Source organism: Fringilla coelebs (assembly GCF_963513975.1).
Source record: "Fringilla coelebs genome assembly, chromosome: 5".
Taxonomy (NCBI): Eukaryota; Metazoa; Chordata; class Aves; order Passeriformes; family Fringillidae; genus Fringilla; species Fringilla coelebs.
This window is the reverse complement of record NC_140033.1, coordinates 63,431,978-63,576,156: the sequence shown is the minus strand read 5'-3', so window position 1 is coordinate 63,576,156 and position 144,179 is coordinate 63,431,978. Positions and strand designations below refer to the sequence as shown.

Here is a 144,179-nt window from a genome sequence, read left to right as displayed (position 1 = left end):
AGGATTTCATATATGGGCTCAAGCTTTCTCTTTAGCTCACTGTGAGAGAACAGTGCAGAGAAAAGGGTCCACTGCAGTGAGCACACTGACTTTAATTAACTTCAGTACTCACCAGGTAAAACACCAAGGAATTAATCAGGCACACCTAAAATAGGAATGGTAGTACTAATATTAAAAAAAAAATTATTGTTTAAAACAAGGGGTAATTTACCAAAAAAGATAAATAGGGACTTCTATCTCCTTCCCCTTAGCCAGCTGTGGTAGAGTCACAATGCCAGGAATATGCAGTGTAGAGAAGGAAGCAGGGAAACAGGGCACAAAGGCTGTAGTGAAAAGACAAGTGAGAAAAAAAAGTTTGGCTTCCTCAGGTATCCCCTGTTCCCCAGTCTGCTGCCAGCCCCAGGGATGTGCTGAGCATTGCTGTGTTCATTGCACAAAAAACAGCTTGGATCTGGCCCTTGCTCTCCCTGTCATATCATCTCTTCTGTGAGCTGCTCAAGCTCCATCTAAAAGTTGTCATTCCTGCTCCCTCTGCACTGATTATTAGCAGGCCTTTCAAGATGCAGGCTGCTTTGGTGTAAGAAATCTGTGTCTAATTGCCAAAAGACATTTGCTTTCATGCTAACACTGCCAGCTTTTTTAGCGTGTTCCTTCTTCTGCCTGCTTACCTTAGAGATATTTGGTAAGGCTGTTGTGCTCCGGCTCAGCTGTGGTATTGCCAGGCTGACCAAAGCAGACCCTGCTGTCTCCCTTGTGCTCCTCTCATCACTCTGAAATTGCTCCAGGCTAACTCTCTCCTCCTGCACTGGGCACAGCAAGGGCAGGAGAGCTGGGGATCGAGGGTGAGGCAGGGCAGCAGGATGGGCAGGGCAGGGGGCTCCCAGCCTCACAGTGCTGAAGAGATGAGAGCAGTCACCAGGGTCAAATGCAGCCCAATGGCTCTAGACACATCCATAGCAATGAGGCAGGTCTGAGGTCAAGCCACAGGTCAGGGTCAGCAGTGTCACTCATGTGGGGTCCAAGGGCAAGTGTGGGAGCTCAAACACAGCTCAGGAGCTCAAACACAGCTCCCAGGCTCCTGCTCCAGGCCCCAGTGAGGCTCCATGCTGTTCAGTCAGCCAGGCTGGCCAGCAGTGCCACATCAGGGCTGCCCTGCAGCTCAGCCCAGGAGCAGGGGAGCAGCAGCAGAGCCTTTTGGGGTGATCATACTCTCTGGCAGTATGGAAGGGGGCAAGTAGACCTCCAGCCATCAGCACAAAAAAAGTCTTTCCACTGCTCCTTACTGATAATTCTCTACTGGAAATCTCCTCAACGGCACACATTTCTCACATCTGCATCATAATTCTAGCTCAAATTTTTCTCTTGCTTGACCAATCTCACATGAACATCCATCTCCTCTGTCATTTGTCACATCCCTGCCTAACAGCAGAAAATCCTGCTCTTAATCCTGAATTATGAGCCTTCGGACATTGACCTGAACTTTGCTCCTCCAGTCCTCCAATTCTATGAGAGACTCTGATTCTTCTCTTTTTTAAACTTTTGCTAATTGAACAGCTGCTTCTCCTGCTAGGTATTTGCTCACCTGAGCTTAGTGCTTCTGGTCAGGCAGAGGAATGATTCTTTCATCCTGTGAATATTACTGAACTTGACAAATTTGTGATTTACTGTGACACAGAGGTCCTTCTTCTGTTTCTCCCTATTTCATTCCATGTCCTTCTTTTGTCAACCTATCATTTTAAATATGGATAGTTATAGTTAAAATACAGATATAATTGTAGGAGTCACTTTCACCTCCTAGCTTGTTTGGGATGGATTGAAGACTGGCATAGGCAAATCGGAAATATCATTCGGGTTTGATATGGGGAGGAGTTACCAGAGTTACCAGGCTGGTATGATGTTTTCTGGGTCACTTTAGAATATTGAATCTGGAACAGCATTTAGATTTAGATTTGGGTAATTTGGGCTGTGTTTTTCAGAATGTGTGCTGATTAGTGAGAGTTCTCTCTCTTGCATTATGGTGGGGATAATTTATTGGGTTGTGCTTTGCATCATGAAGGTGTTTTGGCCGTGCTGCAGAAGTGGAACACCTTCTGTAGATCCGCAAAACAATCACAGATGAGTACAAGAAAACAAGTTTTCCTTTCAAGAAAACAAGGTTGGTCCTAAACTTTCACTTCTAATGGCATGGATCATTGCTGTGGAAGATTTTCATCTGGCAGGTTGAGAGTATTAAATCCAATGGAATTCTTAAGGTGTGGATATTTGCTTCCATGTTTATGATCCTTTGAAAGCTTTGTGTGAGATGAAGTTGGACAATGAAATTTTTTTCAGGTAAGGGGCCACTGTAGATCTGCAGGAACCTTCTGTTTATTGGGAGCTCATGCAAGTAGTAGAAATACTTGTTTTCTTAGGATGTTTGTGCAACCTGACAAAATTAATGTTGTTGCACATCACATAAATTGTGAAAAATGTGTATTTGTGTGTGTGTGTGTCTAAAAGAGAGAGAAGTTGTATATATAAAACTAAAACCAGCAACACATCTACACTTGACCCTCCCCTGCCCCCCAGCACTACCAACCCAGAACATGCTCACCAGACTTTTGGAACAGAGCACTCCATTTCAAGATGTTTAAATGTTAGGAGTTGGCAAGCTGGTCCTAGTGGTATCCTAAGTCCACTTTACTCTTTTTCCTCAAGCTTTTGCAGGAAAAGCAGTGTTTTCCAAGACAGTGAAAGGTGGTTTGGTGAATGGATAAGAAGGAGGGACCGTGTTTTCTAGTCCCTTGGTTACATCAGTTTGCACATCAATAACTGAGCTTGCTCAAGCACACTTCCAAACAACCAGAGCTTTGTGGCAGAATGTAATAAAAGCCTTAGTCCTTAATGTGCTGCCAGGCTCAGGCCATCTGTGTGCAAATGACCCCATGGTGCTGCCAGTGTCAGTGAGACCTGTGTCAACCTGTGGTCTGAGGGCTGTTTGCACAAATTTGTCTGGCTGCAGAGGGCATTTCTGTACAGTTTGCTTCTCTTTCAAAGCGTCTAAGAGGAATGTCCTTGTGTTAATGGTGAAAGCTTCTCTCTTCTTTTGAGCCCTGCCTTTTTCACTGCATGTCTGGCAGGTACATGGAGAGGAGGCAGTGTCCCATGGGGGCACTGAGTGAACCAGGCACCTGCTGGTGTAGGGTACTCCTGCTTTGCTTGCCTTTAGTTCTGCTGAATGGAAAGCTCTGGAGAAATTTGGCTTCTCTCCTTTTTAAGGTGAAAATTAACTGGAGCAGAGGATCACTTATGCTGTGCATCAGAGCTATATATCAGACTGGCTGTGTAACCTGTGCTTTCTGCTGTTGCTCAACTCTTATTACATAATAAATTCATTAGTGGAGAGTAGGGGTATAAATGTTTAGTGAGAACCTGAGATCATTACCTGTGAGTAATTAGGGCATCTTTTCCTTTCTCCTTCTGTACTTTCTCTGTTGAGAGTTTGTGAAATGCACTGGTATGAGCCATCAAAATATTTATCAAACAGAAAGAGATACTGGCTGTGTATGCAGGTTCTCAAGGGAGTGGATGAAGGACATGATGTGGTGATGTGACAGCTTCTTCACTGTCGATTTTCAGTACTGAGCTAAAAGTGAAAACTGCTGCCTTGGAAGATGCTGAATGGGAACAGAGATCAATAGTCCAGTTACCCTACAAGAGCTCCCCAAGATACAAATTCCCAGTTTGCTTGATGGCAGAACAGCTATTTGCTACTTGCATATATGACTTGACTCATATATTACATTATACTGCACCCAAATTCAAGTGAGCTTTAGTGGTCAGAGATACTCTTCAAAATAGCAAGTCAGCTTTGTGACATTTACTTCATGGTCACCTTTAAAACTGAAAATAGACTCTTAGCATATAGAAGTAAAATTGAATGGGAGTGACTTTACTCTGAATGGGACCTTGAAAATCCTTTCCATGTCCTGACAATCTCATTCTCATGTGTGAAGATGAGTCCCATGTTGCTGGAGCTGGGTATCCCTGCTCATCCCTGCTGCAAGTCACTGCTCCCCAGTGATTCTCCCTTGATGCCTTGACACATCTGTACTCTGACATGTCTGATGCTGCTTCTTCTGTTTGTACAAAACAAATGAAAAAACTCCTTGTTGCTAAGCTACCAACCTCTGCAAGACAAACTTTAACCAAAGGTTGCAACCTGCTGCTTAGCAAAGCTCTGGTTTTGAAACTCCATCACCCCAACACTTTCTTCCAGCTCCCTCTGAACATTTCCCCCTGAAAATATCTGTCACTGCCTGAACAAGGCTGTTCACCCCTTCATCCCCAAGGCTACAGGCTGCCTTTGGGGCTGCCTGCTGAGAGTGGGCTGCAGAGCAGGCAGCATGGAGTGCTGATGGTGCACAGTGGTCACCTCCCTCCCTCCTGCCTCTCTTCCTGCTGCCTCTCACTCCCCTGGGAGGGGAGACACAAAAGGAAACTCCACTTTTCAAGGCTGTTCCGTTTGCTTCAGGCCCAAATGTGTTTTTGACTGAACAATCACTTTCTGTGCAGACAGTGACAGCTCAATTGGTCCAGGGAGGGGGGTGGGAGGGGTGCTAAGGTTTTCTTTCACTACTTGTAGTGTTAGACCATGTCAAATGAGACTGTTGAAACAACACCCGGGTTGTTTGTCTTGTGGCCTGGTCTGGGGTGTGAAATATTAGGACAGCAGCAAAGTGTTTGCATCTCTCCACAGCTAGAGAACACCTCCCACACAGCTTCTGCCCCTTTCCTCATTCAGTGGGGACCTGAAGAGCACCTTTCTCATGACAAAAGTTCCTTTGGATGCCAGGTTTTTGGTCTTGGACTCTGCCTTGAGCATCTGAACAGATCAAAGACATACTTAAAGAGCTTGGCTAAGCTCTCACCCTTACTTGGGGTATAAAGATGATTGAAGTAGGATGTTCAAGTTTCAAGTTATGCTTGATGCTTCTTTTTCACTTGATTCTTCCTTTCTATGTGTCATTTCTATATGTGCTATTCATATGTGCTATTTCTTCATTATCATCTTGATGGAACTGCAAGTATAAACCAGTGTAGCTGGTGAATTTGCAACTTTATGGTTATAAGTATGAAATGTCTGCATATTTTCTCTCTCTCTCCCCATAAGACACAAACTGTTCTCTTTTTGCCCAATGTCTGCATTACTACTTCAGTTTTTATGTCCTTTTCCTAGGAAAGACATTCCTGGGTTGTAACCAAGGCCTACTTTAGCATGGAGTAGGTATTGTTTGGGTTTTTTCAATTGCCATTGCCAATTATTTTTGGAGGTTGTAGGCATCATCAGAGGCTGATAAAAGTCTCTAAGAGATCAGTCCTCCCACTATTTAAGCTCTTCTCCAGAAAAGTCTTTCTGTCTATCACTGCAATGAGAAAGAATTGATCTCTCTTCTGCTCTGACTCCTGGAGTCAGTAAACAGAAGATTGAAAAAAAACTTTTAAGAGAGCTCACAATCCTACACCCTGTCCTACATGGAGTGTTGCATCTGAAGAGGGAATATTTTATAATGATCCTTTGAGGAACATGTATTTTCAGAAGGCCAGCCTGACAATACTGGTAAAACTTCAAGTGTAAAAAGAGAACAATATGACCAAATTTTCTCCATTGATCACGTTTACTTACCTTAATCCATGTAAACCTGACAGGGGATGTGTAAGGATCTATGGTCTAGAGAGAGCCAGCCCAGCTGGGTGTGAGGCAAAGCAGACCCAGACACTCACCAGCTGTGTTAGAAGGTGCTCTGTGGAGGAGGATGTCTGTGCATTCAGCAGCAGCACTTCCCTGACTGTGGATAAACTGTTCCCAAACCCCTGCTAGTTGTTGTAGACTGTGGAGCACTGTGGGTATTGCTGTTCAGGGCTGCATCAGCTGTGGAATCTCTGCACTGGCCTCCAGATTATGATGCACACATGACCATCATCTCTCACGTGACTTGGATCTTTCAAATCTAGTAAATTTGCTATAGATTATGGCAAGGACTTTTCCAGTCAAAAGCTGGGTGGTCCTTATAATTAGCCAGGTAAGCAGGTAAGTCTCTCCATGAGAGACAGCTGGGGTGAAAAAAAAAAAAAAAAAAAGAGAAAAATAGTAATAGTCTTGTATGTGAATGACTTTTAAGTAAAAAGGGTTGCTTTGTGTAAAAGAAGCTGTAAATCACATCAATTCTTGCCTGTTCAAATCTTTTCTTCTCTGTCTCTATGTCCCCTCTAGAAGATCACAAAGCCATTTAGGTTGTGCAGCACTTGTAAATATCTGGTGTATCATCTCACTGAGAAAAATAATGAATATTAGTATCTCTGTAGAAAGGCTGGAGTGCATTTTAGCTCCATACAATGGAAAGCCATAGACAGATGTAAAATCCTTCCTTTCATTCAGAATTTCTGTATATTCATAAATTTTTGAATTTTCAGAGTTCTTCTTCTTCTACTACTACTGCTACTACTGTTGTATTGTGTACTAAGAAATGACTAAACAGTGAAGGTGGTGTGGAGCCAAAAGAAGCTAAACTACTGTGCTTTTGTGTTCAGTGAAGGGAAAGAGTAAGAGGTTTTGAGGGTTTCCCTCAACTTGAAAAATGAAAGGAGAGCTTAACTACACAGTGTAAAAGCCACACTCTGAGACACTGGAGTTCTGCCCAGAGGTAACTAATTTTCTGAAAACTAATATTGTGAATGTTGCAGGAGGATGCTGATGAGATGGGTACTTGAATCCCTAGAAAGTTTTGATGGCCTAGAAAGAAGTTGCCTCTTTATTGACTTACAGTGCAAGTAAAGTCAACAGATCCATGCCTGGAAAAGTGTGAGAAGGGTGGCAAACATTTCCAGTATCCATACCTTCATTGTTTGCCATGATATTTGGTTGGTCAACACTCCACTTACATAAAGGAAAGCAGCCTCTGCAGCAGTGCTGGCACATGTGTGAGGTATTTTTTTACTAAACAATTCTATGCATAACCCACTAATAAATTAAATAACACATGTTCTTTTTCCCTCAGTTTTTGGAAATAAGAGGTCTGAAAGGCCTGGAGAGAAATCTGAAGGAAGGGGAAGCAGTGGTCAGCAGTGAAAATGAGGTGTATGCCTTCATTTTTAGACAGGTAATTTTGGCCAGGTAGTTAGGATAGAACAAGAAGATAACACTAAGTGTACAGTCTACTCATGCTACTCAATGTTATGTCTTTGCTCAGATTTTTTTTTTCCTTTTTTACTTGAGATGTAAAGTTGGCTGTTAGCTTCATTTTGAAAAGTGGCAGAGGATTTGGGATCTGTCCCATTTTGGTCAGCCAACTTGGCATAATGTAGAGGAGTCTAAATATAGCTGTAGGAGATGTTGCTCATTAGGCAACTCAAACCACTAGACAAGATAAAAATATGTCAAATACTCTGTGGATTTAATTTCAGATTGAGCTAGTCTCCCTGTATAGAAACTCTGCTTCTGTGGTAGTTGATTTTATTTACTTCCTACAACATAACAATGTTTGATTTTATCTTAATATTTTGTATGCGCTCAAGCATTAGGAAATTTTCTAAGTGTCATGGTAGTGCTTGGAAGTTTTTCATGTCCAGCATTTAAACATTTATTTGGCTCTCCAAATGATGCTGGTTTGTAGCTGATGCACATCAGTGGAGCTGTGCCAGCTTCCTCCAGCTGAGACTTTGGCCCTTCAGTGCTGGCCTTTTTGCAGCTCTCTTATCACGATCCTGTTTGAACCATCCAGACATACAGCACAAACTCTGTTAATGCAGAGAAACGGTACTGGGAAATACAGAAAAAGAAGTATAAAAACCTCCCTGATTTAATCCAAACCTTACAAAGGCGTTGTTTCTTTGGGCACTTTCTTTGAAAAGACTACCATTTCAAACAAAACAGAAGGAAATTAGTAGGAAGTGATTATGGAGACAGGAAATCTCAAAGCCATGAAACTGTAAATAAAGTGTTATTTGTACTACTGTACTTGGTGCCCTGCTTTGCATTCCCAGCACGAAATGTTAGACAAGGCTTTAGCACTAGAGCAGGGACCAAGTTATTTGGATGTTTAAAAAAAAACCCAACAAAATAAGTAAAAAGTCCAACCACATATTTCATATGATTAAAAGTAGAAAGTCTTTTGGACAATTATTTGTATGGAATTCTTCTGGACAGATTTTTATCTGAAACTTGAAGACCCGCTGCCTGTCTCCATCACAATTTGTTCCTCTCAGCAAAGGATGTGACTTGTTTAGACATCAAACACGTATCAAGTGGCTCAATGTTAGTATTCTGAAGCATCAGCTCTAAGGCAGGCGCCAGTGCTAACATCATTACACAACTCATGTGGCACTGTGGTAATCCTGTTCAGCACTGCCTGCATTTATTGTTTATTTTTATCAGACCCATTAAAGCTCATCTTTTCCATCTGTCAGCATTATCTTATGTTATCCATTAATACAGCTAGGAGGGATGCATTACACCATGCACTTGTATATCTGTTAATGAACCACCTTAACCTGTAGTAACAACAATGAGTGAATTACCACAGGTTTTAATTGCTTCCATTATGATGTGTTTGCTTTGGGAGTGGTTACTGTCATAGGAAAAGTTAACCAGCAAAGTTATCCCTGCATCTTTAGTTGTTTGTATATGTGCATTCAGAAAATATCCCTTTTCTCTCCCTTCCTCAGTTGCCACCTGTTTTCTGTTGTAGTTTAAAAATTATTTGCCCAAAGGGACAATAAAGCAAAGCACTTGATCAAGGGTGCGCATAAAACTTCAGTGTGGTCTGAGGAAATGCTCTGAAGCACCTGAACTTTACAGGAGTGAAGATCATGTGTTTCTATGTTGTGAGAGGCTTCTGAGTCCTGTGGACAGGAACCAGTCCCTGAAAGGCAGAGGGCTGACAGAACCAAAACCTAAAGGCCACTTGTTGCCTCCCATTTCTCTTCAAGCAGAAACAATTTCCCCAAACTGCCAGAAGACTTTTGATTGTCAGTGTTTTTTCATGTCAAGAGAGTCTGGGGGTAAAATTTGTAACTTGATGTAGAAGGGACATCCATTTGGAGGAAGCTCCAAGGAGTCTGGTGGTGAGACCTTCAGTGTGCTTAGTCTGGCACATTCCCATATGACAAGGAAATTGAGAAGACACCAGCATTATGGCTATTGCTGGTAGAGTTAGCTCTGCAAGCTTTTAGCCAGGCCAGCAAGAATAAGAACGGGACAGAGCAGACTAAAAGTCAGCTCATGTTAGGAGAGTTTAAATGCACTGAGGTGGCTCACCCAACAAGTATTATTGCTGGTACAATTTCAGTGGCTGCACAGGCAGTTAAATGGATATTATGTCTCCTGAGAACATTTGGCACCCGATATAGTCAGTCTTTTTTAAAATGTGGACATAAAGCAAGACAAATACAAGGTGGCTGAGCCCTACTTGCAAATCATCACTGTTCTGATGCCTTAAAATCAGCAAACACCTCCTTTGCAAAGGGAGGGGGAAAGGAGGAAAGGAAAAGTGTAGAATGAAAATATTACACTTACTTCCCTGTGGTACAGTAACAGTGTGTTGTATAACGCAGAGACAAAAAAATATTTGTGGTGGTCTTCTTTACTGATTTAGAGGATGTTCTTAAATTGTCTTCAGTGTCTACTTGTGTGTGGCAATGCCTAAATTGCAGCTGTAATTTTTCATGGCCTCCTTCAGCTTTCCTGCCCTACAGCATTTTTTCCCCACCAATCTGGTGTCCTTGTCAACTTCTTTGGAGAAAGCATTAATATTTTGGGGGGATTGTTTTGCTGGCTGTGCTAATCGGGTTTGTCTCTGCTTCCATCAGGGCTTTTTATCCAGCCTTTCCCCCTTCCCCCTGCCTCCCTCCCTTCCAAGCAAGGCAGCAATCTGTTCTTTTTAAACCCTTCATCATCTTTGCTCTCTCCATCTCAGTTTCCCCAGATTTTAGAGATTGTTGACTATTATGTAACAGATGGCCTGACAGACCCCCGACTCTTTGCGGCGATGGCTAGCTTGGCGCAGAAAATAGCAGCACTGGAGTAAGCATTCAGCAGCATGGACGCTCATGAATTTTAACTCCTCAGTGACAAAGGAATTCAAGGGGGTAAGAGCCAATCTATCAGTAACCAAAGTAATTAGAAGACTTAGATGGCTCTCTAGTGCAGAGTATCCCTTCTCTGCTATGGGCTGTTCATAGTAGATTAGGATAGTCTATGTCCCATTGATCTCTAAACCATAACTGTGCTTCAAAACAATGGGACAGCTTAATCCAGAAATTGAGACATTTGAGCAAGCATCAGTGAGGGCTGTTCTTTTGGCTTGTAATGAAATGTACTTTGCAGCATCAAGCAGGGACAACGTATATTGGGCAGAGTTACACTTTGATTTTTGTTTCTATTGCATTCCTGGTGAGTAGGGGAAATCACTTGCACTAAATGACCAATATTCTGTCTCTAGACATTTAATACGTCAGGAATTAACTTTCTTGCCCTCTTTGCATCTTCTATTTTCTTTGTTTTTTGTCATTTTCGCTTCTGTATGTAAGAGTATTAAAAGAGTTCTTGTAAGTGACCAGGGTTTTGGCACCCTCATATAGCTTTTTGTCATTTCTAGGAAGTTTCTGAATATATCATTCCCTTTCCCAGAAGTCTAGCTGCTTGCCTTTCAGAAACGTTTCTGTGTCTGATCATTCAATGGAAGCTTTTTCTTAAAGTAGGGGAAATGGGGAGAAAAGACAGTTCAGAAGAGCAAAGAGCATCTTTAAAGCAAATCTGTCAGGTATTCACACCAGAGCTAGTTTATAGTACTTTTAAGACTAGACTAATTAAAAATAACTGTATTAAGGTACTTCAGAGGTACAAGAGCAGAATTACTTTAGAAAAATAGAGATGAGGTCAAATGAGCCTCCATAGAACTGAAAATAAAGGTAGTGTATGGTGACTATGCTGTATCTCTGCCCCTCTGTGTAATCTGGCAGAGTATGGCTGAGGTAGGTGCTGTGTGTCTCCCACAACAGGGTTACCACCACCACTGGAGCATGTCCAGAGATACAGTGTCCCCACACCCATGCTCACAGTAGGGACTCCAGGACTTCTTTAAGCCAGAAACGTTTGAATTATCTTGAATAACCTTAATTTTCAATAGGAACTTTACTATTTTCAGCAGAGGGGAAAATCCAGGAGTGGTAAACCAACAAATGTTGCCCATTTCCTCTCTTAGATGTGCTCTGACACCTCTACAGATGAGGAATGGGCTTTCCTTACAAGCTCCTGTAGTTTGGGAATACTCGTCCTGTTGGAAGTCAGTAGTGGAAAAGTTTAATTCCAGCCTGCATAGACTGCAAAGAGTAGCTACACTATGTATCACTCAGCAAGATGTGTGCTCAGCCACAGTTTGTATTGGATCCTAATCCAGAGCTAGTCCACAGCCTCAAACACTGAAGGGCTCTTTGAAGGGCTCTTTGAAGGGCTTGATTGCCCCTTTTCCACTGCCCCTACCTGTATGCAGATGGACACATGCAGACACACCCCTCTTCCCTCAGCACATCTCCAACCTCAAGTACTGTAATACAGGGAGGCCCAAGAGACCTTCCAGTGCACCTTTGGGACGCAGAAAACCACCCCTCTCCGTGCCAAATCTCTGGCTCTGTGCAAGGGCTGAGTTTCCCAAGCATAGTGTATCAAGGGAAGGATGCACACAGAGGTCAGCCAGAGGCTCAGACTCAGCAAAGAGGTAACAATCTACCTAAATTATATGAGCTCTAGTAATGTCATTTAGCAGCAATAAGTCTCTGTTTTAATTAGAGTGACACTGTCCCAAATGGCCATTTTAACAAGGTTTAGAGATTCTGGACACAGAGCTTTCCAGCTTTTTCAGGCCATAATAACTAGTTAGTTGTGCACAAGGTCAAACAACAATATCTGGTCAGCAAAGTCTTCATTTTACAAAACAGCTTAGAATGGGATGAGCAAATGGTATAATTCTTGTAAAACTGGTTTCTCCATCTCTGCCTATTGTTTATCCAAGAGGCACAGCTAAGAAATAACTCCCCTTAAAGGAGCATCAGCATCCAGTTTTGGGGAAGAAGAAACTTTGGTAAATGTTCCAGCTGTTTGGAGGTACCAAGCAGTGACATGATCCCCACTGCTGCAATCACAGGGAAACCTGGCTCTAGCATAAGCAGTAGTCCCTCATGCTCATGGCTGAGGTCCCTCCTTCAGCAACAGGGACAAGGATGGCTGTGATTTGGGGGCACAGGATCCAGGAGGTCAGGAACTCTGCACCCACCATGGGGCAGATGCTGAGCTCTCCCCTGGTGAGGTCTCTTAGATGCAAAGTTGAGAGTAACGGTACTCAGTCCTTCTGGAAGACATCAGCTGGGAGCTGTAAGAGGTTTGAGAGGAAAAGCCATAAAATCCAACAGAGATAAGCTTAAGAGTGAAACCTGCAGTGTTACTGCCCTTAATGGGTCCATTCTGCATCTCAGGTGAAATATTTGGCATCTTTGAATCACAACCAGAAATAACTGACTTCTGAATCCAACTTTTCTATGCAAGTATTTTTCATGCAATTTTGTACCTTTTGTTGTTGAGGGGTTTTTTTCTTGCAATAATTCCTCCAAAAATATTTCCACGTAAGGTTCAAGTAACTATGCCTTGAACTTCAATATTTTGGGGAACTTTTCTTATTGCTAATACTTGGCAGCTTACTGAGAAATGCAGTAAGATAGAACTCTCCTGCTGAAATCATATCAGACATCCCAGGATTTCTCTGACAGTACCCATGCTATTCTGCTTTATTTTTGCTGGGCTGATGTTTACACAACCATGTAACAGCAATAATGATAATAATTTTAAAAAAACTTTTTTCATTATTTATTGTTGACTTTGTCTTGTTTAGACAAGCAAGTTTCTGAACTTTAGTCAAGTAAACAGATAGAGATAGCTGGCATCTAAAATCAATAAAAGACAAGTGGAGTGCAATTCATGGCTTCTTTGTAAGTCAAATGTTCCAGCCCCAAAATAAACATCTGCAAAATAAAAGGTCATTTTCATTGGGCATCACATGTGAAAAATACCTGAGGGCAAATAAATGTGAGGATCACGTTCTTATCAACTCTTTCTGTTAATAATAGCCTGGTCACTGGGGACAGTCTGTTAGTGTTGGCCCACTGGGTCAGATAAACAATCCTGAGTCTCTCCCTCTTCCCCCGCTGTGACCTGGCCCATCTGCTTCTCTCTGGCCATATGGTACAGAACTATGTGGGACTGAAGACATTATAGTTTTATGCATCTCAATGCTCCTTGCTTTCATTGAAGTTTTGCTGACATGACATTCCTTTGAATATTCCTTGACAAAAGTGGGGTTTGTTTTGGTGTTGGTTTTCATCTCAGAGTATAAATGAACACCGAGGTTTCAATCAACAGATGAGATTTGTAACAGACACATCAGGTGGGTAGGAAGGCTGGCTACATATTTCCTCCAGCTTACCCTTAATGAAATGTTATTTTTCCTGACCTTAACAACTGAAACAGAGTCCAGCATATGCAAAAGAGCACAGTTTGCTTGTTTTTGTCATAAATAAGCTCAGTCTAACAGACTGCCTGAGGGTCATGGGAGAAGCACGGTCTGACCTGAAAGCTGTAAGACTGCTTTAGAAAAAGCAAAGAAATTAAACCCACTGGGACAAACTGTGCATAGATCAGACATCCCTCTCCTTCTCCAGATGAGGCAAGGGGGTTTCTGGGATGCTGCAGTTCTCTGCCTTGCTGTTGCTGAGGTCTCAACCCCGACCACTGCTCATGGGGCCTGTCAGCCATGCTCTGGCAGTGCTGCCCCTCAGAGATCATCTGGCCAGCAGAATGTGGCCTCAGAGCCTCCCTGAAGGAGCCATCCCATTTTCCAGTCAGTCCTTGTGTATGGAGAACACACAGGTATATCCTCCACTGAGGGCACATTGCAAATGTCCAATTAGGCCTAATGAGACCTCAGCCCAGGCATCAAAGGAGGGAGAGACAATAGCAAATGCACAATGCTCCTCAATGATCCCTTTACCAAGAGGAGGACATAACTATTGTGCGTGTTTTAACATAATAAAGCCTATATGTTCATCCTGCACCCAGCATCCTCGGGCCCCTCTCTGCTGGGACCTCTGGACATTGCAGCCACCACATGCATGACAGAGACCTGAATTAGAAAAATAAAATGGGGATTGCTGTACAAACATTACTGCAACAAACTGATTTACAAATTCTCTGAGGCAAGTACTCAATAACACAGTTGTCTCTCAGTTTCTGTAAAATTCTAAATAGAAATAAACCCCCAAACAGTAAAGTCCATATCCATGTCACTCCCTCCCCTTCTGTTTCTCACAGTGTCCCCTCATCTTTTCACCTACTTTGTGTAATGTCCGACAGAATATGTCATACTAAACTCCAGAGAATTATAAAATCAGTGAGTGTCTTCAGAAGAATACAAGGTTTTAGACTCTTTCACTTTGCCAATCAATCCTGTTATTTCACAGCTCTAGGGAGGTGCCTAAAATTCATTCCTTAAAAAAAATAAAAACGTCATGAAAGGCTCTACAAATCAAGAGATTTACTGCCTGAGGCTGTGTTTAATGCCTAGAAGTCAGAAATTATAGAACAGATTTTCATGGGACATCTGAAAATTCAGATGTGATTGATAGTCTCAGTGCTGGAATTTGGTGTAGATAGGCTGCCTTTCCTGCCAGACAAAGAGCTTGACCACCTGCTGCCTCTGTAAAATAGACCCCCAACCTCATGATGTCAGAGTGAGTTTTGCCATGTCCTGGCCCAGCATTTAATGGATCAAAATGTGTAAGTCCATCTCCCGCTGCTGCTGAGTCTGTATGTGCTATAAGGATGCTAGCAGCACTTTGGAGGGAGAAAGGGGAAATAAAGAGGGAGGAAGGCAAGCAGCCTCATCCTCCTCTCCACTTGCCCTGTTTTTCAGTGAAGCAAGACTCCCACTACCTGAAAAGCAATGCTATTCTCTGCATTAATATCTTTCTGATTCCTCTTTAGCTGGGAAAATTTTACACTTAGAAATCAGGGTTTAGAACCTTCTAAGCAGAATGTCATTTCACAAGTTGTTTTGCCCCTCAGTAGTTATTATAGAGCAATGGTTGCTGCCCTGCTGCTAAAGGGAAAACCATATTCCTCCCACAATCCCAGACTCGACTGTCACTTACCCCTTTTCCCTTTGGAGAAAGTAATACTCTGGACCTAGATTGCATGTTCTGGGGAAGGCTTTCACAGCCTGATTTGCAAAGAACAGAACAACAAAACCCCTTCCCAAAAATCTCCCATGACCAAAATTAAAAGCAGATAAGAATTTGACACATCTCTTGGGTGATATGATAGCATTTACCATGACATTGTTATTTCCTTTAAACAAGCTATTTTTTTCAGCAGGGGTGAGGAGGGAAAAGATGAAAGAAAAAAATTGTTTCCTTGACAGCTGCATCCAGTGCTGCCTCAGAAATCCTCTGAATCAGGGACTTCTTGTATTAGGGGTCATGTGGAGATGTTTTAAGAGTCATAAATGTAGTGATGGTATATTGTATGCACCCTATCACAGAATTCCATAAGAAATATGAATAATTGCTAAAGCGAGTTTCTCAACAATCTGCAACAACCTTGTCATAGCCATGATCTACCTCCCTCTCTACAGCATCTTTGTTAAAATGTGCAAAACGAATTATAAAAAGTTTCAGAATAATGTGCTATTATGAGTTTATGTAATCCTATGTTTCAGTCAAGAAACTTCTTAGTTTGTAGCGTGACATGTGTACATGTGGTCCTACATAACCTACCGGGGAACTAAAGTGGCTATTGCAGTATACTTTTCACAATTTAAGAAGACATTCTAACAAAACTCACAATGCCAAATGAAAGTACAAATGCCAAATACTGATCTTTACTTTTCTAATCCCAAATGCACGTTGCTTGTCTCACCACTTCACTCCCTGGTGGGAGAACTTTCACAAGTGCCCTGGGCCTGTAAGCCTTTAGGAGCCCTACTGTGTATTTTTGAACCAGTTAATATTTTACTGTATCCTATACTGTGTATAGCCTATAATAACCTTCAGTGAACAGGGTTTCTTGTGGGAAATCAGACTTGTGCTAATCCAGCACCCTGATGCAAGGAGGGATCATATATGTTGTTTCATTGAATGATGCAAGCAGCCCAGGAGCTGCTGATTAGGATATAATGTGCTCTTGGGGAAAGACTCTTCCCAAATCCATGGAAGAGGATGGTGTCCTCAAGCCGGAGCTCATGTCTCCTCGTGAATTTTTGCTTCTAATGCTCAATAGTTTGATTTTGTGTTCTCATCCCAAATTAGTATTGAGTGACCAATCAAACAAACCAAGGGTTTGAGCAAGATTGGAGTGAATTTGGATTAATAGATCTTGTTAAGCATAGGGGAGAGAGGCTGATGAAGGAGCACAGAAAGTGGGTGAGTGGTGGCTTCCATACAGATTCATTTACAAACATCTTAATAGAAGAGGGATTCTTTTCACTGTTCTCTTTTTCATTTTCTAATGTGAACTTCCCTAAACAAAATCTATTCTTAACACAGGTTTATTTTCATCCTTACACATAAAAATCTCTATTACTCCCTCAACACACAGTCAGGATTTCTTATGGTTTGTGAATATAGGAATGAAAGCAAAATCGATTTGACACCCGTCACGAACAGCACAAAGACCAAGATGGGGTCCGAGCTTGAACTTGTGCGAAGCTGAGTAATACAAGACTGTTATCTTGTCATTAAGAATTGCTTTGAGTCCCTATCTGTCCAGCAACTCTAATTAATGATCATTTAACTGTACTGTCAGCCCCGTTTAAATCTGAGTGTTGCCAGTTGCTTCCTTCATGCGGGCAGCCAATAGGTGCTGGGGGAGTCGTTCATGCATGGCATTGTCCCAGTGGCGCTGGGCCTATAGCATCCCAGTTTAATAGGGCATTCAGGGCTCATTAGAGAGGAAACACATCAGGAGTGACCGCTCCACTGCCACACGTTGCAGCTAATAGCCTCGCCGAACAGAATCGTTTCTGTTTCTGCTCACTTGTTTTTGAATCCTTTCAATGTCAACAAGTGGTCATGTCGGCAGGAGCCTGCCATTCTCCCCAACAGTTTTATCCGTTGCTCTCCTGAGCCAGACTTGTGTCCTCCTCCATTGTTCCAGCCACAATGGAGCCTGAGCAATCACAAAGGCTTCACAGCCATTCATCATCAGCTCACGAATTCTGGGGTTGAGATTACCCGCCAAACTTTTGGGCCATCGTTTTGGCATAATGTGTGAATGCCCATGAAATACAAATAGTTTCTGAAGTTTACACTTTTGTTGCAAATGCATAGGATGGCGGTGGGGGGCTGTGTTGAGGGGACTAGATGGAGGGAAATAAGAGGAAATAAAATCCAGTGTTGCTCTGGCTAAAAATAGACAAGATCCTGTAGAGGGAAGATAAGAGACAATGAGATTTCTGCTGGAATGAGAGGTGTAGAAAGGAGCAACCAGGGAAATGGAGGTGTGTCCAAAAAAATTATGATCACACTTTTGGCTCACAGATTTGGAAACAATCCCTTGGCTTTGGCAAGGAGGCATGGGCAGCTCTTGTGTTGCTGGGATCCAGGAAGCATGGGGAGAGGGTGCTCCTGGGTGAGCTCCCCTCCTTCCATTCATGAGAATAACCGGAATTTTTCCTGGTTGCTGGAAACACAACTGGCAAAGTGCTCCCTGGAAGCACACACCTGATGCTTATTATTTGTATTAGGTTAGCATTTAGGCCTTGTTGTGCTAAATGGAGAATGAATGGATGTTTCACACCTGGAAACATGAAATTTGAAAATGTAGTGGCTTTACCAGCATCATACTGTTAAAGTCAGAGATGAGAATCAAAGCAAAACCGTGTGTGTGGGTGTGTGCGTTCGTCAGTTTATTTTATGTATCATGTCTTCCCTACATCAGCAGTGGCTGGGCTGAATCCCACCTGCTTGACTGCTAGGCAAATCAGACATTCATTTATTGTGTACTGACTGCTGCCCAGACATACTGCATACACCCCAAGCATCCTCCAGATGATGTACTTGGGATGATGCAGAAAGAGTACACTGTGTCCATGGTGTTTAAAAGTGCCATTGGATGTTGGCTGGGCACATGGCACAGAGCTTGCTGCACCCTTCCACCTCTTCCTTACCATGCTCTCTTTCAGGCAGTTCATATTGTGCTGATTTTTCCTGAGTCAGGGCTAATGGCTGCATTCCAGTCAAAAGAATTTGATTTGAAATTTTTGGAATCATTTGGAAATCCTTGTGAGTATCCTACAGTCTATTCCTCATTTTAACATGCCAGGAAGTTCAAAAGTGTTCATAAGAAAAGTGAAGGTGATTTTTTGTCTGTCACTAAAAAAGTTTTTCATAAACCACAATCATAGCTAAAGGTGCTTTTCAGTGCAGGCACTGAGAAAATGTCTCCTATTCTATTTTATACTGTATATCAACTAGAGGACTCTCTCTTTAGCTGTAGCAATAATCAGAATGGGAAAAAAAATTGACTGCCTTTGCCCTTTTTTCCTAACAGGTCAGTATCCACTTTATGGCCCAGATTATTATAAAAGTACCAAGAAGCTTTGCACATGTATCTACCACATTTCATAACAAAAGTTTTGGGTGTAAAGCTGAAGTGGTCTCCGACATCAAAGGTAATGGAAAACACTATGAGCATTTTTAGGCCATGTTTCATGTGATCATTGCCACTCAAAAGCAGTCACAAACCACCATTTGTGTAAGTATTGTGTTTCCTGTTGTCACATTAAGATCTGCAATCACAAAGGACTGGCTTTGGAAAGTGGGCTGTATATGAGATTCGTAGTCATCTATTGGAGAGTTACACCCAACCAATGCTGCAGCAGGGCAGGGGATTCTTTTTGCCTTGCTGCATTTTGCATGCTGCTGGTGGGCACAGAGATCACTGATTGTCATGTCTTTCAGACAAGATAAGCCAAGGAACATCACAAAAAGGAATCTCAGCAGGTTCAGGTGTAGTCTAAGTGAATTCCAGACATCAGGACTTTAATGGGCTTACTCATGTCAGCACAACATCTTTAGGGATCCTCATAAATACTAGAACAGGGACCCCACCTGTCCATGGGGTTAGGCAGCAGCTCTGCAGAATTTATGCATGGATGTGTGTAGTGGAGCAATGGAGTAAAGCCCTGACTGTGGTAAATCAGAGGGGGTTTTGGCCTCAGTGTGTTTTCAGGTACTTGTCCCAGTCAGTCCTACCAGACTCATAATGGTATGCATCTATTCAAGCTTTTCAAAGACAGAATTTTTCTTTTTCCTTTCTTTCTTTCTTTCCTTTTTTTTTTTTTTTTTATTTTCCCTCTCTAAAGCTGCTTAGGAAAGAGGTAACTGCTCCTTTTCACAGTCAAAGCAGGATATTCTGAACAGAATGTTAACTAGACTTGGGGCCAGACTGAAGAAATGTCTGAGCAGTTTTCAGATCTGGGTTTTTGGCTTCAGGATCATAAGTAATATTATAGAAGGGAAAGTGTATCTGAAAAACTTATAGATATCATACTTTGAAGTTTATTTTCTTATCTTAAGAGTTGGGAGTTTTCTCTGAGAAAGGAAATCACGCTGTGTAAAAAAAATACTTTTTTTTTCTTTTTTTTCTTGTTGCTGTTGAATTTTGCAGCAATTTTAAGAGATTGTTGATTAGTTGAATGGACTTGAAGACTTTGGAATTGAAAATGTTTCAGGCTGGGTAGGTAAAGCATTCTGGTGCTCTTCACAAAGCTCCTCTCTGAGATGCACGTAGCCCTCTACTGCTAGATACCAGACCTCTCAAGTCCTAGTCCTGCAAACACTTAACTGAATGAATCTGCCTAAACATAAACTAGTCAATAGCTTAAAAAACTGCATGTTTTGATGAGGTTTTGTTATTCTGAAAGAGAAATTCAGTGACATTTATATGAATGCCTAAATTTGTGGATTTGGAGTAAGCAAGTGGACAGAGCAGTAAACTGAAATATATGCCTGCCTCAAAAAATTGAGGTTTCTCATTTACAAAATGCCTTTATTCAGAGCTTCTAAATTCACATCTAAACACATAATGTTTCACTGCATAGAGAGATGATGATTGGAAGTTGTTTTTTTTTAAGTATAATTTCAAATGAAAGTAGCTTGGAGGGAAATATTCTGAACTATACTGAGCAATTGGCTAGGAGCAAGCTTTGTTCCTGATACCAACCACATCAGTGAATGATATTGATTTCTTGTAGCAGATACCACACTGGTATTTCAAAATGCCACATCTGAACTGTGGCTTCTTATCATCAGCATTTCTTATCAGCTGAATTTCTTATCACATTTTTCAGTGGTGAGTAAGAAAATTGAGCACCTGATATGTGACATAAGTAAGTAAGAACCCAAGTCCAGTGCTGCTCAGTCTTACTTTGCATTCTGCATTTGCCTGCAAGCGTTATTTTTAGGCCAAAAAGTTATATCTAGTTTGAGTCAAATCTCCCTTAGCTCTGTAATGATGCAGAAGTTCATAATATGTTCTTTTGTTTCTTTGCTTCAGGTCTGAAACTTCTAGGTTTAAATAGTAACATTTATGCAGTGAGGTAACCTTACCTATAACTATAGTACAAGCTAGCTTAATAGAGAGGGAAAGTTGTGAGAGGGAAAGCTTAGACTTCAGTAAGAGCCCCAGGGAACTGATGAAAGGGTTAATATAATGATCAAGCATTAGGCAATCCACTTTTCACTGCTGCATGCTCCTCTGAACATGAGGGATTGTCATTGGTGCAGAGTTCTACGGCTTCAAAAGTGAAAATCCTTTCCCACTTCCTAGGGATGTGATTTTGTGACTTGAGAGTAGTTCTGATTATCTGGTGAAAAACCAAATGAGCAAAACCAAACCCTAAGTTCTAGTGCAAACTTTGTGCTTTACTTGTTAGTTTCTCTTTTTTCTTTCTTTTTCTTAGGGCAAGTAACTTAAAGAATAGCCTTGCCTTGTTGATTGCTCTACCATTCATTGGACAGCATATGGTTTTTGTCTTGGGAATCATCCAACATGTCACAAAGGCAGTGATACTGGACAGTTACTAGGCAGCTTTTGTATACTTTGGGGATGGGGGAAGATGGTATTTTAATAGATTTCCTTGGGGATCTCTTAGAAGGGTAATTTAATTGTTGAAATCAAATTTTGGGCTCCTGTCACAAATCATTACCTTATCTTTCATCCATCTATTCCCTTGTTGTTCAAACTAATAAAACATGCACACTGCTCTCCATTCATGTGACCCCCTTCATACGTTTTTAACTGGTAACCCCAGCTAATAATGGGTAGGTGGTCTGTTTCTGGGGGAGGATTTTTTTGAAGGAATGGATAGTTTCTCTAGCTACCACATCAACAAGGGTGGCAACACTCATTCACTTAAGATTAAAAGCTACAGAACCATGTGAGTGTTGGTGAAATTCAAACATAAAATGCCTCAAAGAGGAGGATGCAATCTGGGGCACCACCTCAAATATTTGCATTCTGGACTCTGGCAGGCAAATTCTGGGCAACTGAGTGATGAAGTGATCTTGAGACCCTTCTTGGTGAAACCATTTGTCACCATTGCTATGGTAGCATTTAATCAGTTCCAGCTTTCACCCAGTAATGCTCTCAGAACACAGATTGGTGAATTTTCTTGCAGCTATTTGATTGAAGCCTCTAAGATGAGGTGCATTAAGATGGTGAGAAACAGCCTGTGGTCCCACTGCTCCAGCTGCTCCTCACCTGATCCAAGCAACGTGCCACCTGCAGAAACATATTCAGGCAGCAGCTTCATCTATCCTGTCCCAGTCTCTCCATTCTCCATTGTAGCTCTCGTTCCTTCAAGAACTTGCAGCTCCCTGCTATCACTTTCAGTGCTGCATCTCTCCCGAGCATGCAGAAGTGAGGATCTTCCTTCCAGCAATTCAGACAGCAAGGAGACAGGGATGGGGGATGAGGAGCTCTGAGCTGGCAGAGGCCCGTTAAGGCAAGAAAAAACAGAGTTGGGGCAACATAGCTATGAGGTTAGTGGTGTATCTCGGAGCATCCTTAACCCTTTGCTAAAGCTCAGCTAACCTTCAAACTTCTTAAATTTGATGCTTCAGCCTTCTGGTCATCCCTTGCGCTTAAGAGTGGAGAATGGAAATGGTGCTTATTTCTCACTGTTCAAACACATTGCTCAAATGTCTCTGATTGTGTGAGTGATTGGGTTAAGTGATTGTGATTATTTATAGACAGGATTTCTGAGTTTGGCCCAGCTCTATTTGCATGGAGATAACTAGGGCTTTAAAGAAAGGAATCATTGCATCATTCTGAAGTCCTCTTTAAGGCCCAGTGTTCCCTTTGCAGGCAGTGAACAAGCAGCATCCATCCCTACTGTTAAGTATTTGCCATCTAAAAAAGCAGAAAACAGAATATTGAGGAGCATCAGATCCAAAAATAAAAATGTGCGTATGTTCAGACCACGGAGGTAATAGGCAGCAGCTGCATGCTGTTTGCTCACTCATTTATTTGCTACAATTCTATGGTTACTTCTTGCTTTTCACAACAACATCTTTCTAATTCTGTTCCTTTTCTTCTTAAAAAAATTTTTTTGGCTTTGTGAACTCAGAAAAATTGTATTTAAAAACACAATGAATCACTTAAATAACATTTAGATACAACCCTTATCATCCTAGAATGGGAATCCTTACAAGTTTATATGTGGGCTTCTAAAATAAAGGGATTTTTTCCTAGTCACTTCTGTGAAAACAGGGATGAATCTAGTGCTTTATGCACTCAGGAGCTGATGCCTGCAAAGTGCAGTTCTTACACATTTCTTTATTCCCAGTGCTAAGAAAACCCTAGCTTTTTTTTTTTCATGTTTCATCAAAAATGTTTTTCTGGAACAAACCAAAACAAACAAAACCCAACCAGTCTTTTGTTGGTTGCTCCACTTCCCAAAAGGGTCCAGGGCACTCAGTGACACAGCATCTGTCTTAGATGCTATTGAAGGCATTCAGCTTCTAAATGCTCTTCCACTGACGTTCTTTTATGCTGTGGTATTTGAAAAACTCATACAACAGGGCTGGAGGAAAGGAAAAAGGCATCTTTTGAATAGGGTGGAAAATATTTAATCTTCTCTCTACATGATTTATGTCTTAAATTCTCAGGAACATGTCTGGAAAAGCCAAGTATTCATATAAATTTATTAAAATTAATGTTGTTTTTGCTATTAACAACAGGTTATTGGAATAATCCCTGTAGGATTTTACATTTAAAACTGGCTGAAGTCTTCAAGCCCCAATGTCCTTTTACTAAAAGTGTTCAGGATTAGACCCTAGGTTTGTGCTGCTTATTTCGATTTCTATGTTCACTACTTTTAAAGGAGAAAAAGAATTAATGCGATTTCTTCCTTAGCAAAGCCTCTGGACTAATGCTGGTCTTTTCAGCACTGTCCCTTTAAACCATTCAAGGTGTTTATTTTGTGCATGAAGAAAGACTTTACTGCTCTGAGTAACATAATCCTGGCTGTGTGCAGAAATGGGCTGGGTGTGTGTGTGCATGGAAAGAGGAAGGCCAATTGTTCTTTTTGTTTATAAAAACCAGTGCTCCTTTTTAATAGAGATTTTACTGTAGCCCTCTGTATTTTTCCTCATCATAGAGAAATCCAGTGAAATTGTATCTATTTCCTCAGACTGCTGTCCTAGATACCTTAACACCACATGGATAGTAGATGCGTTAAATCAGAGGGGATTTTTTGGTTTTTTATCACCTCTGGGGAAGTGTTTGTTCTTGTATCTTTTCTTTTACTTCATAAAAAGAGAGAAAAAAAAATCCATAAAGAAAGAAAGGAAAAGAAAAACTTCACAGAACAGTAAACCTGAGACACGGATTCGAATGCCAGACAGTTGAATGAACAGGATAATCGGGGTATTTTTTTTGACAGGTGCGACAGCCTGCCTATGACTGGCATTATAATCATTACCATTTTAATAAGGCTCTAATAGGGGGGCCGATAATTCAATGGGGTGTGAGGATCCTAATTCAACTCCCAATCCCACATGAATGTGCTAGAATTTGTGGGCTTTGTTTTCCTCTTTTGTACCCCTGAATGCAAATAATTACTGGCTATAGATTCAAAAATTCTTAGAACTGGAAGCTAAATTAGCTCTCCTAATACTGCACAAGAATGTCAATACTCAGGGGGGAAAAAAAGGAAGTAAGTGGTTTTTGGTTGTTTTTTTGTATTACACTTGTGGTACTGCAAAGGTTCTTTAGCTTAAGTGGTTTGGTTGGCAGTGTGAATAATACCAGCACTGTTTGTAAAGGACGTGCAGCTCTCTTTTCCCCTGCTCTCCCCAAAAGGAAAAGTAAATGTATTTGTCTGAAAATCATTTCTGGAAAATCATATGCTGCTTTCTACCTGTCTTTCTTGTTGATGTTGCCTCACTCTGCTCCAGATGTGTCTGTCCTCTCCGTATTGTTTCAGCAGTGGCAAGTGGCATGTTCAGGATCTGTGGCTGTGCTTTCACAGCAGCCCTGTGGGCACTAAAGCAGTCAGTTTAGCCCTTTCAGATGATCCTACAAAACAATTTCAAATCCCAAGGCAGCACCCCACACTGGGGTTTGAGGCTGAGTGCTGAAGGTACACTGTGGGTGCAGGAGCTGCTCAGCACCTGGGTGTTTCCAAATGTGAAGGAACGCACCCATCTCTGCTTTGGACACCACTTGCATTTGTGTTTAATAGAATTTGAGCAGTTTTTTTAAAACCCAGGAGGTTAAGGGGTCAGCAGCCCTCCTTCCTTGCTCCTACCAACTCCTACCATGTGTCTGACTGGGGATGCAGGACCAGGTAAGGAGAAATGGACTCCTCTCTCTGTTAACAGCCAGAACAAAAAACCTTTTTTTTTTTGGTCCCTGCTGACCACGCAATGAATTTCTCTATTCATTTGTGGTCAATAAGATATATATTATTATTTCTATCTAATGACCAACAGTGCTACATGGGACAAGCCTTTGAAAAATTGAGAGGGATATTTCCATATAACCCCTTGCAGCTGGAATCAGCTTTTCCCACCCACTATTTCTGATCCTAAATTAGCTGTGGAGTCTTGCCATGCTTTCAGTCCTCTTTCTCTTTCTGCACATGCATTGCCTGATGTGTAAGGAACATGACCAGCACTTGGTGTATAAGGGAGTAAAAGATAAACAAAGGCACTTTATATCATGTATGAGTGGGAAATAACTGAGGTGGACAAACCAATCTGTGAAAACCAGCCTGAACCTTTGCCCCAAACTGAAATGCAGAGTTTTGGAGCTTGGCCAAAATCTGGTTAATCTTTCTCCTTCTCTGTCTTTTAATGGTATTTATGGTTATGCAGCACTTCCTGGTTTCATCTGGTCCAAAAGCAGGAGACTGAAATATCATTGAAGAGGCTATTCACAGTGTTTCCAGCTGGCTAGGACCATGGAATGAAAGATCTCTCACAATCAGGTCTGTTCTAGAAGGGATTCTGATGGATTTCTATCCTGATGAGGTTCTGATGAACAGCCAAACTATCAGAAAATTCTCCTAATTAAATTGCAACTTTAAAAATATGCCCATACACAAAATAACTGACATCCTTCACATGATGAACCTGGGTACAGAAAATTGCCTCACTAGGTTTCTTTTTTGCCTTTTTGTGCAAAAGATGTTATTTTTTCTTGTCATTGGAAGGCTCCTCATGGACTTGATATGTACACAGGCTATTTGTGCTCTCTTTGGGATAATGTTCTTTAGGGATTTCAAGTTTTCATGGACACTAAGATGCAAACCCAGATAGTTTCTATTTTGATTCAGACATTGAAACAACTTCTCAATCCTGTGGTTTCTTTGAGCAGAAAATGACAGGCTTTGGAAACGATCACTGCCTTTCTGCAGGTGCTAAAAAGAATATATGGAGGTCGACTCCCCATTGCATATGGTTTGATTTAGGCTGGATGTTGTTACAGAGCAAATGCTGGGACAGGCTGTGAGGAGCAAAACCTATAGATGGAGAGGGTAATCCTTCTCTCTGTTTTAGCTTACCTCTTCCTGCCATTGTGGCTAATTATTGTTCCTGTGTGACAATTTTCCTAGTTTTGTTAAAAAGGTTGTTGAGAAATTTGTGAAGAAGCAACTGAAGATGTCCCTCTTATCCTTAGTCTTTATTCAGTTCTCTGGGGGCTGAGATAAATCCAGTAGTTTGGAGACAACTTTGAGAGTACCCAAAGCTCTCCCTGCTGACTTGGACTACATAACATGGTTGACTTTCTTTAGGCATTGATCAATAACTTTATTCTTCTCTCTTAGACATCACAGGAGGTGGTGCTAGACTGGCTTCTGCCTGGCAAGCACTGTCCTTGGGGACTCTCTCTGGCTAAGCAAAGGTTCCAGAAAAAAAAGAATCACAAATATTTTAAAGATTCATGTATATTACCTGCTAGTGCTCTTATCTGTCAAATTTGCCACTGTTATCATCACTGTATCATCACCATGTCCAGAGGTGGGCCCAGAGCTGAGCATGGCTCTGGAGCAACTGTCCTGCCCCAAACAGCTCAGCAGTCTGAAAAAAATACAGCATGCCTGATGAGCATAAGGGAACAGCATTTTTCTATCCTGTGGTGGAGAGAAACTGTTTCTAAACTTAGATTATTTGTTTAGGCTACCAAAAAGAGAGTACAGAGTTATTTATCTTGTTTTATAGCTCTCCACATGCTCCCTGTTGCCCATCTGTTTGAGGGAGGTTTCTTCATGGGTGATGTTTCAGCCTTTGCACCTACAAAGACATTCAGGAAAATGCTCCTGTGGGTTTAACAGGAGTGGCTATCAGATTGAAATCCATGTGGAAAGACCTGAGCCACGAGGACTCTTCCCATTTGATTCCAGCCCAAATGAGTCCAAACCTGCTAAGAAACAGAGAAAAAAGAAAAGCTTTTCCTTCCCTGTTGAGGGACAAAGCAGGAGGGAAAAAGGCATGTGAAGATGCTGAATTTCCTTTCCCTAATAGGAACTAGGGAAGTAGGCAAGATTTAATGGTGTTGTTGAGCTTTTCATTGGGTAGCAAACTTTCTTGCAGGTGGAAGATAAGGTAGTTAAAGTTGTCCCAAAAAACCAAAAGAAAGCAAACACCATCCAGTTCTTAACTTTCAGTGATGTTACTCCAAAGGGTTATGATGCAGCAGCCAAAGGAATTATTTCTGCCTATGTCACTGGTCTGCTGCCTGGTTCCAGCATTTCACTTCCCTCTGCTGTAGCTTGCCCTTGTCAAAGCAAAATCTAATACTGAACTGTCCCTCAGCAGGTCTGTTCAGGGTTGATGAAGTTTTTTTGGAGAAGGGGCTGCTGCTAAAAAAGCTGCTGCAAAAGTTTTGACCACTAGCATTCACTTTGATGTATCCAAAGTAACCATTTTTCCCTAAAGTGCTGGAAGTTCATTATGCAAAGAATTTAGATTAACATTAAATACAGAAGGTTTTAGAAATCTTTCACCTTGAAGGCTGGCAAAACTGGCATATTCACAGCAGAAGTGAAAGACACGTTTTATCTGTGTTGTCCTTTGTAATTATGCTGCTGAATAACAGGAGTATTATCACACCAGGGTTAGTGCCAGAGGATTACCCAAAGTTTTTCAAATGGGATGGTAAAGTGGTGCAAACAGGTGCATAGACAAAGAGCAAAAAGAGGGGAGGAAAGTAGGAGAAAGAAAGCTGAAGCCTCCTAATTTCAGCCACATAGCAAAATTAATGGTTTCTCTAAGTGAATAGCATAGCTAGATTACTATTGAGCCTATAAAATTAGAGGAATGGGTCAGATTCTTCATTTCACTTCTGTTTTAACTTAAGCAAAGGAGCTCACTTTATTAGTGCTTTACCTAAAAAAAAAAATCTTTTCATTGCAATAATTTTGCGGTAGAAAAAGTGACTCATAAGAAGAATATGGACTCTGAAATTTACTTCCCAAGAACTCCCTCTGCAAACTGGGTGCTGCAAAGTGGGATTTCTTTTTGAACATTCCACATGTGTGTATCCAGAAAGAGAGAGGAAGAAAATTCTAAATGAAGTTAAAATATCTTTACAAGCAAAACACAACATAAGCACATGCTCATTATATTTTGGTGTCACTTTTTTGGTAAATATTTGTGTGTTGTTTTATTTGTGTACATTAGAGCAAAATGGATATTTCTTAACCTCTTCAGAAAATAATGATGTACTTTTGCACAGTTCCTTTGCAAGATTAAACTTGGAGAAAGTTTTTGGCGCCAATTTTGAGTATGAAATGTATCAAGAGATGCATTTCAGTATTTACTGTTAATTACCACAAACAAAGCTGGTAAGGTTTTGGATATGGATGTCTAAAATTACCTGGGGAAGGACAGAACAGGAAATTGGGTATTTTGCCCTCTTTCTCAAACAGTAGCTTTGGGAACATTTTGCGGTGGAAGGAAGCAATACTTCAGGAATTTGGGTCACTGGGGAAAGTAGCCCATCTCAGATTTCTGTGTTACCTCTGTCTGCTGGCTGTCACTGAGAACAGGGGAATATTTTAGCTTACTGATTTCCCTGCTTTTGAGGTAAACCTCTAGGTAACTAGAGGCTGGCAACTAACCCTTTGGTCCCCACAAAGATCTGCAAGAGTAATAGGGGCTAGGATGGATCTGAGATGACACATTGATGCTCCCCCTGACTAATGCCTACACTGGGATTTCTATAATTCTGAGCAAGAGGCTGAAGGCATCTATGGCTTTGTTTTGTAATTAGAACGTGGCAGTCTCTGAAAGGAGCTCTCCTTAGAATATTTGCTGTAAAGAATTATCAGTATAAATATCTGTAATTGCTGCTCCCTGAATCACGTGGTGGGGGCAAATCATGAGCTTCACGGCTATGCAAATAAACGGCAGCCTCGCGATGCCCTGTCCCCTCTGTTTTCCTGTCGGCTCTGTTCTTGTGCATCACTAAAGGGCATTGAAATTGCACAAGTCAGCCCTCTCAGCGGGCTTGGTGCCCCGCTGGCTCACAAGAAAAGGGCCAGCAGGGAGTTTAGGGGCAACAGAGTACACATGTATGTGCTCGCTCCACATGCACGCCCTGCCTGTCAGCCCAGCAAGACCCGTCACCCTTGTGATTGTCGTTTTGATCCCACTCCTTCAGCTGACATGCTCCGAGTCCTGCAGCCAGGGCTGTGCAGGACTGACACTTTCCTGTCCCAGAAAGAGCCCTGAGATAACAGCAGACTTTGTGGTCTTTCAGATTTAGTTTCTATCTGAATTTAAAGTGGTGGTGTTGTCTTGGTGACAGTAACTAAACATCGTTATCTGACTTTGTCTGTATCATAACATAGCCAAGATGGGACATCTGAGATCATGCCTAGGTTTACAGGAACTCACAAATCAGAAATTCATTCCCTTTGAGTTATTCTTTCATTTCTGTGTATACATGTGAAAAAATAGCACTTTTTTATGTTTTGGAACAACTTTACTGAAACTAAATATTTTGGCATTATCAAAACGATTTTTTTTCCTGTTCTTAGTAAAACGAAAAAAAAAATCAGCAAACTCAGTTTTGTTAATAGGGTCTGTATTGCCTAATAAGAAAGTATTTAATTTGAAAATGCAAGGTAAGTCTAGTTACATGGTTCTCAGGACAGTTTCTAGTGGGTGAATATTTCATGATCCTGAAGATCAAGCTCTGCATGAAAATTTGTGCCTCCTGTGTGCTAATGCAGTAGCTGGGATCAGCAGAAGTGTACAAGACAAGACATTCTTGCATTAGATATGGCTGACAGCAAAGCTTGCCAAACAAAGTATTTCTGCCTTGTTGGTTTGCTTGAAGTTTCATCCATGGATATGGAGATGGTGAGGTTCTTTTGTGTTCCTCCTTTTCCTAGCCCTTTTTCCTAGGAAGCAATGCATGATTAAGCTGGCTCCAGGTCTCAATTTTTTGAACTTGTCTGCTTGACTAGAAGAGAAACAGCCAGATGAATCTTTCTTACTGGAATAAAGCCTGAAACCTAATCTTAGCTGTACTATTACCTGCAGAGGATCTAAAGAGGGGTGAGGAAAATGCAGATGCAAGTCTCCTGCTGGGACAGCACCAGGTTCCTTTTACCTCTTGTGGGGCATCATGTCTTTCAAGAATGTTCCACTAAGAAGGATGAGAGCAAAATGGAGTTTGTTGTCAGCCTGAGAAATTCACTCCTAGTGTTTTCTGCAATAGATTCAAAAGTCACTATTTCATCTCATTTCATACAAGCCAGACTGCTAGGGGACAGTAATCAGTGGTTCTCCATGGATGATTCCAGTTTTCCATTAGCAATGGAGTCTGGCCATAGAATTTGCCTAGATTTTGGGTTAGGGTGTTCATAGGACTCATCAAACAAAACTAGGAGAGTAAAGATTCAGTAGAGAAGATTTCCAGAGGCAACCCCCTCACAGCTGTTAAACATTAAAGTTGAAATTAAAGTTCAGACACACTGACTACAAAATGACCCATTTAGAGCATGGAGAATTTTTCTTAAATAAATAAAGATGACTTAGTCAAGTGGGCTGAGATGTAGCCCTTATACAGCTGGTAAAAAGTTCAGGTAAATTCTACTTTATAAAAGAGTTGTATGATAAGAGTAAGCAGGGGGTACAGAGCATAGCACTTGTCACAACAGTGAGCAAAATTGTGTCCAGAAGTAACATGAGAGCCCAGAGAAATATGGCTAATGGAGAAATGGATCTCTGCAGAAGAGAAAGAGTGGCTTATTTTCCAGTTGCAAGGAAATAATCAGGATGAGAAAAGTGCTGGCTGTCAGACTGACTTGTGTGGCACAAGAAGTCAGGTGTTCCAACCCCTGGAAGTGATGGAGGTGTTGTTGTGTAGCATTGCTGGGGCAGGGTATCAGCCTTGCTGACAGACCAAAGCCTCTGGCTATCATTTCTGTGGTCTGCTCAGAACCACAGCCTGCTCTTTGGTCACTGTGTACAGGGAATAAGCTGGAAACCCACGGGGATCTGGTTTTCAAGCAAAACTTTCATCCTTCCACAGCAAGGGAGGAAGGCTACAAATGAGACAGGCTGACTTTAGCTTTGTTTTGTTGGATTCTTTTGTTTGTTGGTTTGGTTTGTTTTTTTTTTTTAACACCTTCTCCTGACTGCAAAGTTTTCTGGTTCTTTTTCCTGGAGCCATTTTAAAGATTTTTGACATTTCTTGCCAATGTGGGGTTTTTTTGGGTTGGTTTTTTTTTTTTGAAAGGGACAAAATCTAGAAAAAAGTAATATTCTCACCATGGTGACCTTTACCTCTCAGAGCTGTCTGGAGCAGAGTTCAACACATCTGTGAGGACACTCTAAAGAAAGGAGATTTGTACAAGATTATGGAGATTTCCAAAAGAGCTTAATAGGCACCATTTTTCCTTGTCTGTTTATTTTATTTACATGAATTTATTGCAATGTCATAAGCTCTGGGGAAAATAAAGTATTTTCTGCCATTATTAGATATATATTCAAACAAACAAACAAAATAATATTGTACAGGAGGGTGATAATGCCAGGAACTGACATCTTCCTTCTACTCCATTTATCTCAGCAATGCACTCTTAGTCTGGAAACTGTGATATTGAATATTGTCAGGTTGGGTTTCCACTAATTAATGAAAAACAGGCTGCAAGCACAAAGGATTAATTTGGCCTATTCAATCTGATCACAAACATTTTGAGGATCTGTTTAGCTTTTTTGAATGGTGTGAGGTAAACCAAGAGAAAAAACATTTTTTTTCAGCTAGTCAGCCAGAAAAAAAAAATCCACATGGATTTACCTAATGGGGTCAATCTGAGAAAAGCAGAACATTGTTCCTAGGAGCCAGACAAGGCAGTTATCTTATGGAGAGGAATGGTTCTGAGGCTCTAAAAACTTTAGAGCTACCAACTACCTCTGTGAATTTAAGCAGGCAGCTTTGCTCTGCCTTCAGAGAGAGTTTGCACTCCCAGTATCAGGTGGAACTAACAACCCCTGTGCTTTCTGGGAGCCACAGGCCCATTTGCAGGGATTTTGCAATGAGTGTAGTACAAAGCATCTGAGTCAGGTTCTCATCTGGTGAAATCAATGTCCTTGGTCAATGAAGAGCCTGGCAGTCTATATTCAGGTCCTGCCTGCACAGTGTGGAGTGTCTTTGATTAAAATGTAATCAGAAACCAGCAAAGAGATAATTGGCATGTGTATTACTGCAAAACATGCATAAACCAATTCTGCTAGGCTTAGGCAGTAAATATGTACCCAGGCTGATGTGCTAGCAGTGAGCTGCTCGCTTGCTCCCAGGACTTAATTACGTGTTACGCCGATCGATGAAAGGTTAAAACAGTTGAATCAATATTTTATTGCTCTGCTGTAAACTGTGGTTATAGCATATTAGACTATGAGTGGCTGGCAAGTTTAAAAGCGTGTAACCGAATCAAAGTCTGAGTAAGTGTTGTGTGTGCAATTTAGAAACAGTTAATACCTTCCAATTGAGAGGATTTGTTTCTAATTAATATAAAAGCTGTTTATTTAAATCCTAGGCAGGCAGTATTTAAATACACAACAAGTCACCTGGGAATCCCATCTAAACCACTTTGTGGAAAGCTGTTATGTTGTGCTGAAATAAATCTAGCATGAAGTAACTGTACTCCATTCAGAGTGTAGAACAGTTCTCTGCGTGCTGTTTTCTATTTTCTTCTTCTTCCTTAATACCCTAAAATATTCTTGGCCTTGTTCCATGTTAAGGAATGGTGAAAGTTACAGTGTTGCTGCAGTTTCCTGTCCTCTTATTGCCTGTATATCCTCAGTCAGCCATTGGCAGCACTTGTTTTGAGAATGTGTCATGTATGAACAAAATGAAAGATAAGCCCTGACAAGAGGAGCACACAAAGTCAATAAGCTGAAGCCACACAGTAAGATGAACACAAACATTTACAGAGTTTGCAAATTATAGTCTCTAGAGTTCCTAGAATACATAAGACCATGACTTTGTTTTCTTGATGGGGCTTTTCAAGTGGACTTGTTAAGATATTTTTAAAATTTTTGTGAGGTTTGAAAGCCTTATAGGGAGTGAGGATAGAAGCATCAAAAGGTCTTAAAACCTTGTTAGCAGAAGAGTTGCTGATTTCTTTGGCTTTAATTTTTAGATTTATTTTACTTTTTCCCCTTTCTTGGAAGAATAGAATAAGTAATGCCTTTATTTAAAGAAAAAGACTGAAAATATTTCAAAGTTAAGAATATTTGTGCATAATCTGGAGTGAAAGAGTTTTTAAAACCTTCATAATTTTGTGATAGTCCATCTTTCACCAGCAGTACATACCTGTCATTTTCTCCAGGTATCTTCATTTTCTCCCCTCCATTTTTTCCCCATTTCATCCAACCTCTCCATTCCCTATCAGTGTGCGCTGTGGCAACATTGACACCTGCAGCTCATCCCAGGCCATATCAAAGAAGAAGCCAACAGCTCTGTGAAAGGTGTTACTGGTAACCCCCTGCTTCATCTGCAGTTCATAGAGCAGGCTGTGAATTTTAGCAGTTTCCTAAAGTGGGGGAGTGTGTGAGGGAAAATTGGATGGTTTGGGCTAGTATTTTACTGTGGGTTTGTTGATCTGGCTCCATGAGAGGAGTCAGCAATGACCAGTTCCTTTATTGTTTTATTTTTATCATGCTCGTCACATGATGGATGAGTTTGTCCCTTGCAAACTTAGGGAAGCCAATGCCTTTATTTCATTTTCCCCTGGCATAGTTGTAAAATCAGCCTCAAGTAACTTTCTCTGCTTTTTAATTATGTGCTAATGAGGTTTTTAGTGAGCGTTTTTTCCTTCACACATCTTCCTCCAATCCTCTCAGGAGCTCAGACTCCAGCACTGCTCACCCATCGCTACCTCCACTTAGCCAAGGGATGTCTGCCTTGCAGGAAAGCAAGAGTGATGTAAATTTTTAGCTGACAGGCCTTCCAATGGCATATAGTGTATATCTTTGAAAGGAATAAACAAGTCAGCTGGTTAAGCTCTATTTCTGCAGGGCTTCCCTGCTGCTGATGGTTTCCTGGGTGTGTTTTGAGGCACCTCCGAAATGTGCAGCTTTAAAATCTCTCAGGAGAGTAAAATCTCAGAGTTGAATCAGTGGGAAGGAACGTCATTGTATCAGGACTGGGGAGCAAGGAATGCTTGCCATGCAGACAGTTGTAATTTACAGGCTATAAATGAATCTATTTAGATAACAGAAAAATGAAGCCAAGCCTCATCTGTCTTTTTTTTCTTTTTTTTTACCCAACATAAGAGAAGTCGCGTTACCCCTTAACAGACTTGCTTCTGCACACCTCTGCTTTTTCCTGTCTGCTGCACCTCTCAGCAGCTACATCACAGAGTGTTTTAGGATGGATGTGCCACTAAGCAGGGGAAAGTAATTTCCCACAACAATGATAAATCCAACCGTAAACGTAGGGCAAATCCCTGCATGCAAAGCTTATGGATTGTAACTACTGACTGAAAGACAAGCACAGCATTCAGTAGCTTTGAGGGTGCCTTGGCTCTAATAACAAGCCGGGTGGCTGGTGGCATGAGGGTTATCAGGAAGTTAGATGCCATCTTCAGCAAGGCTTTGAACAGGCTCTCCATAAAGCACAGGTGCATTATGTTGGGTTAACCCATTTCAGATGGGGCTGCATGCCTCGGGGTGAATCGGGAAGAAATCACTGTCAGCGATCAAATATTGATATATTGTCCTAGCCACTGATGTTAACGCAATTGGAGTCTTTTATGAGTCTTTACTTGGCGAAGACTTAGAAGTGCACTGACTTAGACCTGGGTTATCTCTGGGCCTGGAGAGCAGGTGGCCAGGCAGTGCTCAGGTGGGGATTATTGCTGCCGACAGCACTCGAACGCTTGCCTTGCACCTGCCTCCTCCTCATAACAAGCACGCTAAAGATAAAAAGAGTCCGATTCCCTGGCACTGGCAACTTCTCCAATCTTTCAAAAACAAACACTCAACCTTGACTGTAAAATTAAATAGAAAATAAGAGTTGCCACTACCTTCTATTGCATGTTGATTGACCTGAGCACTCTCCAATCGCAAACATAAAAGATTAGATATCACTTTCCATACAGGTGTATGCAAACCATTTTTCGTCTAACTGGGAGAACAAATTGTTCAAAGTTCTGGAAAATGTCCGTGTGCACTTTTACATGTGTACTTAGCAAAAGGAAGGCATTGACTTATGCCTTCAAAGGTGGTGATTTACAATGTCCTGTCTAGTGTTTCCAAAATCAAGAATTTTGTTTAAGCTTAGCAGAATGTACTGAAAGATGATTTCTGATGCACTGTGTGCGTTTACAGTGCAAATACAGGCACAGGCTTTTTAGAGATTAATTACTCAAAGAGATCTCACACAGGAAAGAGCCAGCACTACAGAGGATGGGGGAGAAAGGATCTTCTCCTTCTCAGAGACAAGAGAAACTTCAAAAAGGAAAGGATTCATGTGGTAAAGTCAGTCTTGGGAGGGATGAGGGTAACAAAGTGAAGACACAATTTCTGTTTGGAGGAGATGGACAGCATCCTTGACTGTCATAATGGTTTTGAATTCAAAATTCGCTGATTTTCTTTGCTTAAAAAGCTATGGATTTTTGGTTTTTTTAAGAAAAGGAGAGAGAGAGAGAAAAGGAGTCTACATTTCTGAGAAAAGAAAATAGCATAACTTGGTAACAGTGCTGAAAACAGCTAATGAAAATTTTAAGATAAATTTTCAGCAAACATTGGTTATGTCACTAAAGACTGTTCTAGATGCTTCATAAACTAAATTGGAACAATGATTTCCTACTTGTTTCTTGAATGGTTTGCTATTCTCCAAAAAATGTGAGTCCTCAATTTCTCTTTCAGTGCTAGTGAAATGAGTATTTTTCAAGAATTAGAGAGGGAATTTTTGCTCCCCACAAGAAAGGGCCTACCTTTGCAGCAGTTGCCTCAGGAAAGAGAAAGTCTGTCCCTCTTCTCCCTTCAAGGATTAGTTATTTCAGAGGCTAATTGTCCTAGTCTGAAAGGATTTGTTGATACAACAGCTGAAAGTCAAAAAACAAGTTGACATTTCTGCCTGGGCAAAGACAGCTTTTTTCCTAGTTGAGAGAGACTGTTAGCTGGCTGCTGCTGCTGTGATCTATATCCTTGTGGCTATTTAAAATGAAGGACCAGATTTTCCTTTTCTTTGCTGGTGTGTTCATGACACAGAGCAGCCACTGAAGGGATGCCGTGCTTTGGTGTCTGGGGTGTTTCAGGGCATGGCCCAGCAATGGTCAGAGTCACTGGGAAACTCTGGAATGTGCTGTAGTGGACACAAGGTTAGGTCCACACTGCTTCCTGAGGGTTTCCACATGAACACTCCCCAGGTCTGACAGACCACATATCTGGGCAGATGTGTGGCAGGTCTTGGCCATGGGGGAGTTCTGAGTCCTGGCACTCTCACACTGGCCTGGCTCTGTGCAGGCACCATGAATCCCTGTGTGAATAAGGCAAGTGGGCATCACACGCCACCATCACAGCTAAGAGTGGAGAACACCTTCTCATACAATATAAACAAGCAACTTTACCTTGTCCTTTTGTCAGAATAATTTCAGGCAGCTCTACCTAAAATTCCATTTCCTCTCTTTTATGCAGTCACTTTGTGTATTACTTTGGGGGAAAATATTCCTAATACATTACTAGACATTTGCCTTTTTTCTAAAATTATTTTGAAAATGCTTTTCTATGCTTATTCCTTTTGTGGAAGGTCTCTTGACTAATGCTTTGGGCTGGAAGATGATAATTTCTCTTTTAAGGCCTTCATACTTCATCTCACCATTCCTTTCAACGGGGTCTACAAATCACAACTGCCCACCCTTAATTACGAGGGTTTTTGATTATGTTTTAATTGCTAGAGGATTATCTAGGTAGGAATAGATTGAATCATATCATTGAAGGCTTTTTACAGCCTTCAGGCTGTAATATTCATTCCATTCATTCTGGGACATGTCAGAGTCTGCATCACAAAGCAGCTACTCACCAGAATAAAATGATGCTTACCTTCAGCTAGGCTCATACATCTGGTCCTCTGCTTTTGGAAGATGTGTGTTCAATTCTCCTCCCTGAGAATGCAGATCAGAGATCTTCCTCTTCAGTTTCTTAGGGTTCTGCTGAACATCCTAACTTGCACAAAGTGTCTCTGCATCAGCAGGCAGGGGCTGGAGTCCTTCCTGCACCGCTGCCCCCAGTGTTGCAGCAGGGAGGAGATAAGCTGTTTAAGGGATTGGGCTACTGCAAACTTCTGAGCAAAGGCCAGCTTGGGCTTTTCAAGCACATGCTGCATCTCTTGCTGCCCAGATTTGTATTGCCTGCATATCAGCCTTTCTGGTTGATGCCATGAATTAGACCCAAATGCTGTTTGACAGCCACAAGGCAGAAAATAAAAGTGCAGTAATAATGCCAAGCTTTATTACTGCAAGCACTATAGACAGTATCTGGTACTGTGTTTGTCATGACGATGATTGCAAAGAAATCTAAGTTAGGACTGGTAATAAATGACAGGAGTATCTTTCCCTGTCTCACATCATACCTCACAAAACAGCCAGAAGGCACAAAGGGGAGTGACAGTGGAGGGTCTTTTACTCTGCATGCTTGGCTGAGCCTCAGACAGGGTGAGAGAGATCATGGCTGCACTGTCAGGGAGTTCAGTGAGAACACACACACCCTGTTGGCTCTGAATTTGCTAGTTCAAGGCCATGCATGTGTTGACAGAGTGCTGAGCTGAGCACAAGTGAATAGTCCTGGCTGAGAGGGAAAGCCCGTGTGTGTGTCAGGCTGATAAAGCTGCTCATCCTGCTGCAAGTGTGCCTGCATGGCAGCATGCTCTCCTACAGAGGCACAATCCCCCAAGCATTGGGCTCTGCTGGGCTCTGCTCCCACTCCAAACTGATTTGGGAAATGGACAATTTTCTTCCTGTAAAAGGGTGGCTGCAAAGCTTTTTTTCCCCAACCTGGTGCCCATTTAAACTGTCAGATCTATTGCAGCTGTGAAGGGGTTGTATCTGGCACATCTGCACCCTTATTTCACATAAGCATTGCTAATTCATGAGATTCTGGAGGTGTGTATGGGTTACTGAGCACCACAGAGCACTCTGAAGGGTCTCATGGTCATTGGACAAAATCCTTGCTCTGCACAACATATTCACCCTTTCTATTAGACATGTTTTGAAAATCCTAGAGGAAGGACCTCGCATGATATCTGGGAATCACAGATAACTGTTCCTTTAGTCCTATAAAGGTCAAGGCTTGGCCAGGTGAATACTGCTGTGTAGCACTCAAAATCTGTTTCTTCTGGTATCAGGAAAGGAGGTGTTCCTACAGTAGAGTGTCTGTATAGTAGATCAAAAAAGACATTGAGTGAGTACTTGATGCTGAAGATGTTAGATTGCATCTGGCATTGTCTGAGCTCTGTGGACCTTGCAGTACATCTAGACCAATGCAGTATAAGCAGAGCCTACAGCCAGTTGCTCCCAGGGTGCTGATGTCTCTCAGACCTGCCTGCCAGTCATTAGTTTCTACACATACACTGTATGTCATCTACCTGTGAACCTGCTTTCCTAACCATCACCAGCAGGCTCAGCCCATTCAATCTTGCTGCTGGAGCAGCCTTTTTAGAGCCCAAGTGGTGAGCACTAAGGTTGGGGAACTCCAGCTGTTGTGTCCCAGTAACACATGCTTTAACCATTGCATGTTCAGCAAGAACCACAACCACATTCACCTGGCTGAGATGAGTGTCATCTCAGCCAGGCCATCACTTCTGAAGTCTTCACTGGCTAAGGGAGAAGCTGTTTTGTGGGTTCATGAGCATAGGGACGTGCAGTGTTGTTATGGCTTGTATCACCACACTGCATACAAAGTATTAGAAATGCACCTGAGAACACATGGTCATCTCGGGCAAAATGCCTGTGCCTTTGCTGTCCTGAGGTGCAGCATGGAATTAAAGCTTTTCTTGACGTGCTTAGCCGTAGGAATATTCTCCAAGTAGGCACGTTTCCCTAGTGTTTAAACCGGGTGATTCTAAAAATATTCCCTTTGAAGCCAAGGGGACTCAGCAGGGATTTTGGCTCCTGCATTTTGCAGGAACTGGAAGCGTTTCCAGCATGGTTTAGCCTGTCGCTGGCAGAGGAATTTCCATGCTTTCCAAGCACGGCTGCCAGCCCTCCGGCGAGCGGGCCGGGCCGGGCCGGGCCGGGCGCGGGCGGCGGCGCTGTCCGTGGTGCTGCCCCGCGGACCCGGGGGTGCCCGTGCGGGAGGCGTGCGGGTCTGTGCCCACCGGTGTGAGCTTGAGCGAGGGTACAGCTGTGTGCAGACGGGTCTTGAGGGGTGGGGGGGTTATGTGTTAGGTGCACCGTGGAATCACAGAATGGGTTGGGCTGGAAGGGACATGAAAGGTCACTTAGTTCCAACTTCCCTCCTATGGGCAGGGATCTGTCCTGGCCTTGGAACTGCCAGGGATGGAGCATCCACAACTTCTTTAGGAAACTTAGTCCAGTGCCTCACCAGTCTCTTTTTATGATAAAATTTTAAAATGGTATCATTTTGATATAATTGCACACAGTCAGAATCTCAGTGCAACTCTCACAAGCTCCTTATAGAGGCCTGAAATTTTCAAAACCTTCACAAGGCACATAAATCAGTATGGACAAGGGAAAACTGTATGAATTATTATTGTATTCATATCCCTTTACTTCCCCAGTTAGAAATACAACACAGAGACCATTTTAAAAGAGACTGAAATATTTCAGAAACCTTTCAGTGATTCTGATGCTTATTTTTTTCTCTGCTTGGTTCTAGTGGATAGCAGGATGTGTCCTGTTAGTTGTAATAGTATTTCTGTCATATTACAGTAATGCTGCTGGGTATTTTAAAACTTGCTAAAGAAAACCACCCTTTTTGCTACAGTGTACCAAGCTTGTGTGCAATTCATGTGATTATGGGCATAGACACCTCTGCCAGTTGCAGCCCAGGTATGGGAATCGCTATTTAATATTTCTGTGGTACGAGAGAAATCAGTAAAATTGTTGGGCAAGAGCTGTCTTGCAGATGATGAGATATGTCCCGCTGCTTCATTTCTGAGCAGCATTTCTTTTGCTGTTGATCAGCTAGAAGGCTAAGCTGGACCTATTCAGGAAGCATGATCTGCTCATTCTGTCATGTTCTGCTGGTGGCAAGTACCCCTTGATGCTCGTGCTCTCTTATAAATAGGTAACCTGTGAAGAATAACATTTAGCCCAGCAGGCTTTTCACTGGCAGCAGTAAAATGCTTCCCACTGTTAGAATATACAAATGTGGATTTTCAGAATAAATTTCTGAATTTTTCTGAAATTCCATCCCTCCTTGGGGTGGTGGGATGGTTCTTTGTGGAGACCTCATGATTCACAAGGTTCCTTTGCAACTCGCTCCAGGTAGCAGAGTTACCCAAATGCAAACACAGCTAAACCTCAGTGGAGAAGCCCAAAGCCTTTCCCTGTGTGTCCCTTCATGTGTTTTGATGGTGTTCTAAGGGGTGCCAAATCCTTTCCCAGGATCTTAGTGCAGGGAATGTGACAGAGCCACCGGCAGCTATTTTGGCTCACAGGATGCCCACAGCAGCTGCTCACGCTCTGGCCAGCTCTGGAGCACCACAGAGGCAGCTGCTTTGCACTCACTGAGGATCTGGGGATGTTGTTTCCATTGCCTCGTGCTCTTGATTTGAACCTTTCAGTGTCTGTACGCTGACCTTTGCGTACTTACCCTCCTCTTACTGGAGTGAAAGGGACGAGTAGTTCTTGCCCCTTTGTTTCAGAGAGCAATTCATTGTCCACTCTGTTTTCTAACACAAAATAAATAAGGAAATAATTTCATCATTACTTGTTAGTTTGGCTGTTTTTTAATGGGGATGTGGGGCAGCTGCATGTAGCTTTGAGAGTTTCCTTAGAAAACCCCAGGCCTTAAATACAAGAAGTGAACTGTTGGAGAGGGTACAGAATGACAGTGTACTTTGCTCTCTGTGTTTGGCAGGACTGGCAAATGGATATATAATGTGTTGCTTAATCACAAGGAAATCTGCCATGTGATCAATTATTCTTTAATTTCATCACTTTAATAATATGTCATCTTGGATTTGTGACACTGTTGGACAACACAAATGACCAATGAGGGGGATTTGGCCTGTGTCAGTGAACAGCATCTGCTCAGCCCCATGCCTGCAGAAATGCCTGAGGGAAGGTGGGAGTTTAACTTTACTCCCTTCTTCAGCAGATTAATGTTTCTAGGCTGAAAACAAGTATAGGATGAAAGGGGAATAATGCAAAACCAAAAAATCCATTCTGATTTAAAATTTAATTCAGTTGGGTTTTGTTTTGTTAGAAACCAGAAAAAAAAAAAAAAATCCCAGCTCTTCGAGGATCCCTGAATACAGGAAAGGTATTAATTTAGCTACTTATCTGGCTCATTTCCTAGAAACCTCACACTCCAGTGTTTTCTTCTTCACCACCACCAAAACACAAAATGGGTGATAATCCTTACTTCACCGATGGAATCTGAAATACAAGGACGCAAACTGTAGGGTCAAATTGTAGGCTAAGGCCCCATCTACTTGGCTTTTGCAGCTTGCCTTTCACTATAACACACCTCAGTTTATGCCAACAGGAGTCTCTTATCTTCCCCCCTTTCCCCTTCCAGCTGCAACTTCTGTCAAAGGTTAGTAATCAGGGTATGAAAGGTAAATAACGCTTTCCACCAAAGATCTCTGTCGAGATAAATGCCTCTCCATGAATCAGATTGACATCAGGAAAACAGCTGAAGACACATTCTGAAGTCTCAGCCCCACAGGATCGTTAGGAATATTACTGTCCCGACCTAATGAGCTACCACTGATCCTAAACAATGTCTAGGACAAAAGACTAGAGGGGGATTGGCTCCCCTCACCCTGCTGCCTGCAGACTTCTGACAACCCATTAAGGTTATAGCTATTCAGCTCTGTTCAGACGGCCCTTTTTTCCTTCCTTTTTTTCCCCCTAACAACTCCCAGCTAATGAGCAGACAGCGTTACTTTTATTTTGTGCAGGGAATGTATGGCTAAATAGGTGTCTGAGCATGGTTCTGGAAATTGGAATGAGGGAAGCAGAGGAAGGGAGACTGGAGGTCTTTTAGAAATGTTCCCATCGCCTTCATCTGTCAGGCAGAGAGCCTTGGCCGAGGAATCCTCCTCGCAGGGATGGTGAGGGTTTGAGGTTGAGCCTGTGCCACACCGGGCTAGCAGAGAGACAGCAGCCCAGTCCTGCTGATCCCTGCAGAAGAAATGGCCTGGGGAGGCAAAGCCAAAAGGCATCTTGGCATGTGCCGTCGGCTCTAGACACTCCTTGGACGCTGCCCTTGCCGTGTGCCTCCATCTACTTTTACTATAAAAATTCCCGAAGGCGCCAGTCTCTCTCTCTCCCTGTGCCTGCCCCCCCTTCCCTTGTACTTTACTAAGTGATTGGAGTTGCCCTCTTCCTTTTGCGCCTTCCCACCTCCTTCAAGCTCCCTCTTCAGCGACAAGCAGCATCACTAATTGCTTTTTAGGGTCCCTTTTCTGCTCTCTGTTCAAAATTCATGGGGCATTCCCTGGCCCCATTATGTTCCTTTCTGAACCTTTTCAGCTTCTTTTACAAACTTAGCACTTTCTGTGCTTCTCTTAGCCTGTGCAAAAAAAAAAAAAAGAAAAACCCGAAAAAAAAAGTTTGGAATTTTTTTTTTTTTTGGCAAGCAGGCCCCCTCCCTCTGCGGCCCCCCTCCCTGCCAGAAAAGCACACGCACGGGCCCACCTCCCATTGAATGGCGGGCTTTGTGCAGGGAATTTCCGGAACACAGCCCAGGGCTGGAGGCTCAGTGTGAGTGGAGGGGCTTTGGGCAAGGAGCCTCCCTTAAGCCCACCCCATTACCACGGTCACTGTTTGCCCTGGGCTCTCTAAAAGGACTATTGTTGCCTGTTGCCAGGTATTCCCTAGCAACACTTAAGCCAAGCTGCCTCCTCTATTTATGGCAGAAACTTTTCAATGGTCTCCAAAACACGTGCTTGTCAACTTCAGAGAATACCTTCAAACAGACACAGAGGGGGAAAAAGTAATCCCAAGCACTTGCTTTAGTTGAAATATGTGTGTTGGGGGTGTTTTTCGATTTCTTGTCATTTACCTTGGATCAGAAACCCAAACAATCACAATTAAAAAAAAAAAGATCCCACCCCATCATCTTCTCACAGCCCCTGTCCCCTGCACTGCTGAGCCTTTCCACTGGCAGGTGGGTGGGGGTCGTTTATTAGATGGATGAGCTTTTGCTACACTTTGAATCTTTTTGCACAAAAGATTGCTTCATTATTTTAAGACAGATTTCGGTTTCTTTGTGCGTGCCAGAGCCCTTACAAGAACCACCATACTTCTTGTGATGTCCACCAGCCAATGACCAATTACCAAGGGGGATGGAAGGTGGAAAGGAGGTCACTAAAATAACTGTACAGCATAGACATGGCACCAGCAAGTCATATCATGGAATGGTCAAGGTAATCCCGCGTGGTGGATGCACACACCTGTGGATTTATTTCAGGAATTACATATTCCTATGCTTGCATTTCTGCAGTCATTTTGTCAACTGCAGACTGTCAGTGGTTCAGTCAAGTTCAAAGAGGAACAAAGCTGCTGCATTTCCTAAAAGTTGCATATATATTTTGGTGAGCAAACGTAATGATGTGAGAGAAAAGCTTTTTACAGCAAGTCTCACTTGATAGAAATAGTCTTTGTTCTTTGTGTGATGTCATACAAAGAGTTCCAGCATAAATTGATGTCTTTGCTTCTATCACATTACTCGCAGATTTTTACTGCTAAAAAGCACTGAAGTCATTGTCACTTTTGGGAAAATCTTATCAGATAAGCAGATAAGACCAAGTAAGTAAGTACTCAAGTAAATAAGTAAGACCAAGTAAGTAAGACCAAGATTTACAAAGACAGATGTAGCAATGTGGCACCCAACCTATCATGAATTTCAGTGGACCGTGAGCGCCTCTGAGCTGCCCACCCACATATCCATGATAGCAGTGGGTGCATTCCCAGTGCTGTGGAGGACATCACACTGATGCAGTGTCAGCACCATGTCTGGAGTAATAACCTGGATTTTTCCCATCTGCAAATTCAAACTGTGTTTCCTGGCATGTCCTTTAAAGCTCCGGTACATTAATGTGACATCCTGCGCTGGGACTTCTTTCTCAGCCGTAGCCTCCCCCGGGCTGTGGTGGCCCCAAAAGCTGGGCTTCCCAGAGCCATGAAGGAGGCCAGCCTGAGGCAGCTGCCTGTGGTGGGAGCACCATGGAGGCCTTCAGAGCTGAAGCAAAGCCCCAGGAGTAAAACAGGACTGACTGACTGACAGGGAAAAGCTGTGCTGCTGTTTGCTGCTTTCTCTTCCCAGTAGATAGCTAAGGTCAAAGTTGCCTTTCTTGTTCTGAGCAAGAATCTGAAAATATTGCATAGATGCAACTCATTCTGTAAATGATTCTGGGTTGTGACTCTCTGATGAGCTGTGCCAGGCTTTTAGAAAGATTAGAGCATATAACTACATGATAGTTCTCTTTTATGACCTATAAGTACAGAAGCTACTCAGTCAATGACAATGTGTTCTTACTCCACAATTACATGCAGGTTTCATAATTATCTTTTCCCAGACGTGTGTGCCAGCACCTCCACAGAGAAGTGAAATAACTATGGTATACTCATCTATCTGCCCTGCATTCCCATCTGCCATGGAATAGTTCTTCCTCTCAGCTCAACCTTCAAAACTCTGTTTTGTTTCTGTTTCATAGAAGTACTGTAATTAGAAGATGCTAGATTTCCTCTGTTAACATATTCCCCTGCAGAGCTTGACATTACAGTGAATGCAAATGGTTTCATGAAGTGCAAGATTAGAGCTGTTTAAATAATTGTTGTAATTGGAAATATGTGTATTATTATCTCTCAAGATGTTTTAGATTGAATTTATGAAGTTCACATCTGGAAGAGCGGATATTAACCCTTTATGTGTTTCTGATCCTTTATCTAGGTAATCTGAAGCTCAGATTTCTGGTCCAGACCCTATAACACAACTGTTCTTAGCTTTGAAAAATACTGTGGTTTAGCCCTTGGTATTTATTCTATTAATCTCTGGATTATACTGCTTGTCTTAGAAAAAAATACATCAAAACCTACTAGGTTGGTCTGTGGAAAATCTGTCCCATGGTTCCTACTAAAATCAGTGGAGTACACAAGACATAATAGAGATTTCTGCCTTGCCCTGCATTTAGTCAGCAACTATATAGCAAAATTTTTCAGAAGGCCAAGATTTTTATTTCTGGAACATTTGCTGTTGTCCTTCTGCATGACCAGAGGCAGTGTAGGAAAGAGGCATTCATCTTCCTTTTCCAAGTCTCTCCAAAGTTCTTAGCTATTTTAGCCCTATGACCCCATTTAACCCATCTTTAGCACATAAAGGTGCTCAAATAACTTTAAAAAGGGCATGGAGAAAGGGATTCTCTGTAGAGGGACTGATCACTCAATACTTTCTGTTTATTTAAAAGGGTTAACTTCTAGCTCCTGCCTTTACAACTGGCTGACATGCATCCTAAATGTGATTCTGTAAGCTGGGCAAAAATGATGGTTCCCGAGTGAACAGAGGGATACAGCAACTCTGGGCAAGCTTTTCTTCTGTGGACAGGCTTACCTAGGAATAGCTGTGGTCATCCCTGCTTGCCTGTCTCAAATTATACAATTTTCACTTTATAAACAACCCATAAAAATGGTGTTTGCCATTGTCAGCCACTGTTTGCCAGTGGCCAGCACAATTGTCTGTTACACCCATTTTGAATAAATGATCTGCTAGCTGAGATAGTCACTGTGTATTAGTTTGGCAGCTACTAATTGATATATATGCCCATGCTTGAATTGATTCTGGGTGAATCTGGGGCAGATTTTTCAGCTTCTGATGAAATTCAGTTTTGTTGCTTCACTGCCATGTGTAAACTTACACACTTGCCCACATTCTTAATTTACTTTCATCAAAGGAGAAGTACGCCTTAAGTCATTCTCAGATACTAAAACACACTAGTTTGCAGACACCTGTAAAAGTCTCTAACTTCCTTAAGAGTTGAATCCCAATGCTTGAACTCTGGCCCTCCAGGAATACTGAGCCATCACTGAAGACCACAGTCTTTCCTCCTGAAGCACCTGGACTACAAAAAGGTGCCATGAGCAAAGCAGGAGTGTTTCTTATTTCTCCTGTGTCTGTATACAAGTCATTCTTGGAATAAAGTGTGTCTCTTGCATACCCAGACACCATGGTCTCCAGCCAACCAAGATCCCTGGGAATCTCCATCCAGTTCACCTTTAAGCAGCAGTTCAAACTAAGTTAACTAAAGAAACAGAGAAGGTGAGAGGTGTGAAATAAGGCTGAGCTCGTCACACTGCCCAGCAGGCAGTTGACTGTCTCACAGGAAGCACATCCCACATCTGTAACAGCCAAGGACATGGTTGTAGTGGAGACTCTGTGTCCCTCTTAGTGCCATCTTTTACAGAGGGTGGGGGAGGTCTGATGCCACTGGGGACCCTTGCCTTTTTCCCATCCAAGTTATTATCCATATGGATGCAAACGTGCTGAGGAACTTTCACATACAGGAAGCAACTCAAGATGCTTTTAAATTAGCATTAATTTTTTCTTGACTTTTCCATCTTTCTCAGAATCGCCTGTGGGCTCTCAGACAAAATATTTCCTCTGTATAGGCCTGCTCTGATCCCATCTTTACTGCATGGAAAGTGCATACTTCGTTGCTTCTTGACTTCAGTTACTTTAAAGGAGTCCCAAACAGACTTGGAGACTCCATCTACCTGCGAGGACAGTCACTGATTTTCAGAGGCACAGGCAAGGCTGGGAGCCAGAGGCCATGGCATGCTGAGAGTGAAAGGTCTCTCTGCTGCTGCCTTTGCTTCCTCCCCTGAGTCAGGAGAGTGGTTGTCACACACAGACCAATGATCCCACTGCAGCAGCAGGTTTTTGCCTCTCTGAGGCACTATCTTCCAGCTACCAATGGTCTCTGTCTGTCCTGCCTAACCACAGGCTAAAAGAGCACTGAAAGGTTGTTGACCCTCATCTGTCCCAATCCTTTGCCCTGAAGGGAATGTCAGCTACACAACCATTCAGAGATTAATAGACTTATATGAACAGCAACACTATCATGGCTGTACAGCAGTCTGCTCACAGCTGATTTTATTTATTTATGTACATATTTCAGGCAAAGATTAGTTTAAAACCTATAAAACAGTAGGATATGCACAGTGCATAGCTGTGGCTTGACTCAGCATAAGGATGAAAGCCTGGATAAAGAGAGGGCAAATGCTGCTTTGCTTGCTTGTGTTCATAGCTGGATGTTTCTGACTTCTTCCCCCTACCAGGAGGAAAGGAGTAGGAAACTCTAAGTGCTCTGAGTCTTCAAGCTGCATATTGTATTTGTCCTGGTTTTGCTATAGTGTTGAAAATGTTTCTTTAAACAGGTGTTCTCTAACACATCTCTGAGGCTTGTTGTTGCTTACAGTGGAATCAGAAAGGCCTTCTTCCCAAAGGCTTGGAGACATCTCTGTCTTCACTCTGGACATAAACTAAACTGGGATTTACTTGCTTAAGCCTGGATGCAGAGAATCACTTACACTTGTACTTAAATCTGGGACCATGAAGCCTCTCTGCAGCCAAGGTCTCAGGGCATTATGAACCAGACTGGGAGACAGCATTCTTCATGGAACTCAATGTTGTTATGAGGCTTCAATATTAGCACAGTGTTTAAAGCTCCCAGGCATTTAATAATAATAAAAATGACAACAACAATAGCAATAACATGAACATAGATGGACATGGGTGCATGGATATGCTATATTGTCTCTCTAGTTCACAATCCCTCTTGCCTACAAAAAAGACAGAAGCTAAAACTAGATGAATTATTAAACTGAATGTGACTGTAACCCAGCCAGTATGAGAAATCTTTTCAGTTGTGGTGCAGTTATTTGGGCATCATGTGATAACTAACAATGGAAACAGGAACATATTTGTATTATCCTAAAATTATTTTTCAGAAGATAATTTATGTCTGACAGACAGACTCCATCAGTAGCTATCTTCACTTTTCCTTTTTACATTTACTTTTATTTAAAACAACTTTATAAACAGAAACTGGATTTTCCAAAATCACTCTTATCAAGGCCTATGCTTTAAAAAAAATGTTTGTAAAGCAGTTTTCTACAGACATTTTTTAACTGGGTACAGATCCAATTGAAGTCTATAAATAAATCCCATAGCCTATTTCTGTACAGAAACTGAAAAAGAAGACAAAGCTTTCACTTCAAAATCTGCTTGGATTTTCAGATTTCATTTATGGCATGGGTTTCCAAAGATTAACTTTTTTCTCTTTCAAACTGCATTAATAGCATTAGGCATCAATTAATCAGATTCAGAATTTGGAAACAAAGAAAGTATTTTGTCTGTATAATCACTGAGAGGCCATATACCAGGATCTTTTCTAACCAGCCTTTTTAATGATTATTTCAGTCCAGATTTTTTTTTTTAAAGGAACCGCTAAAATCTAGGCTTTGAATTTTGTAAATGAGCCTGCTGCCCAACGCACTTCTCAGCAAGATAAGGGCAGAATGGCATTTGCAGAAATGTTTAGCTATCTCTCTAACAATCCTGCTTGGTTGTGGGCCCCTTGGTAACAGCTTGGCAAATCTGCAAAAGGAATGCGACTATATAGTTTGTGTGTGGATTGTTGAGTCATTATAGCCTCCAAATTGCACAGCAGATCATTAATCATAGACCAAGATAGGCAATCACTGCAGAAACCTGATGAAAAGGCTCCAGAATAATGCCTGCTAAATCATGTTTAACATGCAGACCTTGCCTGTGCAGATATGGAAAGGGGGAGGTAAGGAAAAAAAATTATTCCCCTTTTAGGAAAGAAAACTTCTACTTATCTTTGATTTGCATTCAGCCCTCCCTCAATAGTCCTTAAGCCTGTTATTTAATTCATTTTGGTGCCAGGTCCCATCACAAAGCGAAAACCCTAACCAGGACCTATGCAGTCTATGACCTCCAAACCCCCTGTCTTTTCTTGTCAGTTCTATGTCATTTGTGCAGTTGAACTCCACCAATTTGAAATGCTGACCTCTTCCATAGACAACCTTATTCTCCTTGAGTGAAAGAAAGGGCCAAGGCCTACAAACCACTCAAGCGAGAGATGGCAAGAAAAGAGAAAAGTGGTTGACTCGTAAATCAATTTCCACAGCCCACCCAAAACCCACATGAACAATAACAATGGTATTTTTTAAAAGTTGTGCTGTTGTGGTTTTCTTAATTGAGCTTATTCTTTTTAGAAAAAGTTTTGAGCAAAGCAAAATTGTTTGTTCAGGGCGGAAAATTAGGCCAGATCTTGCTCCCGATCCACTTCAGACCAGGGTATATTCATATCTAACCTTCATTCCCACCTGTCATCTGCACAGAAAAGGAGCACAGCTTCACAACAGGTCTTTGTCTGCACTGGAAGAGGTGGCAACATCTAAAGAAAGGGAAACGCTTGGGGCATTAATACATCTGCGCAGTACCAGCGTGCAGACAGAGCGATGGTACCTGCCTTTGTGCCACACTGCCTGCCCACATGGAGCTAGCTGTGCAGCTCTGCCTTTGGGCCCTGCCAGCCCCACGTGTGACTGTCTCAAGCCTGTGGTGTCCTGTGAGCAGAGGAAGAACATGCTCATGTAAGGGCTGTATCAAACCAAGCACACACACACACCGTGCAGTACAGATGCGCGGGCAGGCGTACAGGCAGAGAAGCCAGCAAGAAACCTGCCACCACACAGTGAGACAAATTTTTAAAGACCTATATTACACTCCCTGGGGGTCTGATTCTGTCTGTGTTGCTCTCTCAGGAAGGTTTCCTACTCCTCAGGTGGTCTCATTGGATTCAATGGCTGTGTCTTTGAAGAGCAGATGCAGAAATTGCCTGGAGCACACCATGCCCCAGGCCCCCATTCCCATTAGCATCTTTACGCTTTTCAGAGCCTGAATCCGGCTGTGCCATTTCTTACTGCATAGTCACATCTCTGGGTTTAAGTCTGGGACATCCTTAAAGAGCATTACCCATCTCCTCATTGGGAAATAGCCCCTTTTCCCTGCCAGACCTCCATTTCTCAGTCCTGCTCTTCCAAGACCATAATCTTCTGGAGCATGGGATGACTTGTTAGTCTCTCAGCAGAGGCAGGTCCAGCTCTTAGGCTGAACATAACAAAGGAATCTTTTAAGTTTTCTCATTGGCTGAGTTTAGTTTTATATACACACAAATCTTAGAGTCACTTACAACATATTTATGGTACAGCAGAAAACATCCCAGGGAGGAATTAAATACAGTATCACTGCCTTGGTCTGTCACATCCTTGAGCTGTACAGCACTGAAGGTAGTATCCCCATGGGCTTCCCTTTTTTTTTCATTTTTTTCCTTTTATCTCTGGAGTTGTCCCTTTCTGGGCTATTCAAACTTTCCCTTCAGCCTCGCTTTCTTGAAACAGATTGATGGTACTTTATGATCTGAAAATTCTTGATACGTCACAAAAAAATACAGCGTGATGTCTTGTTATGAAGGTAGGAAAGTTACTTTATCAGAAAAGAAATACCTACAATGGTAGACTAGCTCCCCCAAGGAACCTGGCCTATTGCATTGGATTTTCTCAAAATTTCTGTGAAAATGCTGGTGGGATATGATCAATGGGAGTGATTTCTCATCTGGGAGAACAGATGCTCCAAAGGAATCTGCCTGTGGAGCCTGCTCAGCCAACATGCCCCCATCAGGTCTGTGCCTGCTTGCCCTGGGGCTTACCAGCTCTGAGCCCTTGGGCAGAAGGGAGATTTGGAGCTGTTTATCCCACTTGACCCTCCATACAGATGACCTTCCATCATCTGGGGCCAGCTGATGCTAAGCAGTAAATTAAATTCAGTGGCATGCTGTCTCAGCTCTCAATGGCGTTTCAGAGCGAGTGTCGGAGCCCATAGAGCAGGGCTCATTACACGCTGCTGCAGCAGCTGGAGCTGGAGGGGGTGTCAAGCTCATTACCTTTTATAATATGCCCACCGATGGAGCTAGGTGTGCTCTAGATGGATTTGTCAGAGGCCAGCACTTTTGTCTGGGGGTGAAGCATTGCGTTAATCTGACAGGCAAGGCTCCACATTATGCAAAAGGAAGAATTCAACAGGAAACAGATGCGTGGGGATAAAAATTAATCAAAGTTTTTGCGACCTGCACCTCTGAATGTGGCATCTGTAGCACTAAAAAGAATATATTCTCTCCTTCTTCATATCTTTTCCTCAGCAAATCAAAGCTTATGGTAAGCAGTTTGCAAAGTTTGACTCCAGTTTGGCGAAATCCTTATGTGTTACTGAAGTTTTCAGCAATAATTCAGTTGATTTTCTTGGTCAACTTTGTGTACATCATTGTCGAGCCCAACAATTCAGAAATTATTTTGCTCCTGAATTTTTGAAGTAATGCACCAAAATCTGTATTTTACTCCTCTTCTCACTATTCTAGCATACACTTCCATTCCAAGCTTCATGTTCCAAGGCTGTTTTGTTTGGAATGCATTGCAACATATTTCAGTTGTCAATGTGCATTCAGCTTATTTGTTGTACTCCAGGAAAAAAATGTGATATGCCTGTAATGAAGAAAAAATGGCAAAATCAGGGAAGAAAACTGGTGGTGCCCAGTCTCCCTGGATACTCAAGGCATACCTTGAGTCCATTCATTAAAATCTAGATCTTTGGGGAAAAAGAACCTCAGATGTATAACGATGGAGTCAGAGGAACAGGGCCTGCAGAGAGTCCCTCGCTGGCTACTGTCTGTACAGCACAACAGTGGAGAGCTGAACTGGAAAATCTGAATATAACACATTGTCATTGCAGACTGGCTTCCTGGGAGCTTAGTTTCTTAAGATTTTTAAAGATAAAAAGCTCTTTCTGAAATTCTGAGGTCATTAGTACTTATTGATTATGGCCACTGGGTTACTGATGGTGTACAGTGTCTCTGCTAGAGGAGTAAGAAAAGTTTCCAGAGCTAGAAGGAGGTGATCTCAAGGGAATGCGCTGACATCGTACATTTTGTCCTTCCAGTGCCCCCTGATTCACATTTCTCACATCCCTCTTAAAAGAAGTAGGCTGCTGTATCATAGGTGGGAAACTTGCATAGGCCCAGCGCTGGGGCAGACAATTTTAATTTCCTGTTTTCTTAGAAAGGGAGATGGCAAGGATACCTGTGAGTGGTCTCAATTACAGAAGCAGCAGCTAGCAAGCATGCATTTAACAGTGGTGTTAATAAGGCACATGCTCCTGGTCGTGTCTCACAGAAGTAGTTGCTCAGCCCCTGCTTCTTTTCATGCTGTGGTGTCATCTGGCACAGCTAGATCCTTGTTTGGGTTATTTAATTGCTTCTTTGCCTGCCTTATGCAAACTCCATTTGTAGCTGGGCTTTTGGGCACTCGGACCCATGACTGCACTGCATTTAGTAAGCACTCTGCTCTGTCTGTAGGCAGTATTTCACACAGTCACCCAGTGACTTTATTCAGTTTGCTTGTCCCCAATGTTATTGTCACTCTGCATCATTTACCAATACAATTTTCACAAACAAAATTAGTCATTGCAATGTAGGTGTATGGAAGCTGTCCCACTCTAGAAGGATTCATTAAAATTCCCATAATAGTCTCCTTGTCAGGACTCTTGCCTGCTGTCTGGGAAGTATTTCAACAAGTCTGTCCTACTGTTGTGTTAATTAAACATTGTTCTATTTATAAATGCTCCATTGGTCAGTGGCAGTTCCCCACACAGGGAGAGAGGAGTAGTGGTAACTAAAAGTGAAGTGCCAAGAAGATGGGGGTTGGCCATGCAGAGAAGCCAAGGGACAGCCCAGACTGAGCAAAGTGCCCCTCTTGGATGTGTCATTGTCTTCCTCACCTGCCCTGGGGCTGCAGTGGTCTTCTGACATTTAACTTGGAGCAAGGGAGGAGGGAAGGAGGTTGCTCTGCTCACTGCTTTCTCCAGCAGCTGTTTTGTTTCTGTTTCTCTGTACATTGTAATCTCTTCACAGTGATTGCCACAGGGCCTTGGACAAGGTGAAAATACATCTGGAAACACATCTGCCTACAGATAGAGAACAAGTAGCTGAAGTAAGGATAAAACCATTATCCCCCTGTGTTTGTTTCACACTCCTGCCAGCCTTCTCTACAAGCATCTCCTCCTGCACAAACACGTCTCCTCTGACATATGCATGAACACGAGAAGAGGGAGCCCTGGGGTGCTGCTGGCTGCTATGGAATAGCCTCCTGGGGCTAGGTGCCAGGAGAATCTGACACCCACTTCCTGGGTATCAGGACGATCTGCTCAGCATATCTCTTTCTATATGCTCCCATTAACTGAGAACCCTGCTCTTGGCTGTACACAGCCCTGCTGTTCAGTAGGGCCCCCTCTCCCTGTCATGATTTCTGCCGCAGCATCTTGCACTGCATCCTCTGATGCTGCAGGTCCATGCCATCCTCCTTTCTGCACATGTTGAGACAATTGCCAGCATTTTTACCCAGCATTATTTTCTACAGGCTTGTTGGATTCAGAGGCAGGACAAATCAGAGGCACCATCCTCACCAGAGAGTCCCTAAGAGGCAGAACCCAAACATTTGGTGAAGACCAGGTGGATTTGGGACTAAGGTATGTAGTACCTGCTAGCAGACTCTTCTGAAGGCTTCATCTGGGTTCTCTTCATGGTTTGCTGGTTTCCCTCCAACCCACACTTGTTCTCAATATACTGTGCTAGGGAGAGATGTGAGAATGTCTACCTGAAGATGTTTGCAATTGAATGAGTATTTACCCTGGAAGTTGGTTCAGGCATAACTCTCAAGCTGGTGCAGCCCCAGATATGAGAAGTGGGAGGCTAAAGAGGTAGAAGAGAAAGAAGCAAAAAACTGAGAGCAGAAAGAATAAAGTGCTGCCAGACCCGTCCATGGAGGTATATCTGCCTAGAACCTTAATTGGCTGCTGAACTCCAACTTCAAATCATTGAGCGTGCAAAATCTATGAGAACCACGTGAAGCTATGGAGTTCATCTAAGCAGCAACACAGTCAGGAATAGATGAAAGTATGGAAGTTGTGCCTCTTTTTTTGTTTGTTTTTTGACAGTACCTCCTGTTTGACAGGATAGGCACTCTAAGTGTCCTTTCTAAGTCAGGGCTCATAACTAGGCGGACCCACATGATGTACATGAGGTTTGCTATGAAACATAAAACAAGATGAAGCAAAATATGTCCCACTGCCTGTTTTTCAGACTTTTGAGTCAGCTGCTCTGAATGGAGTCTGTATGGCATGGAAGAATATATGCAAATGTATATATGTGCAAGTAAAAGAAACTGCAAGTAAAATTTGGGTCTTCAAAGAACATCTTTCATCTGAAAGTCTCAAAGGGCTGGTTATTAGTGGGCAAAGTGACCCTTTGCTTGTAAAACAACAGTGTGATACTATTCTATTTATTCTCCTAAAGCTACTGCTATCTCACAGAGACACAGTAGTGGGTGTAGACAGGACTGTGGGTTTTGTGTCAGCTGGTTCTGCCATCATTTGTTGCTGTATCCTCTGAGATGAAAAAGCAAAGATCTCCAGTACAGAGAGACACTAAAGTATGTCCTTAAATGTGACTGCCATTTAAGAGGCAGCCTGGCTTCCTGTCCTGCTCAGGGAAACTTCCATCACCCTCTTGCAGGGCCTTGCCAAAGCAGAGTGGGGAGCCTCTCTGTGCTGTTGCCCATGCCGTGTTTGTCCTGGATGTGATGCAGGACTTTCCTCTCCTGCACTGTCAGTCGGGTGCCTTTCAGGAGCACTGTGTTCACATCTACAAGTGCACACATGAATTATTGTTTACTCAATAACAAATCAAACAAATTCTCTTCTATTCAGACCAAACCACAATGATAAAAAGAAGTTGATTTCCACTATTATGAGCACTGATTGATGTCTTCCCTACTCTTGACTGTCTTTATTTCACATACAAGTGGCTTTTCTCTTTCTTTTTTTCTTTTTCCTTTGGAAATGTCATCACCACTTAATTAGCAATGCGTTGTTACCTGAAAGTAAGAACAAACCTATCTTAGGCCATATGGCAGGGTTTTAATCTGCACTGTCACGGTATAATCATGTCAAAATGGCTTCCCTTTTCAGTCAAAACTGCATTTCATACTTTACCAATATGGGGCTTTTCCTTTCCTCTTCCAGAGTAATATAGCCCTGACAGTCCAGCAAGTGCAAATTAAAATAGCTCCATACTGTGGCCAGCAGCAGGAGGGGAGAGTGAGCAAGAGAGTGGTGTGACTGGTGGGGAGGGAGGAGTACCTCATCCCAAAACTGGAACCTGTTCTCTTTCAGTGATCTGCTTCTGTGAAATTGAACCAGAAGAGTTTGGGCTCAATCTAGGAAGACAGTTCCCCTCCCCTATAGCAAAGGCCTGGGTTATGCCACTGGAGCTGATTATAGAGAATCTTTGTGAAGATTATCTTTCCTTCCCCAGTGCTACTGGGAATATATAGAAGCAGAAAGCAAGAAAGCTACGTGTGTGTGCAAAGCAGCAGTGACCAGCAGAAAACTTTGCAATTGACTGCTGTAGTTGTTTACAGGTCTAAGGGAAGATTGAAATACATGGTTTGTTGGATAACATTTTCAAAGAAGTTTTACTCCTAAGCAACTGACAGGTCACATATTGTACAACATAGAGATGTTTAGTCTGATGTTTTAGGATACTGTCCTTTTCTGGGTGGTAGGTAAGGACAAAAACTGGATTGAATCTAGTTTGCAGTGGGATAAAAGGAGCCATGGATTGTCTGTCCCCTAGAAAAATAAGCACCTTGCAGAAAGCAGAGTCTGGATCACAGACCCCCTCTCCCTTGCTAGTTTTCTCCTGTTGTCCCAATGCTGCATATCCCCAGGCACCTGTGAGGAACTATTTATGGTCTCTGCTTAGCACTTGTGGATATCAGGCTAAAGTGGATTGAGTCAGGGCAGAGTCATAGCCAGCAATGAATCTAGACAGCTTCAGTCCATGATCTGATCCCACACCTGCATTTTTACCCATCTTACCCCTCTGTAATTAGGATAGTAAGTACTAGGTAGCCAGATAGAGGGAGAAAAAGTGTCTCTTGAAACTTCTCCCCTCTCCTACCTGTTGCTTGTGTTTCTCCAGGACAGAAGTGTCAGAGCCAATGAAAGTCCCAGTGCTCTGTGAGGCTTCGCTTTTGCATACATCCTTCAAGGGATATATCTGGTTCCAAAGCCACAGGAGAGCCCTGCCTTCTAGGAAGGGGAGCCCAAGCACCATTTTGCCTGCATGTACTGCACTGCTCCAGGGTGTGTATGGATGGAGGGCTGCGGTTCCTGTCCCCAAGGTTAGAGTTTTCTCCCCACAGGATGTATATGAATCACACAGCTCCCTAACCATGTATGTTGTCTTTCACACGCTGTCTGAACTGTGTTGCTGTATCCCTTCACAGATAAAACCGCTGGAACACCTCAGATTGGGCAGTTGGAGGTATTCCTTCCCTTCAGTAACTTTGTATTTTGCTGGAATTTCATTTTTTCAACCCTCATATGAATACTACAATGCACAGGAGTAATCTCCCTCACTCTTTCTCACCCAGCAGAAGGCTGACTGTAGAAGCTGCTCAGTGCTGACCTGCTCCTTATCAGTTATGAACATATACGTGTCTTTGCAATGAGACAACAAAGGCAACAAGGGAAAAAAAAAAGTTTAAGTGGTGGTCTGAGATTTTGCTCACAGTGAGAGATGAACCAGAGCTCTCTTGTTATTTAAATTGCTGCTAAAACTGTGCTTTGGCCAGGAAAATCAAAGTCTAGATGCTCACTTACAGAAATCAACATCAGTGCAGGGGAAGCTTTAAATATTTTAGTGTCCTTGTCAGTAGGTATTTAACTAGGGAAAATGAGCATACAGGTAGTTGATCTCGCTCGTTAAAGCTGTGCATTTGAAACACATTTTCCTAAAAAATTCTAAAAAGTATGATAGCTCTGGTGCTATACATAAGCACAGCTTCTCTGACATGAGGTCCTTCAGCCCAGCTGCAGGTTGGCCATCCTGGACATCTGCATGGTTACAGACATAGAAACTTAGACATGAGACGTGAGGGAGAAGAAAGCAGAAAGCAGTAACAGCTCTGCTGGGCTGCTCTTTCACCAGGTACCTCGTGTGCTTTGCAGGGCTGATGCAGGAATGGGCTGAAGATGTAAAGGTCTTAGTATGTGCATGTGTGTTTTTGTTTGTATTTGTGTATATGTGTGTGTGTGCAATGGTCCTGAGAACAAATATAATTCTGGGGCATGAAACAGAAGGATGAATATCAAGCGAGAACATCCAGCTGCAGGTCCTTTCCCCTTCTTTTTCCAGCTTTTGGATGAACTGCAAAGCCGAGGGGGACTGTTAACTGCCTGGGCCTGTCCATTTGTCTCTCTCTCTCCTTCTCTGTCCCTAACTCCCCCTCCCTCTCCCTCCTGCAGCTCCAGAGGGTGGAGGTGCGATTCGCTATGCCCGTTTTTTATTTCCAGCACGCTTGACAGGCTGGGCGAGGAAGGCGTTAATGTTTTCTGACAGGCCCCCTCTAATTGTTGGAGCTTTTCTTCTCTGCCTTTTCTGTGAAATTCTGACTTAGGCGAGCAGCATAACAAAATGCTCTGGCATTGAAATGTGCGCTTGCACTACACTAGGCTCGGGGAAACAGCATTATTCATGAAGATTTTCAGCTGTTTTTGTCTTTTAACTAACCTTTGAGTTTGATCAGAGGCTAGCCGGGCTCCCTTTCTCAAAAGGCGGTCTTGGCAACCCGACAATGGAGCCAAACTGTTTTCCCTGTTAAAGAGATAACTATGCCGTTGAGTTGGTACATGGGGGAAATTAATCTTCAGGCGCATACAAATGATAGCTTTACCTCGGTCTGCAATCGCCTGCATGGGATTATTGATAGGAAGGGGGTAAGGAGCAGGAGAAATTCAGACTGGGGTAGAGAACTTAAAAAAAAAAATAAATTTGCAGCCCCAAGCCCATCATCCCTTTTGATTGTGTAAAGCCTGCGATTGATTCTTCACCACTTGCCTTTTGCAGCAGGAATTAGCCCCGCATTGTGCGGCCTGACACGCTAAGAGCTCGCTCGCTTGGGAGCTGAAGTTGCTGCGCGCTGGGACGAACCGACGGGGGGGTCAACCGAGGTGGGGGGGCGCTTCTCCCCTCTCCCCTTTCCAAGAGGCGAGGAGGAGCAGGGAGGCGCAGAATCGCCCCGCACTTCAAGTCGAGCTAATCCCTGAATGCACTGAGTAATACGCGCTGCATTATGGAGCGACGAGCCAGGGCGTCCCGTGTGCGCCCTCCCCCCGTGTGTGCCCGGCCGCGCCCGCCTCTCCTTGGGCAGGTGCCCGCTCCCCTCGCGTGCTGCCGGCCCCGGCCGCCGCTCGGCCCGGGCTGCGCGGAGCGGAGCGGGGCGGGGAGCGCGGCCGGGCGGACGGGCGGGCGGCAGCTGCGGCGGGCGCACGCCACCCCCGAGCCCGGCGGGCCCCCGCCGCGCCGCCGCCGCCGCGATAAAGGCTGAGGCACGACACGCGCGGGGACAGCGCTGCCCGCTGCCTGCCCGGCCCCCGCCGCCCCCCCGCCTGCCCCGGCGAGCCCGCACACAAAAGGCAGGACCTGCGCCTCGGGGAGGGGCAGGAGAGAGAAAGGAAGGAGGAGGGGGAACAAACAAACAAATTAAAAAAAAAAAAAGGAAGAAGAGGAGAGGGGGAAAAAAAGATTTTTAGAACAGGGGATGAATCCCCGGGCTCCCCAAAAGCCAGTGCTAGCGGGGCTGGGTGCGGGTCGGCGCCCCTCTGAGGGGAAGGTGAGAGCAGGGCCAGGCGCAATAGGAGGCTCAAAGCGGTGCCCTCAGCCCTTCCCGGGAGCAGGACCTGGGGGCTCCCCCTCATCCTTACCTGTGCAGGAGGGGTGGCGGGCGCGGAGGCTCCGCGGGGCCGGCGCTACTCCCGCCTGCGGAGCAAAGTTTGTGCATAAGATAGCATCAGGGGGGCTGTGGGGAGGGGGCAGTGGCGGAGCAGGAATGGGGAGCGAGGGTAAACCCCACGCCGCGGGGACGCTCCCCCCGCTCCCGCCCGGCTCCGCGGGCGCGGATCCCGCGGGCCGTGGTGCGGGGAGGCGGGGGCAGCGTTGCCCACCGCCGCTGGCCTCGCCGGGCTACCCCGCTGCCCGAGGGTCTTGGCTTGGGGGAGGGCACTCACTCTGGGAGAGGCAATTGTTAACGGGACAGTTTTCGTGCATTACGATATATAAACACACAGGTAGATAAATTAATAAATCCGTGGCCAAGCAGCCTTCATCTGCACGCATATCCCCTCTCCGCTCCTCTTCCTCCACCCCCAACCAAATCCTGAGTAGTTCTAAAACTTATAGTGCGCCCAAAGAAGTCCCTGATTTATGGAGTTTACTAATGCTAACTGAATACTGTCTGTCAGGCAGCGCTGAAAGGCTCTCCGCGCTAATACAAGAAAAGGCTTTGTGTTGCTAAGCGATTAGAGCAGATGTAATGAGATTTACCCCAATCCTGCTTTGCCCTTTCCCTATCTTCAGTAAAATTGTGTGTGTGTGTTTTCTTTCTTTCTTTCTTTCTTTCTGGAGGGGGCTGAGGGGAAAAGGGAGGGAGGAGGTGGTGAATTTCTGAGCCTGTCTTATACATTGTAGCGAACAACAGCGTAACTTTGCCTTTAGTTTAATGAGTCTGGATATTTACTATTCAGAAGTGAGCAAAAAAGAACACCTGTCTACACAAGGAAGAGAAATTTCGCCTTTGTAACAGAATGAAACATTATCCTAATGTTATATTCATAGCTATAAATTACTCGCTACACTTTCTTTGCATACCTTATCTGTACACTTGCAAAAGTGGGTAAATAAAAAGGGAGATGCTGTAAAGGGAGAGCGGATGGCGGCATATAACGGTTATTATTTTCATAACTAAACATTAGTTCCACGAGCGGTTAAAACAATGAGTGTTTGTGCTAAAGTAATGAGGGATTTCGTGACCCCACCGTGTCCCGTGCTCCCGTCCCGTCCTCCCCCTCCTCTGCCCTCCCCCGCCGCGATTAAATCACGTATTGATCATTTCAGGGCGTGGGGGGAGGAGGCGAAGGGGCAAACGTGTGTATACTTTAAAAGCAAGGCAGGAATACACACGTGTAAGCGTCCATGTGTGCATATGCGTCCGTGCATATCTATATATATATTTATATCTATCTATCTATCTATAGTTGCACATACACATACACAGAGGGAAAATTCCTGGCTCCTCAACCAAAGTTTTTCCCTCCTCTTTTTTAAAAATAGCGCATCTCTCGCAACTCGACGGCACCACATTTGTAGCGGAGCGGACTATTTTTTTTTTCTTTTTAACTCCGTACGACACACTGGCTCTCTCCAGTCTTTGTTGGGTTTTCTTTTTTTTTTTTTTTTTTTTTTTTTGTAAGATGCGTTTTGAGCTTTGCTTTCCGCTTGGCTTGGTGCACGCAAACTGAATTTGCAAGTGGTGCAGGAGCCAGGCGAAAAGAAGGCGAATTCTGGTCACGTCCTTGCTAACTGACAACAAGCAGGCTAGCCAAAAAAAAAAAAAAAAAAGAAAAAAAGAAAAAAGAAAAAAAGCAGGGAATGGGGGGAAGAGTCCAATTTCTTTTTGAGTCTTGGTAATTGGGTACTTTTACAGGCAGATCACGCTATTTGGGCAGAATAACAAGTTTGGAAAGACCAATAGCTCTACGCTGCCACCGATTTCTACTACTTTATTTATTTATTTTATTTTATCTCCCTTCTCCTCTCGCTTCCCGTCTTCCCCGCCACGGTTTTATTTACCCAGCCAGTCTTCGCAGAGGCAACACAGCGCCCCGTCTTTTGGGTGGCGGCGGCTGTGCCATCCCCCATGTTTTCCTGCCCCGTTGGGTCAGAGCCGCGGAGGACAGGGTCACACCGCATCCCGAAACGCGGGATGGAGCGCCCTCTTTTTTTTAAGACTTGTGGTTTAGGAGGAATTGTGTAATGTGCAGTGATTTCAGGAAGGACAATGCAATCATTAATCATCCCCTCTCCTTTTGATTTGGATACACATTTGCAACACAGAAGGGCAAGGAAACAATGGTGATAGCGCTAGATCTTTGCATATTTATATAGAGATAGATAAAGATATATATGTTACATCCATCAGGTACAAACACTTCATATGCAACTTAGCTCCGGTATAACATCGATTAACATTCTGTCCTTACATTCATCGTTGTCAATGGCAGAGAGAGAAAAAACTGCATGCGGTAGGCAGCTGATCATTTTAATTAAAAAAAATTTTTATTACGAAACTAGTTTGTATAAAATAGGGTTATACAGGACCTTTGTCAGTTTGTAATAAAACAGTAAGAAAAGGCAGTGGTGGTGTTGGGGTTGTTTGTTTGCTTTTCTGGTTTTTCTTTTTTTTTTCTTTTTCCCAAAAGGCAGCATATGAGAACAAATGGCTACCGTTTTGCGTTTGGACAATAGCTGCATAAACTTTGTTCACTTTGAACATTGTTTAATGACATTATTAATACATTAACAAAATTTCTATAAAGTAAGACACATTGGTGCTAAAGTACATCTGGAGGAAATCCAAGTCCTTTACAAAACCACATACAAAAATGGCAGTTGTAAGGTAACGTTGACTACGAGTCTAAACATGAAGAGGTAATAAGCATTACATATTAAAAAAAGTATCAAGATATACACATTTTAAACCATTTGTACAAAACCTCTATAAATCTCTCTCTCTCTTATGTACAAAAATAGCTTAATATATCCCCAACCGGGTTAGGATAGATACAAATAGATTTTCTTATCATAAAAAAATTCACAAAAAAAAAAAGATTGGAAGCATTCTATGATGGAAACGAGAGGAAAAGCTTGGATCGAGGGGAAGGAGAGGCACGGGGAGACGGAAGGTAGATGGGGCTCCAGGGACTTCTTTGAGAACAGCATAGCTTAACTTCAGCATCTCCACAGACATCGGGAAACTAACTTTGTCCACAGGTGATGAACGCCAGTCTCTGAAGGGCCGCGGCGGCGGCGAGGTGCGGAGATGGGCCGCCTTTCTGCTGAAGAAGAGGAAGAAGAGGAAGAGCTCCTCCGCCGGCCGAGGAGCGCAGCGCCCTTTCCCGCGGCCCGGGGCTCCCCCGCCGGACAGCCGCTCCGCCGGGGCGCAGTCCGTGGCACTGCGACGGAGTGCAAAGGCCGGCCGGTCTCCGGGGCCGGGGGCGACCGCCCCGACCGCCCCCGCGGCGCGCAGCGCTGTGCCCGCCCGCCGAGAGACGTGCCCGCACCGCCCTCCGACGGCAGGGGAACTGGAAACGCAACAGGTTCTTTTTCTGCGTGGATTTTTGTCTCTCTGTGTGTGATCTGGTTTTGTGTCGTTTTTTGGTTTTTGTTGGTTTGTTTGTTTTTGTTTTTGTTTTTTTCCCTTTTGCAACTGTCCTGTAACAATAAAAGAAAGAGGAGATCAGAGCCACGCCGCGACCAGCGCAGCGTCGGGCCGCAGAGTCCCTCGTAAGTACCGCGGGACACGCAGCGACCGTCCGAAGGACATCCCCGGCTGCGCCCCCTCCCCCGGCGGCTGCGGCCCGCCGCCCCGCGTCCGTCCCCCCGTTATTCCCCCCGGCCTCCCCGGGCCCTCCGCGGGCTCCTACCCACCTGCCGAGAGGGCGGCCGGCGCTCAGAACCAGCTTGTGAAGTCGAGAAGCTCCTGCTCCTCGGGGCTGAGCGGGTCGTAGGAGCCCTCGTCGGAGGAGTAGGAGGAGACGGGGGAGCCCGCCATGGAGTTCATGTCGTGGGAGTAGCTGGGCGAGATGGTAGGCGAGAGGACGCCCGCTTGGAAGGCGGCGCTGACGGCGTCATGCTCGTCGAGCAGCTGCTGCAGGGCGCGGATGTACTCGACGGCGGAGCGGAGCGTCTCCACCTTGCTCATCTTCTTGTTGGCAGCGCCGTTGGGGACGTGCTCCCGCAGCGTGGCGAAGCCCAGGTTCACCAGCTTCACCCGGTTGCGCTCCCGCTCGTTGCGCCGCGCCACGGCCGCCGGCTGCTGCTGCGGCAGGCTGTACCCGAACCCGCTGAAGTTGAGCCTCCTCTTGCAGCGCATCAGCTCCGGCGAGGCTGAGCGCTGCCGCTTGGCCGCCCGCGGCGCCGAGGGCTTGCCGCCCGGGGAGGGCTGCCCGCCCGCCGGGCTGAGCTGCGGCGGCGGCGCCCCCGGAGGCGGCCCCGGAGGGGCGGCGGCGGCGGCGGCGGCCACCGCCGCAGCGAAGAAGCACGCCGGCTGCAGGAAGGGCGGCTGCCCGGCAGCGGTGGACATCCTGGCGGGGCTGCCGCTGGCCATAGGCAAGGGGGCGTCCTGCGAGGCGGGGGCGCCCGAGTGACGGCCGGTCCCCGTCCCCCCACCACCACCACAAAAAAAAAAGGAAAAAAATCAAAAAGAGAAAAAAGAAAAACTTGCGACGTTCAATTTCAAATTAAAAAAAAAAAAAAAAAAAAAAAAAGAAGAAGAAAAAGAGCTAGGCGACAGACGGCAGGGGAAAGGGACAGCGGCGACCGACGGGAGCGGACGGCGGAGCCGGGCGGGCGGCGGGGACGGCGGGCGGCTCTGCCCGCCCCCCTCCCTCTCGCCCTCCGTGCGGCGGCCGCGGGGAGGCTCGTGGCGCTCGCGTGTGCGCAGGCTGCTTTGCAAAGCCCCTTTTGCAAAAAAGTGGCTGAGGATTGTGTCTCTTATAAGGGGCGGACGGGCTCGCCCCCCCTCTTCTCCTACACACACACACACACACACACACATACACACAGACAAGCCTCCCCCCGCCACCCCCCGCGCTCTCACACACGCACACCCTGCACCTTGCGCCTTCCACGCTCCGCGGCTTTGCCGGCCGCAATGAGCGGAGCGCTGCCGCCTTTTCAGCGCGGGACACACAAACACACACACACACACACGCACGCACACTCAGAAGACACACAGACACACAGACACACGGACAGACACACAGACAGACAGACACGCACGCACGCACACACACACGAGCCCCCGCGGCCCCCGCCGCACACGCGCTGGCGGCCGCGCGGCCCCGCCTCCCCCCGCCGCCCCCCGCCCCGCGCGCCGCCCCCGCCGCTCGCGGGTTTGTTGTCGCAAGTGCGTGCGCCCGGCGCGTGCCGCGCTCCCGGCCCTGAGCAAACACCCGCGCCGGGGCGCCGCGCGGGCCGGGGGCGGGGCGGGGGCGGCGCGCGTGGGCGCCGCGGGGGGGGACGGCGCGGGGGCGGGAAAGCGTGAGGGGGAAAGGGAAGGGGAAAGGGGGGAGCCCTGTCCGCCGAGGGGCGTCCGGGACGGGGTGCGGATCGCGCTAAGGGACGGGCAGCGGGTGACTCCCGGCGAAGCCTCAGGGTGTGCGGGGCATCCCCTGCTGGGGCCACCTCGGCGGCACCTGCCGGGGTTTGGAGCGGGGGAGAGCCGCGGTGCGGGGTGTGTGGGCACGGAGCCGTCCCGTGGCGTGGGCAGGCAAAGCGGTGCGCGCCCGCGGGAGAAGCGCCCTTGCCATTGCGGGACGCGGCGCGCTCAGGGAAACTTCGTGTGCGGGACCTCGGCTTGTCCTTAGGGAGCACCGGGAGCCTGGTATCACTCTTCGCTCACCGAGCGCTGCCACACCGGGCTCCATGAGTGTCCGAGCCCCACCGCCGGGGCCTGCCGTGCCCCCCCGCTTCCAGCGGCCGGAGCCGCGTGTGCCCGGCACCGCACACGCCCCGCGGGCCGCGTGATGGCTCTATTAGCCAGCGACAACCGCGGGTGAGCCGGGCTGGGTGATAGGAGGAGGGCGGCTGAGAGCAGAGCAGGGTAGAGGCTTCTCGGAAGAAGTCACCTCGGATTACACCTCTGGAACACTGATCACCGTGGGGTCAGCCTGTCAGGAGAGAAAGAACAAACCACTCCTGGGCACGTCCCACGCGGGCGGTCCGGCACGGGAAGGGAGGAGGTTGGCCTCATAAAGTAAGGGTGTGTTGGGCAGAGCTGGCAGGTGTGGAGCCAGCCCTCCCTTCACTGCCAGATCCCGCTTCCCAGGCCACACTCTCTGCTAGCTGGGCCCGGGGAAGCCACTGACCCCCTGCTCTTCCCGTGGCACCCTGCAAAGTGGAAGTGGGGCATCAGCTTTCCAAGCAGGCAATGGCATTGGCTTGTAACTGGGGAGCCAGGATGAACCTGGCCTATGCAGGGGAAATTATCACTGCTCTCAGGTGAAGTCTCACTTGTGGTTCAGGAGCAAATGATGCAAAGTAGCACTGAGGTGCTGAGAGTTTGAGGCTGGTGTGCTTTGGGGGTCACACTGATTCTTGGGGATGCAGAGATGTAGGCACCCTGGGAGTCATGACCAGGTTCAGCACTGGAGAATGCTGATGCTGATCTTGGCATTCTCCCCCCACCCTCCTGCCTTTCACATATTTCTGAAATCTTTAGCACATTTTCTACCTTCTACTCTGTCTTATTTCCACTTCTCTCCACACCTTTCCACTCTGTAAACTCAGATGTGTGTGCTCTCTAACCTACTAAAAAGAGCAGAGCCATGGTATGACAGCCTTGCCATGGTATGACAGCCTTGCCATGGTGATATTATGGCACTAGGAAGTCCCTGGTAGGTGGCTTTAATCCCTGGTACTCACACCAGCTCCAAAGCATGGAAGGAGGGGACCTGCACAGTCCATGTTAAGGTTTCAGTGGAAATGACTGCAAAAGTAAGCCCTGTACTATTGTTGACCTCAATTACAGCAGTCTGGAGCTGTAGAAATCAGTTCTTCTCATCTGCCACTGGATTTCTGACCCTGGCTGTGCGTGTGAGTAAAAAAAGTGCTAAGAGGAAACATAGAACAGGAGAACCTCAATGTGCACCTGCTCGCTAGTAATTTTAACATGTCAGCTTATAATGCTGTGTCATGTTAAACATGTCAGCTTTTCAGCACATGTGATGAAAAATGTGAAGTAGTTCTGTGTGGTCATATTTATTTTGAGACCTCTTCACTGATCACTGACCGGTTTCTGACTTCTAGCCTACTGTCTCATCACATGGGAAATATTTTAACTTATTTTATCCACTCTTGGGCAGGACAGCCAGACCTTAGCAGGATAAAATGTTTGCTTGTATTTCCTGTTTGGGGAGCTCTCCTTCATTTCCAGGTGTCCTGGGTGGTTTGTTCAACATCTCTTGTCTGATGTCAGAACAGACTGCACTGGAAGCAGTTGTTGCATCACCAGCTCTGCATTATGTCTTTGGGAACTGCTAACAGAAATATCAAAGGAATTGCAGCCCTGTAAACTATATATATGTATATTTAAACAGACTAATTCTTCTGGATCATCCTGCTTCCAGAACGGGTGTAGAAACACCACATATGGACATTCTTGCCCTTCTTCCGGGAAATGGCAGAGTAAGACTGGAGTTTCTGCGTCCCTTCTTCTCCAGTCTCAGAGGGCTCTTAAAAAGGCAAAAACCTGTGAGTCCCAGAGGTCACCAAGTGTAACTCATGTAATTGTGCCTCTCTGGCCCTGTACCCATTTGGCTACCCTGGGTCATGGTGTGTGTTTGTGTGGGGGGTGGATGAGGAGGGCAGAGCCTTTTCCTCCCTTTTCTCTTTCCTCCCACTGCCACCGGGGAAGGAACTCACCCCTTATGTCTGAGGTAATTCCAATCTCACCAGCTCCTCTGTGTGCACACTGTGGCGAGTAAGGGACCAGATTCCTAGATAATAAATATTGTTCCAAGGTCCCCCACCTCCACCCACTCCTATGCACAGTCCTGCACCTGCGCCTTAAAATTCTTAATTCTAATGTAATGATAAATAGCCCTTGCCCTTTTCATTTGGAACTTTTATTTCAGTCTTTATTTATTTATTTATTTGTTCATTTATTTTTAAATCTTGAACTGTCATTATTTTCTAGTGACTTTTTTGTGTGCCTAAATTGTAGCCATACTCATGAGGCCTTTTGAAGTCCTTGCCTTTTTTTTTTTTAAAAAAACAAAACCAAAAAACAAAACAGCTCTGGTATGCTTTTTTTTTTCTCCTTGCCACTTCTTTTCTTTTTTAAAGGCCATTTACGTTATGATTAAATGCTGTCTTGGAAAAGCAGAACGAAAGTCGTTAATCTATATAGATCTTCAAAGAATCGATACATTCGGGACTTCTGTAGGATTTGTTACACTCCATTTTGTTACAGTAGGCAGCTCGTCTGGATTTAGGCACATGTGTTTCTCTCCCTCCCCTCGCCCTCCCCCTCGCCTTTCCAGCTTCCCCCCCAAGAGTGAAAATAAAGTAAAAGGTCTTTCATGGTAAACAAAACCAGCTTATTCTCCACATAGAACACATGAATAGCTGGAAAAAAAACTTACAATAAATGGTGCATTTTTTTCTCTGCTGGGTATAGCATTCAAGATCAGTCCAGTATTCAAGAAGCAGTCCATTTTTTGCTCAGCAAGAGAGTTTAGAAAAGAAGCGTGGGGTCTATTCAAGGATCTTTTCCCCCTTCACAATTGCTGGGCTTTATGAAACCTATCTTCCATGCCTTGTCAGAGTATTTCTGGGGACCAATTAGTGCTTTGTTGCAAGGCTTCTTTGCTGAATCTTTGAGCAGCAAGAAAAAGCTCTCTTGAGTCTCCCCTTATTTTGACTATTTCAGTCATTACTCAGTGTAATAATTAATATGACAACTGGACGCTGAAGTTTGTATAGAAACACCTCGGCTGCAGGAGAGAGCGTGCAGTGGGTGGTAACAAGCTACAGATCAGACCGAGAAGCCACACACACAAGGAAGGGGGGAAAAAAAGAGAGGGAAAGAGAATAATGAATGAAAAGAAAGAGAGAAAGAATAAAGATAAATAAATAGTTGGTGCGGCCTGAAGAAACATAATACAGACTTGGAAGGAAAAAAAATAAAAGGCACTTTGAGTGGACTGTGGGGGGGTCAACCCCAGAGAGTTAAACTTATTTTGAAACAGTTTCCATGTGAATATAATTTTCAACATTTTTTACTTTCAGAAGTGAGGAAAGAGATTTTCTCCTAAAAAGGCAAGATGGTCCCTCGGGAAAGTAATTTTTAAGGACTGTGAGTTTGCACTTTTGCATAGTTGATAAAGTTTAATGCCTCTTCCTAAGCATCCCTTTATGGAAATAAGAACTTAACCATGAAACCTTATTCTTGATTAATTGTTGACCGTCCTGCCCAGGGTGGAGAAGGTGGGTTATCAGGGCAGCAAGTTTGAGTTTTCTTGGTGTTGTATCTCTACAAGAGGAATAAAGCCTGTGCCTCAATGAAGAATTAAAAATGACATTTGACCAGGGACACTGCTGAATCCTCCTCGAAAGGCGTCTTGGGATGAACACTCATCACTTTGCAGACATTTCTTGGGCTGCCAATTAGGCCATAATAAATAATTAGAGGTTTTAAGCGTATTAGATACAGCTCATGCTAATGAGCTACATCAGGTCTTGTGCTAACCTGAAGTGACAGTTTGCATATAGGGCTGCAAAAAAAAAAAAACACCACCAAAAAACCCCCAACACACACACACATAAAAAACAACCAAAAACCAACAACACACAAAAAAACCACAGGAAAAAAAAACCCAAACAAACAACCAAACAAACAACTAACAAAACCCCAAACCCAGCTCAGCCACCGGAGCAGCTTTTGCCCCGCGGCCCCGTCCCGCTCGCCGCTCCAGCTCCCGCGGGTCCCGCCGGGCGGTGCCGCCCGCTGCTCCCCTGCCCTCCGCGCCCGCGGAGCGGAGCCCTTCGCTGCCGGCTCTGCCGGGTGGCCCCATTGTGCGGCCACGAGCTGTGCGTCTGTCAGAGCCCCGGGGGATAAATCACACCGGGGCTGCCCTCCCGCATAACCCCAGCGCCACTTTTCGGAGAGCTGAATATTTTGGGTGGCAGGTGGGTTGTTCCCGGCTCCTCTGAAGCGGTGGTCCCCTGGCAGAAGGGGTAGGAGAGGGTTTAGGGTTTCCCCTGTGCAGGCTGGGAAGCGGATCCCCGCTATTCCCGGGGAGGGCAGGCAGCGGGAACAACCGGGGTCCCCGCTGCCGCCAGCCGCCTCTGCCGTGAGGACACAGTGCCACCTCCCGGCCACCCGCTCCCAGGAGGGAAGGAGCCGGGGAAATCCGTGTGGAGAGGAATGGGGCGCAGCCTTGAGGTCTCGGAGAGCCCGGCTCTGCAGTGAGAGGGGCTACGGCTTTGCCAGCACGATGCAGAGGGACGTGCGAGGAAGTGCTGCCTGTGTGGGGCGTAAGGGAGAGCTACAGCACCCTGAGATCTCTGGTAAATTCATACATGGTGTTGATAAGGGGGATGCCCACCTCCCATGCACACACACACAAACCAACTAAGATACTCCTGGAATCCTCATCTGGGAATTTTTTCCACCAGTTTCTGTCTTCATTAGAAAATTCCCCTTCCACTGCTTACTGCACCCTCGCATGCACTGGGACACCCCGAACCAGCAGGGAAGCAGGGAGCTGCAGGCCGAGGATAGACCCACTGTCCTGGCACAGGAAAGGACATCCTTGCCCAGACACAAAGACTCACAGCTCCAGGGAAGCTGCCACTCTGCAAATGGGTGACAAAGAGCAGTCTGAAAAGCAGCCAAAGTCCGCGGCCCCTTGAACTCGCATCGTGCCAGCCAGGGGAGCTTGCCAACTTCAGTGCAAAGAGCCCTGTGAGCTGTGGCTGAGAGCACAGGCAGAAAGGACTACATGTGGTGAGTGCATGTGTGTGTGTGTGCACCCACAGAAAGTGTGTTTGGGAGGGAGAACACGTGTTTTTAGGAAAGGCAAGGTGAGACATCAGTGCACATCTGCATATCATTGAAAGGAGAGGGGATGCTCTGTGCAGCAGCAAAAGCCCAGAGCAGGACTAACAGACTTAAAGCCCAGCTGCTCACACTGGCCGGGGACATGAGGAAGCCTGAAACCCAAGTGGGAAAATCTGGCTGGCAGTGTCACTGCAGGGGGATGAACCCATGCTTGGTATTCTGAAGTAGTACTTCAAAGAGGACAGGGAAGCTCCTGCAGTTTGGACTCTGAAATGGCCCAAGGTAACAGATGCTGATGCAACTGCATATTCCTAAGAGTAACGTCACTGGGCACACACATACTCACACAACCCCACACACCGCTTTGCTCCAAAACAGGAGACATTGGGAATTCCTCCTAGCAAGATGGAACTTTGTTTCCTTCAGCCAGTGCCTTCTGCTACCAGGCAACTCTGACTGCAGAGTGACCAAACAGTGAACTGGTGGTAATACACTGGTGATATTATTATGATTGCATAACAACAAGGGTGAGAGATAATCTTGCTAAATAAACACAAAAAAGCAGGGGCTAGGAGGCAAAATAGATGATTACAAAGATTTGGCATGAGCAGTATTTTAGGTATTTGATATTTCAGTTTGTCTTGCCATTACCATTTGGTAGAATGGACACATGTAAGAAAAGGGATGGAGAAAGGGAAGGAATGAAGACCAAAAGCATGCAAAAGCCATAAAGAAGTAAAAGAGAGATTAAAGATTAGTGAAAAGAGAAGGAATTAGGAAAGAAAGAGGAAGGGACAAACAGAGGAAAGAATAGTTTATCTCACTGAAAAATACGCCAGGTGACAAGGCATGGTGTGTGTGGGGAAAGTAAACTAGACTAGTTTCTGGAGTCTGTCTTGTCCTGCACAGGGGCTATAATCAGAGTTGTCACCACCTTCATCTCACTGTGATTTTTTTTCCAAGGCGGCCTTCAGCCTCCCTATCATGGATAGGGCTGTGTCTTGTGCTACACAAACACAGAGCACAAAATACTGGCTACCATAATGAATTTACTGGCTGAGTAGTTAAAAAGCCAGTAGTCTTTCTACTGCTGGCAATTTCTAGGGATACTTTCCCTCACTGCTCTGCCTTTCCTTGCCCCATCCTACTGCCTTGTGAGCAGGATCCAGTGTGTTTAGTGTGCATCACATTTGGCTATCTTGACCTGCCAGTCCATACCACAGGCTTGCTGATCACTTCAGAAATAACTTTCTACCCTTCAGGCAGTTTCAGGATGCTCAAAGAAGCAGCTCTTCTGAAAAAGGCGTGTTTTTGCACCCAAAGCATGGAGTCACTTCAGATGCATGTTATATAATTGCTAATTTCAGTGGGATGGATTCTGACTCCACAGTAAGAACTATGAAAATGGTTCTACTCAGTTTCCCCACTGTAAAGCTGCTGGGTTTTGTAGGTATGAAAAATTAACAGTAAGTTTTTTCTAGTGTTCACCAATATGAGTTTGCACAGGTGTGCGTAGTAGAGCTTCTTTTAAGGACAAAATAACTGTAAAGAGAATTTGTCTTCATCATGAAAATATCTTTGTAAGACTTCATTCTCCCAAATAGCAAGATAGATACTTGTCAAGCTCCTTCATTTTTTCACCTGCCCTCTGATATTGGGCTACAGCTTTCCAAACTCCTTTACTCCCTTTGATGACTCTTATTGGGCTCTTTCATATGAGTAAACTAACCTTTCCTAAATCATTTATGTGTCCAACCCTGTTCCCCTTTTGTGCTTTCCATGGCTGACGCCACATGCAAGCACACGTAGATCATCTGCAGTTCTTCTACACCTTCCTGCCCTGGAGCTCTGACCTACTCTTTCCTGCTCCTTTTCTTCCTTTACCTTCTTCCCTTTCCCATGCTCAGGCTCATATCCCAGTGTGAGGTTCATGCTGCTAACTCCTGTCTTACATTTCCCCTGGACTGGGTATCTCTCTGGTGTCTGGTGAGCAGAGTGGTGTCTCCTGCTCTCTGAGCTCTTTGGAAGCAGCCCCAGAGGTCCTACCTAAGGACAAATCCCTCAGCTGCTGTGCCTTTCCAGAGCCTTCTGTGCCTGACATTTGACATCCAAAGAACACATCCTGCAGAACACCTGATATCTCTCCAGGGGGAGTGACCCCGAGGTGAAACCCACCTGAGACTGAACACGCAGCTGCAGTGAGAAGGAACGGGCTGGAGGCTGAACTGAAAACCATCTGTTGACTTGAAAAACTGCAAGCAGCTGATGTTGATCAGGAGGAGGAAGGCTGTTAATTCAGAGCATGCTGCTCCTCCACGTTGGGTGCAGACAGAAACAATCTGCTGGAGAGCTGCAGCGGCTGCTTGGTGTGCCAGCGGTGGGTGGGGTGGGCGTGCAGGGAGAACGCCCCCTTGGCGTGCTGTCCAGGGGAGGGAGCTGGGGAAGGGAATGGCTTTGCCTTGGCTGCTCCCCTTTAAATACCTTTGCACAGATCTCTGTACACTGCAGTTAAGTCAGAAGGCTTCACCTGCTGTAGTGGAGGGGCCTCACTGTGTGGGTGTTGCTGCCTTTGAAACATGGACTCACAGCACTGCACAATGAATGGTATGAATGGTGACTCTTTCCAGGTAAGTGATGGGGTCTGTGCCTGCTTTTTGCAAGAGGTAGAGGGGTGTCCTGCCTCACTCCTGCACTCCTGTGCTTGTCCTTCCCTCTCTGAGAGGCAGTATGATCCCAGAGGAGAAGAATCAAGGTGTCCTGTCCTGATGCTTTGCAGTACCCGAGCAATTTTGGCAGCTCCTGTATTTGTCTGCTGTTAATTGTGCTCACAAAAACACAGTGAGAATACAAACAAACATTGCAACATTATCCTTATGTACATGGCAAAAAGACAAAGAATCAGAAAAGACCAGAAGCTTATTGGAGGTCTTAAGTGTGTGTGATGAAAAAAATCTGTCTTCTTTTGTTAAAGGAAAACAGATGAAATTATGAGCTCTTCTGGTGTAGCTTTTTGTTAAATTTGGGGCTTTCTTTTTTAATGTTTACTGACTGACTGACTTTGAACTCTTTGCTTTGGGAAGTACAGGAAGGACCTGAAGTTCATGCCTTTTAAATACAGGCGCTGATGTTACTTCAGGGGCAAGTGATGTAACCTGAGGCCAGCATGGTTAATTATTAGGACAAAATTCTGCACTTATCTGTCCTTTGCAATGCTGCTGAAGCCAGAGACAAGCTGCATCAGATGTGCATAAAAAGGAGCTTCTATTTCTTATAAGAGCCAAGGAAGAGAGAGATGCCAAGGAAGCCTCTGTTCCTACTTCTTTGTGTGCTGAGGCTGAACTCCCATAGTATTTCTCTAGAGTCTCACCTTGCTGCTTATCCAAGTTGTGTAATTGCTTGGTTCCAATGACAACTGCCATGATGAGCATTTAAATGCTTTAAGAAATCTGACTTGGAAACGAATTCCATTTTCAAAAGTAACTTGGAAATGTTTTAATTTGAAATATTTTTTTCCTTTCCTCCCCTTCCCCCCCATTTTGTATATCTAGTAAATTTGAACTTTACAGCAGCGAAGTGAAAATTTTATATCCTGAAATAGCATGAAAAACTTTCTCTGGCTTTACCAATGTTGGAATTCACTCTGAAGGGCTTTAGCTAAATGGCTCAGCAATGGATTAGAAGGCTGACAGGATTGTGCTATTGACTCCCAATGCTGCCACCTGTGTCAGAATGGCAATACCAATATATGTGCAATGTGGCTAACTAAAAATGCAGGTTTGTGCTCAGGTAAACCTATCCTTGCATCTACATAACACTTTGAGATTGTCCTAGGTCCAGAAATGGTTGTTCATGCTTTCCAACTGGTTCTCATTTTATTTCCTGGAAAAGAAACAGAGCTGGAAGAAAATTAGAGCTGAATTTATGCCCTCTATAAATCACATATACATATCACAGAGACAAAATTTCAACACAATAAAATTGTTTCTTCGACTCTGGATCATAATCACAATAGTAACAAAACAGTAGAACAACCCAAAGCTGCATTTCCTCCATGTATGTTGAGGGACTAGAAGTTAAAGTCCAAAATGAGAATGGAAAAACTGATCAACAGTTAAAGCTCTGTGTAAGTACTACAAAAAGCACAACAATAATGTGAGTGCCTCTGTTTTTGCTGCTATCACCTCCAGTGCATGTGTTGAGGGTTATTTTCTGCAGCGTGTATTGATGCAGTCTGTCTCCATGTATCCTGATAAGCACTGGGTACCAGGAAAACAATCATTTCAGTCTTCTCCCCCTTTGCTATTAAAGATGCCACCTCTGTGACAGGCTCAGGCTTGGACTGAGGCTGGTTAAAAGACCTTCCAGGGAACTGAGTGCATATGCAGGTGGGCAAGTTAAGCAGGTATGAGGCTGTTTACAGCATTAGTGCCTACTCCCTAATGCAATGCGTCTTTTTCTTAAGCACCAATATAAATCAAGTTACAAGAGTGGGAAAGTGACAGAGGACAGATTGAAAGCAGCTGATCTCAACAAATCAGAGCTAGTGACCAATGAGTTTGGGAAGGTTTTTTAAGGCTTTTTTGTCTAATCTCATTGTACAAAGAGATCAATTATTATCATCAGGATTGCCTTGCAGGACTTCAACTTTGCATTATATCCCCTGCAAGTATGCAAACCTTGAATTCTTGATTTGTCACACACATTCAAGTCAATCTATCATATAAGTTGGTTCTCGCAGCATGACTTGGCAAGAATATTTTAAATATATAACTGCATGTATTTTAGAGCAGCTTCATTGCAGACAGTGAAAACCAAAATCTCAGTCCATTGGGCAGACAATGGTGGAGCCAGTTCTGCCCTTGAGATCAGTTTTGGCTGTGGTGGGTGAAAACAGAAGGAAAAAGCAATGCACGGACAGTATTTAAGATGACAGTTTTGGTCACACTACCATAAAATTTCAGTACTACAGACATTTGTTTTGGCTTTTGCCAGACTCCTGTCATCATTTTCCCTTGTGGTTGCTTGAGGTGTAAATGGATTTCATTAGCCAGCTGACACATCACTTCCAGCTGCTTTTCCTCTTGGTCCTCCCCATGTAAGAGCTGGGCTGATTCCCTGGCTGCATGGGGACTCAGGCGACACAGAGATGCTGCAGGAAGTGTCACAGCTGAACAGGTGGCAATCTTCCTCCTGGTGCAGCACTTCCACTACAGTTTGCACTAGAGGTCCCTCATAAAGCTGAAAGACATTTGGAAAACCTTTGCAGCCTCTGGAAACAAAGCCAGATAGAAAAATGTGTGGCCAGTCTGTTAGCAGCAACCTTGGAGGCAGCCTTGGAGATGGCTTGAAGAATCAGCAGTTATTTACTTTACAAAAGAAGGCAGCTCTTCATAGCCCTGCCTCAGGAAATGTAGGCCCACCAAGAGCTTTATGGCTTCAGGGCAGCTGGCTTTGATTGTTAATTTGTCTTCTACAAAGGCTATCTTTACAGAGGACAATATTTGGGAACTGGGACGCTTTTTACTCTGATTTATATGTTCGTTGAGCAATAGCCATAATTGGATCAAGCTCTGCCCAAAAACACAGATCTTATAAGGAATATTTGAATGGGTACCTTGAATCAAGCTTCAGCCCAGGACTTGTTACACCAGGACTCCTCCATGCTGCAGATGTCTGGTGTGATCTTTGAAATAACAATCACAGGCAATTTGTCCAAGACCAGCAGAAGTTAAAAAAAATGGCATAAACATGCAAATAAGACATTAATATGTCTTCCAAAAGTCTGTGATGGTCGTACATCAAATTTGCTCTGATATCAGAAAAATTAGGTGATTGAAATGTCAGCAGGCATTTACCTGCCTTGCCGAGTCCCAGCTTTCAAGATCTGCCTCCACTCCAGGGCTCAGTTTCCTCTTTCAGAAGTGGTGAAATAGCTCTTCCCTTCTTAACAGAGCTTTTGTGAAAAGAAACACATGTAGAGACATGCAAAGACATTCTAGTAATGAGAACTGTGAAAATAATGAAAATAAACCTTCGAGAGTACTGGAAATTGAGCTTTGGAATTTGCAGAGTAGAAAATCAATAGGAGAAAGGGAACCAACATAAATGAAAACACATCTTGCCCTGAGTCTTTACTCATTATGGGATTTAGGGAAGATCTAAATGTTTGCTCCAACACTTTTTTTTTTTTTCTTTGATTTTCTTTGCTTGGTGCTGTTGTTTTGTTTTAAAATCCCCTTCCATATCCTTCCTGTGAACACTACCTCTCTCCTGGGGATACCTGGAAGGTACAAGCAGAACTGAAGGGAAACACAGATCATGGTCTGCATCTCTGCACAGAGCTCACATCCACATTGCTGTGCTTAACCCTGAGTGCTGATGAACAGGAAGCCTGAGGGAAGGACTTTGCACTGGAGCTGAAACCAAAGTGCAGTAATGTTTCCAGTCATCCCTGAGGGGTGAGGGGAGGCAAGGATAGTATTAGGTTTATTTGCATGTCCTTTTTGAGTACCTTGCTTTCACAAGGGCTCTAGATTGAGAGAAGGGATTTGTGTCTCTACCATCATCAGTCAGAGCAGCCCCAGAGCTGTTTTATACCTCCTTTACATCCCTGGTGCTGTGCAAAAGGGACATGGAGAAAGGTAAAACTAACTCCTAGGGTGAATGGTAGTAATATTTGTTTTGATTTCCTTTCAGGAATCTAGCTACATTGAAGACTCCCCCAGTAAAAATGGTGTGATCTCTTTGATTTTCTCTCTGAAAGAAGAAGTCGGGGCGTTGGCTAAAGTCCTGCGCACATTTGAGGTAAATATTTTCCTTCGGGTCTTTGCCATTTTGTCTGGCAGCCACATTTTCTCAGGGTCTTGGAGGCTGTGTTTGTGATTCTATTTCATTGCCATTATAGGGGAAAGCAGCCTCCATTGCTTTTCTGGGCTTAAAATCCCTTGAAGTCTTGGGGCAGAAGTAGCTTTTTTAAACAGAAACCTCTACCTTTAACTGACATGAGGGTGGGAAAAATGCATTTTTTCCACTTAAGAGGGAAATATTTAATCATAACTGCTGTAATAAAAGGTAAGGATGAGTTGGGCTGTGACCTAAGATTGACTTATCACCAAATAATTTGCCTTATAACTTGCAAGGCAAATATAACCTGCATGTGAGCCATGTGACTCACAATGCACATTGCACAAGGTGCTTCTGCTGGGGGCAGCTCTTAGCTCTTGTCCACCCAAAAAAAACTGATATAAAAGATTCTACCATCTCCCACCTGCAGTACTTCTGCAGAGTGGGTAGAGGGTGCCTACAGAACAGCATAAAAATGACAGCACGTTTTTTTACACCAAAGGGACTCAGTAACTTATGCTGAGTGATTTGGAAAATTTTTGGGGAAACAAGGAGCCATTTACCTTTCAGGACATCGTGTGCCTATTTATTCTTGCAGAAATATTTCCCAGATGTCATGAATGTTGTTTGAAGAGTACGAAATCCTTGCGGTTCAGGATGGTTGTGTTGCAACACACAGCTGTGTACTCTGTGCTCCCAAGTAAATACACTTTTATATTGGTTCTGTGGCATTTATTTTTTTAAAATGTAATAGTTGTGCCTGAAAACAGCAATTCCTTTAGAACACTCTAAGAAGTTGTGGCCTGCATATTTTCCGTTCATAAATTGAATTTACTAGGAAATGAGAGGTTGTGTGTTATGGGTACAAAAGAAAAATAATTATGAGTTTTAGGACATATTTGATTCATTAAGATAAAAAGAAATCCACCAACAGAAGAGCAAGTCTAAGTCTGTGAATTGACTAGTAAAATCCTGCAAAATGTCCATATGTCAGTGATGTGCATGTCTGTAAATGAATTAATGAGACTGTTGATATTCTCTTATTAATTCTACTAATTAAATTGCTGTCAGCTCTAAAGAAAAGTTTGTAGAGGAGCTAGTATAGGAAAGAGAGAAATAACCATTCCTTGGATGTGACTTTTCTTGCCCCAAAGCAGATACCTAAATTAGACCAACAGAGTCCCTTTTTCCCAGTGGCCCTGATTGCAGCTGAGAAGTTGGGACTCAGTTTTCCACCCAACAAAGCCAATTCTTTCTGGGCTAGCTCTCAGCCTCCTCCAGCACCAAGGCTTGACAAGAGACCTGGCATAGGTACTCTTAGATCAGTTTTACATCTGGCATTGTACTGGATGGATGGATGGATGGATGCAATTCAATAGTACAAGGCCAGCTCCTCAGGGCTGTTAGTGAATTCCTGGTGTAAACCAGAGCAGCCTTTGTGGTGCTGTAACTCCATTCCAAGAACTGCACAGAGGTGTAAGTTTTAAATTCATGCACAGCTGGGAAAACCTTCCCCCTTTTCCATCTGGGCCATAGCTCTGGTGCCTCAGAGAAAGACTTTGTGCTCACTGACATCACAGCACAGACAGGGAAAGTGGTGATAGGCAGGTAAAGAGTGGAAACAAACAGGAAGAACTTGAGGGAATGTTTTTGTCTTGTATTCCTTCACTGCCTAATAGCCTTAGCTGAGAGATGCTACTGGAGTTAGCTCAGGCTCTCTGTGGGTGGGGTCCCTGGGCAGGGAGACACCCAGCCTTGTCCCCTGGCTTGTGTCACCAGCTTGTTGCTGGCTTGTGGAAATGGGGTGGATTTGTCTCAGAGGGGCCTCACAAGAGGAGATGTGAGGGTGGCTGCTCCAGCTGTCATTGCCTCATGCAGCCACATGCAGTAGGAAAAGAGAAAACTGACAAGCCACAAATAGGATCAGGCTGTTTCCAGGAGCAGATGTGGTGCTGCAATTGTTCACTTCATGGAGGGGGTCCACACCTTGTGCAGCTGCTGTGCTGGTGGCCACGTGTTGCATGTGTGTAAACCTCCTGCTCCTTGCTGAGGTGGGGGTGCCCAGACTGCTGGCCCCTCTCTGGGCACTCCTGCATGGGAATGCAGGCAGAGGGCTCAGCTCAACCCCTCCTCCCAGCTCAGACTTGGGAGTGATTAAGGGAAAGTGCCTCCAGCACTGGCTTTGAGGATTTTGCCTCTTTTCTAGACAGTCTGTAAAACTAATGTGGGACATGAAAGGGAGAGGAGGAGGGTTGAATGAGCTGTAAATATGAAAGACTTGAAAATTTGCCCTCTCTCCCAGGGAAGGAAGCATGGAAGCAAGATCCAGACTGAGTCATAGGGAATTGAGGAGATACCTAAAGAAAGGAGAAATCTTGAGGAGCCATCAGCACATAGGATGTCTTTCTGTAGAGGAGGTTTCTGTATGGACCTGGGAAGGCTCATCCTCTCCTTGGTTCAAGAACTGGAAAAAAATTTTTTTACTCTGTGGAAGCATTGTTCAGCCACACTTGAGTCCCTTCCTGGGATGCACTCCCAGCTTCACACCCTGCCCGTGTCCCACTCCTGCTGAGGTTAAACTGTCCAGACTTTAGCCCCTGTCACAGCTGGTTCTCCATGGGCAGCAAGACAAAGGGTCACCAAGGGGTGTGCTCTAGCCTGGGCCTGCCCCTGGATTCCATGAGGTCCAAGACTTCTGGCTCATCAAGCATCATGGCAGGGAGACTCTCTAGTCACCCACAGAGCAAACCACCCAGGAAAGGAATTAGTGTGCAATTCCCAATTCCCAACAGCCCAGAGGGAAGGGGCAAGCCCCCATTGTGGGAGCCAGGATGGACTGAAGGTAGGGCAGCATCCTCCAGGCAGAGGGAGGCTCAAGGCTAAGGGCTACAGAGGGCTCATGACACAGAATTATGTCCTCTAGTTCAGTGGCCAAGTTTAAGAGAATTTCAATGTGTTTTGTGGAAAGAGAAATGTTTGTCCTACTCAAATATCCCCTCAGGGTTTTTCATGCAGTTGGCAGACTACTGCATGCTCACATTTGGGGTTTTTTTTTGCTCAAACACCCAAACTCTAGTTTTCTGTTCAGGTCCCAGTTGCACACAAGTATGTGGTTACTGTGACAACTCTTGTTTTCCTATGTAGCTTGAAGGATTTTTTCCTGAGGAATCTTCTCAATGAACTTGGCTCTTTTTGTCTGCTGGCTTTTGCTCCAAAATATACTTGATTATTTCCACTTTTTTCATATACTTACTCAGGAAGACCCATCTAAACACCTGACCTTAGCAGGGTTCTAAGATTTTCTGATCTCTGGCTCTTGTCCCTTCTCTCTGGTTTGCAAATCCTTGCCTGACTGCATGAATCTGTTCCTCCTGGACTGGCATAGCATAGAGCTCTGCCACTGCTGGCAGTACAGCCCCTGCAGCCCCTTCTGTCCTGTGGAGAGATGTGTCTGCAGGGCCAGATTCACACTGATGTGCTGTGAAGGGTTAGCAGCTCAGTCATGCTCAGCAATAAGCAGATTGCTAAAGCTGAATCCACTTTGCTTCCACACTAGCTGCTCTGTTTGTATGTTAGGGATGTGGCAGACATTCACTTTTTGCTTGTCAAACCCAATTGTTTTGCACTTGAAAAGCCCCTTTGTCACCTCTGTCCTCATTGCAGGCTCGAGGGTGGCTGTAGGGACAGCACAAATCCACCAGCAGTGTCTTTACACCGACTTAATTTTAATGGGATCTGCTGTACACTGAGGTGCTCCTTGGGGTAGCCCTGTGCTGTTTATTTGTGTTGTAGAAGATGGCAGCTAGGCAGCCAAAACTTGAATAAATACCTTCATCTGAAACAGAAGAGCACACATGACTAAATATCATCCTTAAAATCAGGAAGACAGAACAGACATTATGAAATTGTGTTTCTTTTTTCTTCGCTGGATACATCAAAAATATTCAGAGTATAAGCTGACGCCAAAAAAAAAAAAAGAGAAATCTTACAGGTTTCCTATCAAAACTGAAAAAGCAAAACTGAGCACTTTGGGTTGACCTAAGTGTTACACTTGGTAGAAATGTTTGCTTCTCTGTAGTGATAAAAACCTATTAAAATTGAGGAAGCTTTTTTAAGCAACAAAGTTCATTCTGGGAAAAAAAAAAGTGAAGGAAAACCCACACTGCTCCCCCTCAAAGATTGCCTTTTCTGTAGTTAAATTCATCATTAAAAATATCAGAAATAAGAATTTCCATGTACAAAAAGGATTGCCTTCAGTTTTAATTGCAGATTTTCCACATGAATTTGTGAATACACTGATCTTCTCTGAAGTTCTTTTCCTGATGCATCTACAAAAAGGAGATCATCAGCTGTTTTAAGTGGCAAACGTTGGAATACATCACAAGTTTCCTTAACCCATTGTGAGAGATGAACCTTCTATCTTTTCCTCAGTGATGGGACCTCCTCAGATACAGAGCAGGACTTCAGTGCAAGGTGCAGCCATCACTGGGTAGGGATCTAGCTCAAAAGCAAAAAAAAATGTTGATTTGCACCATGTACTCCTGCTCCCAGCGTCCCATGGGGATAAGTTACTGTTCCATAGAAGGATGGGATGGGAGTAAGAAGCTGTACTAAAAGAGATCTGCCACTTTCAGAGTCAGCAAAGGCAACTCTGCTCAGTTTCTATTTAGGAACTTCATTCCACAGAAAGTCCTCCGTGACTTTCATCTCTTTGTGCCTTGGGAAGGCATTGGCTCTGCGGTGGCTGGGGCTGTTTCCAAACCAGGGGAAGAAAACAGTGACTTTGGCCAGGGGGTGTGCTGGAAGTGTCTGCACTGATAGGTGAACTGCCTTGCCTCTACCACAAGATTGTTTTTTCATTACACTGTATATATGCACAGCAGTGGTCATTTCATTACACTGCTCCAAATCCACATCTGTGGGGGTCCCAGCTGTTTGTTTCTCTGGGTCTGGATTGAAGACACTTGAAACAATAGTTAATGTTCAGACTCAGGTGTTTATTGTTTCTTATCAGTAAAACAGTTTCACTACTGTGAGTTGGGCAGCTTTTCATTAGAAGGCACAAAATGGCCAACAATCTCTTGTTACAAGGTCTTTTAAGACTAAACTATCCAATTAAGAGCTGACACCTCGATTATTTTCCCTTTTAACCCAATAACTGATCCCACAGAGCTGCAATGCGGACTTTTCTGCCCAGTTACAAAATGCCACCCAAACCCATGGAGAAGAAGGAAGAAGCATGAAGAAGAAACCCAGGATGACACCCTCTGCTCTCCATCTTGCTTCCATCCACAACATACTGAAAATCCCAACACCTAAATTTCTCACCCAGTGGCACACCTGCACTGCTCTCCATAATCTATTTCACACTTCTGTGGATTCCAGTCTATCTTGAAGTCTGGGAAACTTTCTCCATGAATGACGGTCAAAGTCAGTGCTGCCCTGGGGGTCAGGGCACCCCAGAGCAGACAGAGAAATATTCCCTGTGCCCTGGGTTTCCACACACATCCTTGGTCTTATCCCTCCTCTTCCTGTGGCCGCAAGAGCAGGACTTGTGGATCTAATTGATCACCATGGGTCTAAAGAGAGGAGTGCTCTGTTCACAGGTGCTTGTGCAATGCCACATGCTGCCACGTTTTTGGTTGTCCTGTTCCACGTGTTTTGTAGCCAGATTTGGCTGCAAGCCTAGTGAAAAATTTCAGGGTTGGAGCAGAGTGATGGATACCAGAGGCTGCTCCAGGGCCAGCTGCCCTCTGGCACTCTTTGTTGGCAAGGACCTGCCCTGAGACACTTTTTCTCTTTGAGTTTGGAAGGAAAACTCTAGCAGTTTTGAAGGAGAAGATTCTCTCTGTCTCCAGCTGAGAAGCAGGCCCTTGGACAGTAGAGCTGAATCAGATGCCTGCCTTTGCCTTTGCTTTGGGAATCCATGACTGAAAGCATTGCTGTAACTTCCTAAGTCCTCTGATCTATGAAAATTCAAAATTAGGCACTGAACTTATACTTGTGCTTCTGAAAGGGTCCTCCTTCAGGAAACCCTGAACTATACCATGGCAAGGGTTAAAGGAACATCTCATCTCTTTTTTCATTTTTTTTCTTCTTTTTTTTTTTTTTTTGGTACCAGAAAGTGCAAGTAAAATCCTTTTTTGGGGGAGATTTTTACCCAAATTCTCACTTAGTGTTGATTAGTGGCACCATACTGTTGTTGAAAGTTCTTCATCTGGTAACAATGTGGGGTCTACTGATGAAGCCAAACTTCAGTAATGACAACAGACACGAAAACAAGCTGCAGCTGGATTTCACAGCTGTACTTAGTTTTAGAACCATATATAGGAGCATTTAGTAATTAGTGAACAGAAGGATGTGTGAGTGTCATGGGAAGTAGTAACCCATAACATTTTCAGAAAGGATCCATCCCTGCTGAAAGCTTCCTTGTGAACACACAACTTTCCTTTTTCAGTGACCAGGCCATCAAACAGAGGGTGGGACTAAATTCTCTTGGTAGTGACTACCGCAAGACTGCTGGTGTAGTGCAACACCAGTCTGGTTTTTCCCCTGCTGGTGTGGGACATCTGCAGCATAGGTGGTGCTCAGTTAGGATGGAAAACCTGGAATAAGCTGGGCAACCGGGAATAGGCTGGAGCTGCTTCACAGACTCTGAGAGGGAGCCAAGGCTGAGATCCAGCACTGTGAGGTAAGGCAGGGAGGGACATGGGCAATCTCCTCCCTGCATCCACCACTGTCTCTGTTTTAAATTGATATTTGTACTGCTACCCCCTTCAAACTCTGTTAGAACTAATTCTAGCTTGATCTTTGAGCTCAGAGAATGTGTCTTGAAACTTCCTTCTCTAATGGGCAGTGATAGAGCTAATTGGCTTGGATATTAATACAACAAAAGCTGAGGTTTTCCACCCCTTGGAATGGGGGTTTTAAGAAAGGTTTAAGGAAAAAAAAAAACAAACTACAGCAGGGACGTGGTTTTATGACAGGATGTGTCTATAAGGGAGGGACTCAACCTCTCCCCTGGTCATAAACCTGAAGAGAAGGAGTGGAGTACCAGCCTGCTCTCTAAGTTCCTTGCAGCTGCACTGGGTGGTGGCAAGAACTCAGCAAAGACACATCTAACCTCACTCCAGGGGCTCATCTGATCCCTACCAGCTCTAAAACAGGAAGGGCAGAAGAGATTCATGTTAATAGCTGTGGAACCCAGCCACAAACCTGTGGCAGTTGGGATCTTCCAAAGGTGTTAGGTTAGGAGTTAGGTTCCATCAACAAAAAGTAGCTCATAAAGCTGGAATAAATTTTATCAGCTTACTTTTGAAGGCATAAATTGTCAAAGTGTCAATCTCTACTAAAAAGCAGATAGAGATTGAAAACTGCTTAAAATGTACAACTAAACAAAAAAAATTGCCCTCATTCTCCTTTCTCAGAATTTGGAGCTCCAGAAGTTGGAGCTTTAAAGGAAACATCATCTATTGGGAGAACTGTGCTGCAATAGCAAGGTCTGGCAACATCAAGGATACACAAGTTCGGAACAATGTGAAACTATGAAGATTAAACACTAGATGGAGTAGTTGGACTAGAATGAAATTGAGATTTATAAAGCAACTCTAGTAACTGTAAATATTTTGAAATCAAGGGCTTTGTAGCAAGGCACAGCACATGAGAACACACTGCTCCAGGAGTGCCAGTTCAGGGAGTTGGACATATGCTGCTGGATTCTTGCTCTATAAACAGCCACCAGAAGGGTTCTCCCTTTAGCTTCTCTGTTGTAAGGTCCTGAAATCTCAGCAGAAAGAGGTAACAGGTTGGCTCTGGACGTTGCTGAGTGACAGACATCCCTCAAATAAACAGCAAAGAAGCTTTAACACTGTGGGGAGGTGTTCTGCTTCTCTCAGGTGTAAGAAAGGAGGTAACTCTCTCCATGGGCTCCTTCCTCCATCTTCTTTTTTCCCCTCTTTTTTCTCACTGTCTTAGGTTGTGATAGTTTGAGGGGTATTGATACTCCTGCTGCCTTAAGCGTGTCTCATACCCACCCTGCAGTTTATCTCTTCATTCCCAACCCTTGCATCATTCTGTTTATTCTGGGGGCATTGCTGTCTGTCCAGCTGCTCACTGAGCCTGACTGGAGAGCTGCTAGAGTAGAAGATCAAAAACCAAAGGGATGCAGTTTAAGGAGCCTTCAGCCCAGAGAAGAGAAGGTGCTGGGGAGATCTTATTGTGGCCCTCCAGTACTCAGAGGGATTCTATAAGAAAGAAAGATGGGGACAGAGTTTTTAGCAAGGCTGTTTGGGATGGCACATGGGGTGATGGTTTTAAGCTAAAAGAGTGTAGATCCAGAGCAGGCATAAGGAAGAAAACTTTCAGGATGAGGGTGGTGAGCCACAGCGAAGGCACAGCAGCTCCCTGTGCCTGCTCTCTGTCAGGAGCTCCCAGTGCCTCACCACAGGGACAGGACAATGGGCAGTCTGTGTGGGAAGCAGGGCTTTGGAGGCCTAAAACAAACTGTCCCCAGGGCCAAGGACAGTGCTGGCCATTCTCTCCCTGGGCAGACAGCCCTGTGAGGACGGCATCTCTTGAGAGCAGCAGTTGGTGAATGAGCTTTTGACCTTTTCAACTTATTGTATTGGTATCTAGCCAAACAATTTGAGTTCATCTCTAGTGTGCTCTGCTCAGGAAACAGAGCAATGACATATATGTTTCCTACCAAGGAATAAACTGCCTTTTGTGGAGGAGTAAATCAGGCCTTTTCTGCTGATGGCCAGATGCCTTCCTGCACTATGCAAGCACTGAGAGGAGCAAAGAAAACCCTAAGAGGCTCAGAAAGAGGGATGTACAGTTAAAAAAATCTTCCCTTTTTTTTCCTTGTAGGTCAAAAGTAGATCCTAATCCAGCATTACTTCATGGATTAAATCCTTACCCCGCTGTAGGAGGGAGTTTGACATTGACACCAGCAGGGATAGCTGCTTCACCCCATGTAGTTTGGAGTCCTCTTCAGCTTGAAAGACAAAAACCAAAAGTTTCTCCAGGGATGCTGGTCACCATGTGTCAGCCCCTCAGACTCTTCTTAGGGTAATGGTTCTTTCCTCCAGGGATTTGTAAATTCCTCCCAAGGGACAGAAGCCCAGGCCTGACCATGACATGCTGACTCTGCAGCACCAGTGTGAGCCTGACAAGATGGCCAGGAGGCAAAGTCAATGTCCATAGAAACCTGTTTAAAAGATTTTCCAAAAAAAAAAAAAAAAAGAAAAGAAAGCAGGATTTTTATATTCAAATTATAGTGCTCAAGGAAACATTTGAGTTCTGTTAACAGGGGTAGATATTCCTGGACTTTTCTTTTGGACTTTCTGGGGGTATTTTTCCTAAACAATTTTTGTTTTCCTGGACTTTTTGTTTGCTTTTTGTTGGAAAAATAGGATTTCTAGCTGTTTGTTGCTTAGACATCAACATGGCAGCCTGAGGTCAGGTTCTCACTGGCTATAGTCCTCAATGCTACAGCTGCCAGGGATCTCTCTCTTCAGAGCTAGGAGACACTGCTGATGGTCAGCAAAGATATTTGGTGAGACAGAACTTGAATTTCTGTGCTAAAGAAAATAATCCTTCTCTGTGAGGATGACTAGACTTGGGAGGAGTTGCCCAGAGAAACTCCCTCCAAATTTGAGTGGCCATAGCCCTGGGAAATCTGTCCAGGCAACCTGAGCAGATTATTGCACTTGCTGATCTCCAGAAGTCCCATTCAACCTCACCAAGTCCATGATCCTGTGATTTAAAACACCCATTTTTTTATTTGCACAAACCTGGGCTGCCTTTTGTAGTGCAGATCCGTGTGTCCCATTGGATCTTTGCCCAACAGCTGCTCACAGCCCTGGAAACCGTGCAGGTGACTGAGCAGAGGTTTGGTGCTGATCTCACAGGGTGCCCAGCTGCCTGCTCATCCCATCTTCTCTCCAGATGTTCATCAAGACAGCATTCAGTTTCCCATGAGAGGGTACTCTACAGGTGGAATGCCTTCTTCCTGTGTTGGTGCTGGGAAAATGTCTCCATCAACACAGACGAGCTCTCATTATGTGCTTGAGGGACTGGAGCTGCCATTCACAACACAAAGCCTGTTTACAGCTTGTATCCTGCTTCCACCTTTCTCTAAACCTTCAGTGGTGCCCAGTCCTCATGCTGGAGCTCTGTACAAGGGTGAATCCCACATTTTTCTCATTCTTCCTTTTTGTTTCTCTCTCTGTTGTGAAAGTCCTCAAGTCCAGTGGCCGCTTTTGAGTTATTTGGATGGTACAATATGGTTTGCTGACTGACACGTATTTATCCAGTCTTTATGTCATATTCCTTCCCCTAAAAACTGTGGGACCAAAATTTCTCTTTCTCATAGGAAAAAGGTATAAACCTGACCCACATTGAGTCCCGACCCTCCCGTCTCAACAAAGATGAGTATGAATTCTTCATTAACTTGGAAGGCAAGAATGTGCCAGCACTGGACAAGATCATCAAGTCCTTGAGAAGTGATATTGGAGCAACAGTCCATGAGCTCTCACGAACAAAGAAGAAGGACACTGGTAAGGATGTGCTGACAAGGTTAACGTTGACCTGGACCATTTATGTCACGTACTGAAATTACTTGTTTTTCCTGTAGTAAAGGAGATCCTCTTGGATCTTTATGGCTACACTTCCCTCTCTCTGTCTTTATTTTTCCTGTACTGTAAATTTTTTCATTTGGAGATTTTCTGTGCAAATTTTTGCCATGATCCTGACTAGGTCTCCTGGGAAACTAGGGATGCTCTGCCACCCACTTTGATGGGAACAGGACTAACTGCCCACCAGGGAGGGCAGTTGCAGATCTGCCTTCAGAGGGAAATAAGGAAAGATTTTTTGAGTTGTTCCTGCTCCTGATTCTCAGAGATTTGCTGGAGTTGAGGCTGCTTGGTGCAGTGGTGGCTGCCTAGCAGATAGTCTGAGACAGACTTAAATGCCTCTTCAGATAACAGATGTGATTTTAATAGGATTTCAGACTTTAAATACTTTAGGCCTGGATCTTCCTCTTCCTTCCTAGGAACAACATGAAAGGACATTAATACCTTTTTGAGATCAGCACTGGTAATCCTTTTACCCTTTCCTTTGTGTCCTACCCATGACATTACATTTGAAGATGAAAAAGAAGAAGGCAGATTCTCTTTGGAGTCAGTTTTCTCCATTCATAGACAAAGGGACAAAAGGTTGATTAGGTGATTTATGATCATGTCAGATCGAAGAGGTTCACTTTTGGGGGCTTTTTTATTTCCAAAAGAAAGCCACAGGACCTACCAGGGCTTAACATTCATTTTTCCAGTTACTATGAAGAAGGTAATAAAGAAGTTTATGAAATAATAAAGTTGTCTATAAACATACACCAGAGTCAGACAGAGATACAGCTCTAAATATCATCCAGGAAAGTCTTGCATGTGAAATTCTGACCTCACAGAAGTCAAAACTCCTGTGGTCAGCTGTAGGATTAGGATTTCACTGCATGTTACTGTGTTGATCAAAGGAGTTTTTGAACTAGATTATCCTGTCAGCTTCAAAAAGGGACTTGATCCTCTTCTGTCTGAGAGGATAACTTGTGTTTGTTAGTTTCAGCAATTCAGAAATATTATAAAATGGGAACAATTTATTGCTGGGGAGAGAGAGGAAGATTAATATTTCTCCTTGCCCTTTCTCATTTTTTTTCAATTTCAACTCTTCTCATGAGCAATAAGGGTCCAGCCAAACTGAAATCCTCCAAGGACCATATTTTGAAAGGTCAAACAAGCCCTGCTTAGGGGATGAACTGTGGGTGGCAAATCCTGGGCAGAGGCACTGCAAGGGCAGAGTGAGATGGGAACAGCCTGAGCTGTAGGAAGTGTGGTGGGATGCTGTCCTTTATCAGGGATGGCATTAACAAATAACAGGCCTCGTGGTGCCTTTTAGGCCAGCTTGTCTTTCAAATGTATCCTCCTGGCAAATCTGGTCATAGTCCACAGATGTGCCTGTGTGAAATCTTATTCCCAAAACACAGAACAAGAGCGCTGTGCCTCCAGGGAGCACAATCTCAGACAGATGGTTTATGGGGATGTTGCCACACTTGTCTCAGTGGGCAGGTAAAGGCTGGGAAGGTTTTCTTCCAGAGGCAATCTGGGATCCCATGGGACTGATTCTTTTGCTGCAGCCTAGGATGCTGTCATTTCTTCCCCGCAAAGGATTCACTTTGCTCCCGCTCGTGATTTGAGAAAGAAAAACCTTATTTTTCTGTTTCCTGTGGAAAGCACACAGTCCCTTTTTTGGGGTACTGCTTTGTTGGCACTCAGAGGAAATTTCTGTATTCTGTCCCTTCTGTATAGCTCAGGGCTAAACACTATGTGTATGTGATTTATTGGGCAAGGCATAAGTGAATGGCTTTTTCTTTTTTTTTTTTTTTTGAGGGGGGGGTCCCACTAGCTGCTTTTAGTATCTTTTCTTAACTAAATGCAACATTTAATTGACACATTACAATAGTTACAAATATCAGATTTGGATCAAGAGTATAATTTTAGGTGAGAGCAGGCCAGCAAAGTGCTGTAAATCCAAATGTAGCTTCGGAGCTTCAGATGAGAAGGGCTGGCAGCTGCTGAGCCAAAAGCTCTTTGTGTATGTGGAAAGATTTGTTGTAAAAACACAGTGCATCTCCTAGTGGCTCTTTTTGGAAACAAGATGGTAGCTGCAGTCCACTTGGAGCCCATGAATAAAAATAATTAAATATTATTCTGCTGCAGCATTAGGGAAATGCAGACAATTTATTGCATTTCTGAAACAAGCTGGGGGCTGAGGATCTGTGGGGCCCTTGTTTGCTAGACCCTGAGGCTAGCCAGAGCATTAGGGAGTGTTTAAAAAAGGGCTAAACCTGGGCCTTGAACTGCTATAAATTGCATAGACCTGTCTTTGACCCTCCTCACAATAGTCCAAGTGGAGGATTCTGCAGAAGTCCTCGCTGCCCCTGCTCTACTGCCTCTCATATAAATGGCTTATTAGCATTCTGCTCAGCGTTTGACCCCACAGTAATTTGGTCACCACTTGGGTGTCCAGCACCATCCCCTAAATGCTGCTGTTTCACTTCCAGGCAAATCAATATTTATTACTGATCAGCCCACGTTTGCTCCTCAGACCTTCACAGAGGCCCAGTGTTGCAGGACCTGGCCCTGGCAGTTCATTAATGGCTGTGCAGACAGACAGACAGCGAGTCTGGCTGTAGGAGGATGCTGCAAACAAAATATGGGATAGATTCAGCCAGGGGGTAATTTGATTTGATCTTTTGAATAGTTTCTGGGAGGGCTGGGGACAGTGTCCTGGCATATCACATCTAGGCAGAAGACCCACCAGTAGCCTTTTTTCACCCTGGGCCTCGATGCGAGGGCTGTATGGACTTGATGCACTGTTTGCCCCAGAACTGTGCTTTGATTCTTGTTTCCATGAGAGTTGAGAAAGCTCAGCGCTTTCCAGGACCCAACTTAACAACTTAGGCTGGTGCAAGCAGCACTAAGTCTCCTTGGGATTTCCCTTCCACAGCCTGCCATGTCCATCCAGCTCTGCAAGCTCAGAGCTGCTCTCATGTAGCTGCTGCTGGTGTTTGGGTAGGCAGGATCAGGACTAGGTGCCAGGAAGATAAATTGCTTCTCCTGTTTAGGGAAAGAGCAAATCACCCATCCCCACAGCCAGGACTGACACCACATCAGCCTGGAGTCAGTTTCTCCTTGAGTCTTTCATGAGGTCTGCATGAAGTACGAACACAATCTTGAGAATAAGATATTTAATGAAAGTAAGTCTGTATGGAAAGTAAGTCAGCAGTGGTTCAAACCCTGCCCAGTGAGATCTTTTTGATTCAGGCCAGCAAAGCCCTGCAGACATCACTGCCAAAATCCAGTGCAGACTTCAGCCCCCACCAGTTTTTCTACACAGCTTGGACCGTCCAGGTCATGGTGCATCCCTGAGAAGAGTGGTTTTCTCTCTAACACTGACAAATCCTTTGCTGTGGGGCTGCCAGGCAGCCTTTTTACCCCAGTGCCTAACACAAAACCATTCACCAGTGTGCCTCACCCCAGGCTGGTATTGGGGAGTGTGAAGCACAAAACAGTGAAGCAATTCCCCACCAGCCCACAAAGCTCAGTGATACAGCCAGGAGACAAACCCAGATAGAAAATGGTGTAAGTAGTGACCACTCCCTATAGATGAAATTCACCTTTTTCTCCTCCCCCCGTGACTAGTTTAAGCGAAGGGGTTGGGGGTGCAGGAAACTTTCTGACAGCGAGGGGAGAGTGTTTCTGGAGCAAGTGGGATAACCAGCGGTACCCCCGGCAGCACAGAAACCCACATGGGGACCTTCCTGGGTCTGCTGCTGCCATCTAGTGACTTGTTCAGGGCTGGGTTTTAGGACAAGGAGAAGCGTGCGCATCCTGGAGAGGGGCGGAACAAATCCCCCTTGTGCAGGGCGGGGGAAGGGGAGGCACCGCAGGGGTACCGCTGAGCGACTCCCTGCATCCCGGGATGCTCAGGCGTCCCGGCATCTTCCTGCCCAGCAGCAGCCTGCTGCAGACAAATGTGAAGGCTCCCAGCACGGAGCCAGGCTGGGATGGGAATGCAGTCCGGGCTGTGGGCTCTCTCTCTCTCTCTCTCTCTCTCTCTCTCTCTCTCTCTCTCTCTCTGCCTGGGGCCCAAAATCGAGCCCTGTAAAGCTGCTTCACCTGCTCCAGCGCCTCTGTGCAGGTGCCTCGCAGAAACCCAGTGAACCCAGTGCCACAAGCGCCCTCTGTGCTGTGAGGCTCGGTACAAAGCTGAATAGTCCTGGAGAGAGAGAGATCCTCTTATCCTGCAGGTGGTCCATCAGGTCTGGGATGAGCCCCATCACCAAGACACTGCAGGGAACTCATTCGGCAGCTGTTGGCCGAGGATGAGGTTCACTTGGCACAGCCCCCAAAATCAGATGGGGAGGTATGGCCCAGCAGCAGAGCTCCCAGCTGAGCAGAGAGCCACAGAGGGGAATCAGCTGTGTTCCAAGCACTGGCTGAGCAAGCAACCCCCATTTGCACAAGAAAGTCTCTCAATGAATTGCTAACTTTTTACTGATAGAGACTGCCCCTGTTCAGTCCCCTGCATTGAATTGCCAGGAAGAAGGTCGATTTACTCTTTTTTTTATCTCAACACATCACATCTGGAAATCCCTGTGATTCTTGCCTCTCACCTTATATCTTTCTGTAATGAGAAGGTCACACAGGCATTACACTCTGTGTGGTCAACATGGTCCCTTCTTGCATGCTGGCTGTGCCTGGGACAGTGTGTATAGCATGTGAGTTACAAGGCAGCAGAGAACCAGACCAAGAAGGTCAATCAAGCTAATGCACTATTGTGTAATGGCTAACACAGTGATACAGTGCTAGTCTGAGGTACTAGGATGCCATTTGTCGTTTTGTTTCAGAATCCTAGCTCAACTGGGGCCACCAAGTAGGTCTCAGAGTGTTTCAGACAGTCCAAAAATTCTTTGTCTTTGTTGTGGAGTTTCTTGTGATTCCTTTGAAGGGGTTGATTCTGGCTTGTTGTGAAAATTTTCTGCATTTTGATTAGCCAAGACACCAGAAGTACTAAACAGAAAATCATAAACATTACAAGCCAGCTCTGCACCAAGGTTCTGATGCTCTCCACGCCCTGTATTCTTCCAACAGTGTGAAACAGTCACAAATTCAAGACAACTTGCTTGGTTTGTTTTACTTGGTTTGTTTCCTGCTACAGTGAAAAGGATTAAAAGAATTTAGCCCTTTGCCTATATTTCTTTATATATATGATGAAAAGATGAAAATGTCAGAAGGTGGTCAAAAATCAAGTAACAAAGAAGAATACTAGTCTCTATTTCTTTTCTGTTTTGCAGTACCGTGGTTCCCAAGAAGTATCCAGGAGCTGGACAGGTTTGCCAATCAGATCCTAAGCTATGGAGCAGAATTGGATGCTGATCATCCTGTAAGAATTCTTTTTAGCAATTTTTCTAGTTATTGACACTGCTGCTTCTCTCATTTAAATTTGCTCTTTTTTAGTACAGATCTAGTACACTAAATTTCACACTAATTTTTACATGGTACAGGACAAGAAGACTACCACATTTTTAGGGTTATAATCAGCCCAATCCCTGGCTATGGAGTAAATCAAACCACAGGTTGCTATAATTGGGCAAATGCCAGGAGATGATCTTAAAAGTTGTAGTGGTTTTCAGAGCACAAGGCCACCACAAGGACACATCTAATCTTCCCAGGAGGCTCTGATGTAGTGATTTCAGGCTCACTTTGTGTATCACAAACAAGAAATGGCATAGTCCAGAGAAAGAAAGACTTTTTTCATCCTTGATTGCACACACCTGATTTAGCTCAGTGTATTGTTATGTGGATACTCAATCTGACATGGTACTTTTACGGTGAGACATGACAAAAGAAAATGTTCATGGTTCAAAAAGTTTATGATTTAAATGGTAGCATCAGAAAGTTTTGTTCATTGATTTAGTTGTTAAAAAGAATTGTTTTGTGGTTTTTCAGTTTTGTTCAGATACAAGAATATTTTCTGCCTCTATTCCCTCTCCAAGCAAACAACAACTTACTTTCATTTGTCAAAACACACTGAGTTCCATGCAGCGCACCAGAAATTGCTGCTATTAGTTTAATTGAGATAGGGTGATTATAAATAAATTACATGCAGTGCACCAAAAATTGCTGCTATTAGTTTAATTGAGATGGGGTGATTAGTCATTCACTACCTATTGCTTAATTCAAGACGTGTTATGTACCATGTACAATGATTCATGATGTTCACTGTGGTCATATGAGAGGCAGAATGAAAGGAGGTACACTGAGCCAATGGCCCCCTTGTGTGTTGTGTGGGAATAGACCAAGATTGTATTTGAAAAAAGAACCAAGAAAAAAAAAGAAAAGAAAAATATACAAAAAGCAATGAAGAGTCTCCCCTCCAGTTCCTCGAATTAGTTAGTGAGCACTTGTGCCTTTAAAAAGAAAGCCAGCTGCTGGGGTAAATAGGTGACAGTCCATAGAGTGCAGAAAAAGAGAAATTAAAGGAGCCTGTGGTTTTAGTAAAGTGATGCATGGAATTTAATCACAATGACCTCCATGACAGGTTAACCTTGGACAGTGCATTTTTTTGGCCACTGGCTACCCCTTTTTGATTCACACCTGTGAATTTTTACACTCCTCTTCAGCTGCCCTCTGTACTTGGCTGTGTTTTGTGGCCCCTCAGTCCAGTTGTGCCATTGACCATGAGGAGATGCATTTATGGACTGCTGCAGTGCTCAGGGAGCTGTTCCTGTTTGCCCTGCAGAAAGGCATCCTAGCTTGGAAGGAGGGTGTTTCTGCACTCCAGGTGGTGAAGGCACTGCTGGTCCTGAGGATCTTTTAGTCTAAACAGCAGGCACACTGGGGTGGGAGAATGCTTATCCCAGATGAAGATTTAGAGGTTTTATTTTTTATCCTTGATTTTATTGCTAATTAGCTGCAAAGGTCAAACTCCCAGCCACAAGGTCTATTAGACATTCTTTGTAGTCATTAATTGCCTTCAAATGGTTGAATTTGTAGTACAAATAGGGGGTTTTGGCCTGCTAAGTGGCTACTGATCCTCCAGCAGTTTGAAAATGAGCACTTTTAAGTGTGGTTCATGCTGAAAATCTGCCTAAAAGGTCCGATTGAGTTGATGAATGTGTTTCTAATGTGCTTTGATTCTGCTTCTCTAGAGCAGCTTGGCTGTGCCAGGGAGAGCAACGAGCTTCAAGGGAAACCAGAAGGGCATGCTTACCCGAGTACTGATAATTCTGGGCTGCTCTTGCCAGGGGCACCTTGTTGTTGCTGCAAAGGAGCAAGTTTCCCTATCTTATGGGAAGTGGAAATGAGAAAAAGAAAGGACTTGGGGGGCAGGGGTGGTGAGAGACTGTGGCTGCTCAGAGGCTCTGCAGCCCAAGAAGGAGCACTGCCCTGGCTGAGTGGAGCCTGGCAGAACAGAGGCAGCTTTCCCACCAGCCTTGCTGCACTTGGATGCACCAGCCATGCCTGAGGGTGCTCACTAGAAGGAGGGCTCTTCACCTTTTGCACTTAGTGACCGTTCTGCACTGAGCATCGCTGTTTCTCTTCAGGGCTTCAAAGATCCCGTGTACCGGGCCCGGAGGAAGGAGTTTGCGGATATCGCCTACAACTACAGACAGTGAGTACCACTGCATGGCAGCAGAGCAAGCCCTCCTCTCCTGCCCTCTCCTGGGCTGCTCACCCTGCTGCCTATCCCTGCTTTTCCACAAGCTGTTGGCTTTTCTCTGACATGTGCTTAAATCTTCCTGTTCGTGCATTTATCCCCAAATCGCAGAAAAACAAAGGTAAATTGTTCCAGGCACACGTTCAGAAGAGACATCATCTCCCTTCTCTCCCCACAACACCCCTCTTTCCCAGCTTTGTTGTCTAATTGAGCAGCAGACTGTTGCTGCTACAAAGACCTGAGCATTGAATAAATCTGGTATTCCCCATTAAACCAGGGCTGGGGGAGGAGTGCCTATCATTAACATTAAAGCAGGATCTGCATACACTATTAAAATAGTGAATAGCATATGGTTCTGATGCTAATACAGTGTCTGTTACCCTACTTTTATCATGTTTAATCCAGCTGAAATCAGCAATTTAGGCTTTTATTTCCCAAGAAAAATAAATTAATAGAGATGATAAATTCAGTTAGAACAGGTTTATTTGATTGCTTTCAATGATCAGATCTGGAGGAGAAAAAATTCTGTTCCCAGAGACACTCATGTGTATAGATAGGTACTACTGGGCCTGTTTCTTGCTGGGACTGGTAAAAACCGTGTTTGCAAAGAAAAAATTAACATATATTGTAAATTCTGGGCTACAATTTGCACAGGATCAAAAGATAGCTCCCGAGCCAAAGAGCTAATAATGTAATCACAAAAGGAGAGACAAAATTGGACTGGTTGATGGAAAGTACAAAAAGTCAGGTGAAAAAAGTCAGAAACCCAGTTTATAGCTAGAAAATTTGGATAAGATTTTTCTGTCCAGATGTGGACAGATCTAATGTCCATTCTTAGATATCCCACAGAAGATACAGAGAAGTGGTCAGGAGGAGAGGCACCACCAAGTTTATCAGGCTTCACTGAAGAGGAAAGGGTTCTTAAGTTGTGAGGGTACTACACAGCTGCAGCTGTGAGATGGGTCAATGGCTGCTTGCCTTGTATTCTTCCTAACATTAATTTAATCCTCTCCTGTATCCCTTCTTTTGCATCTGTTCTGTCCTCTTTCTTTGTGCTGTTTGCCCCTACTTTGCCTTTGCTTTTTTGCTTCCTCTCAGGATAGATTACCCACTGTTTTTGTTGAATGCTCAATTTCCTTGATTTCTCATTTCTTTGCTTTTAGCTGGCCTCTTCCCTCTGCCTTACTTTGCTTCTGGCCCCACTGATCCCTAGAATTTTTTTTAATTGAAATTTGAGTGGTTTTAAAGCCATAGCTTCCCCCAGTAGCCCTGGAAGTTGGTTGAGGATTATTTAGGAGTGCTATAGGAACAAAAATCACCCAGCAATCCTCATAATTCAACATGATGTTTAAAGCTCCACAGATCAAGGAGAACTGATACAGAGAGACAGAAGGTGATGGTTCTCCAGAGCAGCTGCCCTGAGGCTCAAGAAAAAAAAGGGAAAGTGGGAGATGGTGGGGTGTCATCAAGAGTTTAACAATGGGTTTCTGGGGTTTGGAAAGCTTCAGCATTGTTCCAGCAGTGTTGTTAAACCTATTAAGTTACTTAAACCCCTTTGATTTTTGCAAAGCTGCTGGATTCACCTATGGCCTTAACATTATTGCTCAGGAATTGGTTATTCACAGGAGGCCAAACTGCATTGCTTGTGATGTATAAGTCCTGTTAGCTTCAACATGAGCTAAGCACGTGGAGGCCTGAGGGTGGGATTTAAGTCATAATTGCTCCTTACAATTATAAAAAGTCAAACTGGCTGGAGTCTGCATCTGTTACAGCACAGAGCACAGGTCAGAATTTATCTGCCACTGCAACAGAGTTTAATGGAGCTGATTTTTACAAACACCGTTAATATAATGCTCACTAGAGCAAGAAGTGAAACAGCTCTTTCATATCAAGAAAGAAAAAATAAATTGAAACCAACAGCAAGCAAGTATTTTTAGAAGAACACCTTTAAAAGACAAATAAGCGCTGATTTATTTTTAACACAATAATGCAAGGAGCTGTCTAAAGGCCATTATCTCAGCCAAGGTCAGTAGAGTCCTTTCCAGAGACAAGTGAGGCTCCTTTGCACTTGCATGTCAGCCCAAAAGCATCTCCTCTCCTGCACCAGCAGCTCCTGGCCGGTCCTAGCAAAGCTGCAACATGAAGCAGAATAAGAAAACTGTTTTGAAAATGGCAAGTGGGAAAGAACAAAGAGCATGTTGATGGCATAGGACATTTTCTGTGGCTGTTATTGAGGACATCCCTTTTCTTTCTAGTGGCCAACCTATTCCTCGTGTCACCTATACGGAAGAAGAAAAGAAAACTTGGGGCACTGTCTTCAGGGAGCTGAAGAGTCTGTATCCAACTCATGCCTGCTATGAACACAACCACGTGTTCCCACTGCTGGAGAAGTACTGTGGCTACAGGGAGGACAATATTCCCCAGCTTGAAGATATTTCAAATTTCTTGCAGAGTAAGTTTGAAACACCTAAAAGAACCAAATGAAATGAAAGGCCTCAGCTATCTGTGGGGGTGGTGCTTCCAGAGAAGGAAAAACAATCCCTGATTTATCAAAAGTTCACTATGATGTTTGGGCACATCACTTAGCCTGTGTCCCAGGTCTTTCTCTAATGCTTCTGGGGATACAATGGGACAAATATTTAGATACTGTGCTGGTTGTATTCCTGGGCAGAAAATCGCCTGCAATTAACAGAAGGTTGTGAGAAACAACTGCTCACTTTGAAAATTAAAAAAGGTTCATTAAACCTTCACAAAAATACAACATAAGGACTACATAAGGAAAAAGCTACAGCGCTGGGAACTGCTGGTGTGCATAACATGTGGCCAGTTCATCTTCAAGATGGATGTTTGGTCTTTTACACCCCTGGGGTTGCATCAGCCAGCCCTGGCCCCTCCCAATGTCTGTCAGTCAGCTCTTCTTTGCCATTTCTCACTGGAGGCTGCTTGCTTGTAACTGGATTGGAGGTCAGGAGTTGCCATGCTGCACCCCCTAAGCACCCCTGAGCTTTTCCATCCCCAGCTGCCCCAGGTAAGGGACACATGTGCAGCCTTCTTTTACCTGTCCTGGACAGCCCAGGCTGTCTGATGGCAACAACACAGGGGGGAAAGGGAACTGTGGGGAGAACAGAGGACATCTAAACCACAATAACATAACTGTACATCACTAAAGCTTTTCTTAATATTCACACAATAGTGATCTTTTAATTGTGAGAGCCAATCATCTCATTATCCATCTGTAACAAGGATGTTAAAGAAAAAACTAAAACAACAGCCATCAACAAACTTTTCCCACTCTAAGGAGTCTGGATGGGGATAAATCAAACACAGCAGCTATTTTTAAGGTGCTGTCTTTCTGTCCCTTCAGGCTGCACTGGGTTTCGGCTGCGTCCCGTGGCAGGCTTGCTCTCCTCCCGGGATTTCCTGGCTGGGCTGGCGTTCCGCGTGTTCCACTCCACGCAGTACATCCGCCACGCCTCCAAGCCCATGTACACCCCGGAGCCGTGAGTACCCTGCCACACAAAGGGTGCCAAGCTGCAGCACACACCCAGCAGGCTCAGACCAGCTGGGAATAACTGCCTGGGACTCTGCAGCACTCCTGGGAACAGGGCTAAGGGAGAGCAGCCAAGGGACTGCTCTCTTCTGGAAATGTTTATGGAGCCTTTCTAGTGTGTTTAACAGTCTGCATCCACTTCTGCAAGTTCTCCTGGGGCAGATGAGATAGTTTTGCTACTGAAGGCGTGCTTGTGTGGTGGCTGGGATGCAGGGGAGCAGAGTACAAGGGCACTGAGCTGAGCTATTAGCACCCAAGTAGCGCAGCAAGGACTTAACATGCTGCAAGCAAGCTTCTGGCATTAAGACAGGAGAAGCCCAGACTCCTCAGAAGCCCAGAACCCATCTCTTTTTCATTTTGGAGTATTTCTCTCTGTCCTTGCCCATTATCCTTTTCTACTTGCCATTTTAAAAACAGATTTCTTATTCTGCTTCATATTGTTGCAATTCTTCCTTTTTTTTTAGTTTCCTACTTTCCACAAACTCTTTTTCCTTTCTTTTATCTTTTTTTGATTATTGTGATTTTCTTTCCTGCTTTTGTTTACCCCATTGTCATCATGCCAGGCTGAAATGTCTTTTTTTCTCCATTTTTTTCTTGAAGAAAGGTCTTCCAGGCCTTTTTTTGATATGTTATACCCTTCCCCTTTCCATCTCACCAAATCACTTCTCTGTATTTGAAAAATCTAACAGTCCCTGCTGCTGAGGAATATGTAATGCAAAAGCACAGAAAACCCTGGAGTTTGCAAGCATTTCCACCATAAGAATAATTTCAGAGCAAAATGTTTTCCTGTGAACGATATCTGCTGGTAGGAGCAAATGCACTGTGCTCTTGACTGTGTGCTGGCTCTAGGGCATTCTTCCAGCATTGCTGGACTTTTCCTGAATCACAGTTATTCAGATGTCATGTTTTCCTGCAGTGATATTTGTCATGAGCTGCTAGGACACGTGCCTCTTTTTGCTGATCCCAGTTTTGCTCAGTTTTCCCAGGTAAGTCATTCAGGGTTACAGTATGTGTATAATTAAACACACAGTAATTCAGAGGATGATCCAAGAGCTGTGAAGGGAGGTGCAGATTCACCTTTAAGCACACTGTGCAAGAGCACCTGAGGTGGTTTATTTATTGCTTGAAATCTGGATGCAATTCATGTAGGTGAAAACATAAAAGTCCAACTCCAAACATGATCTTGTGTGAGTTGCTTTTTGACAGAACCTGTGAAGCCATCATTTTAAAACCTTCCTGCAGATGTTGATCCTTCGGATAAAATCACATAACTCATGAGTCAGATGGATTATTACCTCATGATGATATTCAAATGTTAGGGAAAATGGAGATTTTGTTTTGTTTTCTATTGAAGTGACACTGGAGGCTGAGTAAAGTGAGGAACTGTCTCAGCTGTAAGCATGGGAGAAGGCTGGAGAGGAGATTTCTTTTTAGTAGTGTTAATGTCTCTGGAAAAGAAGCCAAACCCTGGTGAAGCAGTAAACTTTTGGCTGCATCCTACCATAAAACATGGAAATACAGGAAGAAAGAAAGGAATAAAGACAGAAAACTTAGAAATACACAAAGCGAGAAAGGCATAGAGACAAAAAGACTGAGGGAGGGAGGAAGGAAGGAAGGAAGGAAGGAAGGAAGGTAGGTAGGTTAAAAGAAAGGAGGAAAGAAAAGGAAGGAAGGAATGAAAAGGAAAGAAAGAAGGAAGAAAAGGAAGAAAGAGAGGGAGGAAGCAAGGCAGGAAGCCTTGATGCAACATCTCAAAAGACAAAAGTCAGTTTGATCTCGTAAGTTTGCAGTATTGCCTTTAGGCTTTGCCCTTTCCCAGAAGTGGAGTTTCCTTCCAGAGGAGCCCTGCTGTACCTTGGCTTCCTAGGATTTGACATGGTGATAAGCTGCTCTAGTGTCTGTGCTGTGTGTGGGGAGAGCCCTCTGATTTTTGCACTATGCAGTCCTCACTAGAGCAAATCAAGAAAGGAACCTGGCTATATGTAGTCTCAGGTATCTGTATTTGAATCCAACTATTGCATGCCTTCTGGAAAAATCTCCATTTGCTCACAAGGTATGAATAAGCTCTTTCAAATCATGCCCTGTCATTCAAAAAAAATAGCTCATTCAAGGCTCCAGGAAAACTCCTTTAATCAGGACCCATCAAAACGAAGAGAAATATATAAGGTGTGTAGGTGTGATTGATTTGCCTCCTTTTGTCCCTATCATTCTCTCAGATGTTCATTGTAGACTTGATCAAAAGCCTGTCAAAGCAAGAGGAAAATTTTAGCTGACCTCAATGGGCTTTGTACCAGGCACAAAGGATCATGCTTTGTAAATGACATTTGGACAAGACCCTTTGTTCATTTTTGGAGAGATTTCTGGTTTAAAATTGATCTTGCATGATAGGAACATGTCCTGTAAACATTTGTGTGTGGTAGTAAGCAATGGTAACATTTAAAATGTGAGCAATTACATAAGATGGGCAGGAAGAATGTTTGCAATAAACAGCTTGAAGAATAATGGTTTATTGTTACAGGAAATTGGACTGGCATCTCTGGGAGCTCCAGATGATTTCATCGAGAAACTTGCTACGGTAATTTAATAAATGAGGGCTCAATTTTCCAAAGCGCCCTGTGTTGTCTTAATTCTGCTGCCACTGAAGTCACTGATAGAACTCCCATCGAGCTGAATGGGATCATAGTGAAGACCATGATTGGAAAACCCTACCCTGAAACAGTTGCACTAAAGGAAAATAGCTTTGGCACCCCTTATTCAAAGTGACAGTTGTGATTAAACACAGAAGCCCAAATGAGATTTCCTCCAGCACAAACATATTGGGCAAGAAATGATTACATGTTGCTACATCCCCACAGGAAATTTCAAGAGGCAGCTTCTGTAGTTATTTCACCTTCAAGCATCTCTTCCACTTTTCCAGGCAGGCACTATCCTCTGTAGTCAATACAGAGCACCTGGATAGCTTCTCTGAGACTACTGAGACCCAGAGGTGCAAACTTTGAATAAAACCGGGAGTGTTGCTCTGAGAGTAGTGTCCCCAGTGCCAAATGAGGAACACCTGGGCAAAGAATTCCACCAGCTTTGACACTTCTGATAGATGGGGGAGTTTTTTCTGAGCCAGGGCAGGTATCCCTTCAAAAGGACAGAGCCAGGAGTCAAATTAGGCCACTCACCATCTTCCTTCCCTATTGCACAAACAGTCTGATCATGCTGCTGCTGCTGCAGTCATATGCCCTGTGTGAAACAGGACTGAAACTTTTCTAAAATAAGGTTCAAAATTCCTCTGGGTTGACCAGCCAAAATAAAGATTTATTGCTATAATTTCATTGCTCCTGCTGACAAAGATAAGCACAGTAAAACACAACTTTGTTTGTAATGTAACTGAACTGATTCTCAGGCACAGAGAATCTAGTACTGTGCTTCTCCTAGGAGAAGAATTTCAGTCTGAAGGGACATTTATTGCATTTATACACTTGAATTTGACATACAACATCATCTTACATAGAAATGAAAACTCTAAATGTACTCAAAGGGTGTACTTTTTATCTAGTAATAATAAGTTTCTGACTAATTTTCTTTCCAGGTTTATTGGTTTACAGTTGAGTTTGGACTTTGTAAGGAAGGAGATTCCCTCAAGGCATATGGGGCAGGGCTGCTGTCTTCATTTGGAGAGCTGCAGGTGTGTTCTAGAAAATAATTCAAATATGTTTATAATTGTTCAAATTCCTTTTCTGAATATCTTCAGATCTTTGGTTTTGCTTCATACTTTGTGCATAGAAGTAGGATGAAATGTAGCATTTCATTGTAGAGCTCTGATGAATGTGTAGGTGTATGGATACACAGGGAACTCATACCTCCTTCTTTCCCAGTCAGTGAAATTATCACTGTATCTCACAGGAGAAAATCTTCCCTGTCTGAAATGGAGTTGCTCTTGATTTCTTTCACAGCATGTTCAAACACTCTTACACTGAAATTATTTTTCTTACCTTTTTGTTCATAGTATTGTTTATCAGGTAAGCCTGAGATTCGGCCTCTTACCCTGGAGAAGACTTCTGTGCACAAGTACTGTGTTACTGAGTTCCAGCCTGTCTACTATGTTGCTGAAAGTTTTAAAGATGCAAAAGAAAAGCTAAGGTACTCCAGTCATTCCAGAGAAGAACTCATTCTTGTCTGCTGCAAATAGATCTCATTGCCATAATGGGTCATGGGTTGACAATCATGATTTGAGAGGCATTAGAAAAATCTGTGCAACGCTTTAAGATCATAAAAAATTTATATCCTCAGAATCTTGGGCAAAAATGAGTAGTAGCAGGAATATACCTTAAGCATGAAACCAAGAATTTGTGCTTAGTGTAACTAAGAGCTTCATCTGTCTAACCAAAATGCAACAAAAAAGTTATTTGCTCACTTGCAGTGATACTAACATTTTAAGTCAAATCTGGCTAATGAATGCAAACCAAGTAACTTTACCATTACTAGAATTAACAGTTCTTGTAAAAAAAAAAAAATCTCCTAGTATCTACTCCTTCTCTGAAGTTATGTCCAGGTTCAGTTCTGATTCTTGGAACAGGAATGGCTCAGCCTGTGTTGGGGTTCAGCTTGGTTTTCACCTTGACAGTATTTCTATTCCTGTTAAAACACCAATGCAATACCATATTTCTGGGTGTTAGTCAAGCCACTGGGGGCTTGCCTTGGTTCACACAAAACTTATTTCTCACTTGGAGATGCCACACACAGGCTTGTCCCAGACCTGCAGTCTCTTATCTTTCTACCATTCAAAGATAAATTGTTCTGCATCCCAAGATGTTCTGCCACCTCAGGCTCCCCAGCTCTGAGATCTTCCTAGCTCTCTGCCCTGCTGCTTCCTTGGTTGTCATAACTCTGCAGCTTTTCCTTGTGCCTTTTTCTCTGGGGAAATGCCTGGGAAAAATGGTCTTCTCTTCTGGGCTGTGCTAATGAAATCCTGCACAGAGCTTCTGTCTTCTCTGTATGTATCCCTGAGCAGCAAGCTCCTCAAGGAAGTGGAAAATGCTGCCTCACTTAGCTGTAAGAAAATATCTTGGAGCTTTTTTATTTGCTTCAGTGACCAAGAAGAGAAAAGCAGTTAAATTGAAATAGAAGTTCTGGGGTTTGGTCCAGTGCCTGTGTTAAAGGCTAGCTACTGGACATGTGTGTTTGCGGGTAACAGAATACCTTTCTGAAAAATTATTCTGAGACTGACCTAAAAGATCTCAGCTTAAGGCATCCATCTTCTAATTGGGATCTTAACTTCACCTGAGATTTAGGAAAGCCATCTTCTAATGTGATCTCTCCTCTTAGAAAAACTAGATCAATGCAGCTAAATTCATCATAACCAACAAAATATTTTTTTCATTGTCCTACCTTGTGGCCTGTTCATACTGAGTTCTGTTTGAGACAATGTCCTTAATAAGGTTAATAATAAGGTTTAAACTGAAGAAGCTTTGTGAGGGTGGCATCCAGCATATTGCACTGTTCTGGGCGTATGGGATTTACCCTGCTGAGTCACAGTCTGTGTAGTGGGGCTCCATAATCAGCTCCTGCGTGCTTCCCTTCCTCTTTCAGCAATAACTTCAGTAACACAAAGCAGATATATAAGCCAGTGTCCTGCTGGGGTCTACAAGGAGCCTGGAACAATAGCTCTGACAGTCTCATCCCATTCAGAACCCTTCTTTCCACAGTTCTGTGGTTATGCAAATTAATATTTTCCCAAGACACCAAAATCTTAATGCTTTTGACGTGGGATTAACTATTTTGCAGAAGAGAATGCTGCTTTACTCGATTAACTATAGTCTAGCTCTTAAATTACCTGCAAACTACCAGGCAGTTTAAGAGGTAAGAGCTAGATAATGACAAAAGTTAGGTGCCTGCTTGCTCCTTGGCTTACCAGGATAACGTAGATCCTTGACCTCAATTCCCCAAAAACTCAGACTTGGATTAGAATTCCTACCTTTTGCACTAATGACAGGAAAATGAGATTTTCAAGCTTGGCAGATCCCAGTTGCCACATAGTTGGCCTATACCAGGAGCAGCCTTGCCATGCCAATAGCTTTGTTCTGTTCAGAAAAAAACAGAGGTGATAAGGACAAATGCAGTTTCAAGTGTGTTGCAGAACATTGTAGGTCTCAGATCAGTGAGAAGGAATTTCAGTTATTTCCTCCCATAGATTTTCTTATCCCCACAATCAAGAAATGCACGCACCAAAAAATAGTTAGTGAAAAAAAAAATTTAAACTGTACTGTTGTTTATGTTTTTTTTCCTTCAGGAAATTTGCTCAAACAATCCCTCGTCCTTTCTCTGTCCGGTACAATCCCTACACACAGAGGATTGAAGTCTTGGACAATGCAAAGCAGCTGAAGAACTTAGCTGACACGATCAATAGTAAGGAATTGCACATCTGTTACCTTGAATTCCTCAAAACTTGGGTCAGAAATAGGAACCACAAGGCAGATTCCATTTGGTTGCAGATTCCATCTGGCTGCATATTATGCTTTGAGCCTATCCAAGATAAGGCAGCACATATCTCCTTTCTCATGAAAAAATTGCTTCCCAATTCTAGCCAAGCTTTAACAAGAATTTCCACTTGACTGCAACTTGCTAAATCTGAAAAACCCAGTTTTGGGGGAGATGCTAGGAAATGGCAGATGGCCTTGAGGTGGATCCTAGCTGTTTTCAGTGAGGAAGAGAAGGAGAAGCATGGCTTTGATCACATTTTCCCCCTCACATTGGCTAGCCTGCTGAGAGGGGGCTCCTCTGATCCTGTGAGCCAGCCTTCCATGGCTGATGAAGGCAAAGGGGTGACTCTGGAGACCTAGCTCCAGTAAGACCCTAAAAAACAAGCCCAGTTCAGCACTTCTGTGCTCACCTTATTCTTTGAGAGAATGGCTATAAAGGGCAAAAAACATACAGAAGTGTGAGAAATGGGCTAGTTCTGGAATTAACTGCTCTGATTATTTCCTTTGCAGGTGAGATTGGGATCCTTTGCAATGCCCTCCAGAAGATCAAATGAAGATTTGCTGTAACTTGCTAGTGACTAGAAGTTATCATGTGCAAGTGCCAGTCTTGATCTAGCCTCAGTCTATTATCTTCCAGTGAACTGCATCAATAATTATGTTATATATCTTAATTATTAGAGATTAGCAGAGAAACAGACATCTATAGGTGACCCTCAACTCTTCTGGCCTTCAGACACTAATCCATTTTTTTCTCACTAATGTATAAAAATTACCTTATTCCTGGGAAGCTGGGGGAAGTCTGAATATGTTTTGTGCCAAAGGTTAGCAGAAGGAGATCTTCACCATGCAGAGCACAATCTGCTGCACCTGTGAGGTCTGGGAGCAGGGATGGGATGTCAATGATGACCAGAGTGATCCACCTTGCCTTCTCTCACAGTCACTCTCCACTCAGTGCCTCCCAGTTGTCCAAGGTTCCCATGGATCTGGAGCTCTACACCTTTCAGGATATACAGGGAGATCTGTCAGGGTACAAGTGGAGATTCCTCTTAACAGGCATACTCAGCTACTCACCGTGGATGGCTGATGTGTGAAGGTTACATTTTTTTGTGTGTGTGTCCCTCCCTGAGAGGTGTCTCTCAACTTTCTGGTCTCAAACCTAGGAGGTGGATAGAGCACCTTGGAAATGCAGAGTGCCTGTTACAATGCAGCTGAAGACCCAGAGCCTTCCAGCTCCTAACTCACTGTGCCTGTGGCTGGAGACCCCACCAAAGCCAGGGAAGGCCTGGCTCAGCTGTGTCCCAGCCTAACTACATTCAAACCCAAACCTGTTATCTTGCAAGACAAGTCCTAAGTAATGACACCTTTTTGTATCTCCACTGCCCATCTGAGCTTTAATCTCCTTTTGGTTTTTTTTTTTTGTTGTTGTTGTTTTGTTGAAAGCAGTTTTATTTTTCCTGGAGCATATCTCAACTGTGTCAGCAAATGGAACCAAAGGTGGCTCCAGCTTAACTCAATGGCTGAGCATGGAGGGAGAAGAGTTTTGCTGTTCAGGAAGCTCTTTCTGTATTTATCCAATAAATTTCACTCAATCAGCTGAGAGTCCTCTTGGACTGGTCCACATTGTGTAATGCCTCCCTGTAGCTCCCTGGTTGAAGGAGGGAACTCAGCATTGGAACACTGGAGCAGAATGAAGCAAAGCAAAGCTGAACTGCATTTCCAGCTTGAAGCAATTGTGCATCATGACACTAACATGGCTCAGGGGTCATATTTCTGTCAGAAGAGTGAAAGATGGAGAGGGATTTGAAAGCCCACGCGTCTCATACCTGTGATAGTGCTAATTTTGTATTTATAGTTTGAAAATCAATATGGCTTTAATGTAAGCGTCATCCTTTAGGAAGATAGAAAGTACAGTTCTTTTCATTATATATATGGTAGGAAATGACATTAATTTAAGGATACCAGCTGGAATCCTTTTCAATAGACATATATTTATGCAAAATGGTATCATTTTGGTGCTTTGAAGTAACCTTTTTTATCTCAGTATCTTTTTATTCCTTTTTTTCTCATCACAATGTCTCTCTAGATCTTTCAATCCCACTTGGCATGTATTTTTCAATGTGAAAGTAGCCCATATTTTTCTCTCTTAATATAATAGGACCCATGAGGTAACTGTATACTACAAAGAGGCAATTTCATCCCAAGGGTGAAGTCTTTCAAACTAATCCTCAGACAGCTTTCCAAGCTCTTCTGCTTCTGGCTTGAATGACAGCAGCAGTAGTTCTATAGTGATATTGAGAGCTCAGGATTCATGATCTTCTTTTATGTACAAGTGGAATAGTTAGAGAATATTGATGCCACATGTCTGATTCTCTGTCCCTTAATGCAGGTTTAAATGAGCAATAGCTCCAGCCAAAGCAGCATAGCGTGGCTTCTCAGCAAGACAGATGAGAAAAAATTAAACGTTCAGCATTTTAAAAGCAGAGGGAATGTATGGAAAGTAGATTTTCTTACAGAACAAATAATCTTGTACCTAAGTACTTTAAATACTACAAATAAATCACATTTTAAATAGTACTCCTTAATGGGTGACTTCTTATTTCCATGCCTAAAGAAAGTTCCAGCTGAGTAGGAAAATGCTTTTTGCATTATCAGACCAGTGTAAATCCTCCTTGTATGGTAAGCATCCAAGTCAACCAGAATTAAATACTCAGGTAGAAGATAATGCCCATCTAAGGTGCTCCCCAGAACAGAAAAATGCTCTCTTGGGCTGATTGACTGTCACTCATCCAGCCAAGATTTTGGAACTTCCTGATGTGTGCCATTAGCAATGCACAACCAAGCCCAGCTTCCTCTCCCTTTGCATACTCCGGAACTCTTTGGGCGCTACTCTGACTAACCAACCCCAAGCTAATCTTTTAGGTAACCTTCCCCACTTCTATCCCACTGTGATCACATTTTTGGTGTCCTCATCTCCAGCTCAGTTTCAGGTCATCAAAGAAGCTTTTTGTGAGTCCTTTACAGTGACCTTGGCCCAGGTCAATGACTGTGATGGAGGGACACCAGTCCACACTGGTGGACTCCTCTGGATGTCTTAAGATGCCTTCATCTGGCAGCAGCCTTGGAGAAGGGACATTTCAGTCCCCAAAGAATGCAGAAATTGTTGAAAAAGGGATGAAGTGCAGGAGCAGTACACAGGAATGCATTGTTTTTAAACCTCCCTCTGCTGCTTCAGACCATGCTGGCAGCTGCCACAGAAGACATTTTGATGTTCAGATGTAACCATCTAAATTAACCTAAATAAAATAAAAATATTAATGCTGCATCCATCTCAAATGAGGGGCCCTCTGTTCATACAGGATAAAGATACCTGAAATGGTACCAGATAAAAAAAGGGCAGGTTTGTGGTGATCAGATGTGGCCTTCTTCTCCTGTGCCAAACCTTGCCACCACTGCTGGGGGAACCAGGGAGTGGGGAAAAGCCCATTAAAGCCCCTTTCTCCACCCAACTAATTCAGTTGCATCTGCCCTTCAGCCACCTCTGAGGTGCCCCCTTGCCCTCCTGGAGTCTCCTGGGACACAGGCCAGGCTGGAGGGTGCTGCAGGGTGCAGGAGGGATGGGTTCTGCACTGGGGGTGGGTTGGCATGGCAGACAGTGGCTTGCCCCACGGCCCCTGGGCCAGGCTGGACATGGCTGGACACCCCTCTTCCCAGGCTGGCACTCACCACACCCTGCAAAGCCCACTGTGCCTGAGGTCTGCAGGAGCCAACACTCCCCAGGGTGCTGAGACCTCCCTTCTGGGCACAGAGCTGCGAAATTCCCCTTGGGTTTGTCTGTCAGCAGGGAAAGAGATGAGGAAATCAAGAACTTCCCAGTGCCTGTCTTGACCCAAGGGAAGATGTGGTGCTGTCGTGATCCCTGGAAAGCAAAATTTTGTTTATCTTCCTTGGCCAGGGAAGAGGTAAGAGCACGACAGCACTCAGGGGTGTGGCTGAGCCAGGATAAGCCAAGGGGCACATAAAAAATGGTCCCATCTGCAAAGAGAGGCCAGAGGGGTGGTCTTATCTCTGGACCTGCAGAATGACCTTCACAGGGGCTCTGGCACACTGCAACTTGAGGTATGAAGGCATGGGTGCTCATATCCAGAAATAATTGTTTTGATGTCAAGTGTAAGGGAAGGGAAGATGTGCCTGCCCTGTCAGGAGCAGAGCTAAATCCCCCTGGAACTTATCCTGCTATCCACAATAAAGATGTGACCCTGGTGTTTTTGAGAGCCACTTTCACTGGAGATGAAATGGTGACAGAAAGAAGTTCCAGTGGAGGAATGTAGCCTGGGGGCAGCGCTCCACTGAGGGGTAGGAGAAGGTTCAGATCCTGTGGGTAGGAAAAGCTCAGAAGAAGGCAATGGATTCTGACTCTGGCTGAAATCTCTCTGGCACTTCCAGAATTGTGTCTGTGCAGAGGAGACAGCACCCAGAATGGGCTGTGATTTGGGAGAAGATCCCCTTGGTTCCCTGGGGATACAGACAGTGGGGAGAGAGTCCCAGTGAGGTGAGCAGAGTGGGGATGAAGAGCAGTCTCAGACACCGTGCAGGTCAGCCCAGACTGGGAGATGCAAATGGACCCCAGGCTAATTGATTGCCTCTCCACAAAGGAACCCCTATCCAGGGCTGAACAGCTCGCAGACACCTCCAAGCACAGCAGGAGGACTGCACTTTGAAGTCCCCTGGGGGCGGAGGGCCATCTTGGCTCTTGCGCACATCCTACGCAGGCGGCTTCCCTTGATGTGTCTGGCACAGCCAACATAAATGTCCCTACACCTGCACACAGCAGCCAGCTTGTGTCCCTGCTCCTGGCAGCTCCGAGCTCACCACACACACACACTGCATCTCCTGTCCCACCAATTCCCCTGGCCACTGCTCCCACGCCCTCAGGCAGTTTCCACTCAACATCTGGCTGTTGCAATCCACTCTCCTATCGCCCAATGAAGACTGATTTGGTGGGCATGTCAGGCCCAAAAGAAGAGGCCAACAGGGAGAAGGAGATGTGTGCCATCCAGTCATTGAACAGCCAAGGCAGCCTGGACTCCAACAGGGAGGATGACAGAGCACCTCTCATCCTGACCCTCACGCTCTGCAACGTGAGGAAGAGTGAGCTCTCTAAGGCAGCCAAAGTCTTTGAGGTACAGACCTCAAAATCCCCTTCCTTTGCTGAGCCCTCTCTTCTGTCTCTACTGCCTCCATGTCTCACAGTCTGCACCTGTCCCCCTCTCACCCTTCTCCTGCTCCCTGACTGACCCCTCGTGCTGCCTTCCCCTTTTCCCCTGCCTGGTTTTGCTCCAGCTGCTTAGAGAGGTGGGCTGGTCTCATGGTGAAAGGGAAAGGGGGGGAGCATCTGGGCACAGGTTTTAAGAGAATCACCATTTCATGCAAGGGCTGTTTAGAGCAGATACCAATCAGTTGTTTCTTTCTAGCAGTTGTGGTGGTCGGCATTTCAAGCCCTCAGACTGGGGGATGTTAGAAGCCAGTGAATTTTCCCTGCATATTTGGCAGGGGATATAAAGACTATAAGAGCTGTGAACCACACAGGCATTATGTAGTCTGGACACTTGAAGTACCCCTACCAGGTGCTCACTCTTATCTGGGAAAATGAATAACTCTAAAGAAAAGTATTGTGCTTGTTACTTATTTCTCACAATTATTTAATGATTATGGTGCTATTATACATCAATAGATCTGCTTTCATTCTGGCAGGGTTTTAGGTTACCCAGCCACTCATTTGCTATTTCTGCACATATGAAATTCTGCAGTCAACAGTGTCTCATCTTTCATCTCCTACTTTCTCTCCCCAACACTATAGTGTTAATCTCTAGCTCTGTCTGTATTTTAGCTCTTTGCAAACCTGATGTTATTGGGCTTCATTGCTTAACACATACTTCTAATAATTACCTCTTTTAGTCACCTTTTAAAGACATTGTAGAAATGTATCTAGACTTACCTGGATTTTCAGTCTTTGGAGAAGCTTCATCATATGAACACTTGGCTCTTGCAGATGTTTGAAACTCAAATCCATCACTTTGAAACCCGTCAAGCCAAAAAGCCCAAGAACTCTGTGGATGATCTTGACATTTTTGTGGAATGTGAAGTTCACAGTGCTGATGTTGGTATCCTTGTCACCTCCTTAAAGAGAGTAGCAAAGGATGTGAAAACCAGCAGAGAAGATAAAGGTAAGAAACGTATGCATCTCTTAGTGCAGTTCTTTTGGAGTAACTTTTTTAGTTTTAGCTTCAGCTTCGTAATAGTAATTCAATTTGTCTGGAAAGCCAGGGAGTGTGCATTCATTATTTGTCTCTGCATGGCTGCTTTCCATTGCCATTGGTGCAGAAAGAGAGGCACTTCATCATAGCCAGTGGAACTGAGGTGAGAAATGTTCCAGCCAAGAGGGAGATGGGAAGGATAGAACAGCAGAGCAAAAAGCTGAGGAGAAACCAGAAACTCCTCAATGACAGGAAGATTTTGTGCTGAAAGCTGTGCAGAGAACTGATCCCTTCTAGACAAACAGAGAGGCAGGTGGGTATTTTTCCTGTTTGCAGGCAGGAATGGGTGAATACAGCTGTTAGAGACCTTTACAACAATCCTGAGGATGACAGATGAGAAGGCTGAGGGTCCAGCTCACAGGCTGAGTTCTCTGAGTACAGAATTGCTGTGGGGTTCCCCTCTCTTGACAAGGCCAGACAGATATTCCCAGAGCACTTTTAACTTTCACAGTCCTGTTTGGGCACCTCTGGGTGTTGTTTGAAATTCTCTGTCAGGCTAACATGAGAGGCAGCCCTCATCAAGCTGCTCTCAGATCTGTGGGCATACGAAGAGGGCACCACTGTGATATCAGGGAAACTGGAAAGCCAAAGAGGGTTTTGGAGCTGGAGAAGATCTTCTTTAGGATTTCCTTGGGATTTGAGAGGTTTCAGATGTGCCAGGACTCAGAACTACAATAAAAACTAGGCACTGTTAAAAGAGGGTGTGTTTATTTTTTCCTGTAGGGAGCAGGTGAGATGTGTATGGGGATATGGAAATAGATGGCAGGAAAGGTGCCTGGCATGCAGAACCACCGGTACAGCCAGAGACAGAGGCTCAGAAAAAAGTTCTGGGTGCACATAAGGCATCTGTCAGACTGGTATTTCTTCCTACTTATCACAGAATTGGTTGTAATGCATGAAAATTACACAATTTCCCCAACATCTGTGGGTATTTTTAGATTTGTACTTCTATAAATTTGATGTGCTTGGATCTAAGATAACACAGCGAAAGTTAAATTTACCATTCACTAGAGATATGTTTGAAGTCTGGTCCAGTATGAGACTAAGGTGACCCCAAATAGACCTTTCTGAGTTGTAACACAGAAAGTCTGATTGCAGCATCAGTCTGACCTCAGAAAGCAATATCAACTTTGTGTTTTTCCAGCAATTCTTTTTTTAAATTAATTTCTCAAAAATGCTGGCATTTAAAATAAAATTACCACATTTTATTTTCATTTTAGTCTCTGGAAAACCTTCCCACTTCATGAGAGGGAAGCTTTTTGGAAATATAGCTAAAGAATAATGTTGCTGGAAAAAATAATGAGCCAGAAGGAAAAAACTTGAAGATTCTTCTTCACCTCTTTGGTTTCTAGAAATTTTATAAATATCATGTTTTCTTTTAAAATATTGCCTAACTTTTAAAGGTATGAAAATGGAAGACTGCTTTTTAGACAAGATCAAAATATATTCTTAAATCCAGAATGTAGAGATAAATTTGTTCTGTGTAAAACAAAAATCACATTTGATCTAAAAAATATTTTTGCCTTTAAAAACTGTTTCTACTAATTAATAATAAAAGAGATGATCACAGCAAGTTAATTTCAGATAATTTTTCATCCAATCTGACAGTTTGGTCAGGAAGTAAGTCAACTACTGAGATGTATGACAATTATGGTAACATGTAGACATGAAAATTCTTAGATAATGATGAAAAGAAAGTTTGTAATCTTCAGCACAGCTTTTATTTTCACTCTAAAATTCATTTAATTCTCTCTCATTTAACTCTTTCTGCTCTCTCTCCAGTGCCCTGGTTCCCCAGAAAAATCCAAGATCTGGACAAGTGTCACCATCTGATCACTAAATATGACCCCAGTTTGGACCATGGTCACCCTGTAAGTTTAACATCACTGTGATTTCATCTTTAAAAGAGAAACTTTCTGTAGGGAGATTGTTATAAAGGAAACTTCAGGAGTAAAGAAATACAGAAAGAAGAGAAAAAAAAAAACCACAGGGGCAGATAAAAGCTCATCTTCAGTGGAATTAGGGTCTGCATGTGTCCCTGCAGGAATGGACCACAAAAAGGGTTTTGCTGTAGCAGCTTTATGTGTGCCCTCTGATTCATGCCCTAGGCACAAACTCTAGGAGAGGGAAAGAAAAATGCACTGTAGGGTCCTGCTCTAGTGGACTCTAAAACACTTTAAGAAGAAGTGTTTTAGCTCTAGTGATGATAGTAAAACAAAGTACTGAGAACAAACAAACAAACAATCTAACACTTATTTCTCATGAAATTTTCCCAGCTTTAGTGCAGATGAGATGTGAGTTAGGCACAGACACAAAAGGGACCCCAAAAAGTTGTTTTGTCACTTGACAAGTCAGGTCACAGAAGCATTTTATTCTGTCAAGCGTCACATGGAAGCAATCCATGGAAAGGACGAAGAGAAGAGATACTTTGCACTGAGAAATGTAGTGAAGATGTGGATGTGTGTCAACAGAATCTACAAGGGAGTTTTTTGTCATTCCCTTCTCTACATGTCTGAATTCTGTTTAGTCCCTTTCATTAACCTGCAGCAGGTTTTGCTGTGAGCTGTGTTCAGTCCTGTGTAATATGAAATGGACCTTTCCCAGTCTATAAGTCTATCTTCTATTTTTGAGAATCACTTATTCACTACAATGCTCTAGGAGAGCTTCACGCTCTCCTTACCCAGGACATCTTTCATTCTTCCTTATTTCTTTCTGGTACAAACAGTCCAAGTGTTTGTAATTTTCTTGAGCTAATCCTTAGGCTGTTTCTCATTAGATAAATGACACACATAGGGAATTCTTTGAACTGGACTAAGCTCCCCTCACCCTTTGCCAAATAGAAGGTGTGAGCACTGAAGAGTTGAGAGAAGGCAGCAGTGGTGCTCAGTTATTAAAGTACTGAGTGGGGATAAATCTCAATTGCAGAATGTAGTGCCATTTAGAAATACCTAACAAGTTGAAAGCAAGTTACCTCAGGCACCGAACATCACTTGTCTGTGGCAGGAGAGAGCACGGTGTGGGCTGACTTACCAGGGCTCAAAAATGGAAAGGCTGGAGGAAAGCACAAAAGAAGCTGATGTACAGGGAGCTCAGCAAAGATTTTGCCTGCACATTTCCTAGCAAATGGACAGTTTGGGTTGTTTCTCTCCACGCCTTCAGTTTGTTCTGGACCGGCCAAAACAATCCAACTGACATCACTGTGACACCAATTTCTGGGCTGCCCTGTCACTGGCTGCAGGTGCCCCAGGGAGGCTCCAGCTGCCCAGAGGGTGGGCACAGGGACACAGGGACAAAGCTGGGATGTCACAGCATCTGTGTGAGTCTGGCCCAACAGCTCTTTGTGTGTTTTGCCTGTCACAACCACTGACAAGCACCTGAATGAACATATTATCCACAATACGTGACGAAATAAACGTGCTCTCAGGACCCAGCCCTTTCCTCAGGTTCATGCATACAACACTCACTAACTGCAGGGTTACTGGTATTATTGCTACACTAAAATTTATGTGAATAAACCTAAGGGACAAATTTGGCTTGCAGTGCACAAAGTGGTTCCAGTAAATGCTGAATGTTTTAGAATAATAAATATTTGTACAGTGATGCTGATCAACGCTGTTTTATGAGTTATATTAGCACACAGTCCCAGATTTAAGTTTTAATTCCTAGTGTGGATGATGTAAAATTAAAAGGAATGTAATTCCATGTCTGAATTCAATATCTGGCAAAGACTGCTTGAAGTTTTAATTCTTGTAAAGACAGAAGGAGCAGAAAGAAAATGCTGGTATTCAGCAGGAGAACTTCCCCTTTAAACAGATACCGCTGAGTCTGTCTTTATCACAACATAGTAATAAATGGGCAGTGAGAACTGGGTGGGGAGCCTGCACTTCCCACAGATCCAGTGGTGGTTCTGATGATTTCTTCTAATGCCCACAGATCTCTCATAATGCAAAACTTTTTTTCCTACTTCTTTTCTATGCCAGGGATACTCTGACCTGGAGTACAGCAGGCGGAGGGCATTCTTTGCTGACCTGGCCTTTAACTACAGAGCGTGAGTACAAAGCTGCTGAGGGAAAGTGCAGTGGCCACACTGTCAGACTGCATGCCCAGGACATGGCAGAAATGTCATATTTTGTCCATGTATCACTGGGTCACTTTTGAGACAGCAAAATTCTGTCACCAAAGCTTTCACTCCATATGGAATAGACTTTTGTGTTGACACAGCAAATACATTTTGAGACAAAAACCTTAAGATTGCATTCACATATCCCAATCCAGTGCTGGATTTTGTTTTAGCAGAAGTGATTGCAATATGACCCTTTATTGCAATTTTCAAGTTCCTTTTAGGACTTGGTCCTGAGCTGAGGCTAATGTTTTTCGAGGAAATTTGAGGAACAATATTTATGAACATATTTTTGATGGTGGAAAGTGATTTACTATTTTTTCATTTGTTTTGTTAAATGTCTCTGTCTATGCACACTAACTACCTAAAAACATGAAAAGCTCTCAGTTCTCATGTAAGTGACAGAAAATGTTTCTGCCTTTATGTGTAGAGCTTCACCAGAGCTACACTGCTTTCTGATAAGGTTAATCAAAGGTATAGGTACAATTGGTTATGGATTATCAGCCTCAAGAACTGGTGAAGTCCTGTGAGACTTCTGAATACAGTTTTCTCTCTTCCATCAAGTGTTAGAGCAGCCCAAAAGCAGCACTGAACTAACTCAGAGCTGCAGAAGAAGCAACAGTGAGGAAGAGGAGAAAGGACCACCCGTCAGAGAATCAGTGCTAACCACACAGGGGGTGAGCAGCTCTCTGCTCATGGGTTCCTGAAAGCCTCTCTGTGATGGTGCTGAGCTGATCACATCCTCCAGGGAGGGCCCCTCCAGGCACACAATGTGTTTTGCTTGCTAGATTGCCTTCAGCAGAGGTGATGGCAAGCCTGGAGGTCTCTAATTCCACAGGTGAACAAGAACACAGCTCCCTTTCTCACATATGCCTCTGTTTCCTCCACACATTGTAACAGAAGAGAGAACACCCACATTAGAGCTGACCAAGACCAATAGATGGTTCATTATTTACTATTTGGCTGTTTCTGTTTTCATTATGGCAAAAATTCATGGTGCAGGCAAAAAAAAAAAAAAAAAGCTTGGAAACTGAACTTGAAATCTTAAGGTCTGTGTCATATTTCTGCTCTTCATTACAGAGGAGACCCTTTACCTCACATTGAGTACACAGCACAGGAAACAGCAACTTGGTGAGTTTGGAACTTGTGCTCCAGCTGCTGGGCCATTCCACAGCAGTCCCAGAAAGACTGGCAATGTGACACAGCTAAAACCTTCTTAAAATGTTCTTCATCCACCCCACATTTTACTCTTTGGTTAAATGTCAGCTTTTGGTCATTTGTTTTGCAGAAAGCCATTCTCAGAGCTGATCTTAAATATTCTAGAGCAAGAGGCATTTTCCTGACTATCTCCCTGCCTGCAGATCCCATCAGGATTTCAGAAGCCAGAAAACATCTGGGCCCTATAGAGTAACTTCTTCTGACAGACCTCTAATTCACCATAGCTATGGTGCTGGTAGAAATATCACATTTTCAAACTTGTTATCAGGAGACAATGCCCACTCACAGGACAGAAATTCACTCAGAAGACATGGCTAATTCAATATTCACAGGACAGAGGAGCCTTGATTGTTCTCCTTCAAGTACTCGTTGCTTTTAACATGAATATGTATCATTTTCCAAACTGAAGGTAGAGGAAATACCTTTCTAATACACATTATTTACACTGTGAAAGGGCCTTAGATAACATATAAATATCATATGAAATTATAGAAGGTTACTGTTACAAGGGTGCAGCATTTCCTCACTGGGGCTTTGCTTCTCCTGAAGGTCTGCCACTCAAAAAAAAAAAAAAAAAAAAAGTGCCCAAAACATAAGCAATGAATTAACCAAAATATTAAATTAAAAGCATTTTTTTAAACATAAAGTGAAATATGTGGCAGATTTGAAAGGGAGCACAGCTCTTATTTCAAATCCCTCTGTTTCCACTTGCTGCCACTAACTCTAAGATACATCAGTAAGCAGCAGTAATTCCACATTTGTGTGATACTGCAAAGCATTGACATGTCCAAAAGTCTCAAGTAAGAGCAGAGTCCTGGGATTGTGCAAGGTGCCTCATAAGAGAGAGTCCTTGTTCAGAAATGTAAATGGAAAGAAGGACTAGAGGTGGGTGAAAGGAAGAATGAAGATCACATTTTCCAACTGTGCAACTGAAAACCCTAGAACTTAAGTGATTTGCCCTAAATCACATGCAAAGTTTATTCCAGTGCCAGGACTTAAATCCATAGAGCTAGATGTCTCATGCCAGAACCTCTCTGGCATCCCACCTCTTTCAATAATTTATTTTAAGTAAAATCTACTTTGCCACAGAAAGCCATAACCACATAAAAACCTTGCACCTAGCTCATCCAGGAGGACATGCTTTTATTAGGCTCAAATAGGTTTTTATAGCATCTTTCAATACTCAAAGATTGATGGTCAGTGTCATGCTCATGATTACTACCACCAGCCAACAACCTTGGCATGGGATGGCGTGTGGGAATGTCGCATTTAAGAAAATTTAATTTTGTGTTCTTTCCTGTTTTTCTCTTTTATTGCCAACCTTCGTCATTCCAGCTCTTCTCCACCTCGAATTAGACCCATTGTGGTGACAGAATAGACTTTTAAAGGAGTATCTGCCCATTTCCTTAAACAGCCAACCCCAGCAACCCAGGTTGTCTTGTTATGTAAAGCTGTTTCCAAAATTAGCCTTCCCAATTGTTATCACAGCCCCCTGAGGCTGTGCCCTGAGGTCAGCTGCATTACAGCACAGCTTAATTGAGCTGTGCAATTGCAGGGGAAATTTGTAGCACAAACTAAATTCCCTCGGTGTCACTCTGAGGAGTTGCTGGATGCCTTCAGTTTGTAGCAACGTGGTTATGAAAATGAAAACCAAGCCAGCGAAGAAATACGACTTTCAGAAAACAGAGGGTACAGATGATCTGGGCTTTTGTTTTCAAAGCAACTTCTTGGAAGGCCCTGAAACTAAGCAGTCAGAGATGCCATATGGGTAAAAGCTGTGTAAGAAAAATGGAGAATTCAGGAGAAAATTATGGGGATGCACCTGTCACATTTGTATAATGAAGCTGAATAGTGCCACTTTTTTTTTTCCCTGAAAAATAAGGAAATTTATGTAAAATTAGGTTGTTATCTTTACTCTTTCAAGCATCTGGCTGCATCTTTTGTCAGGATGCTCCTTCCTAGAGTGTTTCATAAAGTTTGCTTCCAGCAGTCCTTTCATACCTGCTCCTCTCTTAACTTTGGAGAGTTTACTTGGATTATGGTCTTAGAGGAGTACTTAGCTTTGGGTAATTCATCACTGGTCCCTGGGACTGCCTGCATTTCTGTGGTAGCCAATGTTTGGACACAGAGCAGAATGACACTTTGATAAAAGAGACCATATGTGCACAAGTGTAAACAAGGCTGCTCTCTCTAGACTCCAGTCTGGGCATGAACCCTGCACTGCTCCAAATCCCACACAGCCCCACTGAAGTCAGTAGTATTCTATGAGGAAATAAGCCAGGGCAACACTTGAACTCTAGTCCTCCTCATTTTTTCCTAATTCCTCCATGGAAATGGCCCAATCTCCTGCGGCTTTTGCAATAGTGACAGCAGCCACCGTTTCCCTCTGTTCTTTTAACTTTTTTTCCTCTAAGGTTTTCCTCCCCCACTTCATTCTGGTTCATTATTACTCCCACACTGTGTAAGACTGGCTATCACCTCCATAGCAACAATAGCATCACAAAAAGGAGAATAATAATAATAATAATAATAATAATAATAATAATGGTTAGAAAAAAATTACAAAACCAACAAAAGGTCATTTCCCGTACCCAGCATTTCCAAGAATGATCTCAATTTTCATAAAACAATGTTTATAAAGCTGTTGAGACCCTAGGGCCATGTCTGAACAAAAATAACCATTTCTATAAGGTTCTTTGCCATCCTATTACTACTTGCTTATTTTGCAACAGCTAAATATATTCCAAAGCACAACTCTAAATCCAAGTACCATCAGTTTGTGAGAAGCTTAAAGCTTGTGCCCAAATCAGGTTACATATATTATTTTCAGCTGGTCTCTTTTAGTATAGTGGGATAAATGCTTCAAGAAGCTGGCATATCTTTCAAATACACAGCCTGTGCCAGGCACTTTGAACTGCAAAAATACAAACCTCTTCACCTGTGCAGATATTACCCTTCAATATCAGAAAAGGTGCTTTTCCCAGAGGCTTTTAAGAGGAAATCTAGGCTAGGCTTCAGGGTGGAAAAGGAGGGACCAGCATTTCAAGTTGTACCCAAACACAGAAAGGAGGGGAATGCCTGATCCATTCCTATCCTAAACTGAGCGACAGAGTATCCCAGATTCAGCTCTCTTCCTGGGATTTCCCTGGGGCTTCCAACACACTCAGCAAGAAGGTGCCTCATCAAGAAACACTTCTGCATCATTACTAGAGTTCTGTAATATTAAAAGATGCCTTTTGAAGGAAAAGTGAAACAAATAGCCCTTTAGGTTTGCTGCATCCAACCAGGACCAGCTTTCAAGCACAAGATGTCCCGAGCTCAGATTTTTAGACCATGACCCCCCTGCTGGGGCTTTACACCTCTCTGTGGGTCTGTGGATGGCACAGGTAAGTGCTGCTTTATTGAGGTGTCTCACTCTGTCCAGTGTTTGATTTTCAGGAGAGAAGTCTACAGGAAGCTGAGGAGCCTTTACCCCACTCACGCCTGTGCCCAGTACCTGGATGCTTTCCAGCAGCTGGAGAAGCACTGTGGCTACAGAGAAGATCACATCCCTCAGCTTCAGGATGTCTCCAGATTTTTAAAAGGTCAGCCATTATAAACCATGGTTTATTCTAGGGTTCCCTGCACATATTTGTGCACCACAAACCATTTCCTAGGAAACAAGCTGGTGGGCAGAGCTGATGAGCTCTAGCGCAGGGCGCTCATTCCAGGCACATGGAGGGACCCAGCTGGAAGTTTGTGTGTGTTCTGTGAGTGGCAGCAGCTGGTGTGGCACTGCCCAGCTAATCCCTGGACTAGCAGCACTACAGTCACAGCAGACACTGCTCAGTGTGACTCCCACACTGCCTTTTTGTGATTTTGGCTCTGTTTTCTGCTCCTATAGCCATGCTGATAGTTAGACCCAAACACAAGCACAGGTACATACCTCTCAAGCAGGCTTTTTTCCTGATCCACCAGGCAGGATGGGGATGTGTGCTGGAGAAGATGATTTCCAGCAGATCCTGCTAGTCAATCAGCAACTGCTTTGAAAGAACTCTGCTTCCTTCTGTCTCTGTAGCACCACTTGTCACACTGAACTTTTTGGTGGCTGCCATGGGGCTGACAGGAGGGCACAAAGGCTGTGGTGCTGCCCCATAAAGGCACGAAGAGATCACCTTGGGAAAAGGACACACAAGCTTGCCAGGCTGACTAGCAAGGAGCAGGAGAGTCAGGATTGGGTTGGATTCCCAAGGCCAGGTGCTTTGTGTAAACCACCTGATTATCAAGAATTGCTAAAGAAAGGTGATCTTTAAAGCCTCCTCCTCAGTGAAATGATGTGACAGAGAGAGGACAGCTTATCACCATGATGTAATACAATAAAAAACATGGCTTAACTTTAAATAAATTGTACTTAAATACAATACTCAGGAAATCAAGTGACCTGCTCCATATGAGAGTAGGGGACACCAGTGAGCTTCAATAAGCTTTCTGCATCTGAAGAGTTTTCTCAGACTTTGGCATTTCTCATGAAGATTAAGCTGTTTGATGACAAGGTTTTTATTGCACATTTAGTGTGAGGGAAGGGAGGGTTGCCATGTGAAAAGCATCTTCCATGAACACCCTTGCAGCCAGCTGTAGGAATTATTCTGTGTAGGCATTATTATTTTCTCATGCATTCTCACTTCTATTCAAGTACACATCTTGCTTCCCTCTTATAATAACTGGGCTGATAAATATTTTTTTCTCTTGAAGTAGTTGATCTCATTTAATTTACACAATAGCTGACAGCAGGGAGCTCCAGGAATTGTGATTCTGACTTGATTATCACAGATATTCATATCCTTCAAGTGTATCAGGTGATTTCAAAGTGGGAGAATTTAGGATAGTGTGAGACTATGCTGCCATAATCCTATTTGCATTGCTCATGTTAGTTGACAGGATTTGATATCCTGGAGTCTGCTCACTTCCTTTACAGGCTCTGGTTCTAAATATTCTCTGTGTCATAAACAAAACAAACTAAACAGCAACTCTGAAAAACCTGCCAGTAATGTTTGGAAAGATGTTCTCAGTGAGTTTCAACTCATTTACTATAAACATAATACAATAAGTTAATTGTATGAACTACCTAGGAATGAGTATCAGGCATTCCAGGGGTATTTTATTCCATGCTGAAATGGACAGCTAAGGAAAATGCAGAACTGTTCATAGTTCTTGAGACCACTGGTCCTACCCTCATTAAACTGTAGATTAAAATTGGATTACTTTAGCCTACAGGTTATGCATGAATGAAATAAATTTTTTTCAGAAGAGCTGTGTAAACAGCTAGACACAATTAAGAGTGAGGAAATTATTTTAGTGGTGTTATGTGAGGCTTTGAATGGATATCTTGGCTCTCTTTCCTCTAACAAGGTCATTTCACTATGCAGAATACTTTTTGGAATAGCATGAAAATTGACATTATTGCAAGGCCCAAACTCAGTCTGAGTCAGAAGCATCTGCAAGGTTTAAAATCTGACCAAAAGTTAAAGCATATTGTTATTGACCAAACTCCTCTTCAATGCTGTCAGGCTTGGGGCAGTGAGCAGTTCTCTAGGGAGCCTGTTCCAGTGTTTGACCACCCTCTCAGAATAGAAAAGCCTCTGAATGTCCATTCTGAACCTCCCCTTGTGCAGCTTTGAAACTAATAAATGGGAGGCAGAGAGAGACAGAGAGAGGGGAATAACCTGGAAAGAAAGTCATCATGTAAAAACCAGCCCACACAGCCAGATAAACTTCCATCTTCTCTTTAACTTAGCAGTATCTGTGAACATAAGAAAGCAATTCCTTTTGATTTGGTATGAGATCTGTCTGTTATTACCCATTAGTGAGGCTGGCTTGAAGAGAAATGAACTGTACTTCATAAATATTTCACAATTACTTAAAGGGAATTAAGCAGTCAACAGGGTGATCGCTTACCCATGGCAAGCCTTTTCCTAAAGGGTTAACTGGATGAACCTAGGCACATCTTTCTTTCTAGGAAAGATGTTTGGATTTAGGCAGTCATTGTGCTCCACAGCTGGAAGAAATTACAGCCAGTGAACTCAAGCAAGCTCAGACTGCAATGCACAGGCTGCCTGTATACACCAGTTTTTAGGCCAAGAATTAAGCCTTGCAGATCACTTTAGGTCAACTGCTCAAGACCTTCTCTGCAATGCACTTTGATTTCCCAGATCTTTGGGCAGCAGGTCCAACCAGCCCCACCCCCAATTCTCTACTGATTGCTGGTTTAATTGTGCAGCCATGAACTAGGAGTTCAGGTTTTGCAGATATTACCTTCAGCAGATAACTTTTTCCTAGGGCTTTTCAAGGCAACTGGCCAAGTCTGTTCCATCAGCAAACTGTCTGATTCACTGGCCTCTATTTAAAAGGACATCTCAGGGAACACAAGCTGTAATTTTCATTTTCCCTCCTTCTCCTCCAACATGGATGCTAAAGCTATATAAATTTCCCTAGACTCCTTCATAGTCTTTCCAAAATTGAGTTACTAAGGTATTGGTTTTCATATAATATACTTTTCAGCTAATGTAATTTTCACTCTGAATTCAGCCCAAAGATTACCAGATTCTGAAATTTTCACATTCCTCTGGATTGGACCAGCAAATAGACTCAGGTAGATACATAATCTCCACAGGGTTTTGTTTTTTTAAAATTGTTCATTTTTGAGGCAGTTCTGTATTAATTACCTTTGAACTGAGTGGAGCAATAGAAGATATCTGTGGCAAATGCCCACTACCTAGTCCACCACAATGTCAGGAAGAAGCACTTATTGCTGTCCTCTCTTTCCTCTGTTTCTTCATATATTTTGTCACTTCTTTGAATTTTTTTTCCCTTTTTTTCTTTCTCTGGGTGTTTTGTTTTGTTTTGTTTTGTAATGGGAGAAGTACTAATAGCCTGACAGAGTAAGACAAGAAATTCTGGAAGAAGCATGAAAAAACAAACCAAAGCAAATCTTGTAAATGGCTTAGTTTCTGGGTGGGATTTTTTTGTTTGTTTTAAAAAGGAGAAAAAAAAAAAGGTTATAGGCTTCATGACACAATAGAATATGGAAGAAGAATTGAGAATAAAGTCATTTCTGATTTTTTTAAAATGCAGCTTTATGCTTTAAAGAAGACGAGATGTCATTTACGGGAGCTGAGAATGAAACACAGATTTTGAATACAGGACTTCAAAAAGATTATCACTGGCTCACTTTGAAAGCGGTGATTTTCAATTTTCTTAGCTTTGCAGACCACCAGCATGTTTCCCATGGAAATGCAGAGTGTGTGTTCTATTGGCCACCAGACTGGTTGTTTTTTTGGGTATCTCTCACAGTCCTTTCAAAGTAATGCAGGGTGCTCTGGGGTAACACTGGATGTACAAGATGAAATCACAGTGCAAAAGTGTTGCATCCCTCTGTGTCCTGTTCTGTGGACATGTGCAAAGCAAAACACCTATGGTCACATCCCTGGGAGGCTGTGCAGTGGGTTCTAGACAAACATAATGGTAAAAAAAAGCCAAGAAAGACAAAAAAGAAAAAACACTAGTGTTGGAATTTCAGGTTCTTTCTTGTTCCAAGGGCAGGGGGGATAATACTCAGGAAATGTTTTTGAAGTCTCACTCTGAGGTTTATTATCCTCATCTATTACAAACTCACAAGGTGTGAGTTCTCCCTCACATGTTGAGAAAGTGCCCTAAAATGGTGTCTGTTCAAGGCTGTTTAAGTCCTAATTACCCAATAAACCATTGACATCTATATTATTTATGCTTCTAACCTAATTATGATCACCCAAAACTCGCAATGCGGGCATCTTTCATCTGATTAGAGAAAATCACCCAGATCCGTGAAAAAGAAGGAAGAAGAAGGTGAAGAACAACTTTCCTCTGTCCTACACCCTCCATCTTGCTTCATATTTATTTCTATATTCTAAAACCCTAAACTCTAAGTTTTCCACCCTGTGATATAACACACTTCTAACCAGCTACACATCCGTCATCCCAGTGCCATTAACCAATTTTGGAAGTCTTTTCCACAGCCCCAGGTCAAATGCAGTGCTCTCTTGTGGCTCTGTGCCTTTCAGCACAGGAAGTTTAAAATTCTCAGCATCCAGGGTTCCAGCAGATCCCATGCAGGTTCTGTTCCCTACTTGATTGCAAGGACCATGTGTGACCTCAGATGCACCCCTGTCGTGTGGAACGTAGAGAATTGTGTGTGTGTGTGCAAAAATGTGCCCTGGGGTGGGCAGTACTGCACACAGGGTGGGTGGGTGGGTGGGTGGGTGGGTGATCCCACGCTGCAGGAACTGGTCCTGTACCAGCACAGGGGCACAGCAATCATGACAAGCCAAGGTGTGCCTGCTGTGCTTGGTGGAGGGAACTGTTCCAACAGAGCGGGAAGGATCCTTGATAAAGCAAACCTACTGTGTGGTTAACCCTAGAAACAGCTGAATTTGGTGTCCCTTCCCTTTGCAGAGAGAACAGGTTTCCAGCTGAGACCAGCTGCAGGACAGCTGTCCGCTCGTGACTTCCTTGCCAGCCTGGCGTTTCGTGTCTTTCAGTGCACACAGTACACAAGGCATTTCTCCTCTCCTATGCATTCCCCAGAACCGTAAGTTTGATGCCCTGACATAATTCCATCCTTCTGAATGTGTTGGGGATCATTCTCTTGGGACTGGCTCTGGAGTTCCATCCGGTAGTCTACAGAATAAAATAATTTGAGAAACTGGTAGCTGGAGAGTTAGAGGGGGAAGTCATGCATGAGAGGGTGTGGTTCTCTGTCTCTTTTGCAAAGTTGTCTGGGGAAGGAAAAGACTAAAGAATATCTGGTTTAATCTTTTCATCCTGCCTTCAGTTACCATCTGCTGGGGTTTGATTTCCTGCTGTGAAACTCTCCCAGTAAGTGCTGGCCAGACAGCAGCAATTACATTTCATGAGAAATTACCAGTTCACACAGACGCTTTTGTTGTATGCTGGGACAAAACAGGGACCTTTCAAAGATGTTGTGACACAGGAGGTTGGTGCCCACGCCATCCCAAGGAGACAAGGGGGCAGGGGGAAGCTGTGGCAGGAGGGAATGCTCTGGTCCTTGCAGAGCCAGGCCAGGTGAGCAGCGCTCACACCAGCTCCCTTTGGGCTCTGTTGGCTAAAGTCCTTCACAGGGAGCTCATGAAGGGCAGGAAAGGAAGCCTTTAATACACAAGAAGGCCACTTACTTTCCAGAGACTGCTGCCATGAGTTGTTGGGTCATGTTCCCATGCTGGCTGACAAGGAGTTTGCCCAGTTCTCACAGGTAAGAACATTTCCTGCTGACCCTTTAACCAGCTGCTCTGGACAGCAGGGCAGAGTGCCTTAAATACCTGCAGCTCCCCGTGCAATGCAGTTTTAAGAGTGGGTTGTGCCTGAGTCCTGACCTCCAGGCGTGGTGGGCTGGCAGCCACCTGGGAGATGTTTCCTCCAAGGGAGTGGTAGCAGTGCTCCTTACAGACACAGTGTGAAAGGAAGGGCAGGCAGAGCTTGTGGGGCTTCTCTGTGGGAGGGATGTGTCAGTCTGGAGAAGGATGTCTCTGTGGGGCTGCAGGCTGAGCTCTGCTGACCTGGCTTCCTGTCCTCCACCACACGAACCTCCACAGCCGAGCCTCCAAGCTGGTTCTGTCTCTGGATGTACACTCTTGTCCCACAAGAGGCTTTAATTGTGTCCGTCACCATGTCATTCATCAGAGTTGTTTTTCCCTTTACAGCTCACCAGATTCTCACAGCATTGCTCACAGTGGTGAGGAGGCTCCAAAAAGCAAACAGAGCTTCTTTGTACAATAAGGGGCTATTTGGTACAAGCAGCCAGTGTCAGACCCAACTGAACTCAATGACCCCTCATAATTAAAGACTTCAGAACTTTGAGTGTTCCTCAAAACCATTGCAGAGGGAAGAAGACATCTCATTATCCAAGCTTATCAATCAGTGGGGATAAGATCAGAGGGGTAACATGATGTAGGTCCTGGCATAACCTAGGTCCCTGAAGAAATATTTTTAAAAGTAAATCAGTTCGCTTCATATGATGTGGTTTCCAGTTGTATCAACTTAAATACATGCCAGTTGCCATTTTGATCATAAATATTGGTTATTAACAGAATCAAAAGAGTAGTCCTTTAAGCATCCTAGTCATCTATAATTTATTCTGGAAGAAACCTATTCAGTTCAGCTCAATACTGGAACTTCAGAGACATTAAAAATAAAAGACTTCAGCAATTTCAAATCTTTCCATTTTCTTCTTTTCCTATCAATAGCACAGGCTATACAACATGAGATCACATTCAGCGAATTTTCACATTTCACTCTTTTGCCCCCACAAAGTATTTTCACAGTCAAAATTCACCCCATGAAAATTCTTTTTTGCTCCATTCAATATGAGACAATGAATGGTGAAAATACCCTTATTTTGTTTGTTTGTTGCATGATATGGCTCCTGGGATAGCAAAAAAAGAGACATCTACAGTTTCCTATTGTGAGAATAACATTTCACAGGGAGCACAGATGAAAGTAAACAGAATCATCCCTGCACAGATCTGGCCTGCTCATAAGAGCTGTCAGAAAGACTGAGGGACAGAGAGGTAATGGCAAAGATCAAACCCACCTTTGCTCTCCTTCCTTCTCATGCCTCCCTCTAAATTTCTGCCTGGTGTAGATAGTCTAGCATTAAGACAAGAGATGGTTAATTTTACACAGAGAACACTGAGGATTAATCACTCATCTAATGTGGCTCCCAGTGGTGTGTAGCTGGGGGCCAGGGAGAGGTAGGCATCCTGGAAGCCATGGAAGGTCATTTTGGGTGACAAAAACAATGAATAGTTCATGCTATTCATGCTAGAAATGATGTGGACCTCCCCCTTCCCCTCTTTCTCTCCCTTGGGCTGAATAATCACACTAGTGTAACACTGTCTTCTTGCTTACTTGCTTTAGGATATTGGACTGGCTTCTCTTGGATCATCTGAAGAGGAGATTGAGAAACTGGCCACAGTAAGTACAGATGGCAGTTTAATATCAGAGGCAAACCCCAAACGATTCACTGCATATCTCTTGCTGTGCAGGGAAGGCTTTTTGTGACTCAGATTGACTACAGAAATGGGAGCATCAGCAGGAGTGTCTCCTCTCCTCCACAGGTTAGGAAGGTGCTGGAGCAGGGACAGGAATCCCTCTGGGGGAGACCAGAATGGTGTGATTCCACCTGAGGAAATGCTAACACTTACTGATTTGATAAGAATATATTTCTTAAGCTAAGTTTTTACGATTTCAGACACAGGATGGTCCCAACTCATATTCCAGACTCCCTAAAACATTGGATACCCAGTGTGATACCTGTATTTTCTCCTACACGAGGTGCAGAGAACCATCACAATTTCGTTCACCCCACATTCATCGACCTCACCAAAGAGGTGAGCACTTAAAAGCAATTTGGGAGCAGGTACTGCCATTCAGTTCTGAGTCACTAGGCTCTCTACAAGAGTCAAAACTATTTGTACAGCCCCTTACTGCCATCTTAACTTGTTCTGAAAGTTGTCTGGAGGCCAGGTGATTTTTTTTTCTGATAATGGCAGCATTTACCAGTCTTGATGATTTTTTCAGAGGAGAGAAGCCTTGCCCTCACTGAGCTGTGTGAGATATTTAGTACAGGCAGTGAATGAGAGGAGAATGTCACTCCTGAAGTTCCTTACCCAGTCCACAGTCCCACTCAGGAAGGAGGTGGTGGCTCACCTAAAATCCACCTGCACATATCTGTCCTTGGGTTAGGACCAGGTAAAACCACCATTATTTTTGAAGATGGCTACAAGTGCTGAATCCTTTGTGATTTCATCCAAGTCCTGGACTGGTGATGTGAGGAGACAATGACAGCCCACATTTCCTCTTCCACTACCTGGGTCTAGAGAGGCTAGAGTGAGATTGATATCCATGCCTTTGCTAGAGTTAAAAAATTCCCAAAATGCCAGAGAGGCATTTTGCATCATTCCCCAGGAGCTGGTGAGATTGGATTAAGGCCTGTGGTTTATCAAGCATTCCTCTGCAAACACCTCTTCCTGATCAGAGATAGGGTCAAGATCAGAAGAATAAAGGGTCTCATGGCTGAAACTTTCTTAGCATCATCTAGGGTTTGGAGAGGTAGAATAAGGGCACCTTCTTAAAGGGCTCCCTGCAGTTCAGGGTCTGGGAGAATACAGTAAACCTGTTCTGGATTAACATCCCAATAGTCAAATGTTTAAAATTTATTTACCTAATTTAGGCTTAATCTTTGTGTTCCTTTTCTAAAAAGGGAAGATAGAGGAGAACCTGAAGTGTATGCATTATCCTGACATGAAATCTAACATGAATTCTAAGATTATCTCTCAAAGTCCCTGTCATTCCCTGTTCTTCATAAAGGGAATTTTGGTAACTAGCTTAGAAGTTTCTTTAAAGAATCTCAAAATTGTTGTTATGGTCTAAAACATCTGTAAGACAAGTTTTGAAATACCATTATTTCATTCAGTGACTTCTCCAAGCAGGTGGATCCATGCACCAGAGATGAGAAACTGCCAGTGTCCTTGTCATCCAGAGTGCCACTAATACATTTTTAAACTGTCTTAAAACAATGGGAGCTTGAAAGAACCTCACTATCCAAAATCCAAATACAGGATTATCTTAAGGAACACCAGATAGAATTCCTCCTCCTCCCATGTCTCATTTTGCAGTCAAAAAAGCCTCCTGCAAAATGAAGAGATGCTAAAAAGACTTTTGTGAAATAATAAGAGTCAAGATTATTAACAGAATATAAGCATGTAATTATTCACTGAACTCAGTGAATAAAGCAACTCAGGATCCTGCAAAAGGAAAGATCCTGACATGTTTTTTCTTCAGTGATAAATTTGAAGGCTAAAACTAGAGTTAGTTTTTGATGAGTATCAAAATGAAAAGGTGTGTACGGGAGGGTGAGATAAAGAGACACAATGTTTGAAAAGCAAAATAGAATAATATAGAGCTTTACACAGTTTTACCAATTGTCTGTGGTTCTTTAAGCAGGGTCCTGAGAATGCCATACCTATGAAGCCAAGGTCTATCCCTGTGTGTGAGGCAGAAAAGTGTTCTGTCTCTAAAGGAACCTTGGAGAGTTGTGAGACAAAGCCATATTCTTGAAGTGCCTGATTTTCCACGTTTTCCCTTTGCACAATGCCTATCCAGCTTCTCAGGGCATCAGGCTGTGTCCAGGACTTTGTCCTCCACTGTCATTTTCCTCAGAGTTTATAATAAGGGAAGCACTAAAAGTTTATCAGAGCCAAGAGTTGCTTTCATCCCACTGTTGTCCAGCAGGTAAGGGAAGTATGGTCCTAAGGATGCTTTTATCACAAGAAGAGTCCTGAGGAATGTATCTTTGTTTTCTGCTGGAGCATGACTAAGATATAACTGGCACAAAAGGAAAAAGGCATTCTTCAATTCTTCTGAATGAGATCACACCGACAAAGGAGGAGGGAGACTCTCCTTACAAGTACCTTTGCAAAGGTGCTGAACCCTCTGTCAGGCTCTTCCTGTCCTTCTGGGCACTGTGGTGGAAATCTGACAGCTTCCACTGACTACAGTGAGGCTCTGGGCTAAGAGGATGCAGGGTAATTAGTAACATCTTCCAAAGGAAGAAAAGGATATTACTTTATTTACCCATGTATTATCATTCATTTTTTTTTCTAAGTGGGACAACAAGTTTAAAAAAATTACATGTTACATTTAGTGTGTGTTATGTGCTGAGGGAAAAAAAGCATTTTCTTAAAATATGCAACTATAACACTTGAAGACACAACGGTATTAAGAAATGAGGATAAAAGAAAATTAAAGGAAACATGAGAACCTTAAAAATTCCTGCCTTTTCAGATTCTTTTTCACAAGTTGTTCTTATTCCCAGCTTTACTGGTTCACTGTGGAGTTTGGCCTCTGCAAGCAAAATGGATTGATCAAAGCTTACGGGGCAGGACTGCTTTCATCTTATGGGGAGCTGATGGTATGTATGTTTCTATAATCCACTTTCCTGAACTCTGGTAAAAGCAAACTATGTTTTTCTACAAAAAATCAGTAAGATTTAAAATTCAGATTTTTCTTTTGCAAAGAAATAATTCTTCCTTCACAGAAGCTTCTGCACAGGGGAAATGCTGCTGTGGTATTGTACCTAAGATTATCTCTCGATTTAGTCTTTAATCGAAAAAGATGAAATGCAATGAAAGCAACCATCCCATAAAATATTAGATTTGTTTCTTCCTGCTTCTGGCAGTAGTGATGCAGCTGACTTTGACACAAAACTCAGGTTCCTTTCTGAATTACTCACTAGAGGGCAATATTATGCCTATTATGAGCTTGGCTATTTTTTCCATGCCATTGCCATTCACACACATATGAACCAGAAAGGCACCGATTGACTGGACCAAATCAAGTACAAAGAAACAGGAAATAGCATGGACACTGATAAAAGGAAATTGCTTTAGCATTTTTCGTTCCTAAATACATTTCAAAACTGATGTCAGCTCTAGTTTTACACAGATCAAACTCTGCAAGCACAGGTTTTGTACTGCCTTGTGTAGGTAGATTTGCTGTAGAAAGAGGGCTTGTACACTTTTACAGAAAGTGGGTTTCCCTCCTTTGATCAAACAGCTGATAGGAGAGATATTAATTTCTCCTCAATTTTGAAGAGCACTGATGCAGGTGATCACTTTTTAATTGCAGAAGCCCTAAACTGGTATCAACAGGGCTCAAATGCTTCAAGCTGTGCAGATACTGGATGATATTTTTTAAATTGGTAAGAGCCAAAGGAAAATAAATACCACTCTTTTCAAGCATTTTTATAAACCAGGAACCTTTTTGCTTTTTCATGGGAGATATATTTTAAGCTTAACACATAAACTCAGCAGCCTAACAGCCAGATGCATGATACATTCACATGGAATTGTGGCTGCATTAGCATAGCTTGGACTCCCTGAACTGGAGATAGTTGGGTTGTCATGACAATAAACATTTTACAAAACTCTCCCAATTGTGTACAGGTCAGCTCAATTCCCAGTCAATTGACAGGAGGGAAAAACAACATTTTGATGTCTCTCAAGGCATTTCAAGTAGTAGTCCCAACAGAAGGGCAGCTGAAATTACCACGGGGAAAGGGGAACCTTCCCAGACATCAGCCTTCACTTTTACCACTTGCTGAGTTTAGCATTGTTTTTCTTCACAGCACTTGCAATTTGGAGATGTTTGTGAGGTAACTCTGTGGAGAACTTTCTCTCTTGATAAGCTGAAAGATCTGCATGTCCATTAGCCCTCTAGAGGAATAAACATGACTTCCTTTCTGCATAGCAGCCTGATCTTGGCCTGATTGCTCATCAGCTTCACACTATGTGCTGCTGAAGCTACTGTTTATCTGGGAATCCTTCAGTACTTCTTATATTCACTGAAAACAAACAGGAAACATAAGCTTGCTTTCATTTACCTGGTAAAACCAGAAATGTCCAATCAAAGCTCAATTCAAGGCATATTTATTCTACTCTGCCTGGCTTAATACTTTATGGCTCTAAATCAAGTTCATTTACATGTTAAACAGGATACTAAGGGGCAGAGGTAATCATATTGCTAATATTTATGCAGCTTTCATAGCAATATGCATGACAAAATCCATCTGATGTGGTCACTTCCTTTTTCTGTTTAAGCTTTACTCAAATGAAGGTAAAAAAATCTCATCAGAAACGCTCACTTTTGGTGTCTGGAGTCAAGCTTAGCAAACTTTTGCTCTCTCCTCTCTATTTCCACCCTTTTCCTCCTCAGGCACCAACAAGCTCTTCTGCTTCTGGTTAAAACCATAGGCAAGGACTGCTTGTGCACAAAGCTGTGCTATATAGAACAAAATAGTGCAATCTCAAGCTCCCTACCCTACCTCTGAGGCTGGGAGGGAAGTCCTAACTGTTCCTGAGCTGATAAATGGCAGGTTTTTGTCACTAATCACTGGTCATTGCTGGATAAAGCTACTGGATAAACTTTTGATAAAGCTGGGTCTACCTCTGTGTTCATCCATCATATCAGTAAAAATACATGCAGGAGTGATAGCATCTATATTCAACAGGTAATGAATCCCTTTCAGCATGTTCATCTTGTGTATAACACCCAAATCAGAAGATGGGCAAGCAGTTAACCAGCAGCTCTGCTATGCACCCTGCAGAATCCCTTTGTGAGCTCTGCAAGTTCCTCACTGTGCATCTTCTGGGACAATGGCTTATGGTTCTGTGCAAATCACCTTGAGCTCCTGAAATTTGTTGTATGCAAATTTCATTATGTGCATGAATTTAAGTGCTGAAGTTTCCTTCTTTAGCTGATTGATTTAATCTCATTGATTTATGTTTAGAACCAAACCAAAATACAGAAATATTTCAATTTATTTATTCTAGTCTGCCTGATTCCAACTTCAGTGTAGGCGCTGGCAGTGTGGGTAAAGTGGTGAGGTCCAGTGCCTGAGCACCTGTTAGCAAACTGCAAACCTGTACCAGCTGAAGAGAGAAAATGTGCAGTGCAGTGCCTGCTTCATAGAAAGGATTTTGTTTTTAGAATTAAAGCAGTGTCTAGACACATCTGTCAGAGAAGTTGAAGATTGGAAGATAGTGAGGCTCCTGATAGACTTGAGTTTATTGCTCTAGATAAGTTTTGTTGCTGCTCGGCAGAAAGCAATTTTCCGACCTAATAATTATCTGCCAGTCTTCTCAGTGGGACCAGACACAGACTTCTGCATGGAGGTCCCAGACTTGATTCCCTATCTTTTAGCTGATCAACATATTTGGCACAGGCAGTGAAGTTTTGGCACTTTGTTGGCAGTGAACATAGCAAATCCTGTAGGAATCTGGCTGCAGGTCGTGTGTTGGAGGAGGCACCCTGCAGCAGCCTGGGCATGGGAGGGCTTTCCTTGGACCTGAAGACTTTTAGGGCAGGGGCAGCAGAGGGATTCAGTCACCAAGGAGGGAATAAGGGCATGAGTTAAGGTTAGATGGCTGGCTACAAGAAGATAACAGCTAACCAGTGGAAGAAGGAAAGCAGCAGTCATCCAGCTTGTGTCATATGAGATCTTAGGATCAGCAAGAAGCCTGGGAACATCCCTGAGCTGCAGCCTGGACAGAGTGACCGTGGGTGTGCGACTGTAACCAAGGGAACCACATCCTGACTATGAAATCTCTAAAACATTTCCCTTTTCTCCACAGCACCCACTCCTACCAGTTTGAAGTCAGCTTCAGGTAGATATTTTCTGTGCATGAGTTGATCCTGCCCAAAGTCAGGGCATAATTCAGGGGTAAGGGAGAGGATGAGAGGAAGAGCTAGGCACTCTCTGCATGAGTCTTGCAGTTGGATCCCTGTTATCTAACAAAGCATTTAGTCACAGCAGCTAGGTATCAGAAGGATAACCATCCCCAAGTCTAAACTGAGCAGTTGTAATGTGTCTGACTGCTGGCCAAACTTGCCTCCTCTGAACTGTAAGAATTCCTCCCCAAAAGCTCTCAGAATTGCACTGTTTATTTCACTATATTCTGTCAGCTGTTCTACATTATCCCAAATGCTTCTTCTGTTAACACTCAGCTGGACTCTGTCCTACATACTGTAAAATCTTATGGCTCATACCACAATTCTGGCAACACTCAGTGCTACATATGCTTTTCTTGCAGCACACCCAGTACTTAACTTGTAGAGGCCTTTAAGGCCATCCGGTTTCAAGCTGAACTTCCACTGAAATCAATGGGATTTCAGTTCTGCTTCAACACTGACAGTATAGTGGGACCCCTGTCAGGTTTTGAGTTACTGAAATCTTTTCCCATTAGTTCCCCAGAGCTTCTAAGATTCTAAGAGCAGCCTCATGTTTGTGTATACCAACCATCTTAGATTGTATGAGTGCTATCCAAGGTTTACTCTTCAATTACACACTGCAAATGAAGAGCAAGAAAAACACCATCTTTTATATATTCTTGGGAGTTTTGGGGGTTTGGTTTTTTGGGTTTGTTTTTTCTTTAAGCCTGGTATTTATTTCTGCACCAGTTCATTGAAGTGTCTAAATATGTGCTTAGGAGTACTGTCTGAATTTTTCCAGCTCGCAGATTGAGCTGAAAGCCTTGAGCAGCATCACCCACTCTTACCAGTTATTTACAAGCAGCACCCTGAGAGTTGACATTCGGATTATGAAATGGAGAAGGGAGTCTCCTGAAGACTGGGGAAGAGAGAGAGGGAAAGAGACAGATCTCAGAGAAGGGTGGGTACTAAAAGAATGTCCCTAGGTGAATGGGGCCCACTGTCCAGTCTGAAGGTGGAAAAAAGATCTCAGCGTAGATGGGATGAGTTCCTTTCTCCTTTTGGTTTGTACCCAGGACACTTCACCAGTGTCTGGCCAGCTCAAGGCCCAACCAGGCACATCTGTGATGCAGCTCAAATGTGACTGGGGCTGAGCTAGGTTCAGCATACCTCACTTGGGTTTCAGGGGCAGACAAAGTGTTTGGGAACTCACTTTAAGCCTAAGCAGAGCTGGCTTCCCAGGACTCTGTGTAAGTGCCAAGCTGGTGGCTGGTTTAAAAGGCTTTTCCTGTATATGCCAAACTGGTGGCTGGTTTAAAAGGCTTTTCCTGTATATGTAAACAAACTATGTGGATATACCTTTGACTGCAGTGTGGACAAAGTGGCTTCTATAAGCCTCATGTTTGCCTAGGGGGCAGCAATGTAAGAGAACTGGGGAAAAACATATAGAAGAACCTCTAGGGTTTCAAAAATACAAATGTGCACATGCAGTATAGTGTTTATTTATATATTGGATTTCAGGGAAGATTTTAGGTTGCTATACTGGCCTGGGAGCTGTGCATAAAATACCAGAAGCATTCTGTCTTCTGATCTTCATTGCAGCAGGAAGGATAAAATTTGTGACAAGGGCTGGGGGACTCTAAAATAATGCTAGACAGGACTGTGAAACTTCTGTGATACTATTTGAAAAAAAGCAGCATGATATTTTTTTCTCCTGGATATTTATATTTTGGGGGGGTGGCATAGACCTTCCCCTCCCTGTCTGAGGACATGGCTGTGCTATCCACTTGTACATCACTGAATTACAGGAAATATTTATTTCTTTTATCTTAAAAAAACTTTATTATTTGGTTTATTAACAAATTATGAAAATCAGCTCTGACATATGGAAAGAACAGGACTTTATCTTACCCCTAACCATTCCCCAATGAGAATTCTACTGCCCAGAAGGGACTAATTCTTTCTCTGTTCGTTCACCTGCTCTAACTGGTGCTGTTCCTGCTACAAAGTATGCTTTGTCAAACAAGCCAGAGTACAAGCCTTTTGATCCAGAAGTGACTGCAGTTCACCCCTATCAGGATCAAGCCTTCCAGCCTGTCTATTTCATAGCAGAAAACCTGGAAGATGCCAAGGTCAAGCTTCAGTAAGTAAATTGTTTGTGGATGTTTTCATTGAGGGGTGCACACTGGCTTGGTTCTTAGCCCGACATAGTTGTTGCAATAGTTTGTAAATAAATGTATTTGAGGTTATCTCGCTGCTTCTGCATTGTGGCTTTTGTACCACAGTTAAGCCTATCTACACAGATAAAAGTTAAGCTGCATCTGCATAGTAGCTTTTGTACTACAAAGTTAAGCTTATCTCAGAAAAAGTTCACAGAAAGTCAGAATTAATTTTTGTCTATGCCCTGTCCCTGGCTTCATCTTAACAATGCTTCATTTTAGCACCTTCTGAAGTAAATTCTGTGACTGAGCTGTGAGAGTGCAATCCCACCCTATGTGCTAGTCCATACAAACAGGAGGTTGTGAAGAACTGATTTACCCAAGGTCACATGGAAATTTCATAGCAGTCTCTGGAATTAACAAGGATCAGCAGGGGGCTTAAAAACAAGATTGCCTTTCTCCTCTGATTATATCTGCACAAGAATCCAGAACCAGCATTCATGGGCAATCTAATTTCTACAAAGTAGCTGTCTGCAACCTAAATAACATTATTTCAAATTAGCTAGAGGTGTTTCTAAACACATTTCCTTAACTGTGAGATGTTGTGCAGTAAGGATGTTTGATGGTTTTTTCTTTTTTTTTTTTTTTTTTTTTTTTTTTAAAGTAAGCAGGGTTTAAATTCTGGCCTTCATCTCCAACAGTTAGAACAACATGACCAATTCTGGCTGGAGGCAGGATGTTGGTTGTGGAGCTACTGGGGAGCATGCAGGAGCTGAAATGAGGAATTTATTAGAGGAAGAGAGCCTGAGCCAGACTTCTTCCTTACTCTCCTCGCCTCTTCCCCAGAAGCGCTGTCTGCTGGGGCTATAGCCATGGCTAATTAGGCTCGTCATCTTAAATCTAAATGTTCACATTAAATTTTTAATACGTGTAAAAACGTGGGTGAGAACTCACTGGCAGAAGAGAGAGGACTTGCAAAGCATTTGACTCAGGCAAACCTGCAAAGAACGTACGAGGACAAGGAATACACCACTCTCAGGCATGGAGCTTTTTCATACATTTTTTTCAAGACAGTTGCACAGCCAAGGCTGCTCAAAATAACTGAAAGCACAAGAATCTGTCAGCACGGAAAACATAAGGCAACATCAGTACAGGGGGTTCCTACCAGCATGCACTTAATGGAAATATTGTAGAAAATGGCAAGCAATCATGTTTTTTCTTTTAATAGAGACAGAAAAATAGCCCAGGATGCCTAGTATCAACAGGTTTTTAGAATATTACACAGAAAGAGCTGCTCCAGGTTATTTCTTGGAAGTGAAGGCAGCAGACATGCTGTGCTCCTGCATTCCTCAGCTTGTGGTTGTAATAACTCTGAATTGTGTGAAGGCAGAGCGGTGAGAGCACAGACGGGACCCAGCCAGCCAGGCTGAGCGCAGGCACTGCAGATCTCTGGGGCTGCAAGTGGCTCAGCCGTGGGCAGGATGTGCTGCACCAGGCAAGGCTCAGGGGAAGGGCAGAGCTGAGGAGGTGTGACAGCAGCCTCAGCTCCCCAGTAAGGCCATGAGTGCACCCTGAGAAAGGAGGTCCTGCAGGTTTTGCACCCAAGGAAATGCCTTTTGAACCAGAAGCTCTGTCCTGTCTCCCCACAGGAGCTACGCCAGGAAGATCAGGAAGCCTTTTGCTCTGCACTATGACCCCTTCACCAGCAGCATAGAGGTCCTGAGCACACCACAGAAAGTCAAGAGGGCACTCCACCAGATAAAAGGGGAACTGGAAAACTTCTGCTTGGCCCTTGAAAACCTCTCTTAAAACCACAGCAGTACATCTGACCTGTCATTGGGATACTTGTAGGTGGTGCTTAGTGATGAAGTTGTGCTTGCAGGCAGAAATCTTAAATGCACAAACCAGCTCAGTTCAGGTAATCTTTTCACTGTAATTTAGGTTGCTGACTTAGACAAAGTAATGAGCTCCTGCTTAGAACGTTTCAATCACAAACAAGCCTTGCTCCAAATTTTGGTAGGTGATATGAGCAGACTTATGTGTTATGGGACCCTTAGAGGTTTTTTTCCTTCCCTTGCCACCTTTTCAAGTTATCTGTCACAAAACAGCATAGTAACTTTTCATCCACACAGCATTGTACTTACTGCCTTACTGATAAGATCACAACCTCTTAGGCTGGCTAGCTGCCCACAGTCAGCAGTCCTTGCAGCTAACTCCTTGCTGCTAGCAATTAGCATCACCTATTGCCCACAGAGTATGAATGGCCCCCTAAAAATATGCAAATACAAGAGTTTGTTAGAGGAGCACTTCTGCTCACTATTTAAAGTACCCATACAGTAGCCTTGAAATACGACAGGATAATCTCTTGTCACATTTAAGATCACAGAATATTTGTACCTTCATTGAAAGAAAAGGAAGAAAATAAAAGGTCCGGGGTACTCTGGCTCTGTCACACACAAGGATGCTTAATTTGAATGGGAAATCTAACTTCTGGGAAGGAAATTCTTGTGTAAGGAAAGATTTGCAAAAAGCCCTTTAGCAAATAGGCTTCCACTGCTTTTTTTTTTTTCATGGAATTCAGATTCCCCTGGATACCATTAGAAATCTTTGCCTCTTTTTGATGTCATGATGATTGCAGTAATGATCAAAAGGTCAAATCTATGGAACACCTGGTGGAAAACCTAAGATCAACCACTAGCAGCCATATAGCCTTGCTATAGAAAAAATATCTGGTATGTTCTGCAACTCATCTCCCTCTCCAGCTCCTGAGATGTACCCGAAATTTATTTATGTTCCACAGGTCACATTTCCCAGAATCAGTGGAATTATTGCCTATTCCAGACTTCCATGTTGTTTGTGTCCCCTTCCTTCCTCTACAATGCACAAATAGAGGGTAGCTCAGAAAAAGAAGATGATGCTCCAGACTAGAAGGGTTCCTCTCCTCTCAGCAGCAGTGCAAGCAGATGGGGTTGATGCAGGTTACAGGCATGGCATAAGAAGGGAAAATGTGCATCTCATGGCTCAAGCTGGGTGATAGTCATCTACAAATGTAAAGGTAGATTTATCTCATGCCACTTGGAAGCTCTGCTTATTTAATCAAAATTGTATTTAGCACTGCTACCCACCAGCTGCCCAGTACCCAGTGTACAGAGCTCTGGAGAAAATGTGAGGTGGTTTGGCTCTTGATGGAAAAGGAGTTATCAGAAAATGAGTTACCATCTCTGCCTGAGCTGCTTGCTGTGGCATAGGAACAGGTACACAGACAGCTGCCACAGAGCAATCCACAGGTTGTTATTTCATACAGACCTTATCTCACTCTCTCTCATTTTTCCACTTGTCAGGCTCCATAGAAACTGTCTTATTGAAAGTTAATAGAATGCTGGTTCTTAAAGCTTCATGTCTACGGCGCTTCCAAAAATTTTCCCATGAGCAGCAATATTCAGGATCTGTGGATGTGCTGCAACTGCTCCATTTTATTAAAATGTGGTGATGCCTGAAAAATTTTGAAGTATCTTGGCAAAAATGCCTATAAGACCCCCTTCCTCTTAACAGCAGGAACATCCCAATCTCCTTTTTTATTTTAATTTGTTTAAAAATTCGTCTCCAGGAGAACACTTGCATATCATAAACCCTGTTTTGCTAGAAATTCAGCCAGGGACAGAGCTGAAGTGAGTTCCTTTGCTTCCAGTATATTTCTGCTGTGATGGAAGATGATCTCTCAGCATGCTTTTATGGGTTTAATTCTACTTATCCTGCTCATAAACACACACACACAAATACCATTCCTCCTCAGAGCAATTTGTTTTCTTACATATTGTAATAATTTATCTGTCTGCTTCCTGCCAATTGGTGCATAGGCAAAAATATTTGATAGCTCACAACAGATTGTTTTCAGAAGTATTATTTTCATCAATCAGTCCTTTTACAGTGAAAATTAAATCATGTGCTCCAGTTCTGTGTGTTTTCCTTTTCTTTCTTTTTAAGTGGAAGATAATGCCAGAGCGGAAGAGCTATCAAAATATTTTCTATAGACGGACTCTCTGGGCCATAGGGTCTTTTTCATGTATTCCCTCTGAAACGGCTGAATGTGGAATCTAGACTTGAGTTTGGCTATTACTCAGAACAGACCTATATTTGGAAGAAATGAGAGACCTGATGGATTTGTTTTGCCCAAGGCCTCACACTTTCTTTGGAGGGACTCCAGGCCCGCCCACACATCCTTGTCTTTTCCAGGTCCTGTAGCAAGGAGAGAAAAAGAAACCATTTTGGAGCCAGCTTCTCCCACCCTTACACATGCTGAGTAGTACCCAGCCTCTCAAGCAATCCCAGCGACAGCGCTGAGCCTGTTTAAGGTGCTGCACACAGGCAATTTTATCAGCAAGATTATCAAAACCACTCTGGGTGTACTTGCTTTTTCCTTGCCTTAGCGATGGTCAGCTGGCATGCAGGGCCAGGGTAGGCTGCAGTGAAACTTGGTGAAGCTGCAGAACTAATGGATTTGGCTACCTGAACTTTTAAGATACATAAATATTTTTCCAAAGGATGTAAATCTTTCCCTCCTTGCTCAAGCAGAACCTACCCCAGGCTAGCCGTGTTTGACACTCCCCTCCGAGAAGGTCCAAATTCTTTTCTTTTGATTCAGTGTAGTGACAAAACAAAAGCCTTCAGGGTAACGTCCTTAGGAGCTACGCTGGTCATTCTGCTCTTCCAATAGTCATTCTTTCATTTCCTCACAGAAGCCAACAAGTACCTCATCCTCCTGTCAGTCTCAGGCAGCAGTGATGGGAAAGGCAGCGATGGGGCCTCCCGATGAAAATAATGGCACGGAGGAAAAAGCACCAACCAGTAAAAATATGTCTTTTTGTCAGTTTGCATTTCAGCAGTTTCATATTAATCTTGCACAAAAAGGCTCCATAGCCAAGTAAAACACATCTTGTGACTTGAAACTGAACTGATGAACTCCCCGTGGGCCCTTTGCTTATCCCGATAAACTTATTTTTCCTAGATGGAGTGCATTTAGAACCAAATAGTGTATGTTATTAAATCTGTATTGTGCTCTTCAGTTATACATGGGAGAGTTAGTAAATTCAGTTTGTGGGTTTGGGTTTGTTTTGTTTTTTGGCTAACCAAGTCTGTCCTCTACCAATTTTGGTCCACCTTCAAGCCTCCAGCTGCTTCACTGCTTCCCTGCAGATTTGCTAGTGATGCCAAGGGTACCACTGTGTTAGGAGAATACACAGTTATGCAATTTGGGGAATTTGGCAGGACAGCAAGGGGAAATTTAGGCTGGCCTCCCACCCACTCCCATGAGAAATAGTATTGTATTACAAGGCAGAGCTGTCATCCTCAGAAAGACCTTCTCAATCACTTCCCTCTGGTTCCCTTAACATTTTGATCTTTGTACTACCTTGTGAATATAAACCTTTCCTAACCACTTCAAGAAAGGCTGGGGTGGGGGGCTGAGGTGAAGGAGGGGTGAGTAGAGAAAAATAAAGAAATAAAAAAGACCTTCCAAGAAAGGAAGTCTCATTGCCCTCAGTCTTCTTTGTCTCTGCTGAGCCATGAAGAAAGAAGAAAACAAATCAAGCTTCCATGGAAAAGACTGTGTGCTCCCAATGACACCTACATCATTAAATTCTTCCATGTACAACTTCAGGCATGAAGATCTCCTTACACCCATCCCTGAAATGCCATGCCTCCCCCAGTGAATCATGGCCACCAATTAACTGTGCACAGAAGTGTTACACGACTTCTTGAGTCAGGAAATGAAGCTACCAGGAAAAACCCTGCAGCAGCTCTGCCTTACACACCTACTGCAAAAACAGAAGGCTCTCTAGATATCCTTCTGTTAAGGCTTCCATAGATATCCTACAGGATGGAGAAATTCCAGTTGGCACAGAAACAGAGGGGTACATACACACGTCCCCAGTAATCTCAGCCACCACTAATCAGGAGTTTATACGTGGGCTTCAAGATTTAGTCAGAAGACATTCATTACTTTGCAGCATTCTTCAGCTGGCACATGATCAGAGGTTGGCAGGAAGGGCTATTGGCTGTATCATATTAAATATACATTAGGTTTGGGTAAAGCTGGTGGCTGGGGCCCAAAGTGAAAGCAAATCTCTGGCACCCTCTCCTGCCACACAAACTCCCCAGGGGAAAGAAAGACAGACTAGAAAAGGAGCAGAAAGGCTGACAACTGGCAGAGTAAAGGCATGAGGGACAGAAAGGACCCGTAGATATGCCTGTAACATGTTTGCTTTGCATAGGCTGTTTCATTATATTTGAGAAACATTTCTGTCTGAACAGGACCTTTCTAGCATAAAGGACTCAATTTTGTACCTGTTAGAGTGTGGAGGAGTCAAGGTCACTTAACATTTTTTAACCCTGCCTGAGGAATGTTAGCCTTATCTGAGGCATTTAACTTTAAAGGTGGGATATAAAAGACAGAGAACAGAAAAAGAGATCTTTAGAAAAGAGGTTTTTATGTGGTGTGTGGAAAATAACGCAAACAAGGACAGCAAGTCTTGTGAAGGGTCTAGAAAACACCTTATGTGGAACAGCCAAGGCAGATGGTTTTGTTCAGTATCAAGAAGAGGAGGCTTGGAGGGACCTCATCACTCTCTACAACCCCCTGAAAGGAGGCTGTGGGGAGGTGGGGGTCGGTCCCTCTTCTGTGCCTGCAGGGAGAGGAAATGACCTTCAGCTGGGACAGGGGACATTCAGACTAGATAACTAAAAGGTTTGTTCCCTGCTAGGGTGGTCAGGCATGGAAACAGGCTGCTCAGGAAGGTGATGGAGTCACTGTCCCTGGAGGGGTTCAAGGAGTGTCTGGATCTGGCACTGGGGGACGTGTTTAACTGTTCAGGGGTTACAGTGGTAGTGCTGGTGGACAGTGGGACTGGATGACCTTGAAGGTATCTCCCAACTTTAACAATTCTGTGATTCTATAATTCTGTGAAAGCTGAAGCTGTTGAGGCCTTGCTGCCTTGCAAGACACAGGAATCCTAAATTTTGAGTGAAGGCTGCCTTAGGAAGGAAAAGGGAGCAGCTGGCCAAGCATTGCCTTCTCAGCAGAAGATGGTAAAATTATTGTAGCTGTAACTGAATGCTGGGTGCTGTCTTTTACCCTGTTTAACCATTTTGTCAAGAGCTTTTTTATTTCCATTAGTTTAAAATGTTATTTATTGATGCCTTTCATTTGTGCTTGCAAACGGGGAAAATTAGCTCATTAAACATGAGAAAGTCCAAGGTTATGTTCCCAAGGTTTTGGGTGGAACTTGAGCAACACATGGACATTCTTAAAAGTAAACCTGGCCCCTGATGAGACAATTAAGACCTGGCAAAATGGCTACACTTGGGTAAAGAAGGTGACAGCTACTATCTGATGTATCCAAACAAATCTCTACTCTCCTCACAACCAGTGGTGTTCATCTGAGAGGTACATCTTTCACAACACTGATAGATTTAACATAAACATCTAAATATAAAACATAATACCTAGCACTTGTCAGGTACAGCTACTAGAAGAATCCTGCCTTAAAACAATTTTGGATGCCATTTACAATGGTGTGTTCTCTTTCAGCTGTTGCTGAAGCTGTGGAGTTTGGGCATGGCATGCAATAAGTCAGGATGCACTGCTGACTTTAATGAAGCCAGTTTGACTGATCTCACTTGCAGACTCAGATTCAACAGCTAAATTTCTGTTGAGCAGGCTAATAGCTAAAATGTGGAAGTAAAAATAGAGGATCCATTTACAGTCATATCACTGTGCAGATTTAGTAGTTTCCTATTATATTTACTGAGA

The 144,179-nt window shown here is 43.8% G+C and overlaps 3 protein-coding genes across 3 annotated transcripts; 2 read left to right on the top strand and 1 right to left on the bottom strand.

Moving 5' to 3' along the window:
• Positions 1–63,011: 63,011 nt before the first annotated feature.
• On the bottom strand, positions 63,012–63,668 carry ASCL1 (achaete-scute family bHLH transcription factor 1; the record flags this gene model as incomplete). The annotated part of the gene is made up of 1 exon (XM_084205950.1): positions 63,012–63,668. The coding sequence occupies one exon, from the start codon at positions 63,666–63,668 to the stop codon at positions 63,012–63,014; it is 657 nt and encodes a 218-aa protein (XP_084062076.1).
• Positions 63,669–72,429: 8,761 nt separating this feature from the next.
• On the top strand, positions 72,430–107,805 carry PAH (phenylalanine hydroxylase; the record flags this gene model as incomplete). Its single annotated transcript, XM_084205858.1, is given in 16 exon segments — positions 72,430–72,504; positions 72,619–72,636; positions 72,638–72,697; positions 72,701–72,754; positions 76,824–76,931; positions 87,346–87,529; positions 92,878–92,966; positions 95,131–95,198; positions 97,499–97,695; positions 98,608–98,743; positions 99,710–99,779; positions 101,312–101,368; positions 102,374–102,469; positions 102,791–102,924; positions 105,074–105,189; positions 105,774–107,805. Coding segments are annotated over 16 exon segments (1,506 nt in total). The 3' UTR covers positions 105,818–107,805.
• A 2,440-nt stretch (positions 107,806–110,245) lies between these two features.
• Positions 110,246–138,181, top strand: LOC311153534 (tyrosine 3-monooxygenase-like; the record flags this gene model as incomplete). The annotated part of the gene is made up of 12 exons (XM_084205465.1): positions 110,246–110,443; positions 111,313–111,487; positions 113,360–113,448; positions 115,558–115,625; positions 116,778–116,828; positions 120,354–120,499; positions 125,382–125,517; positions 126,129–126,198; positions 127,863–127,919; positions 130,822–130,917; positions 136,223–136,356; positions 138,022–138,181. 12 exons carry the CDS (start codon positions 110,246–110,248, stop codon positions 138,179–138,181), a joined length of 1,380 nt encoding a protein of 459 aa, XP_084061591.1.
• Between the last annotated feature and the right edge of the window lie 5,998 nt (positions 138,182–144,179).